Source organism: Eleutherodactylus coqui, chromosome 2 (genome assembly GCF_035609145.1).
Source record: "Eleutherodactylus coqui strain aEleCoq1 chromosome 2, aEleCoq1.hap1, whole genome shotgun sequence".
NCBI lineage: Eukaryota > Metazoa > Chordata > Amphibia > Anura > Eleutherodactylidae > Eleutherodactylus > Eleutherodactylus coqui.
The window spans coordinates 329,939,998-330,084,176 of NC_089838.1; the positions used below are offsets into that span (position 1 = coordinate 329,939,998).

Consider the following 144,179-nt stretch of genomic DNA (forward strand, 5'->3'; position numbering starts at 1 on the left):
CGTGCAGAATGCCGACTCCGTGTAGCTCCGCCCCGTCACGTGCCGATTCCAGCCAATCAGGAGGCTGGAATCGGCAATGGACCGCACAGAAGAGCTGCGGTCCACGGAGGGAGCAGACCCCGGCGGCCATCTTCAGCAGGTGAGTATGAAGACGCCGGACCGCCGGGATTCAGGTAAGCACTCTCCGGTTTGTTTTTTTAACCCCTGCATCGGGGTTGTCTCGCGCCGAACGGGGGTGGGGGGGGGTGGGGGGGGGGGGGTTAAAAAAAAAAAAAAAGTTTCTGCGCGGGACAACCCCTTTAACTACATCAGTGATTGACTTTCTTTGGGTTTTTGGAGTGAATTTTCTACATATATAACAAAAGTTGTCGGGATGGCTTACACAACAACATTTACCAGTTGCCGTAGTACTAAGGCCTCATGTCCACGGGCAAAAGAAGAATTAAAATCTGCAGCGGCAGGAGGGACCCGCTACGAATTCTCCATGAAGAATCCGTAGCGGGCCTGATTTTCCCCGTGGACTTGAGGCCTTACTGTAAGGCCTCCTTCCCACGAACGGATTTCCGCCGCGTAATTCGCGGCGAAAATCCGCTGCGTTGCCCGCAGCTATTAGGTTCTATTGAACCTAATAGCTCCATGCTCACGATGCGTAATTCCACCGCGGAATTACGCACCGCGATTTCTCCCGTCCTCACCCGCAGCATGCTCTATTTTCTGCGGGTGAGGACGGGCTGTACGCACTGACGGCTTCCATTGCAGTCAATGGAAGCCGTCCATTCACGCTATCTCCCGCTGTAACCAGCGGGAGATAGCGTGAAAAAACGCTTTCCCGCCCACCGCCGAGCGTCATATGACGCCAAATGACGCGGTCCGGCCGCGTCACGTGACACGGCTGGTGACGCGAGAGCGGTGGGCGGTGACGAGCGGTGACGAGCGGTGACGCGGCGGTGGTGGGCGGGGAAGCGATTTCACGCTATCTCCCGCAGGTAAGTATAGGGGCTCTGGGGGGCGCCGTGACGGGCTTCACAGCGGAATATTACGCTGCGGAGCCCGTCACGCTCGTGGGAAGGAGGCCTAAGGGCTCCTGCACACGCGTTTTTTTCACGCGATATCGCTGCTTTTTTTTCACGCGATTGTCAATGGGACATCCTAATGTTAAAAACACACCAACTTGCAAAGCGTTTTTAACATTAGAAAGTCCCATTGACAATGAAGTGAAAAAAAGGGGCGATATCGCGTGAAAAAAACGCAAGTGTGCAGGAGCCCTAACTCTGTTATGTCAGAATGTTTCACTAGCTTATACAGGAAATGCAAAAAAACACAGATAAATACAAACTGAGATAACAGAAACGCAAAAAATACCCATACGCTGAGGTAACAATGAAGAGAAGTGCCTAATGCAGGTTACAACATGTACTAAACAGCAGTACAGATAGGCTCATGTCGGTAACCTTCCTGCTCAACTACATTGTTCTGCCATCTAGTGACCAATTTAGGAACTTCATCCACTGTGTATTACATTCAAATAAAGAGTTTAGCTTAGTCACTGATTTAATTTCATATAAATAATCCACCAGAAAATGAGCACAAACACAAAAACCTTTTTTAAAAAATGAAAAAGAAATTTAAATTACATAAAAACCTTACGTGATACATCCTTTCAAAAGGTAAATTCGGATTCTACACCCAAAAATCCATAAGAAGTGATATATCGCACACCAGATGCAAAAATGCTGTTGAGCAGTGATTGGTTCCCCCAGTGAGTGGGCCCTTGTAGAGGCTCATTTTTAATTGACCCTGGTTACTGGCCCGGGGGGATACCATTTGTTTGTATGTCATGTCTATCTTTCATACGGCCCGTAGGTTTTAATTTTAATTTTTTTTAAATTAAGTTTCAAGGCTGCTTATCTGTGAAGGGCATAGATGATGAAACTGCTATTATAAAGGGTATCAACCCCCCCTAGAACCAATAGTGAAGCTAAAGTCTGATAAAGTGTAGTCTAGCTGCAGACCAGTCATAAATGCATCGCGAATGTTGGTAACGCTCACATCCACCTGAGTGCATCATTAGAGTCTCCACAACTGCTGCTAATATGTGTCATGAAGGCGAATACTACTACTATTAGTCTAATGCTACTGCTCCGCTCAATATATTTATTTCAGCAAAACCCCACAGAAGCGATACACCAACCCAGCCTAGTTGTCAATGACCTTACAGGCCTACCGGCGGCACAAAATAGAGATGACGCTATCAGTTCTGGTGGTGAACTGGCAGCAAGTCAGATCAGTTGTATATGGCTGCTGGAGGGGCGCCTTTTAAAGCCCCCAAATGATTCCACCTACCAAGAAGGCCAGGCCTGCTCGACCAATCCCGATGTACTAGGCCGTCTGTATCTGCCTACCATAGGCGCACGCGCCATCCAGGATTAGCCGCCCTAGAAAGCGAGCTGTGGAAAACCACTGCCCATTGGAAATGCCATGTGAAGCTAGGACCACGCATGCCTAGAAGGCCACCAGTAATCCCCAAGACTGGAGCCGAATACAGGAGGCCCTACGCATGCGCCAAACCACTACTGACAGACGAGTAATCACAGTCAGAATACCCAGATGCAGGCATCAGCATCGATAATAAGCATAACACAGGTAATCTCAGGGAAAGAGAATACAATACACATCCCCTCATCAAAAGGACACCTATTGATACATAGATAAATCACACATGGCTCAACAAGATGAAACTCCAAAGAGGAAGAAATACTTTTTTCCTTCCTCTCTTCTTCCCAAATAACCATATATAAGAAAACAACAATAAATAAAGTCAGTCCAAGTCCCTATGGGCGGTCCCAGAATAAAGAGCCCAAATGGGCTAGAACAGAGCCAAGCCAGAGCAAGGACATTTTAGAAGACTTTAGCATTAGCAAACCAATGGATTTACATGCCACATGGGATCGCAGAGAAGCTGCACAGAATAATGGAGTGCATTAAAATTACTGTAACGCACTAAAACAGTGCTCAATTTTTAGCACCGATATAGCGCTATAAGATACCTTGTGAGAGTGATACATAAGATGCCTTGTGAGAGTGATACATAAGATGCCTTGTGAGAGTGATACATAAGATGCCTTGTGAGAGTGATACATAAGATGCCTTGTGAGAGTGATACATAAGATGCCTTGTGATAGTGATACATAAGATGCCTTGTGAGAGTGATACATAAGATGCCTTGTGAGAGTGATACATAAGATGCCTTGTGAGAGTGATACATAAGATGCCTTGTGAGAGTGATACATAAGATGCCTTGTGAGAGTGATACATAAGATGCCTTGTGAGAGTGATACATAAGATGCCTTGTGAGAGTGATACATAAGATGCCTTGTGAGAGTGATACATAAGATGCCTTGTGAGAGTGATACATAGGATGCCTTGTGAGAGTGATACATAAGATGCCTTGTGAGAGTGATACATAAGATGCCTTGTGAGAGTGATACATAGGATGCCTTGTGGGAGTGGCCAAAATCCACATCGCCTCCTTCTATAGAAGGTTATTATCTAAGTAATGAATAATAATCTTTATTTATATAGCGCCAAACATATTCCGCAGCCCTTACAAAAATGGGGATACAGAAAGACAAAACTACAACCCCCCCCCCCAGGTACATAGTAATCAGTTGATGGAAGCAGTAGGGGTGCGGGGGAGAGATCTGCCTATCTATCACTCAGACGCATTTTTCAATGCCTAGAATAGTGAGCAGACTAGGAATGTTATGATGCCTCTTCATGTTTGGTGATGGGGTCGGCTCTTCTCTCATGATGTTCCCTATATCTGCCACAATGGGTCTTCTGAATTCCTGTGTGGTCTTCCCTACGTAGTTGAGAGGACAAGTGGCCATATACAATACTGCATGTTTTACAGTTAGTGAAGTCCCTAATATTGTACCGTTTGTTGATCACAGCGCTCACAAAAGAGGAACCTCTATTAATATACTGACAGGCTTTACATCTATGGCAAGGGAAAGTACCCTAGGGTTTTTTTTTGTTCAATAAATTTTTATGGAGTTTTAACAGTTATGCAAAGCAATTACAGTGAGGAAGTGTCCCTGTTGTCAAGGAAATAGACAAATATGACTCATTGTCTACATTAAGGCCTCACGTCCACGGGGAAAATCAGGCCCGCTACGGATTCTCCATGGAGAATCCGCAGCGGGTCCCTCCTGCCCCGCAGACATGAGGCATAAAAATAAGAATTAACTCACCTCTCGCACGCTCCGGATCTTCCCTTCGCCGCGGACGGATCTTCTTTCTTCGGTCTGGCGGATGCGCAGGGCACGTCGGTTGTGTGCCCCGCGCATGCGCCGGCCCGAAGAAAAAAGATCAGGCTGCGACGGAGAGAAGATGGCGCTGCGGCGAAGTGAAGAACCAGAGCGGGTGAGTAAAATCCGATTTTTGTCTCCCGCGGATCCGGACGGCTTCCATAGGCTTCAATAGAAGCCCGCGGGAGACCCGCACGAAAATGGAGCATGGTCCAGATTTTTTCATGCTCCATTTTTAAAAAAAATCACTTTTAATGACCATCCGCGGGTATTTATCTACCCGCGGGTGGTCAATGCATCTCTATGGGATGCGGATCCGTGGGCAGGAGAAGAGTTAAAATCCGCTGCGGATTTTAATTCTTCTTTTGCCCGTGGACATGAGGCCTAATAAACCTCTCTGATAGATAAAGAAATCTTGCTTGAGTTGTGCTTTGTTACATACACGAACATGGGGAGATGGGGTGGGGGGAGGGTACAGGGGGGAGGAAAGAACAGCGGGAGGAGGGGTGGGGGGGGGGTGGGTAGTCCAGGTGTTGGATTCAGTTTTGTTAACACTGACTAAAGTCTGTACGGCTTATACACATGAGCCGGTTTGCAGCCATCTGGAGAATAGGGGTGAGTTACGAATGTCTATCCACACTGCCCAGGTTCTATAGAAACTGTCATAGCCCTGTGGTTCGTCGGTTAGCCTCAGCCTCTCCATCCGAGCTATTTTGTCCATCGCCCCCACCTATGCGCATCTGGGTATCTCCTGGCCCTGTTTCCAGAACCTAGGAATCACCAGACGCGTTGCCATAATGAAGAATTTTAGGAGGCCTTTTTTGAGTGATGGGGTGTTGGGGGAGATGGACAGAAGTGCCAACTCAGGTGTTAAGGTCAGGGGTTCTCTGCATGTACTCTCATATAAGCACTTCATGTCTTGCCAAATGGACGCAACCATGGGACAATCCCACCAAATGTGGAGCATCAAGCCCACTCCCGCCTGGCAGCGCCAACAAATGTTAGGGGTTGAGGAAAAGAAGGTGTGTAGCCTCTCTGGGGTCATGTACCATCTTGATAAGATTTTGAAATTCAACTCCTGGAGTTTATTCACGATGGACATCTTGTGGGTGAGCTGGAATGCCCTGGTCCAGAGCTCATGGGGGACTGGCCGGCCCAGGGCCTCTTCCCATTCCCCCATCCACCTGGGGCGGTGGCTATCTAGTTGTTCTTCTAGTAATTGGTTGTAGAGCAACAAGACAGTGTGTCTGGGTATCTCCAATGCACAGCATAGCTTCTCGAAGGGGGTGAGGTTCATGTTCCAGCCCTGGGTGGGTTTTATCTTCCCCAGATAACTACGGACCTGGAGAAATTGCATCCATGAGCCCGGGGGTAGTTACCGTATCCCACGCATACCCACTATGTCCCGTAGACTCCCCGAGTCTAACACCTTCCCTACTCTAGCCTCCGTTCCGTGAGGCAAAAATCTCAGGCTGCTTGTGGACTGTATTGCTGGAAGCTGTGGATTTCCGGTAAGTGGGGTGAGAAATCCTGGGACCGACAACCTGCACCCCCCCTGCCAGGCCCTCAGGAGTGAGTTCATTAGGGTCGAGGCCTCTGTCCTCTCGCCTTTCGCCCATCCAGGGATCCACAACACCACCCGTGTCTCAAAGGTGTTGTTATAATTCTATATTTGTACCCATATTTTGTCTGTCCTATGGTGGAAAAGGTCTAGTATAAGAGACCCTATTGTCGCTTTATGGTAGAGGCGTAAGTCGGGGAGTCCCACTACCCCTCTTTCTTTTTGTTTAGTTAGGCTCTTATGGCTAAGTCTCCTGGAGCCTCCTTTCCATATAAATTGGAGAATTTGACTACGTAGTCTATTGAAGAAGGCTTTTGGAGGGCTACATGGTGCGGTCTGAAAAATATATAAGATCCTATGGAGGATGTCCATCTTATTCGCGCTCATCCTACCGAACCATGATAGTGGGATTGCTTCCCACTTCTCCAGATCTTTTTTAAGGGTTAGTAGGAGAGGTTTATAGTTTAGTTCGTATATCGTGGTCGGGTCTGTCGGGATCTGGATCCCTAGATATTTGATTGAATTATGTTTCCAAAGGAAGGGGAAGGCCGTGGTCAGGTCGTCAACAACCCGTTGAGGTATGGAAACATTAAGGATCACAGATTTTTGTGCGTTGACTTTGTAATTGTTGAGTTGTCCAAAAACAGCAAATTCTTGTATGATGTTGGGGAGACCTACTCGGGGATCGGTGACATATACTTAAAGGTCGTCCGCAAAGAGTGAAATTTTATGTTCATTCTTCCCGACCTGCATCCTTCTTATTGAGAGGGGTTGTTTCTGACGGTGTTGGCGAGGGTCTCAATCACTAATATGTACAGAATTGGAGATAGGGGACACCCCTGTCGCGTGCCATTTTTAATCTCAAAGGGAGCAGACAAATTACCGTTTACCCTGATCTGGGCCGAGGGGCTGTGGTATAGTGCCAGTATCCAAGATAGTGCTCTGGACCCCAGTCCGAACTTCCCGAGGGTCGCTTCCAGACATTTCCAGCTTATTATGTCGAACGCTTTTTCAGTGTCGACAGATAGCAGACACAGCGGGACTCCCCTTTTCCTTGTCCGGTCGATCAAGGACAGGGTTTTAGTTGAATTGTCTATTGCCTCCCTCCCTGGGACAAATCCCATTTGATCGCCGTGTATGAGACGGGGGATCGAGGGGTTCAGTCTGTTTGCTAGTATTTTTGAGAAGATTTTAAGGTCACAGTTAATCAGTGATATTGGGCGGTAACTGCCACACGCCAGAGGGTCCTTCCCTGGTTTAGGTATCAGGACGATATGTGCCTGGAGGGCCTGTAGAGGAAACGGGCACCCCCGGGAGATGGTGTTAAAGGTCCAGAGGAGTGGGTCCGAGACCATGTCCCCACACGTCTTATAGAATCTCCGGGAGTACCCCTCTGGGCCTGGGCTCTTCCCTGGTTTGATGTCTGCTAGAACCTGTGTAAGCTCCTCTGGTTTAAAGTCCCTGTCTAAGTCCCCGGCCTCTTCCAACGTAAGTCGTCTCAGGACGTGACGATCTAGGTAGTTCTCAAGTGGTGGGTGTCCGTGTTGTCTTGTGTTTGGGGATGTTATATAGTTTAGTGTAGAACCGACGGAATTCCTCAAGTATTCCTTTTAGGGCGTGAATTCGTCTTCCCTCTGAGGAGTTGATGGAGTGTATGTGCGGGTGGAACGTTTTGAGGTGTAAAGCTCTGGCTAACCATCTACCGCTTTTGTCTCTGTACTCATAATAACCCGCTTTGAGCTTGTCCTTTCTGCAGAGGGCTTTTTGGTCGAGGATATCTAAAATTTTATGTCGGGTATCAGAGATTTCCGTTTGGAGGGTAGTGGACGGTTGGGCCTTATTTGACGCTTCTTTTTGGCTGAGGTCTTTTATCAATTGGGTGATTCTAGCAGTTTGTTCTTTTTTGATCCTTGCACCATGCGAGATGAACACACCTCTCAGGACACATTTTAACGCTTCCCATTTTAACGGGGCGGGCGTGGGATCCGATTCTTGGTCTAGCTTTAAATTTTCTATCGTTCTTTTAACGTCATTCATACAGACGGCGTCTTTGAGTAGGTTGTCGTTGAGGCGCCATGTGGGCATCCTCGACTCTGGGTCCCCCGAGCCCAAGGATACAAGCACTGGGGAATGGTCGGACCATAGTAGTATATCTAAGGAGCATTGAGGAGCCCCGTCGAGTAAGCTATGCGAGATAAATACATGTACCCTAGGGTTTTTCATGCCCCAGCCAACTTCTTGATAACACATCAGTATTAGGATGACTATGTACTAATCTATGTCGAAGATTCCTCCCCCTCCTGTAATAGAGGGGCACTCAGGTAGAACCTCCACTAGGTCATTATCCTCTTGAAAAAGAATCCAGTGGTTTTCCAAGATTTTATAAACATCACTGGAGCGAGAATCATGAGTTACTATAACCCAAATGACCCCATTATCCAGGGGGCGGGCTCTAGAGACCAAGAGACACCCCCTCTTTTGATGTCATATAGATCTGTATGCTTTCTATAGGATTTTATCAGGATGCCCTCTTTGTTGGAAACGATCTTGAGGTCTTATGCTTTCATCTGAAAATCTTTCCTCTCCGTACAATTCCTTTTCAACCGCAGGAATTCTCCTTTTGGATGGAAACTCTTCTTGCTAAAAATTTTTTAGCAGCAGTTGGCTTCCTGTACACTGTAGTGATCCATCTGTAGTTACTACTTTTTGTGAATCAACAACAAGCAGTACTCTGTTCTGAATCTCTGCTATAAATCGTAGACCCAATGTGTAGAGATAGTCAATAAATCAAGAGAGTGATCCCTAGAGCACGTCCACAGAACAAGGACATCATCGATGTATCAAAGCCACAGTGACACATTATCAGTCCTCCAGCCCATGAAACGATTAGTATAGGTAAAGGCCCAGGTGCTCCTCATTGCCGTCCCACTGAGCTGCTGGTAGAACCTCCCATTGAACAGAAAATAATCATGCTCAAGAATAAACTGAACGAGCTTCATGACAAACAAATTATGATTAGAGATGAGCGAGCACCAAAATGCTCGGGTGCTCGTTACTCGGAACGAACTTTTCGCGATGCTCGAGGGTTCGTTTCGAATAACGAACCCCATTGAAGTCAATGGGCGACCCGAGCATTTTTGTATTTCGCCGATGCTCGCTAAGGTTTTCATGTGTGAAAATCTGGGCAATTCAAGAAAGTGATGGGAACGACACAGCAACGGATAGGGCAGGCGAGGGGCTACGTGTTGGGCTGCATCTCAAGTTCACAGGTCCCACTATTAAGCCACAATAGCAGCAAGAGTGGGCCCCCCCCTCCCAAAAACTTTTACTTCTGAAAAGCCCTCATTAGCATGGCATACCTTTGCTAAGCACCACACTACCTCCAACAAAGCACAATCACTGCCTGCATGACACTCCACTGCCACTTCTCCTGGGTTACATGCTGCCCAACCGCCCCCCCTCCCCCCCACAGCGCACACCAAAGTGTCCCTGCGCAGCCTTCAGCTGCCCTCAAGCCACACCACCCTCATGTCTATTTAGAAGTGCGTCTGCCATGACGAGGAACCGCAGGCACACACTGCAGAGGGTTGGCACGGCTAGGCAGCGACCCTCTTTAAAAGGGGCGGGGCGATAGCCCACAATGCTGTACAGAAGCAATGAGAAATAGAATCCTGTGCCACCGCCATCAGGAGCTGCACACGTGGGCATAGCAATGGGGAACCTATGTGCCACACACTATTCATTCTGTCAAGGTGTCTGCATGCCCCAGTCAGACCGGACTTTTTAATTCATAGACACAGGCAGGTGCAACTCCCTATTGTGAAGTCCCTGTCGACCGACAGCATGGGTGGCTCCCTGGAACCCACCGGCGATACACAAAAATATCCCATTGCATTGCCCAACACAGCTGAGGTAGTAATGTCGTGCTTAATGCAGGTGGGCTTCGGCCCACACTGCATGCCCCAGTCAGACTGGGGTTCTTTACAAGTGGAAACAGATGCATTTATAATTCCCTGTGGACCCACAGCATGGGTGGGTGCCAGGAAGCCACCGGCGGTACATAAATATATCCCATTGCATTGCCCATCACAGCTGAGATAATGTCATGTTTAATGCAAGTGGGCTTCGGCCCACACTGCATGCCCCAGTCAGACTGGGGCTCTTTAGAAGTGGACACATGTAGTTACAACTCCGTGTGGACCTACAGCATGGGTGGCTCCCTGGAACCCACCGGCGGTACATAAATATATCCCATTGCAGTGCCCAACACAGCTGATGTAACGTCAGCTGTAATGCAGGTGGGCAAAAAATTAATTGGATTAAACTGTAGGCGAGGGCCCACAAAAATTGGTGTACCAACAGTACTAATGTACCTCAGAAAAATTGCCCATGCCCAACCAAGATGGCAGGTGAAACCTATTAATCGCTTTGGTTAATGTGGCTTAAGTGGTAACTAGGCCTGGAGGCAGCCCAGTTTAACGAAAAATTGGTTCAAGTTAAACTTTCAACGCTTTTAAGAGCATTAAAACGTATAAAAATTGTTTAGAAAAATTATATGAGTGAGCCTTGTGGCCCTAAGAAAAATTGCCCGTTCGGCGTGATTACGTGAGGTTTCAGGAGGAGGAGCAGGAGGAGGAGGAGGAGGAATATTATACACAGATTGATGAAGCAGAAATGTCCCCGTTTTGGATGGTGAGAGAGAACGATGCTTCCATCCGCGGGTGCAGCCTACGTATTGCTTACGCATCGCTGCTGTCCGCTGGTGGAGAACAGAAGTCTGGGGAAATCCAGGCTTTGTTCATCTTTATGAGTGTAAGCCTGTCGGCACTGTTGGTTAACAGGCGGGTATGCTTATCTGTGATGATTCCCCCAGCCGCACTAAACACCCTCTCTGACAAGACGCTAGCCGCAGGACAAGCAAGCACCTCCAGGGCATACAGCGCGAGTTCAGGCCACGTGTCCAGCTTCAACACCCAGTAGTTGTAGGGGGCAGAGGCGTCACTGAGGACGGTCGTGCGATCGGCTACGTACTCCCTCACCATCCTTTTACAGTGCTCCCGCCAACTCAGCCTTGACTGGGGAGCGGTGACACAGTCTTGCTGGGGAGCCAGAAAGCTGTCAAAGGCCTTAGAGAGTGTTCCCTTGCCTGTGCTGTACATGCTGCCTGATCTCCGCGCCTCCCCTGCTACCTGGCCCTCGGAACTGCGCCTTCTGCCACTAGTGCTGTCGGATGGGAAGTTTACCATCAGTTTGTCCACCAGCGCCCTGTGGTATAGCATCATTCTGGAACCCCTTTCCTCTTCGGGAATGAGAGTGGAAAGGTTCTCCTTATACCGTGGGTCGAGCAGTGTGTACACCCAGTAATCCGTAGTGGCCAGAATGCGTGTAACGCGAGGGTCACGAAAATCGCATCCTAACATGAAGTCGGCCATGTGTGCCAGGGTACCTGTACGCAACACATGGCTGTCCTCACTAGGAAGATCACTTTCAGGATCCTCCTCCTCCTCCTACTACTCCTCCTCTGGCCATACACGCTGAAAGGATGACAGGCAAGCAGCATGTGTACCCTCAGCAGTGGGCCAAGCTGTCTCTTCCCCCTCCTCCTCATGCTCCTCCCTCTCCTCCTCCTCCTCAACGCGCTGAGATATAGACATGAGGGTGCTCTGACTATCCAGCGACATACTGTCTTCCCCCGCCTCCGTTTTCGAGTGCAAATCGTCTGCCTTTATGCTTTGCAGGGAACTTCTCAAGAGGCATAGCAGAGGAATGGTGACGCTAATGATTGCAGCATCCCCGCTCACCATCTGGGTAGACTCCTCAAAGTTTCCAAGGACCTGGCAGATGTCTGCCAACCAGGCCCACTCTTCTGTAAAGAATTGAGGAGGCTGACTCCCACTACGCCGCCCATGTTGGAGTTGGTATTCCACAATAGCTCTATGCTGCTCATAGAGCCTGGCCAACATGTGGAGCGTAGAGTTCCACCGTGTGGGCACGTCGCACGGTAATCGGTGCACTGGCAGATTAAACTGATGTTGCAGGGTCCGCAGGGTGGCAGCGTCCGTCTTGGAGTTGCGGAAATGTGCGCTGACCCGGCGCACCTTTCCGAGCAGGTATGACAAGTGTGGGTAGCTTTTCAGAAAGCGCTGAACCACCAAATTAAAGACATGGGCCAGGCATGGCACGTGCGTGAGGCTGCCGAGCTGCAGAGCCGCCACCAGATTACAGCCGTTGTCACACACGACCATGCCCGGTTGGAGGCTCAGCGGCGCAAGCCAGCGGTCGGTCTGCTCTGTCAGACCCTGCAGCAGTTCATGGGCCATGTGCCTCTTCTCTCCTTAGCTGAGTAGTTTCAGCACGGCCTGCTGACGCTTGCCCACCGCTGTGCTGCCGTGCCACGCGACACCGACTGCTGGCGACGTGCTGCTGCTGACACATCTTGATTGAGAGATAGAGGTTGCGTAGGAGGAGGAGGAGGGTGGTTTAGTGGAGGAAGCATACACCGCCGCAGATACCACCACCGAGGCGGTGAACGGCCTTCGTCCCACCTTGTGGGGTGCTAGGCCATCATATGCCTGCGCATGCTGGTGGTGGTGGCTCCCCAGCTGATCTTGGCGCGACAAAGGTTGCACACCACTGTTCGTCGGTCGTCAGGCGTCTCTGTGAAAAACTGCCACACCGTAGAGCACCTTGACCTCTGCAGGGTGGCATGGCACGAGGGGGCGCTTTGGGAAACAGTTGGTGGATTATTCGGTCTGGCCCTGCCTCTACCCCTGGCCACCGCACTGGCTCGGTCTGTGCCCACACCCTGACTTGGGCGTCCACGTCCTCTAGGCCTACCCCTCAGCATGGTGTATTACCAGTAGTGCAGAAACAGAACACTGTAATTAAATGTGCCGCTTATTGGCCTGTGGTTGGAGGCTGACTTCGCTTACGGAACGCCAGGAAATAATTTTGCGCAAGCCTGCTGTAACACTTAGCTGGCTGCGTATGAATTAGGAGGACAACTACACCCAGCACACACAGACCCAGAACACTGAGGACAGTCACAGGCAGCCCAAATAGATTGTTTTCCCCAAATGTTTTTGCAAAGGCCCACTGCCTATATTCAATCAATATGTCTTCTGTCCCTGTCTCACAATATATGTCTTCTGTCCCTGCCTCACCACCACTACTGGCCCTGCACTATGTATAATTACTGCAGGACGCAATGCTCTGCACGGCCGATATACAAAAAAAAAAAGTGCAACACTGCAAAAAGCAGCCTCCACACTACTGCATACAGTTAGATGTGGCCCTAAGAAGGACCGTTGGGGTTCTTGAAGCCAAAAATACTCCTAACGCTCTCCCTATAGCAGCAGCAGCACCAACAGCACTTTCCCTCCTCTATGTCAGAACAAATCTGTAGCGAGCCGCGGGAGGGGCCGATTTTTATACTCGGGTGACACCTGATCTCGCCAGCCACTCACAGCAGGGGGGTGGTATAGGGCTTGAACGTCGCAGGGGGAAGTTGTAATGCCTTCCCTGTCTTTCTATTGGCCAGAAAAGCGCGCTAACGTCTCAGAGATGAAAGTGAAAGTAACTCGAACATCGCGTGGTGCTCGTCACGAGTAACGAGCATCTCGAACACGCTAATACTCGAACGAGTATCAAGCTCGGACGAGTACGTTCGCTCATCTCTAATGTGTATGTATCGGTATATATTGTGTGTATATAGAGATATATGTATATGTATCTGTATATATTGTGTGTATATAGAGATATATGTATATGTATCTGTATATATTGTGTGTATGTAGAGATATATGTATATGTATCTGTATATATTGTGTGTATATAGAGATATATGTATATGTATATATTGTGTTTGTATAGAGATATATGTGTGTGTATCTGTATATATATTGTGTGTGTGTATATAGAGATATATGTATCTGTATATATTGTGTGTTTATATAGAGATATATGTGTGTGTATCTGTATATATATTGTGTGTGTGTATATAGAGATATATGTATCTGTATATATTGTGTGTGTATATAGAGATATATGTATATGTATCTGTATATATTGTGTGTGTATATAGAGATATATGTATATGTATCTGTATATATTGTGTGTGTATAGAGATCTATATATATAAAGCTGAAAGCCCTCACTGACTCACTGACTGACTGACTGACTGACTCACTCACTCACTCACTGACTCGCCAAAAGTTCTCCAACTTCCCGATGTCGTAGAAACATGAATTTTGGAAGAAGCATAGATTATCTCCAAAATAGGAAAAGTAGTTGGGTCCCAACTCGATTATTCAATTCTAGCGCAAAAGAATTGGCGTCGAAATTTTACGTACATAATCTAAATCTGTCACTTCCCAATGTCATAGAAACTTAAAATTTCGCACGGGCATTGAATATGTCAATAATAGGAAAAGTTAATGGGTGCCAACTCGATTATTTAATTCTAAGCACAAAAGAATTAGTGTCCAAATTTTACGTACGGAATGCATTTTTCTCACTTTACGGTGTCATAGAAACGTGAAATTTTGCAAGAGCATTGATTATGTCATAAATAGGAAAAGCTAATGGGTCCCACCTCGATTATTCAATTCTATGCGCAAAAGAATTAGCGTCCAAATTTTACGTGCGGAATCTAATTCTCTCACTTCTTGGTGTCATAGAAACATGAAATTTGGAACGAGCATTGATTATGTCATAAATAGGAAAAGTTAATGCGTCCCACCTTGATTGTTCAATTCTAAGCGCAAAAGAATTAGCGTCCACATTTTACGTACAAAATCTAATTCTCTCACTTCCCAATGTCATAGAAACTTGAAATTTAGCACGAGCATTGATTATGTCATAAATAGGAAAAGTTAATGGGTCCCACCTCGATTATTCAATTCTAAGCGCAAAAGAATTAGCGTCCATATTTTACATACGGAATGTAATTTACTCACTTTCCGTTGTCATAGAAATGTGAAATTTGGCATGGGCATTGATTATGTCATAAATAGGAAAAGCTAATGGGTCCCAACTCGATTATTCAATTCTAAGTGCAAAAGAATTAGCGTCCAAATTTTACGTATGAAATCTAATTCTCTCACTTCCTGATGTCATTTTATATGAAGGAAACGTCGCATGGTTGCCTCCCCGTGATGTTTCCTGGGTCACGCAGAGAACTATGCAAAATGGTGAACATATGTTTTTCCGGTGTCTCTAAAGTAACCACGGCTTCAGAAGATTTTCCGTGTGAACACCAGATAAACACCAGTACCAAATTAACTCGGGCGAAGCCGGGTATATCAGCTAGTATATGTATATGTATCTGTATATATGGTGTGTATATAGAGATATATGTGTATATATTTTGGATATAGTATAACAATCCTATTGCTGTACGCAGTATAGAGGTACCATCTATCTGCAGTTTAGCGATGCTATTTACGTGCATGATTTAGTGGTATTAATGTATGCAGTATAGAAGTGTTATTTGTGTGTGATGGAACAGTGTAATTATTGTGAACAGTAGGGCAGTACTACTTATTTATATAGTGTAGCAGTATTATTCACGTACAGCATACAGTATAATGGTCTTATTTATATGCTCAGTAGGCTGGACTATTTTCATCTGCACAATATAGCACCACTATTTATTCATTACTGTCAAACCAACCTGTAACCTCAGTCCTGTCACTGCACACGGGGACACTGTGAGGCTTTATTTTACTTGCTTTATTATATGATCAGCAGACATCAATAAGCATCGAAGAAAGAATTATCTGTAGAAGCTCCAAAAAATCACAGGTTTACAAATTAACAAAAAGACCATTGAGACCAACCATCATCCTGCTTCACCTTCCATCACTACCCACCACCAACCCACACAACCAACCATCATCCATCATCACCAACCAACCATCATCCTCCTTCACCTTCCATCACTACCCACCACCAACCCACACAACCAACTATCATCCACCATCACCAACCAACCATCATACTCCTTTACCTTCCATCACTACCCACCACCAACCCACGCAATCAGCCATCATCCACCATCACCAACCAACCATCATCCTCCTTCACCTTCCATCACTACCCACCACCAACCCACACAACCAACCATCATCCACATCACCAACCAACCATCCTCCTCCTTCACCTTCCATCACTACCCACCACCAACCCACACAATCATCCATCATCCACCACCACCCACCTTTACCAGCTACCACAACCCACCATCACTCAGCACCATTCACCACCACCATCCAGCTTGATCATTCCCAACAATAATCATGCCCCACAACCAGCCATCACTCCCCATCACCACCCTCTGCTACCTAGCATCACTTACATTACTCAACATCTCCTTTCCCAATATATTGATATGCTTAAAGATCTGATCCCCAAATACACACAGGTGATTATATGCTTGATTAATACATTTTTCAGTAATCATTACACACAAGTCTGACATCAGTGAGAGCGACGTCATCCTTCACAAATCCTTGTTTTTTCTGCACTCTGGTTTGGATGCCCCGTATTCCTATCTCACAGTTAGTGCTCCACGGCCCATAACTTCCCTGTGACCGACCATCTCCCTCCATGACAGAGCCGTCGGAGCACGTGAACTTGATGTTGTTGGCGGCTGTTTTATCAATTATGTTTGTAGACTCAACTCTCAGGCTGAAGTTCATAAGGAATGTTTTTGAATCGCACCAGTAAGTGTGTCCCCAGGAGCCAAATCTGTGGAGGAAAAAAGTGCAGGATGTAATTCCAGAATGTCTTGTTATACATAGTATGAATGAAGACAATGTCCATTTAGTTCAGCCTATTTCCACCTTATAGTTGATCCAGAGGAAGGGAAAAACCCCAAGAGGCAGAAGCCAGTTAGCCTATTTGGGGGAAAATTACTTCCTGACTCCACAATGGCAATCAGAATAATCCCTGGACCAACCTCTGATAGTTTCTACCTGACTGTAAGACCCGGAACTACAAACCCGCTGGTCACCTAATGTCTATATCCTGTAATATCCTTTCTCTCTAGAAAGACATCTAGTCCCCCTTAAAATCCTCCATGGATTTTGCAATCACCACGTCCTCAGGCAGAGAGTTCCACAGTCTAACTGCTCTTACAGTAAAGAACCCCCTCCTGTGTTGGTGATGAAATCTGCTTTCTTCTAGACGTAGCGAACATTCGACTTACGCCGCTTGTCGGAACTGTTAACACTTTAAATACCGCTCTGACAGCGGTATTTAAATTGTTAACAGTTCTGAGGGGCGGCGCGGCTCATCGGAGCTGCTGCCGCCGGGTGCCCGCTGTAAGAAACAGCCTGCACCCGACGTTCCAGGGGCCCGTACAGCGTCCCACAATGAGATCATGGGACACTGTGCGGTTGCTAGGCAGCCGGGGACCTCCTGAAAGGCCCCAGGGCTGCCTATGCAGAGTGCCCATCAAGCGCACAGCGTGATAAGCACTCTGCATAGACAGCCCTAGGGCCTTTTAGAAGGCCCCCGGCTGCCTAGCCACTCTTTACCAAAAAAGAACCCCCCCAGATATTTACATACGCTCAGCTGGAAAGCCGAGACCCTTATGCCATGCAGCGCAGTGCTTTATAATGTGTGCTTCCAATATACTCCAAGCTTTTGCTTATCTGCGGACTGTCTCTACCCAGCCGCTATTGCCTTCAATCACCCTAGAAACAGGAACAATTAGTGAGGATGCTAGGGACGCACCGGCGGCACAGTACAAGAGCTTACAATCTTACCAACATACCCCTATCCTCCCCAACCACCGAACCACCAAACAGATATCACAGTATATAGCTCACAAGCCTAGGGAATGTAAAGTTATATATCATGTGACTTTTAGACCTCTTTAGAAAGCTCTCTCTCTCTGAGAATTCCAGCTCCATAGACTTCTCTGTGTTTGATCAGTCACCAGTAGTGCGGCCTGTGACAGACAGTATGCCTAACTAAACTAAACTAAACTAACTAACTAACTAACTTACATGCCTTGTTATTAGCCTTGAACAGTTTGGCGCCAAACATATAAAGCGGTGCATGCACGGTTACACCAGAGTCCGTGGTTCTCTGGCTGACCCAGGGCTGTTGGGTACCTCTAGGCTCTGTCGGGAATGGTAGGAATAGGAGTTCATCTGAGAACCATGTGAACTCACTGACACTGCTTCTTCTGAGCCCGGTCCTTAATGGCAATCTTCTCCGTTAGGATAGAGGTCTGACAAACTCTGGATCAGTCTCTAATTCGGCTCCCCTTCACGGTGACTCCGGTTCCTTTTGGGGTCTTTTTCCATGTGGATCACATTGGCTCACTCTCTCTAGTCCTCCAAAAGCACACTGCCCTGAAGGCCAACCCACACCACCTCCTTCTCTTTTTTTGTCTATGCAGCGATGATGCACTTTCTCTTTCCCGTGACATTCCAGGCCACAGTGACCTCTTGTGGTCAAACGACAAAATGTCAGTTATAACAGCATACCCTTATTTACGGAAACAGGTACATTCACAACAGGAGGGCTGTTTCATCATCTTACATGACCACAGAACAGTTGTCCATTTGGCCCAGAGAAGATGCTGACGTTTCTGGGTTGTGTTGATAAATGGCTTCTGTGATATAGAGACTGGCAGGTCCTCAACCATTTTGCTGTGTGTATCAGGCCTTAGACCTATATTCAGCATCCAATTTTTTTATCCCCTGTATAATTCCATTTAGGCCTTAATTAGTTAGAATGCAGTTATGAATTTCTCAGCCACGCCCCCCCCCCCCCCCCATGTTCCTTTTGAATATTCACATTTAGAAAGGCAATTGTCTGATCTTTCTCTGGACAAGATTAAATAAGCCCCGTCCATTCTTCTTGGCCTCCTGTCTCCATGTGTTTGTTTAGTTTAGACTTAGCAAAAAGTGGGAGGCATAATATAGAGACTGGCAGGTTGTCAGTGTCCCTTCTACCACCCCCACCCGCCATAAAAATACCTGCGGCAGACCCAGGGGTCTTGAAACAGGGAGCCTCTTTCTTCCTGTCAGGGTAGGTGGTGCTGACATGGTCCACTTTGTTGCTCCTGTGGGTATCCATAGGAGCCGGGAGTGAGTAGAGGGAGCAGACCCCCTTGAGGATCAAGGGACAGGGGGGAGGGTCTGTCACAGTTACTGTTTGGCTTATCCCCTCTCCAGCTGGTTCTGGATTTCCACAGGTCTGTCCTCCAGTTTTTGACGTAGCTATATGTGAACCTGGTGGCTTAGTCCGTGTATTTGGGGTCACGGTCCAGGACAAACTGGCAGATGTTGGCCGTACAAGTCTCCAGGAATTGCTCCTTCTGCACCATTTCTTCCAGGTTGTCTAACTGCATGATGGATTGCCCCCTTGATCCACTGCCAGAGGGCAGTCCTCTGTTGACCCAGCAGGTGCATGTGGCCCACACTGCAGCTCCCGGAGCTTCTGGCAGTATACCTCCAGAGTGAGGTTGTATTGCCGGGTCAGGGCTGCTTTGATGACCTTGTAGTCACCATCCTGCTCTCAGGGAATTTCCGTAAACACCTCCGGGGCCTTGCCCTTGAGCTCTGGGGTCAAGTGCCTGGCCCATTGCTCAGGGGGCAGCTGGTACTGGTAGCAGACCTTTTCAAACCCCCTCAGAAAAATGTCCATGTCCCTGTCTTTCTCTAGGACAGGCAAGCGTTCTTTTCGGGGTCGCATGGTCCTCGTGTTCCTGGACTCACATGTCTGTGTTGTTGGATTCTGCGCCTGGAACTCAGCTACTCGCAGCTAGTGCTCATGCTCTGTGCGATGTTCTGCAGCAGCAGCCTCTCTCTGCTTTGCATTCTGCAGCTTCACATTCTCGTAACTGGAGAATGAGCTGCATGTACTGTTCAGGGTCTGTTGTGCTCAACTGTTGCAGGGCTTTCTGATTAAACAAGTCTAATTCCTGCTGAGAGCTGCTGTTAGTTGGGACTTCTGGGACTCGACCCACTGCTGGCTCTGCTGGGGAGACATCCATCTCTTGCATGTGACATTCTGCGAGTTACTGCTGGGTATCGTCCCTTATCAGCAGGGTTATCATCTGGCGTCTCATCAGCCCGGTTGCATCCAGATCTATCTCCACAGAGCACTTCCCTGGTCTTGTCCTAGTAGGCAGCTGCCATCTCCGCAGCTGCTTGCCAAGCAAAAGATAGAACAGAAAAACAAGAAGGAAGGGGACTGCCTAAGGGTACACACAGTATATCCCTACACCAAAGAAAAATGATACATTAGTCAAAACCTTGTGAACGTTTCGCAGCCATCTTCTCAAAGGGTCCGCTAATTTTCTTTGTGCAAAGATTAACTGCTTAATTCTGGCACAAACATTTTAAATATCCCACTGCTACCACCAATTTGTCATGGATGGGAGAGAGGGGAGATCGGGGGACACCAATCAATACTGCCTCTATCACCGATTTCTCACAGAACAACTAATTTGAGCTCTCTCACAGCTGGAACACTTGTCACGACAGAGCCTCGATCAAGTTCTGAGTCATTAGAATACAGGTGGATTTGTACCCAGCTTTCCCAGGCTTCTGCACACATGCACACATGTTCTTCTTGCCTTCAGAGCCTCCTCTAACTGGTAGGGTGAAATAATAATTCTGCAACTTGCAGTAAACTTGATAATTCACTCAGCCTGATCTGACAGGCACTCTCGTGGACTCGGACAATAGGAAAAAGAGATAACATCTATAATTGTTCCTTCTCAGGAAAAAAATATATTCATGTTATGTTAGTAAAAGAACTAAAATCAAAGCATCAAAAAATGATATGGTATAATCTAATGAAATGCTATACACAACAGAGCAGGAGAGAATCTTGGTGGTCCCTCTTCTCTCAGAGCCTGCTATTCTCTCAGATGGTGTAAATTAACTTGGCTCGTTAGCTTCAACCCAGCGTCTCAGAAGTCCCTGAAATAAACTTAAGAGGCTAGCTACCCTTAGGTCAACATGTAAAAACTACCCAGATGAGGGCATGAGTGTCTCCAGAGTCAAGTATCGCCGCCGTCAACCTCTTCTCTATTCTTCTTTTTCTTCCCACTTTGGAGATTTGGGGCAACCAGCTAGCTGCCTCCACTCTGGATTTCGCAGCCCTGTAAATCTTGGCAGCTCTGGAAGAGGCAACCAGTTCGGTATGCCGATTGGCTCCAGATCTAGCAGCCTCCAACAATCCTGAAGATCTTCGGGAGAGCGTAAATTTAATCTACGGCCCCCATGTGTAATACCCAGACCAAAGGGAAATAGCCAGGCATATTTAATGTGTTTCTCTCTCAAGGCCTCCAGTAATTGGGTGCACTAGGCAGCATTTGGCCAAGGTAGACAGCGCCAGGTCTTGGAAAATTTGTAATTGAGCATCTGCATATTTTAGCTCTCTGCGTTTTCTAGCAGCACGCAGTATGTCCACAGTGTCCAGAAAGGAGAGGAATTTGCATACAACATTCCTTGGTGGTTCAGAAGCAGATGGTTGGGGTCTTAAAGCCCTATGTATACGCTCTATGGAAACAAAAGTCACCCTGTCAGGGCCCAGTAATAGTGCAAAAACTTCTTTCACCACTTTTGGCAGGGAGTCTGCCACGTTTCTGGGAGACCTTTTATGTCTCCTGTTTCTGTTTTCCATGTCTTCCTGCATAACAAGAGCTCTACTAATATGGGAGTGCTGTTCTCTTAGGGCTTGTACTACTTCAAGTAAGTGTGAGATGTTAAGGAGACTGATGCAGCTTCCAGTTATTCCACCCTGCAACCTATTTGTTTCATTTCTTTAATTTTAGATAGTTCCGTAATCACTGGTCGCAAAGCTTCCGATATCAAGTCCCTCATAAACCCCCTGATGATCTGCTGACCATCTTCTCCGTCTGACAAGGCCTCTTCCTACTTCTCCTTACTGTGAGCTGCTTTCATCTCCTTACTGGGTGCCATCTTAGATACAATATGCGGTAAGCGGGCGCCCCATTCTTTGAAGTACTTCTGCATGTCCCCTTGCATATTTGAGTGTCCGCAGCTAGACTATACTTTATAAGTAGAGATGAGCGAGTACCAAAATGCTCAGGTGCTCGTTACTCAAGTCAAAGTTTTCGTAATGCTTGAGAGCTCGTTTCGAGTAATGAACCCCATTGAAGTCAACGGGGGACTTGAGCATTTTTCAAGCTGACCGATGCTCTGCATAGCGGAGGTTGTGTGAAAACATGAGAAAGTCATGTAACCCCGCAAAAAATGGATAGGGAACTGCAGGGGCAGCATGCATGGGTACATCTGAGGCTCCCAGGTCGCACTATTAAGCCAAACTGGGGGCAAGAGCCTGGCGGTCACCCCCCCTAACAATTTACTTTACCATCCCGCTGCTATGCCTGCTGAGAAGTTCGCTGCAAGGCATAAAGGCCGACGCTTTGCGGTTGGAACAGGAGACGGGGGATGACAGTATGTCGCTTGATAGCCAGACCACCCTCATGTCTATATCTCCGCAGGTTTTGGAGGAGGAGGAGGAGGGGGAGGAGCAGGAGGAGGAGGAGGGGGAAGAGACAGCTGGGCGCACTGCAGAGGGTTCCCATGCTGCTTGCCTCTCATCTGTTCAGCGTGTATGGCCTGTGGAGGAGGAGGAGGAGCCTGAAAGTCATCTTCCTAGTGAGGACAGCGATGTGTTGTGTACTGGCACCCTGGCACACATGGCTGACTTCATGTTAGGCTACTTTCTCGTGACCCTCGCGTTAGATGCATTCTGGACCACACGGATTACTGGGTGTACACCCTTCTCGACCCATGGTACAAGGAGAACCTTTCCACTCTCTTTCCCAAAGGGGAAAGGGGTACGAGAGTGATGCAATACCACAGGGCACTGGTGGACAAAGTGATGCTAAACTTCCCATCTGACAACGATAGTGGCAGAAGGCGCAGTTCCGAGGGCCAAGTAGCAGGGGAGGCGCGGAGATCAGGCAGCATGTTCAGCGCAGGCAGGGGAACACTCTCCAAGGCCTTGGCCAGCTTTATGACTCCCCAGCAAGACTGTGTCACCACTCCCCAGTCAAAGCTGAGTCGGAGGGAGCACTGTAAAAAGATGGTGAGGGAGTACGTAGCCGATTGTACCACCGTCCTCTGTGATCCCTCTGCTCCATACAACTATTGAGTGTCAAAGCTGGACACGTGGCACGAACTTGCGCTGTATGCCCTGGAGGTGCTGGCTTGCCCTGCCACTAGCGTCTTGCCAGAGAGGGTGTTTAGTGCAGCTGGGGGAATCATCACAGATAAGCGTACCTGCCTGTCAATTGCCAGTGCCGACATGCTTACACTCATAAAGATGAACAAAGCCTGGATTTCCCCAGACTTCTCTTCTCCACCGGCGGAGAGCAGCGGAACCTAAAGATTCTTTTCGCTGCAACCGCAGATAACAGCACTCTTCTCTATCACTGGGAAAACGGGGCATTTATCCTTGTCAATCTGTCTCTGGCATTAGTCCTCCTCCTGCTACTCCTCCTCTAGAAACAACATGTCATTGCGCTGAACGGCTAATTTTTCTGCGGCCCAAAAGGCTCATCTACCAATGTTTTTACAATTTTTCAATATTTCAAAAGTATTGATACTGTAACATGAACCAATTTTTTCAACAGGGCTGCCTTCAGGCTCTGTTACAAATTAAACAACAGTAAGCTGTATCTTTCAAAAATATTTATGGGTTTCACCTGCCCTCTCGGTTGATGAATTTTTCATGGGTATACTTGTACTCTTGTTACACTATACTGCTGCCACGCAAATTTTACAGGGCTCTGCTTATACTGCTGCCACAAGGATGTTACTGGGGTCTGTCTATACTGCTTCCACTTAAATGTTACATGGGTCTGCCTATACTGCTGCCACAAGGATGTTACTGAGGTCTGCCTATACTGCTGCCACTTAAATGTTACAGGGGTCTGCCTATACTTCTGCTACAGAAATGTTACTGGGATCTGTCTATACTGTTACTACAGAAATGTTACATGGGTCTGCCTGTACTGCTGCCACGTAAATGTTACTGGGGTCTGCCTATACTGCTGCCACAAGGATGTTACTGGGGTCTGCCTATACTGCTGCCACTTAAATGTTACAGGGGTCTGCCAATACTGCTGCCACAAGGATGTTACTGGGGTCTGCCTATACTGCTGCCACAAGGATGTTACTGGGGTCTGCCTATACTGCTGCCACTTAAATGTTACAGGGGTCTGCCTATACTGCTGCCACGTAAATTTTACAGGGGTCTGCCTATACTGCTGCCACAAGGATGTTACTGGGATCTGCCTATACTGCTGCCACAAGGATGTTACTGGGGTCTGCCTATACTTCTGCCACGTAAATGTTACAGGGGTCTGCCTATACTACTGCCACAAGGATGTTATTGGGGTATGCCTATACTTCTGGAACAGTAATGTTACTGGGATCTGTCTATACTGTTGCTACAGAAATGTTACAGGGGTCTGCCTTTACTTCTACAGAAATGGTACTGGGGTCTGCCGATACGGCTGCTACAAAAATGGTACTGGGGTCTGCCTATACTTCTGCTACATAAATATTACAGGGTCTGCCTATACTGCTGCTACACAAATTTTACTGGGGTCTGCCTATATTGCTGCTACAGAAATGTTACAGGGATCTGCCTATACTGCTGCTACAGAAATGTTACCAGGGTCTGCCTATACTGCTGCTACATAAATGTTACTGGGGTCTGTCTATATTTTTACTAAGAAATGTTACTCGGCTCTGTCTATACTGTTACTACAGAACTGTTACTGGGATCTGTCTATACTGTTACTACTGAAATGTTACTAATACTGGGCTCTGCCTATACTGCTGCTACTGAAATGTTACAGGAGTCTGCCTACACTCCTGCTACTGAAATGTTACAGGGGTCTGCCCATACTGCTGCAACACAAATGTTACAGGGGTCTGCCTATACTGTTACTACAGAAATGTTACTGGGGTCTGTCTATACTGCTACTACGGAAATGTTACTAATACTGGGCTTTGCCTATACTGTTGCTACAGAAATGTTACAGGGGTCTGCCTATACTGTTGCTACAGAAATGTTACAGGGGTCTGCCTCTACTGTTGCTACAGAAATGTTACAGGGGTCTTCCTATACTGTTGCTACATAAATGTTATAGGGGTCTGCCTATACTGCTGCTACACAAATGTTACTAGGGGGTCTGCGTATAGTTCTGCTAGTAAAATGTTACAGGGGTCTGCCTATACTTCTGCTAATGAAATGTTACTGGGGTCTGTCTATACTGTTACTACAGAAATGTTACTGGGGTCTCCCTAGACTTCTGCAACATAACTGTTACTGGGGTCAGCTTATACCTTTGCTACAGGAATATTACAGGGGTCTGTGTATACTATGGGTGTACTAAGTCTTCCCATCACGGTGTTCTACTTAGCTGGCCCCTCAAAAAACCCAGACTGACTAGGGCATGGAGCGTGGGCCGAAGCCAACATGTATTTTCTCTCATGTTACCACAGCTATCCGGGGCACTGCAATGGGATTTCGTTAAGTACTGTCTGTGGGTTCCTGGGACCCACCCATGCTGTGGATTCACACAGACTTCCCATAGCGGAGTTGTACCTGCCTGGCACTTTAAAAAAAAAAACAGACTGACTAGGGCATGGAGCGTGGGCCAAAGCCAACATGTATTTTCTCTCACGTTACCACAGCTATGGGATTTTTTTATGTACCGTCGACACCTAGACAGAATGAATACTGTTAAATAGCATAGTGATAAGAGCTAGCTGCTGCACCCTGTGGACATGCGGAACATGGACTCCATACCTTGTTTCATCTGGTTTTTGGTGCGTATCATCTTGTTTTTTAGTATGTTCTCTTTGGTTTTTATCTATGTAAATATTTTATGATATGTATGTACATTGAGATATTTGTTTAGTGTTTATACACTTTTGTTATTGTCTTATTGTCTTTATAGGCTTGAAAAAGACCTCTACAGGTCGAAACGTCGCCTAGTTTTTAAACTATGAAACAATAAAGCATGTTCCTTTAGACAAGGAGGTTTTTTTGTGCATCACTATATGCTGCCACCTTTTCTGCTATATGTGTTTCCCCAAGGGGCTTATGTCCATAGCCCTGTTGGTGGCTCTGCATCTATCTAATTAGATTTTTTCGCTACAGAGAACTAAGATTCTCCTCTACTTAAAAATACTATTTTTCTCTCATTTGCCTCCCCCCTAGTATTTCACTCTGGTGGGGTAGAGTGAGTGCCGTGGTTTTTTGCTTACTACTGTGGACTTTTGTACAAGTGTGGTTTTCATGCGGCTGCAGCAAGCCGTATATATAGTTAGGGAAGGAGTATGTATAGTAAGTGCTGGATAAGCAGGATTTTGGTTTATGCCTGAAGTTAAGGCTGTATTTAGTTTATTTTTTTATGCTTTCTAATAAACACGGGCCGAGCCTGTATGGACTTTATCTACTGTTGAGGTCTCTGACTGCCGCTCACACTGCAACTCCGTGCTCTACCTGAGCTGACTCTCCCACAGTATATACTGAGGAGAATCTACTTCACCTCTATGTGCATAGGCGTACATATAGAGGTTGCTGGGGTCGCGGTTGCGACCCGGCCCCTGAGCCCCCGGGGGCCCTCTTTCACATGGACTGACCGCAGTTACTTTCACTGAGGTCTCTGCGCCGGCCGGCAGCTTCTCCTGCACGCCGGCGCTTCCTCCCGTCCCTCCGCTCAGACTCCTCCCCTGCCGGCTTGCAGGAGAAGCTGCTGGCCGCGCGCATATGTTTCTTTTCAGCCCCACTTCTGTAGCCTTGAGTAGTTCCAGCAACCTCATTGGTTGTTGGGGACACACCTTCCTTTCAGATGTGCCCGAGGATACAGTTACACAGAGCTGTGCACGGAAGCAGGTGCTGACAGGAATACAGTTACACAGATCTACGGTGTATTCACTGTTTCTCGTGCTTCCACAACTCTGTGAATACACCGCAGATCTGTGTAACTGTATCCTCAGGCACATCTGAAAGGAAGGTGTGTCCCCAACAACCAATGAGGTTGCTGGAATTGCTCAAGGCTACTGAAGTGGGGCTGAAACTGCAGTCAGTGTGCGGGACCCTGGGTGATGGGGTGGGGGGTGGGGGAGAACGAGGGGGACCCTGTGTAATGGGGGTGGGGAGCACGAGGGGGACCCTGTGTGATGGGGAGTGAACGAAGGGGACCCTGTGTGATGGGGCGGGGAAGAACGAGGGGGACCCTGAGTGATTGAGGGGTGGGGGGGAGAGAACAAGGGGCACCCTGTGTGATGGGGGGGGGGGAGAATGAGGGGGATCCTGTGTAATGGGGGGAAAACGAGGGGGATACTGTGTGATGGGGGGAGAGAACGAGGGGGACCTTGTGTGATGGGGTGGGGGGTGGGGGAGAACGAGGGGGATCCTGTGTGATGGGGAGTGGGGGGTGGGTAACGAGAGGCATTCTGTGTGATGGGGAGTGTGTGTGGGGAAAACAAGGGGCGTTCCGTGTAACGGGGAGTGGGGGGTATAAGGGGCATTCCGTGTGATGAGGAGTGGGGGGGGGGCGACGACGACAAGGGGTGTTCCATGTGATGGGGAGTGTTTAGAGTGTCAATGCTTATGGAAACAATGTATTGCGTATGGGCGGTTATCACATGCAGCCCATACAAATGTACAGGGCTCACGTTGCATGGTACACAAAGAAAGAGAGCATGCTGGGATTTATTTCTCTTGCATATCTACACGCAGTTCATTGACTTTCATTGACTCAGTTCACTGTGTACCACGTGTGTGCGCAACGCACGCATAATAGGTGGTGAAAACCTGGCAGTGGACATGAGCCCTAACATGTTATATAGAGTTAGCTTATGTTGTCTCTATTGTATGTATTGTTATTATGCTGTCTCCAATGTATATGTGTGTACGTGTATATGTATGTATGTGTATATATATATATATATATATATATATATATATATATATATATATATATATTTATATATATTTATATATAAATTTTCTTTCCTGAGGAAGCAAAGCATGCCTTGAGGCTTGTGTTCTGGATGTTTTACAACTCTGCTAAAACCCCTGATTACTAACGATCTATTGATGGGTCATTTAAAAAAACAGTAATGTGGCTAAGAGTGATGTAGGAGTAGCCGTGAAAAGGAGTGGGGGTTGGAGGGGTCTGTAGGGGGGCCCCAAGTTAAACTTTTGCACCCCGGGCCCATGAGCCTCTAGCTACGCCCCTTTCTATGTGTATATACTGAGGAGAATCTACCTCCCCTCTATGTGTATATACTGAGGAGAACCTACCTCACCTCTATGCGTATATACTGAGGAGAACCTACCTCACCTCTGTGTGTGTATATACTAAGGAGAACCTACCTCACCTCTGTGTGTGTATATACTGAGAAGAACCTACCTCACCTCTATGTGTATATACTGAGGAGAACCTACCTCACCTCTATGTGTATATACTGAGGAGAACCTACCTCACCTCTGTGTGTGTATATACTGAGGAGAACCTACCTCCCCTCTGTGTGTATATACTGAGGAGAACCTACCTTACCTCTGTGTGCGTATATACTGAGGAGAACCTACCTCACCTCTGTGTGCGTATATACTGAGGAGAACCTTCCTCACCTCTGTGTGCGTATATACTGAGGAGAACCTACCTCACCTCTGTGTTCGTATATACTGAGGAGAACCTACCGCACCTCTGTGTGTGTGTGTATATACTGAGGAGAACCTACCTCACCTCTGTGTGTGTATATACTGAGGAGAACCTACCTTACCTCTGTGTGCGTATATACTGAGGAGAACCTACCTCACCTCTGTGTGCGTATATACTGAGGAGAACCTTCCTCACCTCTGTGTGCGTATATACTGAGGAGAACCTACCTCACCTCTGTGTTCGTATATACTGAGGAGAACCTACCGCACCTCTGTGTGTGTGTGTATATACTGAGGAGAACCTACCTCACCTCTGTGTGTGTATATACTGAGGAGAACCTACCTCACCTCTGTGTGTGTGTATACTGAGGAGAACCTACCTCACCTCTGCGTGTGTATATACTGAGGAGAACCTACCTCACCTCTGTGTATGTATATACTGAGGAGAACCTACCTCACCTCTGTGTGTGTGTATATACTGAGGAGAATCTACCTCACCTCTGTGTGTGTATATACTGAGGAGAACCTACCTCACCTCTGTTTGTGTATATACTGAGGAGAACCTACCTCCCCTCTGTGCGTATATACTGAGGAGAACCTACCTCACCTCTGTGTGCGTATATACTGAGGAGAACCTACCTCACCTCTGTGTGCGTATATACTGAGGAGAACCTACCTCACCTCTGTGTGCGTATATACTGAGGAGAACCTACCTCACCTCTGTGTGCGTATATACTGACGAGAGCCTACCTCACCTCTGTGTGCGTGTGTATACTGAGGAGAACCTACCTCACCTCTGTGTGCGTATATACTGAGGAGAACCTACCTCACCTCTGTGTGTGTGTATATACTGAGGAGAACCTACCTCACCTCTGTGTGTGTACATACTGAGGAGAACCTACCTCACCTCTGTGTGTGTATATACTGAGGAGAACCTACCTCACCTCTGTGTGTGTATATACTGAGGAGAACCTACCTCACCTCTGTGTGTATATACTGAGAAGAACCTAACTCACCTCGGTGTGTGTATATACTGAGGAGAACCTACCTCACCTCTGTGTGTGTATATACTGAGGAGAACCTACCTCACCTCTGTGTGTGTATATACTGAGAAGAACCTACCTCACCTCTGTGTGTGTACATACTGAGGAGAACCTACCTCACCTCTGTGTGCGTATATACTGAGGAGAGCCTACCTCACCTCTATGTGTGTATATACTGAGGAGAATCTACCTCACCTCTGTGTGTATATACTGAGGAGAATCTACCTCACCTCTGTGTGTATATACTGAGGAGAGCCTACCTCACCTCTGTGTGTGTATATACTGAGCAGAATCTACCTCCCCTCTGTGCGTATATACTGAGGAGAACCTACCTCACCTCTGTGTGCGTAAATACTGAGGAGAACCTACCTCACCTCTGTGTGCGTATATACTTAGGAGAACCTACCTCACCTCTGTGTGCGTATATACTGAGGAGAACCTACCTCACCTCTGTGTGTGTGTATATACTGAGGAGAACCTATCTCACCTCTGTGTGTATATACTGAGGAGAACCTACCTCACCTCTGTGTGTGTATACTCAGGAGAACCTACCTCACCTCTGTGTGTGTATACACTTAGGAGAACCTACCTCACCTCTGTGTGTGTATATACTGAGGAGAACCTACCTCTCCTCTGTGTGTGTGTATATACTGAGGAGAACCTACCTCACCTCTGTGTGTGTATATACTGAGGAGAACCTACCTCACCTCTGTGTGTGTATATACTGAGAAGAACCCACCTCATCTCTGTGTGTGTGTATATACTGAGGGGAACCTACCTCACCTCTGTGTGTGTATATACTGAGGGGAACCTACCTCACCTCTGTGTGTGTATATACTGAGGGGAACCTACCTCACCTCTGTGTGTATATACTGAGGAGAACCTACCTCACCTCTGTGTGTGTATACTCAGGAGAACCTACCTCACCTCTGTGTGTGTATATACTTAGGAGAACCTACCTCACCTCTGTGTGTGTATATACTGAGGAGAACCTACCTCACCTCTGTGTGTGTGTATATACTGAGGAGAACCTACCTCACCTCTGTGTGTGTATATACTGAGGAGAACCTACCTCACCTCTGTGTGTGTATATACTGAGAAGAACCCACCTCATCTCTCTGTGTGTGTATATACTGAGGGGAACCTACCTCACCTCTGTGTGTGTATATACTGAGGGGAACCTACCTCACCTCTGTGTGTGTATATACTGAGGGGAACCTACCTCACCTCTGTGTGTGTATATACTGAGGAGAACCTACCTCACCTCTGTGTGTGTATATACTGAGGAGAACCTACCTCACCTCTGTGTGTGTATATACTGAGGAGAACCTACCTCACCTCTGTGTGTGTATATACTGAGGAGAACCTACCTCACCTCTGTGTGTGTATATACTGAGGAGAACCTACCTCACCTCTGTTTGTGTATATACTGAGGAGAACCTAACTCACCTCTGTGTGTGTATATACTGAGGAGAACCTACCTCACCTCTGTGTGTGTATAAACTGAGGAGAACCTACTTCACCTCTGTGTGTGTATATACTGAGGAGAACCTACCTCACCTCTGTGTGTGTATATACTGAGGAGAATCTACCTCACCTCTGTGTGTGTATATACTGAGGAGAATCTACCTCACCTCTGTGTGTGTATATACTGAGGAGAATCTACCTCACCTCTGTGTGTGTGTATATACTGAGGAGAATCTACCTCACCTCTGTGTGTGTATATACTGAGGAGAATCTACCTCACCTCTGTGTGTGTATATACTGAGGAGAATCTACCTCCCCTCTATGTGTATATACTGAGGAGAATCTACCTCACTCCTGTTTGTGTATATACTGAGGAGAATCTACCTCACCTCTGTGTGTGTGTATATACTGAGGAGAACCTACCTCACCTCTGTGTGTGTACATACTGAGGAGAACCTACCTCACCTCTGTGTGTGTATATACTGAGGAGAACCTACCTCACCTCTGTGTGTATATACTGAGAAGAACCTACCTCACCTCTGTGTGTGTACATACTGAGGAGAACTTACCTCACCTCTGTGTGTGTATACACTGAGGAGAACCTACCTCACCTCTGTGTGTGTATATACTGAGAAGAACCTACCTCACCTCTGTGTGTGTATATACTGAGGAGAACCTACCTCACCTCTGTGTGTGTATATACTGAGGAGAACCTTCCTCACCTCTGTGTGTGTATATACTGGGGAGAACCTACCTCACCTCTGTGTGTGTATATACTGAGAAGAACCTACCTCACCTCTGTGTGTGTATATACTGAGGGGAACCTACCTCACCTCTGTGTGTGTATATACTGAGGAGAACCTACCTCACCTCTGTGTGTGTGTATATACTGAGGAGAACCTACCTCACCTCTGTGTGCGTATATACTGAGGAGAACCTACCTCACCTCTGTGTGCGTATATACTGAGGAGAACCTACCTCACCTCTGTGTGCGTATATACGGACGAGAGCCTACCTCACCTCTGTGTGCGTGTGTATACTGAGGAGAACCTACCTCACCTCTGTGTGCGTATATACTGAGGAGAACCTACCTCACCTCTGTGTGTGTGTATATACTGAGGAGAACCTACCTCACCTCTGTGTGTGTACATACTGAGGAGAACCTACCTCACCTCTGTGTGTGTATATACTGAGGAGAACCTACCTCACCTCTGTGTGTGTATATACTGAGGAGAACCTACCTCACCTCTGTGTGTATATACAGAGAAGAACCTAACTCACCTCGGTGTGTGTATATACTGAGGAGAACCTACCTCACCTCTGTTTGTGTATATACTGAGGAGAACCTACCTCACCTCTGTGTGTGTATATACTGAGAAGAACCTACCTCACCTCTGTGTGTGTACATACTGAGGAGAACCTACCTCACCTCTGTGTGCGTATATACTGAGGAGAGCCTACCTCACCTCTATGTGTGTATATACTGAGGAGAATCTACCTCACCTCTGTGTGTATATACTGAGGAGAATCTACCTCACCTCTGTGTGTATATACTGAGGAGAGCCTACCTCACCTCTGTGTGTGTATATACTGAGCAGAATCTACCTCCCCTCTGTGCGTATATACTGAGGAGAACCTACCTCACCTCTGTGTGTATATACTGAGGAGAACCTACCTCACCTCTGTGTGCGTAAATACTGAGGAGAACCTACCTCACCTCTGTGTGCGTATATACTTAGGAGAACCTACCTCACCTCTGTGTGCGTATATACTGAGGAGAACCTACCTCACCTCTGTGTGTGTGTATATACTGAGGAGAACCTATCTCACCTCTGTGTGTATATACTGAGGAGAACCTACCTCACCTCTGTGTGTGTATACTCAGGAGAACCTACCTCACCTCTGTGTGTGTATACACTTAGGAGAACCTACCTCACCTCTGTGTGTGTATATACTGAGGAGAACCTACCTCACCTCTGTGTGTGTGTATATACTGAGGAGAACCTACCTCACCTCTGTGTGTGTATATACTGAGGAGAACCTACCTCACCTCTGTGTGTGTATATACTGAGAAGAACCCACCTCATCTCTGTGTGTGTGTATATACTGAGGGGAACCTACCTCACCTCTGTGTGTGTATATACTGAGGGGAACCTACCTCACCTCTGTGTGTGTATATACTGAGGGGAACCTACCTCACCTCTGTGTGTATATACTGAGGAGAACCTACCTCACCTCTGTGTGTGTATACTCAGGAGAACCTACCTCACCTCTGTGTGTGTATATACTTAGGAGAACCTACCTCACCTCTGTGTGTGTATATACTGAGGAGAACCTACCTCACCTCTGTGTGTGTGTATATACTGAGGAGAACCTACCTCACCTCTGTGTGTGTATATACTGAGGAGAACCTACCTCACCTCTGTGTGTGTATATACTGAGAAGAACCCACCTCATCTCTCTGTGTGTGTATATACTGAGGGGAACCTACCTCACCTCTGTGTGTGTATATACTGAGGGGAACCTACCTCACCTCTGTGTGTGTATATACTGAGGGGAACCTACCTCACCTCTGTGTGTGTATATACTGAGGAGAACCTACCTCACCTCTGTGTGTGTATATACTGAGGAGAACCTACCTCACCTCTGTGTGTGTATATACTGAGGAGAACCTACCTCACCTCTGTGTGTGTATATACTGAGGAGAACCTACCTCACCTCTGTGTGTGTATATACTGAGGAGAACCTACCTCACCTCTGTTTGTGTATATACTGAGGAGAACCTAACTCACCTCTGTGTGTGTATATACTGAGGAGAACCTACCTCACCTCTGTGTGTGTATAAACTGAGGAGAACCTACTTCACCTCTGTGTGTGTATATACTGAGGAGAACCTACCTCACCTCTGTGTGTGTATATACTGAGGAGAATCTACCTCACCTCTGTGTGTGTATATACTGAGGAGAATCTACCTCACCTCTGTGTGTGTATATACTGAGGAGAATCTACCTCACCTCTGTGTGTGTGTATATACTGAGGAGAATCTACCTCACCTCTGTGTGTGTATATACTGAGGAGAATCTACCTCACCTCTGTGTGTGTATATACTGAGGAGAATCTACCTCCCCTCTATGTGTATATACTGAGGAGAATCTACCTCACTCCTGTTTGTGTATATACTGAGGAGAATCTACCTCACCTCTGTGTGTGTGTATATACTGAGGAGAACCTACCTCACCTCTGTGTGTGTACATACTGAGGAGAACCTACCTCACCTCTGTGTGTGTATATACTGAGGAGAACCTACCTCACCTCTGTGTGTATATACTGAGAAGAACCTACCTCACCTCTGTGTGTGTACATACTGAGGAGAACTTACCTCACCTCTGTGTGTGTATACACTGAGGAGAACCTACCTCACCTCTGTGTGTGTATATACTGAGAAGAACCTACCTCACCTCTGTGTGTGTATATACTGAGGAGAACCTACCTCACCTCTGTGTGTGTATATACTGAGGAGAACCTTCCTCACCTCTGTGTGTGTATATACTGAGGAGAACCTACCTCACCTCTGTGTGTGTATATACTGAGAAGAACCTACCTCACCTCTGTGTGTGTATATACTGAGGGGAACCTACCTCACCTCTGTGTGTGTATATACTGAGGAGAACCTACCTCACCTCTGTGTGTGTGTATATACTGAGGAGAACCTTCCTCACCTCTGTGTGTGTATATACTGAGGAGAACCTACCTCACCTCTGTGTGTGTATATACTGAGGAGAACCTACCTCACCTCTGTGTGTGTATATACTGAGGAGAACCTACCTCACCTCTGTGTGTGTATATACTGAGGAGAATCTACCTCATCTCTGTGTGTGTGTATATACTGAGGAGAATCTACCTCACCTCTGTGTGTGTATATACTGAGGAGAATCTACCTCACCCCTGTGTGTGTATATACTGAGGAGAATCTACCTCCCCTCTATGTGTATATACTGAGGAGAATCTACCTCACTCCTGTGTGTGTATATACTGAGGAGAATCTACCTCACCTCTGTGTGTGTGTATATACTGAGGAGAACCTACCTCACCTCTATGTGTGTACATACTGAGGAGAACCTACCTCACCTCTGTGTGTGTATATACTGAGGAGAACCTACCTCACCTCTGTGTGTGTATATACTGAGAAGAACCTACCTCACCTCTGTGTGTGTACATACTGAGGAGAACTTACCTCACCTCTGTGTGTGTATACACTGAGGAGAACCTACCTCACCTCTGTGTGTGTATATACTGAGAAGAACCTACCTCACCTCTGTGTGTGTATATGCTGAGGAGAACCTACCTCACCTCTGTGTGTGTATATACTGAGGAGAACCTTCCTCACCTCTGTGTGTGTATATACTGAGGAGAACCTACCTCACCTCTGTGTGTGTATATACTGAGAAGAACCTACCTCACCTCTATGTGTATATACTGAGGAGAACCTACCTCACCTCTGTGTGCGTATATACTTAGGAGAACCTACCTCACCTCTGTGTGTGTATATACTGAGGAGAACCTACCTCACTTTGTATGTGTATATACTGAGAAGAACCTACCTCACCTCTATGTGTATATACTGAGGAGAACCTTCCTCACCTCTTTGTGTATATATACTGAGTAGAACCTACCTCACCTCTGTGTGTGTATATATTCTGAGAAGAACCTACCTCACCTCTATGTGTATATACTGAGGAGAACCTACCTCACCTCTGTGTGTGTATATACTGAGGGGAACCTACCTCACCTCTGTGTGTGTATATACTGAGGGGAACCTACCTCACCTCTATGTGTATATACTGAGGAGAATCTACCTCACTCCTGTGTGTGTATATACTGAGGAGAATCTACCTCACCTCTGTGTGTGTGTGTATATACTGAGGAGAACCTACCTCACCTCTGTGTGTGTACATACTGAGGAGAACCTACCTCACCTCTGTGTGTGTATATACTGAGGAGAACCTACCTCACCTCTGTGTGTGTATATACTGAGAAGAACCTACCTCACCTCTGTGTGTGTACATACTGAGGAGAACTTACCTCACCTCTGTGTGTGTATACACTGAGGAGAACCTACCTCACCTCTGTGTGTATATACTGAGAAGAACCTACCTCACCTCTGTGTGTGTATATACTGAGGAGAACGTACCTCACCTCTGTGTGTGTATATACTGAGGAGAACCTTCCTCACCTCTGTGTGTGTATATACTGAGGAGAACCTACCTCACCTCTGTGTGTGTATATACTGAGAAGAACCTACCTCACCTCTGTGTGTGTATATACTGAGGAGAACCTACCTCACCTCTGTGTGTGTATATACTGAGGAGAACCTACCTCACCTCTGTGTGTGTATATACTGAGGAGAACCTTCCTCACCTCTGTGTGTGTATATACTGAGGAGAACCTACCTCACCTCTGTGTGTGTATATACTGAGGAGAACCTACCTCACCTCTGTGTGTGTATATACTGAGGAGAATCTACCTCACCTCTGTGTGTGTATATACTGAGGAGAATCTACCTCACCTCTGTGTGTGTGTATATACTGAGGAGAATCTACCTCACCTCTGTGTGTGTATATACTGAGGAGAATTTACCTCACCTCTGTGTGTGTATATACTGAGGAGAATCTACCTCCCCTCTATGTGTATATACTGAGGAGAATCTACCTCACTCCTGTGTGTGTATATACTGAGGAGAATCTACCTCACCTCTGTGTGTGTGTATATACTGAGGAGAACCTACCTCACCTCTGTGTGTGTACATACTGAGGAGAACCTACCTCACCTCTGTGTGTGTATATACTGAGGAAAACCTACCTCACCTCTGTGTGTGTATATACTGAGAAGAACCTACCTCACCTCTGTGTGTGTACATACTGAGGAGAACTTACCTCACCTCTGTGTGTGTATACACTGAGGAGAACTTACCTCACCTCTGTGTGTGTATACACTGAGGAGAACCTACCTCACCTCTGTGTGTGTATATACTGAGGAGAACCTACCTCACCTCTGTGTGTGTATATACTGAGGAGAACCTTCCTCACCTCTGTGTGTGTATATACTGAGGAGAACCTACCTCACCTCTGTGTGTGTATATACTGAGAAGAACCTACCTCACCTCTATGTGTATATACTGAGGAGAACCTACCTCATCTCTGTGTGCGTATGTACTGAGGAGAACCTACCTCACCTCTGTGTGTGTATATACTGAGGAGAACCTACCTCACTTTGTATGTGTATATACTGAGAAGAACCTACCTCACCTCTATGTGTATATACTGAGGAGAACCTTCCTCACCTCTGTGTGTGTATATACTGAGTAGAACCTACCTCACCTCTGTGTGTGTATATACTGAGAAGAACCTACCTCACCTCTATGTGTATATACTGAGGAGAACCTACCTCACCTCTGTGAGTGTATATACTGAGGGGAACCTACCTCACCTCTGTGTGTGTATATACTGAGGAGAACCTACCTCACCTCTGTGTGTGTATATACTGAGGAGAACCTACCTCACCTCTGTGTGTGTATATACTGAGGAGAACCTACCTCATATTGTATGTGTATATACTGAGGAGAATCTACCTCACCTCTGTGTGTGTATATACTGAGGAGAACCTACCTCACCTCTGTGTGTGTATATACTGAGGAGAACTTACCTCACCTCTGTGTGTGTATATACTGAGGAGAACCTACCTCACCTCTGTGTGTGTATATACTGAGGAGAATCTACCTCACCTCTCTGTGTGTATATACTGAGGAGAATCTACCTCACCTCTGTGTGTGTATATACTGAGGAGAATCTACCTCACCTCTGTGTGTATATACTGAGGAGAATCTACCTCACCTCTGTGTGTGTGTATATACTGAGGAGAACCTACCTCACCTCTGTGTGTGTACATACTGAGGAGAACCTACCTCACCTCTGTGTGTGTATATACTGAGGAGAACCTACCTCACCTCTGTGTGTGTATATACTGAGAAGAACCTACCTCACCTCTGTGTGTGTACATACTGAGGAGAACTTACCTCACCTCTGTGTGTGTATACACTGAGGAGAACCTACCTCACCTTTGTGTGTGTATATACTGAGAAGAACCTACCTCACCTCTGTGTGTGTATATACTGAGGAGAACCTACCTCACCTCTGTGTGTGTATATACTGAGGAGAACCTTCCTCACCTCTGTGTGTGTATATACTGAGGAGAACCTACCTCACCTCTGTGTGTGTATATACTGAGAAGAACCTACCTCACCTCTATGTGTATATACTGAGGAGAACCTACCTCACCTCTGTGTGCGTATATACTGAGGAGCGCCTTCCTCACCTCTGTGTGTGTATATATTGAGGAGAATCTACCTCACCTCTGTGTGTATATACTGAGGAGAATCTAACTCACCTTTGTGTGTATATACTGAGCAGAATCTACCTCCCCTCTGTGCGTATATACTGAGGAGAACCTACCTCACCTCTGTGTGCGTAAATACTGAGGAGAACCTACCTCACCTCTGTGTGTGTATATACTGAGGGGAACCTACCTCACCTCTGTGTGTGTATATACTGAGGGGAACCTACCTCACCTCTGTGTGTGTATATACTGAGGAGAACCTACCTCACCTCTGTGTGTGTATATACTGAGGAGAACTTACCTCACCTCTGTGTGTATATATACTGAGGAGAACCTACCTCACCTCTGTGTGTGTATATACTGAGGAGAATCTACCTCACCTCTGTGTGTGTATATACTGAGGAGAATCTACCTCACCTCTGTGTGTGTATATACTGAGGAGAATCTACCTCACCTCTGTGTGTATATACTGAGGAGAATCTACCTCACCTCAGTTTGTGTATATACTGAGGAGAATCTACCTCACCTCTGTGTGTGTATATACTGAGGAGAATCTACCTCACTCCTGTGTGTGTATATACTGAGGAGAATCTACCTCACCTCTGTGTGTGTGTATATACTGAGGAGAAACTAGCTCACCTCTGTGTGTGTACATACTGAGGAGAACCTACCTCACCTCTGTGTGTGTACATACTGAGGAGAACCTACCTCACCTCTGTGTGTGTATATACTGAGGAGAACCTACCTCACCTCTGTGTGTGTATATACTGAGAAGAACCTACCTCACCTCTGTGTGTGTATATACTGAGGAGAACCTACCTCACCTCTGTGTGTGTATATACTGAGGAGAACCTTCCTCACCTCTGTGTCTGTATATACTGAGGAGAACCTACCTCACCTCTGTGTGTGTATATACTGAGAAGAACCTACCTCTCCTCTATGTGTATATACTGAGGAGAACCTACCTCACCTCTGTGTGTGTATATACTGAGGAGAGCCTACCTCACCTCTGTGTGTGTATATATTGAGGAGAATCTACCTCACCTCTGTGTGTGTATATACTGAGGAGAATCTACCTCACCTCTGTGTGTGTATATACTGAGGAGAATCTACCTCACCTCTGTGTGTATATACTGAGGAGAATCTAACTCACCTTTGTGTGTATATACTGAGCAGAATCTACCTCCCCTCTGTGCGTATATACTGAGGAGAACCTACCTAACCTCTGTGTGCGTAAATACTGAGGAGAACCTACCTCACCTCTGTGTGCGTATATACTGAGGAGAACCTACCTCACCTCTGTGTGTGTGTGTATATACTTAGGAGAACCTATCTCACCTCTGTGTGCGTAAATACTGAGGAGAACCTACCTCACCTCTGTGTGCGTATATACTGAGAAGAACCTACCTCACCTCTGTGTGTGTATATACTGAGGAGAACCTACCTCACCTCTGTGTGTGTATATACTGTGGAGAACCTTCCTCACCTCTGTGTGTGTATATACTGAGGAGAACCTACCTCACCTCTGTGTGTGTATATACTGAGAAGAACCTTCCTCACCTCTGTGTGTGTATGTACTGAGGAGAACCTACCTCACCTCTGTGTGTGTATATACTGAGGAGAACCTACCTCACCTCTGTGTGTGTATATACTGAGGAGAACCTTCCTCACCTCTGTGTGTGTATATACTGAGGAGAACCTACCTCACCTCTGTGTGTGTATATACTGAGGAGAACCTACCTCACCTCTGTGTGTGTATATACTGAGGAGAACCTACCTCACCTCTGTGTGTGTATATACTGAGGAGAACCTACCTCACCTCTGTGTGTGTATATACTGAGGAGAATCTACCTCACCTCTGTGTGTGTGTATATACTGAGGAGAATCTACCTCACCTCTGTGTGTGTATATACTGAGGAGAATCTACCTCACCTCTGTGTGTGTATATACTGAGGAGAATCTACCTCCCCTCTATGTGTATATACTGAGGAGAATCTACCTCACTCCTGTGTGTGTATATACTGAGGAGAATCTACCTCACCTCTGTGTGTGTGTATATACTGAGGAGAACCTACCTCACCTCTGTGTGTGTACATACTGAGGAGAACCTACCTCACCTCTGTGTGTGTATATACTGAGGAGAACCTACCTCACCTCTGTGTGTGTATATACTGAGAAGAACCTACCTCACCTCTGTGTGTGTACATACTGAGGAGAACTTACCTCACCTCTGTGTGTGTATACACTGAGGAGAACCTATCTCACCTCTGTGTGTGTATATACTGAGGAGAACCTACCTCACCTCTGTGTGTGTATATACTGAGGAGAACCTACCTCACCTCTGTGTGTGTATATACTGAGGAGAACCTTCCTCACCTCTGTGTGTGTATATACTGAGGAGAACCTACCTCACCTCTGTGTGTGTATATACTGAGAAGAACCTACCTCACCTCTATGTGTATATACTGAGGAGAACCTACCTCACCTCTGTGTGCGTATATACTGAGGAGAACCTACCTCACCTCTGTGTGTGTATATACTGAGGAGAACCTACCTCACTTTGTATGTGTATATACTGAGAAGATCCTACCTCACCTCTATGTGTATACACTGAGGAGAACCTTCCTCACCTCTGTGTGTGTATATACTGAGTAGAACCTACCTCACCTCTGTGTGTGTATATACTGAGAAGAACCTACCTCACCTCTATGTGTATATACTGAGGAGAACCTACCTCACCTCTGTGTGTGTATATTTTGAGGGGAACCTACCTCACCTCTGTGTGTGTATATACTGAGGGGAACCTACCTCACCTCTGTGTGTGTATATACTGAGGAGAACCTACCTCACTTTGTATGTGTATATACTGAGGAGAATCTACCTCACCTCTGTGTGTGTATATACTGAGGAGTACCTACCTCACCTCTGTGTGTGTATATACTGAGGAGAACTTACCTCACCTCTGTGTGTGTATATACTGAGGAGAACCTACCTCACCTCTGTGTGTGTATATACTGAGTAGAATCTACCTCACCTCTGTGTGTGTATATACTGAGGAGAATCTACCTCACCTCTGTGTGTGTATATACTGAGGGGAATCTACTTCACCTCTGTGTGTATATACTGAGGAGAATCTACCTCACCTCTGTGTGTGTATATACTGAGAAGAACCTACCTCACCTCTGTGTGTGTATATACTGAGGAGAACCTACCTCACCTCTGTGTGTGTATATACTGAGGAGAACCTTCCTCACCTCTGTGTGTGTATATACTGAGGAGAACCTACCTCACCTCTGTGTGTGTATATACTGAGAAGAAGCTACCTCACCTCTATGTGTATATACTGAGGAGAACCTACCTCACCTCTGTGTGCGTATATACTGAGGAGAGCCTACCTCACCTCTGTGTGTGTATATACTGAGGAGAATCTACCTCACCTCTGTGTGTATATACTGAGGAGAATCTAACTCACCTTTGTGTGTATATACTGAGCAGAATCTACCTCCCCTCTGTGCGTATATACTGAGGAGAACCTACCTCACCTCTGTATGCGTAAATACTGAGGAGAACCTACCTCACCTCTGTGTGTGTATATACTGAGGGGAACCTACCTCACCTCTGTGTGTGTATATACTGAGGGGAACCTACCTCACCTCTGTGTGTGTATATACTGAGGAGAACCTACCTCACCTCTGTGTGTGTATATAGTGAGGAAAACTTACCTCCCCTCTGTGTGTGTGTATATACTGAGGAGAACCTACCTCACCTCTGTGTGTGTATATACTGAGGAGAATCTACCTCACCTCTGTGTGTGTATATACTGAGGAGAATCTACCTCACCTCTGTGTGTGTATATACTGAGGAGAACCTACCTCACCTCTGTGTGTGTATATATTGAGAAGAACCTACCTCACCTCTGTGTGTGTATATACTGAGGAGAACCTACCTCACCTCTGTGTGTGTATATACTGAGGAGAACCTTCCTCACCTCTGTGTGTGTATATACTGAGGAGAACCTACCTCACCTCTGTGTGTGTATATACTGAGAAGAACCTACCTCTCCTCTATGTGTATATACTGAGGAGAACCTACCTCACCTCTGTGTGCGTATATACTGAGGAAAGCCTACCTCACCTCTGTGTGTGTATATACTGAGGAGAATCTACCTCACCTCTGTGTGTGTGTATATACTGAGGAGAACCTACCTCACCTCTGTGTGTGTACATACTGAGGAGAACCTACCTCACCTCTGTGTGTGTATATACTGAGGAGAACCTACCTCACCTCTGTGTGTGTATATACTGAGAAGAACCTACCTCACCTCTGTGTGTGTACATACTGAGGAGAACTTACCTCACCTCTGTGTGTGTATACACTGAGGAGAACCTACCTCACCTTTGTGTGTGTATATACTGAGAAGAACCTACCTCACCTCTGTGTGTGTATATACTGAGGAGAACCTACCTCACCTCTGTGTGTGTATATACTGAGGAGAACCTTCCTCACCTCTGTGTGTGTATATACTGAGGAGAACCTACCTCACCTCTGTGTGTGTATATACTGAGAAGAACCTACCTCACCTCTATGTGTATATACTGAGGAGAACCTACCTCACCTCTGTGTGCGTATATACTGAGGAGAGCCAACCTCACCTCTGTGTGTGTATATACTGAGGAGAATCTACATCACCTCTGTGTGTATATACTGAGGAGAATCTAACTCACCTTTGTGTGTATATATTGAGCAGAATCTACCTCCCCTCTGTGCGTATATACTGAGGAGAACCTACCTCACCTCTGTGTGCGTAAATACTGAGGAGAACCTACCTCACCTCTGTGTGTGTATATACTGAGGGGAACCTACCTCACCTCTGTGTGTGTATATACTGAGGAGAACCTTCCTCACCTCTGTGTGTGTATATACTGAGGAGAACTTACCTCACCTCTGTGTGTGTATATACTGCGGAGAACCTACCTCACCTCTGTGTGTGTATATACTGAGGAGAATCTACCTCACCTCTGTGTGTGTATATACTAAGGAGAATCTACCTCACCTCTGTGTGTGTATATACTGAGGAGAATCTACCTCACCTCTGTGTGTATATACTGAGGAGAATCTACCTCACCTCAGTGTGTGTATATACTGAGGAGAATCTACCTCACCTCTGTGTGTGTATATACTGAGGAGAATCTACCTCACCTCTGTGTGTGTGTATATACTGAGGAGAATCTACCTCACTCCTGTGTGTGTATATACTGAGGAGAATCTACCTCACCTCTGTGTGTGTGTATCTACTGAGGAGAAACTAGCTCACCTCTGTGTGTGTACATACTGAGGAGAACCTACCTCACCTCTGTGTGTGTACATACTGAGGAGAACCTACCTCACCTCTGTGTGTGTATATACTGAGGAGAACCTACCTCACCTCTGTGTGTGTATATACTGAGAAGAACCTACCTCACCTCTGTGTGTGTATATACTGAGGAGAACCTACCTCACCTCTGTGTGTGTATATACTGAGGAGAACCTTCCTCACCTCTGTGTGTGTATATACTGAGGAGAACCTACCTCACCTCTGTGTGTGTATATACTGAGAAGAACCTACCTCTCCTCTATGTGTATATACTGAGGAGAACCTACCTCACCTCTGTGTGTGTATATACTGAGGAGAGCCTACCTCACCTCTGTGTGTGTATATATTGAGGAGAATCTACCTCACCTCTGTGTGTGTATATACTGAGGAGAATCTACCTCACCTCTGTGTGTGTATATACTGAGGAGAATCTACCTCACCTCTGTGTGTATATACTGAGGAGAATCTAACTCACCTTTTTGTGTATATACTGAGCAGAATCTACCTCCCCTCTGTGCGTATATACTGAGGAGAACCTACCTAACCTCTGTGTGCGTAAATACTGAGGAGAACCTACCTCACCTCTGTGTGCGTATATACTGAGGAGAACCTACCTCACCTCTGTGTGTGTGTGTGTATATACTTAGGAGAACCTATCTCACCTCTGTGTGCGTAAATACTGAGGAGAACCTACCTCACCTCTGTGTGCGTATATACTGAGAAGAACCTACCTCACCTCTGTGTGTGTATATACTGAGGAGAACCTACCTCACCTCTGTGTGTGTATATACTGAGGAGAACCTTCCTCACCTCTGTGTGTGTATATACTGAGGAGAACCTACCTCACCTCTGTGTGTGTATATACTGAGAAGAACCTACCTCACCTCTGTGTGTGTATATACTGAGGAGAACCTACCTCACCTCTGTGTGTGTATATACTGAGGAGAACCTACCTCACCTCTGTGTGTGTAAATACTGAGGAGAACCTTCCTCACCTCTGTGTGTGTATATACTGAGGAGAACCTACCTCACCTCTGTGTGTGTATATACTGAGGAGAACCTACCTCACCTCTGTGTGTGTATATACTGAGGAGAACCTACCTCACCTCTGTGTGTCTATATACTGAGGAGAACCTACCTCACCTCTGTGTGTGTATATACTGAGGAGAATCTACCTCACCTCTGTGTGTGTATATACTGAGGAGAATCTACCTCACCTCTGTGTGTGTATATACTGAGGAGAATCTACCTCACCTCTGTGTGTGTGTATATACTCAGGAGAATCTACCTCACCTCTGTGTGTGTATATACTGAGGAGAATCTACCTCACCTCTGTGTGTGTATATACTGAGGAGAATCTACCTCCCCTCTATGTGTATATACTGAGGAGAATCTACCTCACTCCTGTGTGTGTATATACTGAGGAGAATCTACCTCACCTCTGTGTGTGTGTATATACTGAGGAGAACCTACCTCACCTCTGTGTGTGTATATACTGAGGAGAACCTACCTCACCTCTGTGTGTGTATATACTGAGGAGAACCTACCTCACCTCTGTGTGTGTATATACTGAGAAGAACCTACCTCACCTCTGTGTGTGTACATACTGAGGAGAACTTACCTCACCTCTGTGTGTGTATACACTGAGGAGAACCTATCTCACCTCTGTGTGTGTATATACTGAGGAGAACCTACCTCACCTCTGTGTGTGTATATACTGCGGAGAACCTACCTCACCTCTGTGTGTGTATATACTGAGGAGAACCTTCCTCACCTCTGTGTGTGTATATACTGAGGAGAACCTACCTCACCTCTGTGTGTGTTTATACTGAGAAGAACCTACCTCACCTCTATGTGTATATACTGAGGAGAACCTACCTCACCTCTGTGTGCGTATATACTGAGGAGAACCTACCTCACCTCTGTGTGTGTATATACTGAGGAGAACCTACCTCACTTTGTTTTTGTATATACTGAGAAGAACCTACCTCACCTCTATGTGTATACACTGAGGAGAACCTTCCTCACCTCTGTGTGTGTATATACTGAGTAGAACCTACCTCACCTCTGTGTGTGTATATACTGAGAAGAACCTACCTCACCTCTATGTGTATATACTGAGGAGAACCTACCTCACCTCTGTGTGTGTATATACTGAGGGGAACCTACCTCACCTCTGTGTGTGTATATACTGAGGGGAACCTACCTCACCTCTGTGTGTGTATATACTGAGGAGAACCTACCTCAGTTTGTATGTGTATATACTGAGGAGAATCTACCTCACCTCTGTGTGTGTATATACTGAGGAGAACCTACCTCACCTGTGTGTGTGTATATACTGAGGAGAACTTACCTCACCTCTGTGTGTGTATATACTGAGGAGAACCTACCTCACCTCTGTGTGTGTATATACTGAGTAGAATCTACCTCACCTCTGTGTGTGTATATACTGAGGAGAATCTACCTCACCTCTGTGTGTGTATATACTGAGGAGAATCTACTTCACCTCTGTGTGTATATACTGAGGAGAATCTACCTCACCTCTGTGTGTGTGTATATACTGAGGAGAACCTACCTCACCTCTGTGTGTGTACATACTGAGGAGAACCTACCTCACCTCTGTGTGTGTATATACTGAGAAGAACCGACCTCACCTCTGTGTGTGTACATACTGAGGAGAACTTACCTCACCTCTGTGTGTGTATACACTGAGGAGAACCTACCTCACCTCTGTGTGTGTAAATACTGAGAAGAACCTACCTCACCTCTGTGTGTGTATATACTGAGGAGAACCTACCTCACCTCTGTGTGTGTATATACTGAGGAGAACCTTCCTCACCTCTGTGTGTGTATATACTGAGGAGAACCTACCTCACCTCTGTGTGTGTATATACTGAGAAGAACCTACCTCACCTCTATGTGTATATACTGAGGAGAACCTACCTCACCTCTGTGTGTGTATATACTGAGGAGAATCTACCTCACCTCTGTGTGTATATACTGAGGAGAATCTAACTCACCTTTGTGTGTATATACTGAGCAGAATCTACCTCCCCTCTGTGCGTATATACTGAGGAGAACCTACCTCACCTCTGTGTGCGTAAATACTGAGGAGAACCTACCTCACCTCTGTGTGTGTATATACTGAGGGGAACCTACCTCACCTCTGTGTGTGTATATACTGAGGGGAACCTACCTCACCTCTGTGTGTGTATATACTGAGGAGAACCTACCTCACCTCTGTGTGTGTATATACTGAGGAGAACTTACCTCCCCTCTGTGTGTGTGTATATACTGAGGAGAACCTACCTCACCTCTGTGTGTGTATAAACTGAGGAGAATCTACCTCACCTCTGTGTGTGTATATACTGAGGAGAACCTACCTCACCTCTGTGTGTGTATACACTGAGGAGAACCTACCTCCCCTCTGTGCGTATATACTGAGGAGAACCTACCTCACCTCTGTGTGTATATACTGAGGAGAATCTACCTCACCTCTGTGTGTGTATATACTGAGGAGAATCTACCTCACCTCTGTGTGTGTATATACTGAGGAGAATCTACCTCACCTCTGTGTGTGTATATACTGAGGAGAGTCTACCTCACCTCTGTGTGTATATACTGAGGAGAATCTACCTCACCTCAGTGTGTGTATATACTGAGGAGAATCTACCTCACCTCTGTGTGTGTATATACTGAGGAGAATCTACCTCACTCCTGTGTGTGTATATACTGAGGAGAATCTACCTCACCTCTGTGTGTGTGTATATACTGAGGAGAAACTAGCTCACCTCTGTGTGTGTACATACTGAGGAGAATCTACCTCACCTCTGTGTGTGTATATACTGAGGAGAACCTACCTCACCTCTGTGTGTGTACATACTGAGGAGAACCTACCTCATCTCTGTGTGTGTATATACTGAGGAGAACCTACCTCACCTCTGTGTGTGTATATACTGAGAAGAACCTACCTCACCTCTGTGTGTGTATATACTGAGGAGAACCTACCTCACCTCTGTGTGTGTATATACTGAGGAGAACCTTCCTCACCTCTGTGTGTGTATATACTGAGGAGAACCTACCTCACCTCTGTGTGTGTATATACTGAGAAGAACCTACCTCTCCTCTATGTGTATATACTGAGGAGAACCTACCTCACCTCTGTGTGTGTATATACTGAGAAGAACCTACCTCACCTCTATGTGTATATACTGAGGAGAACCTACCTCACCTCTGTGTGTGTATATACTGAGGAGAATCTACCTCACCTCTGTGTGTATATACTGAGGAGAATCTAACTCACCTTTGTGTGTATATACTGAGCAGAATCTACCTCCCCTCTGTGCGAATATACTGAGGAGAACCTACCTCACCTCTGTGTGCGTAAATACTGAGGAGAACCTACCTCACCTCTGTGTGTGTATATACTGAGGGGAACCTACCTCACCTCTGTGTGTGTATATACTGAGGGGAACCTACCTCACCTCTGTGTGTGTATATACTGAGGAGAACCTACCTCACCTCTGTGTGTGTATATACTGAGGAGAACTTACCTCCCCTCTGTGTGTGTGTGTATATACTGAGGAGAACCTACCTCACCTCTGTGTGTGTATAAACTGAGGAGAATCTACCTCACCTCTGTGTGTGTATATACTGAGGAGAACCTACCTCACCTCTGTGTGTGTATACACTGAGGAGAACCTACCTCCCCTCTGTGCGTATATACTGAGGAGAACCTACCTCACCTCTGTGTGTATATACTGAGGAGAATCTACCTCACCTCTGTGTGTGTATATACTGAGGAGAATCTACCTCACCTCTGTGTGTGTATATACTGAGGAGAATCTACCTCACCTCTGTGTGTGTATATACTGAGGAGAGTCTACCTCACCTCTGTGTGTATATACTGAGGAGAATCTACCTCACCTCAGTGTGTGTATATACTGAGGAGAATCTACCTCACCTCTGTGTGTGTATATACTGAGGAGAATCTACCTCACTCCTGTGTGTGTATATACTGAGGAGAATCTACCTCACCTCTGTGTGTGTGTATATACTGAGGAGAAACTAGCTCACCTCTGTGTGTGTACATACTGAGGAGAATCTACCTCACCTCTGTGTGTGTATATACTGAGGAGAACCTACCTCACCTCTGTGTGTGTACATACTGAGGAGAACCTACCTCACCTCTGTGTGTGTATATACTGAGGAGAACCTACCTCACCTCTGTGTGTGTATATACTGAGAAGAACCTACCTCACCTCTGTGTGTGTATATACTGAGGAGAACCTACCTCACCTCTGTGTGTGTATATACTGAGGAGAACCTTCCTCACCTCTGTGTGTGTATATACTGAGGAGAACCTACCTCACCTCTGTGTGTGTATATACTGAGAAGAACCTACCTCTCCTCTATGTGTATATACTGAGGAGAACCTACCTCACCTCTGTGTGCGTATATACTGAGGAAAGCCTACCTCACCTCTGTGTGTGTATATACTGAGGAGAATCTACCTCACCTCTGTGTGTATATACTGAGGAGAATCTAACTCACCTTTGTGTGTATATACTGAGCAGAATCTACCTCCCCTCTGTGTGCGTATATACTGAGGAGAACCTACCTAACCTCTGTGTGCGTATATACTGAGGAGAACCTACCTCACCTCTGTGTGCGTATATACTGAGGAGAACCTACCTCACCTCTGTGTGTGTGTGTATATACTTAGGAGAACCTATCTCACCTCTGTGTGCGTAAATACTGAGGAGAACCTACCTCACCTCTGTGTGCGTATATACTGAGGAGAACCTACCTCACCTCTGTGTTTGTATATACTGAGGGGAACCTACCTCACCTCTGTGTGTGTCTATACTGAGGGGAACCTACCTCACCTCTGTGTGTTTATTTACTGAGGAGAACCTACCTCACCTCTGTGTGTGTATATACTGAGGAGAACCTACCTCACCTCTGTGTGTGTATATACTGAGGAGAACCTACCTCACCTCTGTGTGTGTATATATTGAGGAGAACCTACCTCACCTCTGTGTGTGTATATACTGAGGAGAACCTACCTCACCTCTGTGTGTGTATATACTGAGGAGAACCTACCTCACCTCTGTGTGTGTATATACTGAGGAGAATCTACCTCACCTCTGTGTGTGTATATACTGAGGAGAATCTACCTCACCTCTGTGTGTGTGTATATACTGAGGAGAATCTACCTCACCTCTGTGTGTGTATATACTGAGGAAAATCTACCTCACCTCTGTGTGTATATACTGAGGAGAATCTACCTCACCTCTGTGTGTGTATATACGGAGGAGAATCTACCTCACCTCTGTGTGTGTATATGCTGAGGAGAATCTACCTCACTCCTGTGTGTGCATATACTGAGGAGAATCTACCTCACCTCTGTGTGTGTATATACTGAGGAGAATCTACCTCACCTCTGTGTGTATATACTGAGGAGAATCTACCTCACTACTGCGTGTGTATATACTGAGGAGAATCTACCTCACCTCTGTTTGTGTGTATATACTGAGGAGTATCTACCTCACCTCTGTGTGTATATACTGAGGAGAATCTACCTCACCTCAGTGTGTGTATATACTGAGGAGAATCTACCTCACCTCTGTGTGTGTATATACTGAGGAGAATCTACCTCACTCCTGTGTGTGTATATACTGAGGAGAATCTACCTCACCTCTGTGTGTGTGTATATACTGAGGAGAAACTAGCTCACCTCTGTGTGTGTACATACTGAGGAGAATCTACCTCACCTCTGTGTGTGTATATACTGAGGAGAACCTACCTCACCTCTGTGTGTGTACATACTGAGGAGAACCTACCTCACCTCTGTGTGTGTATATACTGAGGAGAACCTACCTCACCTCTGTGTGTGTATATACTGAGAAGAACCTACCTCACCTCTGTGTGTGTATATACTGAGGAGAACCTACCTCACCTCTGTGTGTGTATATACTGAGGAGAACCTACCTCACCTCTGTGTGTGTATATACTGAGAAGAACCTACCTCTCCTCTATGTGTATATACTGAGGAGAACCTACCTCACCTCTGTGTGCGTATATACTGAGGAAAGCCTACCTCACCTCTGTGTGTGTATATACTGAGGAGAATCTACCTCACCTCTGTGTGTATATACTGAGGAGAATCTAACTCACCTTTGTGTGTATATACTGAGCAGAATCTACCTCCCCTCTGTGCGTATATACTGAGGAGAACCTACCTAACCTCTGTGTGCGTAAATACTGAGGAGAACCTACCTCACCTCTGTGTGCGTATATACTGAGGAGAACCTACCTCACCTCTGTGTGCGTATATACTGAGGAGAACCTACCTCACCTCTGTGTGTGTCTGTATATACTTAGGAGAACCTATCTCACCTCTGTGTGCGTAAATACTGAGGAGAACCTACCTCACCTCTGTGTGCGTATATACTGAGGAGAACCTACCTCACCTCTGTGTTTGTATATACTGAGGGGAACCTACCTCACCTCTGTGTGTGTCTATACTGAGGGGAACCTACCTCACCTCTGTGTGTTTATTTACTGAGGAGAACCTACCTCACCTCTGTGTGTGTATATACTGAGGAGAACCTACCTCACCTCTGTGTGTGTATATACTGAGGAGAACCTACCTCACCTCTGTGTGTGTATATATTGAGGAGAAGCTACCTCACCTCTGTGTGTGTATATACTGAGGAGAACCTACCTCACCTCTGTGTGTGTATATACTGAGGAGAACCTACCTCACCTCTGTGTGTGTATATACTGAGGAGAATCTACCTCACCTCTGTGTGTGTATATACTGAGGAGAATCTACCTCACCCCTGTGTGTGTGTATATACTGAGGAGAATCTACCTCACCTCTGTGTGTGTATATACTGAGGAAAATCTACCTCACCTCTGTGTGTATATACTGAGGAGAATCTACCTCACCTCTGTGTGTGTATATACGGAGGAGAATCTACCTCACCTCTGTGTTTGTATATGCTGAGGAGAATCTAACTTCCATGTGTAGGTACTTAGGATAATCTACTTCACTTCCATGTGTATATACTGAGGAGAATATAACTGACCTCTGTGTGTGTATATACTAAAAGGCTGTAAAGTACATAAGAAAGCAGCCATGGACTGCAGGGTTGGAGCATCCCTTTAAGGCAAAGAAGAGGCTGCAACCTCCCGTCTGGGATTAAATTTGAATAAAAAAGGGGTATTACCTTTAAAGCTAAAAAGTGAGGAGAGTCGGAGGGGTGGCACATTCTGCAGAGGGACATCGGTATGTGCAGTCTGAGGATAATCTAACGTATCAAATGTGTATTTATCCTAGTCCCCCCCCCCCCCCCCTCACATGGCTGCTGGTTATTTTGCTGCCCATCACAAAATAGTCTTATAGGATAAAAGGTCAATTTTTTATTAGTACTTGATTAAAAACAGAAAAAGGGCTCACAAACAGACGTACAAAAACATATACAGTCTGAGATGACCCTATTTAGAATTAATAATATTCTAAGTAGCACAGTGGATATCCTACAGGATGGAAGGGAGAGGTCCACTAGGTGAATATATATAACGGGTACCTCCCAACTAAGAGGTTCAGAGGAGAATGAAGTACAACAAACATCTGTCCATGAATACAGTTGACAGCTAATGATGTTGTACTTTTAATGATTGAAAGCGCACATAGAATTCATATGCTGGAGTGAACTGGATATAATTCAGTGTATTTTGAGAACATTGCTATATGTCATAGAACGGCTTCCAAACCAATGTCAGCTAGGAATGGTATTCCTGTTCTGGTGTATAACTTGTTATACAAAAGATGTTTGTGTTAAATGTAGATATGTATCAGTATATACTATGTGTGTATATAACTTTCCGCGATGCTCGAGAGTTCGTTTCGACTAACGAACCGCATTGGAGTCAATTGGCGACTCGAGCATTTTTGTATATGACCGGTGCTCCGCTTAGCTTTTCATTTGTGAAAATCTGGAAAACCCAAGAAAGTGATGGAAACGACACAGAAACGGATAGGGCAGGCGAGGGGCAACATGCTGGACTGCATCTCAGGTTCCCAGGTCCCACTATTAAGCCACAATAGCGGCAAGAGTGCAAGATAATCGATGAGAAATTGATGTTCGATCTTCATTCCAATCCTGTGCCACCTCCGTCAGGAGCTGCAAACGTGGGCATGAGTTACATAGCTATTGGCAATCCATGTGCCCTCACAGTATGCATTCTGTCTAGGTGTCACATAGCTCAATCGACACTGCAAGGGGAAAGCCATCTGCACTCTGCCCCCTACCCAAGTCAGTCAGTGTCTTTGTGCCAGACAGGTCAAACATCGCGATGGGAGCTAAGTGTGCACCAACAGCATAGGTGGGTCCTAGGAAACCCAAGACATGAACGATAAATAAATCAGAGCGGCCAAACATGGCAGACTTGCACCGCGCCGAAGACAAAGGCCTCGGGCCACAGCTTCAGCAATCGTAGGCAGAAAGCGGACTTCGATGCAAGTTCATCTGCGACGGGCTCATTAAATCAGTTGCGTTTTCTTTCACTGCTCTAATGACTATTAGCAGGAAAAAGTTCCACAGGCCCAACCTGGCGCAGTTGCAGTTCCCCCGGGACATAGGCCTCAGCCCACACCCTCAGCAAACGCGGGCATGAAGCAGACTTCGATGCTTGTTTATCTGCGACGGGCTCAGTAAGTCAGTTCCGTTTTATTTGACCGCTCCAATGACTGGATTAGCCAGGAAAAAGTTGCACAATCCCACCCTGGCGCAGTTGCAGTTTCCCCGGGACATAGGCCTTGGCCAACAGCTTCAGCAATCATAGGCAGGAAGCGGACTTTCACTGCACCCAGGACATAGGACTCTGCACAAACCCTCAGCAATCACGGGCCTAGAGCGGACTCCAATGCTAGCGTAGCTGTGAACGTCTCATTAGCGCTGTATCGCTCCTCTTGTTTGTACCAATGCAATGCCCCGGATAGTAGAGCTAACGTCAGATGAAATACAGGTGGGCTTCGGCCCACACTGCATGCCCTAGTCAGGCAGTTTTTTTTTTCCTAGTGCCAGGCAGGTACAACTGCGCTATGGGAAGTCTGTGTGGACCCACAGCATGGGTGGGTCCCAGGAAGCCACCGACGGTACATTAATAAATCCCATTGCAGTGCCCCGGATAGCTGAGGTAACGTGAGATAAAATACAGGTTGGCTTCGGCCCACACTGCATGCCCTAGTCAGGCTGGTTTTCTTTATAGTCACAGGCAGGTACAACTCCGCTAAGGGAAGTCTGTGTGCACCCACAGCATGGGTGGCTCCCTGGAACCCACGACGGTACATAAATAAATCCCATTGCAGTGCCCCGGATAGCTGAGCAAACGTGAGATAAAGTACAGGTTGGCTTCGGCTCACACTGCATGCCCTAGTCAGGCTGTTTTTTTTTCATAGTGCCAGGCATGTACAACTGCGCTATGGGAAGTCTGTGTTGACCCACAGTATGGGTGGGTCCCAGGAAGCCACCTATGGTACATTAATAAATCCCATTGCAGTGCCCCGGATAGCTGAGGTAACGTGAGATAAAATGCAGGTTGGCTTCGGCCCACACTGCATGCCCTAGTCAGGCTGGGTTTTTTTTTTTTGGGCCAGATACGAAGAACACCGCGATGGTAAAACTTAGTGCACCCATACTATGCACAGACCCCTGTAATATTCCTGTAGCAAAGGTATAAGCTGACCCCACTAACAGTTATGTTGCAGAAGTCTAGGGAGACCTCAGTAATATTTCTGTAGTTACAGTATAGACAGACCCCAGTAACATTTCCGTAGCAGCAGTATAGGCAGAGCCCAGTAACATTTCAGTAGTAGCAGTATAGGTAGAGCCCAGTATTCGTAACATTTCAGTGGTAATAGTATAGACAGAGCCCAGTAACATTTCAGTTGTAACAGTATAGACAGACCCCAGTAACATTTCCGTAGCAGCAGTATAGGCAGAACCCAGTATTAGTAACATTTCAGTAGTAACAGTATAGACAGACCCCAGTAACATTTCAGTTGCAGCAGTATAGGCAGAGCCCTGTAACATTTCAGTAGCAGCAGTATAGGCAGAGCCTAGTATTAGTAACATTTCAGTAGTAACAGTATAGACAGATCACAGTAACATTTCAGGAGCAGAAGTATAGGCAGACCGAAGTAACATTTTTTTGTTGCAGAAGTATAGGCAGACCCCTGTAGCATTACTGTGGCAGAAGTATAGTCAGGCAGACCTAAGTTACATTTCTGTAGCAAAAGTGTAGGCCAACCCCTGACACATTGACACATTGGTGTACCATGAGTGTAGGCGAAGGCCAGAAAATATACTTGGATTACAGTGTAGGCGAGGGCCCAAAAAATTAGTGTACCAACAGTACTAATGTACCTCAGAAAAATTGCTCAACTGAGAGGGCAGGTGAAACCCATTAATATTTTAGCTTACTGTGGTTTAATTTGTAACAGAGCCTGGAAGCAGCTCTGTTAAAAAAAATTGGTTCATGTTGATTTTTCAATGCTTTAGTTAGAAACGTAGGAATATTGTTTGAAAAAAGTTATATGAGCCTTTTGGGCCGCAGAAAAATTGGCAGTTCAGCGTAATGACATGATGTTTCAGGAGGAGGAGCAGGAGAAGGAGGACTAATATCATACAAAGATTGCCAAAGGTAAATGTCCCTTTTTTTCAGTGACAGAGAACAATGCTTGCATGCGCGGTTGCAGCGTAAAGAATCTTTAGGTAACGCTGCTCTCTGCTGGTGGAGAAGAGAAGTCTGGGGAAATCCAGGCATTGTTCATCTTTATGAGTGTAAGCATGTCGGCACTGGCAGTTGACAGGCGGGTACGCTTATCCGTGATGATTCCCCCAGCTGCACTAAACACCCTCTCTGACCAGACGCTAGCGGCAGGGCAAGCAAGCACCTCCAGGGCATGCAGCGCGAGTTCGTGCCACGTGTCCAGCTTTGACACCCAGTAGTTGTACGGAGCAAAGGTGTCACGGAGGACGGTGGCACGATCGGCTACGTATTCCCTCACCATCTTTTTACAGTGCTCCCTCCGAGTCAGCCTTGACTGGGGAGCGGTGACACAGTCTTGCTGGGGAGCCATAAAGCTGGCAAAGGCCTTGGAGAGTGTTCCCCTGCCAGCGCTGAACATGCTGCCTGATCTCCGCGCCTCCCCTTCTACTTGGCCCTCGGAACTGCGCCTTCTGCCACCAGTGCTGTCAGATGGGAAGTTTACCATCAGTTTGTCCACCAGGGCCCTGTGGTATTGCATCACTCTTGAACCCCTTTCCTCTTCGGGAATGAGAGTGGAAAGGTTCTCCTTATACCGTGGGTCAAGCAGTGTGTACACCCAATAATCCGTAGTGGCCAGGATGCGTCTAACGCGAGGGTCGCAAGAAAGGCATCCTAACATGAAGTCAGCCATGTGTGCCAGTGTACCTGTACGCAACACATCGCTGTCCTCACTAGGAAGATCACTTTCAGGATCCTCCTCCTCCTCCACAGTCCATACACGCTGAACAGATGAGAAGTAAGCAGCATGGGTACCCTCTGCAGTGGGCCCAGCTGTCTCTTCCCCCTCCTCCTCCTCCTCCTCCTCCAAAACGCGTTGAGATATAGACATGAGGGTGCTCTGACTATCCAGCGACATACTGTCTTCCCCCTTCTCCTGTTCCGACCGCAAAGCGTCAACCTTTATGCTTTGCAGGGAACTTCTCAACAGGCATAGCAGAGGAGTGGTGACGCTAATGATTGCAGCATCGCTGCTCACCATCTGGGTAGATTCCTCAACGTTTCCAAGGTCCTGGCAGATATCTGCCATCCAGGCCCACTCCTCTGTAAAGAATTGAGGAGGCTGACTCCCACTACGCCGCCCATGTGGGAGTTGGTATTCCACTATAGCTGTACGCTGCTCATACAGCCTTGCCAACATGTGCAGCGTAGAGTTCAACCACGTGGGCACGTCACACAGCAGTCGGTGCTCTGGCAGATTAAACCGATGTTGCAGGGTCCGCAGGGTGGCAGTGGACTTGTGGAAATGTGCGCTGACCCGGCGAACCTTGCCGAGGAGGTCTGACAAGTGTGGGTAGTATTTCAGAAACCGCTGAACCACCAAATTAAAGATGTGGGCCAGGCATGGCACGTGCGTGAGGCTGCCGAGCTGCAAAGCCGCCACCAGGTTACGGCCGTTGCCACACATGACCATACCCGGTTGGAGGCTCAGCGGCGAAAGCCAGCGGTCGGTCTGCTCTGTCAGACCATGCAACAGTTCGTGGGCCGTGTGCCTCTTCTCTCCTAAGCTGATTCGTTTCAGCACGACCTGCTGACGCTTGCCCACCACTGTGCTGCCGCGCGACACCGACTGCTGGCGACGTGCTGCTGACACATCTTAATTGCGAGGTAGAGGTTGCGTAGGAGGAGGAGGGGGAAGGTTTAGTGGACGTAGCATACACCGCCGCAGATACCAGCACCGAGCTGGGGCCCGCTATTCTAGGGGTGGGTAGGACGTGAACAGTCCCAGGCTCTGACTCGGTCCCAGCCTACACTTAATTCACTCAATGTGCCGTCAGGGAGATATAGTGGCCCTGCCCGCCTGTGCTTGTCCAAGTGTCCATTGTTAAGTGGACCTTCCCAGTAACCGCGTTGGTGAGGGCGCGTACAATGTTGCGGGAGACGTGGTCGTGCAGGGCTGGGACGGCACATCGGGGAAAATAGTGGTGACTGGGGACCGAGTAGCGTGGGGCCGCTGCCATCATGATTTTGAAAGCCTCTGTTTCCACAAGCCTGTACGGCAGCATCTCTAGGCTGGTCAATTTGGCTATGTGCACGTTTAAAGCTTGAGCGTGTGGGTGCGTGGTGGCGTATTTGCACTTTCGCTCCAACGCTTGTGCTAGCGACAGCTGGACACTGTGCTGAGAGACATTGCTGGATGGGGGTGAGGACAGCGGAGGTGAGGGTGTGTGTGCAGGCTGGGAGATGCTCGTGTCTGTGTCCTGAGAGGGGGTTTGAATCTCAGTGGCAGGTTGGGGCACAGGGGGGGAGGCAGTGGTGCAAGCCCGAGGCGGTGAACGGCCTTCGTCCCACCTTGTAGAGTGCTTGGCCATCATATGCCTGCGCATGCTGGTAGTGGTGGCTCCCCGGCTGATCTTGGCGCGACAAAGGTTGCACACCACTGTTCGTCGGTCGTCTGCGCTCTCAGTGAAAAACTGCCATACCTTTGAGCACCTTGGCCTCTACACGGTGGCTTGGCGCGAGGGGGTGCTTTGGGAAACAGTTGGGGGATTATTCGCTCTGGCCCTGCCTCTACCCCTGGCCACTCCACTGCCTCTTCCAACCTGTCTTTCGGCTGCACTTGCCTCCCCCTCTGAAGACCTGTCACCTCATCATCCAGCGGCTCTTCCTCCGAATCCTCTGTGCGCTCCTCCCTCGGACTTACTGCCCTTACTACTGCCTTACTGATAGACAACTGTGTCTCATCATCATCGTCCTCCTCAGCCACTGAAAGCTCTAGAGACAGTTGCCGGAAGTCCTCAGCCTCATCACCCGGACCCCGGGAACTTTCCAAAGGTTGGGCATCGGTCACGACAAACTCCTCAGGTGGGAGAGAAACCATTTTTTCCCAATCAGGGCAGGGGCTCGAGAACAGTTCCTGGGAATCTGTCTGCTCATCAGAATGTGTCATTTTCATGGATTGAGGAGGCTGGGAGGAAAGAGGAGCAGCGAGAGGATTCAGAGTTGCAGCAGTGGACGGCGTAGAAGACAGGTTGCTGGAGACATTGCTGGAAGCACTTTCTGCCATCCACGACAGGACCTGCTCACACTGTTCATTTTGTAATAAAGGTCTACGACGTGGACCCAAAAATTGTTATATTGTTATATTCCTCTATCCTAATCCCACAGCAGCCGGCTGCGATTCACCTGGACCAGGAACTCGGCCTATGCCAACACCCTCACTTGGAACTCCGCGTCCTCGCCCGCGTCCCCGTCCTCTAGCCCTACCCCTACCCCTCAGCATGGTGGATTACGAATAGAGCAGACACTGAGCGGTGTAAAGAAGTTTGTAAATTACCAGCGTGCAGTTGGTGGCTGACAACGGTTATGTAACGCAAACTGCAGCCAGAAATAAATTATACAGAAGCCTGCAAGCAGGCCTAGCTGTGCAATATGCAATAGTGATGCACCTGAACTCCCAGCAGCCATGCAGTGAAATGCACACGGTCACAGGTAGCCGTAAGAAGGATTTAAAAAAATATATTTTTTGGAAATGCAATGCAGGCTATATAGCATGTATCTGACTTTCCCTCTACCAGGGGCTGTTGCCGTAAGCTGTGCATGCAGTTGACGGCAGACACAGAGCGGTGTAAACATTTTTTGAATTATTGGCGTGCAGTTGGAGGCAAACAGCGCTTATGTTACGCAAACTGCTGCCAATAATAAATTATACGGAAGGTTGCAAGCAGGCCTAGCTGTGCAATATGCAATAGTGATGCACTTCAACTCCCAGCAGCCACGCAGTGAAATGCACACGGTCACAGGTAGCCGTATGTTATGCAAACTGCAGCCAGAAAAAAAATTATACAGAAGCCTGCAAGAAGGACTAGCTGTGCAATAGTGAGGTACTAGAACTCCCAGCAGCCACGGAGTTAAATGCACACGGTCACAGGTAGCCCGAAGAAGGACCGTTGGGATTCTTGTAGACAGCATTCCACACTAGCACTGTCCCTGCCTCACCACCACTCTCCCTACACTATGTAGTACAGACTGCAGCCTGAGAACGCTATAGCCTGCACGTCCGATATAACAACAAAAAAAGGCAAAACTGCTACTAGCAGCCACAACAGTAATGCACTAGGTCAGATGTGGCCCTAAGAAGAACACTATCCCTGAATGAGCAACAGCATGTTCCCTAATCTCTGCCAGCGTGTGTCTGAGGCGAGCCGCGGGCGGGCCCATTTTATATACTCGGCGGTCACTTGATCTCACCAGCCACTCACTGCAGGGGTGTTGGATGGGCTGGCACGTCACAGGAGGAAGTTGTAATGCCTTCCCTGCATGTCTATTGGCCAGAAAATGGCGCAAAACTTTCAGGGAAGGCAAAGAAATGGACCCGAGTACCTTAATACTTGAACGAGCATCAAGCTCGGGCGAGTTCGTTCGCTCATCTCTATTAAATATTTTTGAATCTAGTATAACAATCCTATTGCCATGCTTAGTATAGCGGTACCATTTATCTGCACGGTTTAGCGATGCTATTTATCTACATGATTTAGTGGTATTAATGTATGCAGTATAGAAGTGTTATTTGTGTGTGATGGAACGGTGTAATTATTGTGAACAGTCGGGCAGTACTACTTATTTATTAGAGATGAGCGAACGTACTCGTCCGAGCTTGATGCTCGGGCGAATATTAGGGTGTTCGTGATGCTCGTTACTCTTAACGAGTACCACGCGATGTTCGGGTTACTTTCACTTTCATCTCTGAGACGTTAGCGCGCTTTTCTGGCCAATTGAAAGACAGGGAAGGCATTACAACTTCCTCCTGTGTTGTTCCAGCCCTATACCACCCCCCTGCTGTGAGTGGCTGGCGAGATCAGGTGTCACCCGAGTATAAAAATCGGCCCCTCCCGCGGCTCGCCACACATGAGGTCTGACATAGCTGAGGGAAAGTGCTGTCTTAGTGGAGCTGCTATAGGGAGAGTGTTAGGAGTCAGTGTAGGCTTCAAGAACCCCAACGGTCCTTCTTAGGGCCACATCTAACCGTGTGCAGTTCTGTGGAGGCTGCTTTTTTGCAGTGTTGCACCTGTTTTTTTTTTTTTTGGTATCTCGGCCGTGCAGAGCATTGCGCCCTGCAGTAATATTACAGGGACAGAAGTGGTGGTTAGGCAGGAAGAGTGTTAGGAGTGATTGTAGGCTTCAAGAACCCCCACGGTGTTTCTTAGGGCCACATCTAACCGTGTGCAGTACTGCGGAGGCTGCTTTTTGCAGTGTTGCACTTTTTTTTTTTTCCAAATTGGCCGTGCAGAGCATTGCGCCCTGCAGTAATACTCCAGGGACAGAATTGTGTACGCAGGGCCAGAAGACATATATTATTGATTGAATATAGGCAGTGGGCCTTTCCTTCAAAAAAAATAAAGGGCAAAAATTCTATTTGGCCTGCCTCTCACAGTGCTTAGCGTTCTGGGTACGTGTGTGCTGGGTGTACAACGCAAAAAAAATCTTATTTCTTACAGCGTTCTGTTTCTGAATTACTGGTAATACAGCATGCTGAGGGGTAGGGGTAGGCCTAGAGGACGTGGACGCGGCCGAGGACGCGGAGGCCCAAGTCAGGGTGCGGGCACAGGCCGAACTCCTGATCCAGGTGTATCGCAGCCGACTGCTGCGGGATTAGGAGAGAGGCACGTTTCTGGCGTCCCCACATTCATCACACAATTAATGGATCCACGCGGGAGACCTTTATTAGAAAATGAGCAGTGTGAGCAGGTCCTGTCGTGGATGGCAGAAAGTGCTTCCAGCAAGCTATCGTCCACCCACAGTTCTGCGCCGTCCAGTGCTGCAAATCCGAATCCTCTGTCTGCTGCTCCTCCTTCCTCCCAGCCTCCTCACTCCACTACAATGACACATTCTCAGGATCGGGCAGACTCCCAGGAACTGTTCTCGGGCCCCTGCTCAGATTGGGCAGCAGTGGTTCCTCTCCCACCACAGGAGTTTATCGTGGCTGATGCCCAACCATTGGAAAGTTCCCGGGGTCCGGGGGATGAGGCTGGGGACTTCCGGCAACTGTCTCAAGACATTTCAGTGGGTGAGGAGGACGATGACGATGAGACACAGTTGTCTTGCAGTCAGGTAGTAGTGAGGGCAGTAAGTCCGAGGGAGGAGCGCACAGAGGATTCGGAGGAAAAGCAGCAGGACGATGAGGTGACTGACCCCACCTGGTTTGCAACGCCTACTCAGGACAGGTCTTCAGAGGGGGAGGCAAGGCCAGCAGCAGGGCAGGTTGCAAGAGGCAGTGCGGTGTCCAGGGGTAGAGGCAGGGCCAGACCGAATAATCCACCAACTTTTTCCCAAAGCGCACCCTCGCGCCATGCCACCCTGCAGAGGCCGAGGTGCTCTAAGGTCTGGCAGTTTTTCACTGAGAGTGCAGACGACCGACGAACAGTGGTGTGCAACCTTTGTCGCGCCAAGATCAGCCGGGGAGCCACCACCAACAGCCTCACCACCATCAGCATGCGCAGACATGTGATGGCCAAGCACCCCACAAGGTGGTACGAAGGCCGTTCACCGCCTCCGGTTTGCACCGCTGCCTCTCCCCCTGTGCCCCAACCTGCCACTGAGATCCAACCCCCCTCTCAGGACACAGGCACTACCGTCTCCTGGCCTGCACCCACACCCTCACCTCCGCAGTCCGCGGCCCCATCCACCAATGTCTGTCAGCGCACCGTCCAGCCGTCGATAGCGCAAGTGTTTGAGCGCAAGCGCAAGTACGCCGCCACTCACCCACACGCTCAAGCGTTAACCGTGAACATAGCAAAATTTATCAGCCTGGAGATGCTGTCGTATAGGGTTGTGGAAACGGAGTCCTTCAAAAGTATGATGGCGGCGGCGGCACCGCGCTACTCAGTTCCCAGTCACCACTACTTTTCCCGATGTGCTGTCCCAGCCCTGCATGACCACGTCTCCCGTAACATTGTACGCGCCCTCACCAACGTACCCTGGCACACATGGCTGACTTCATGTTAGGATGCCTTTCTCGTGACCCTCGCGTTGCACGCATTCTGGCCACTACGGATTACTGTGTGTACACACTGCTCGACCCACGGTATAAGGAGAACCTTTCCACTCTCATTCCCGAAGAGGAAAGGGGTTCGAGAGTGTTGCTATACCACAGGACCCTGGCGGACAAGCTGATGGTAAAATTCCCATCCGACAGCGCTAGTGGCAGAAGGCGCAGTTCCGAGGGCCAGGTAGCAGGGGAGGCGCGCAGATCAAGCAGCATGCACAGCACAGGCAGTGCAACACTGTTTAAGGCCCTGGACAGCTTTATGGCTCCCCAGCAAGACAGTGTCACCGCTCCCCAGTCAAGGCTGAGTCGGCGGGAGCACTGTAAAAGGATGGTGAGGGAGTACGTAGCCAATCGCACCACCGTCCTCCGTGACGCCTCTGCCACCTACAACTACTGGGTGTCGAAGCTGGACACATGGCCTGAACTCGCGCTGTATGCCCTGGAGGTGCTTGCTTGTCCTGCGGCTAGCGTCTTGTCAGAGAGAGTGTTTAGTGTGGCTGGGGGAATCATCACGGATAAGCGTACCCGCCTGTCAACTGCCAGTGCCCACAGGCTTACACTCATCAAGATGAACAAAGCCTGGATTTCCCCAGACTTCTCTTCTCCACCAGCGGACAGCAGCGATACCTAAGAAATACGTAGGCTGCACCCGCGGATGGAAGCATCATTCTCTATCACCATCAAGAACGGGGACATTTTTGCTTCATCAATCTGTGTATAATATTCCTCCTCCTCCTCCTGCTCCTCCTCCTGAAACCTCACGTAATCACGCCGAACGGGCAATTTTTCTTAGGGCCACAAGGCTCAGTCATATAATTTTTCGAAACAATTTTTATACGTTTCAATGCTCTTTAAAGCTTTGAAACTTTCACCTGAACCAATTTTTATTTAAACTGGGCTGCCTCCAGGCCTAGTTACCACTTAAGCCACATTAACCAAAGCGATTTATGGGTTTCACCTGCCATCTTGGTTGGGCATGGCCAATTTTTCTCAGGTACATTAGTACTGTTGGTACACCAATTTTTTGGGGCCCTCACCTACAGTGTAATCCTAGTAATTTGTATGTTCTTCGCCTGCACTCATGGTACAGCAAGGTGTGTGGGGTTGGCCTACACTTTTGCTACATAAATGTAACTGGGGCCTTGTCTATACTGCAGCTACTGAAATGTGAAAGAGACTGTTATCTCCCTAAACTGCTGCAATGGGAATGTTACTGTGGCCTGCCTTGACTGCTACTACTAATGAAATGGAACTAAGACTGCGCTCCCACTATACTGCTGCTTCGGAATTGTTACTGGGGCCTGTCTAGGCTGCTACTATTACTGAAATGGAACTAAGACTGCGCTCCCACTATACTGCTGCTTCGGAATTGTTACTGGTGCCTGTCTTGAGTGCTACTATTACTGAAATGGAACTAAGACTGCTCTCCCACTATACTGCTGCTTCGGAATTGTTACTGGTGCCTGTCTTGAGTGCTTCTATTACTGAAATGGAACTAAGACTGCGCTCCCACTATACTGCTGCTTCGGAATTGTTACTGGTGCCTGTCTTGAGTGCTACTATTACTGAAATGGAACTAAGACTGCTCTCCCACTATACTGCTGCTTCGGAATTGTTACTGGTGCCTGTCTTGAGTGCTACTATTACTGAAATGGAACTAAGACTGCGCTCCCACTATACTGCTGCTTTGGAATTGTTACTGGGGCCTGTCTTGAGTGCTACTATTACTGAAATGGAACTAAGACTGCGCTCCCCCTATAATGCTGCTTCGGAATTGTTACTGGGGCCTGTCTGGACTGCTACTACTACTGAAATGGAACTAATACTGTGCTCCCCCTATAATGCTGCTAGTGATATGTTAGTGGGGCCTGTCCCTAATGCTAACGCTGAAATGTTACTAATTCTGGGCTCTGCCTATACCGCTGCTAATGGTATGTCTCTGGGGTGTGGAAACAGAGGCTTCCCAAAGACATGATGGCGGCGAGGCCATTTCCCACCAACGCTGTTACTGTTAAGGTGCATATAACCACGGACACGTGGAGAGGACACGTATTGCCTCAAAAACATCCCCCTCCTCCTCCAACAATGAAAACATTCTTGGCAAATACCTTTGCATTGGTCCGTCTGGTGGCAGTTCAAGAATTTCACCTTTACCGACACAACAAGAGAGCCCCCCCCATCCCCCCGCCACGGCCCACTTAATCATGGCCACATTCCGAAAACCAACTAAATAAAACCGCGCTACTAGGTCCGCAATCACCACCACATTCCCACCAATTTGTACCTGCCAGTGTCTACGTATTAAAAACTCCGGTCTGACTGGGGCATGCAGTGTGGGCCGAAGCCCACCTGCATTAAGCACGACATTACCTCAGCTGTGATGGGCAATGCAATGGGATATATTTATGTACCGCCGGTGACTTCCTGGCACCCACCCATGCTGTGGGTCCACACGCAGTAGAACCTACATGTGTCCACTTGTAAAGAACCCCAGTCTGACTGGGGCATGCAGTGTGGGCCGAAGCCCACCTGCATTAAACATCACATTACCTCAGCTGTGATGGGCAATGCAATGGGATTTATTTATGTACCGCCGGTGGGTTCCAGGGAGCCACCCATGCTGTGGGTCCACACGCAGTAGAACCTACATGTGTCCACTTGTAAAGAACCCCAATCAGATTGGGGCATGCAGTGTGGGCCGAAGCCCACCTGCATTAAACATCACATTACCTCAGCTGTGATGGGCAATGCAATGGGATTTATTTATGTACCGCCGGTGGGTTCCAGGGAGCCACCCATGCTGTGGGTCCACACGCAGTAGAACCTACATGTGTCCACTTGTAAAGAACCCCAGTCAGACTGGGGCATGCAGTGTGGGCCGAAGCCCACCTGCATTAAACGTCACATTACCTCAGCTGTGATGGGCAATGCAATGGGATTTATTTATGTAACGCCGGTTGGTTCCAGGGAGCCACCCATGCTGTGGGTCCACACGCAGTAGAACCTACATGTGTCCACTTGTAAAGAACCACAGTCAGACTGGGGCATGCAGTGTGGGCCGAAGCCCACCTGCATTAAACGTCACATTACCTCAGCTGTGATGGGCAATGCAATGGGATTTATTCATGTAACGCCGGTGGGTTCCTGGCACCCACCCATGCTGTGGGTCCACACGCAGTAGAACCTACATGTGTCCACTTGTAAAGAACCCCAGTCTGACTGGGGCATGCAGTGTGGGCCGAAGCCCACCTGCATTAAGCACGACATTACCTCAGCTGTGATGGGCAATGCAATGGGATTTCTTTATGTACCGCCGGTGGGTTCCAGGGAGCCACCCATGCTGTGGGTGCACACGGAGTTGAACCTACATGTGTCCACTTGTAAAGAACCCCAGTCTGACTGGGGCATGCAGTGTGGGCCGAAGCCCACCTGCATTAAGCACGACATTACCTCAGCTGTGATGGGCAATGCAATGGGATATATTTATGTAACGCTGGTGGCTTCCTGGCACCCACCCATGCTGTAGGTGCACACGGAGTAGAACCTACATGTGTCCACTTGTAAAGAACCCCAGTCTGACTGGGGCATGCAGTGTGGGCCGAAGCCCACCTGTATTAAGCACGACATTACCTCAGCTGTGATGGGCAATGCAATGGGATATTTTTATGTACCGCCGGTGGGTTCCAGGGAGCCACCCATGCTGTGGGTCCACACGCAGTAGAACCTACATGTGTCCACTTGTAAAGAACCCCAGTCTGACTGGGGCATGCAGTCTGGGCCGAAGCCCACCTGTATTAAGCACGACATTACCTCAGCTGTGATGGGCAATGCAATGGGATATTTTTATGTACCGCCGGTGGGTTCCAGGGAGCCACCCATGCTGTGGGTCCACACGCAGTAGAACCTACATGTGTCCACTTGTAAAGAACCCCAGTCTGACTGGGGCATGCAGTGTGGGCCGAAGCCCACCTGCATTAAGCACGACATTACCTCTGCTGTGATGGGCAATGCAATGGGATTTATTTATGTACCGCCGGTGGGTTCCAGGGAGCCACCCATGCTGTGGGTCCACACGCAGTAGAACCTACAGTACATGTGTCCACTTGTAAAGAACCCCAGTCTGACTGGGGCATGCAGTGTGGGCCGAAGCCCACCTGCATTTAATCTGACGTTAGCTCTGCTGTCAAGGGCACTGCAATGGGATACATTTATGTACAGCCGGTGGGTTCCAGGAAGCCACCCATGCTGTGGGTGCACACAGAATTCCCATTGCGGAGTTGTACCGGGCTGTAACTATTTAAAAAAACTCGCGGTCTGACTGGGGCATGCAGACACCTTGACAGAATGAATAGTGTGTGGCACATAGGTTCCCCATTGCTATGCCCACGTGTGCAGCTCCAGATGGAGGTGGCACAGTATTGGATTCCTCATTGCTTCTGTACAGCATTGTGGACTATCGCCCCGCCCCTTTTAAAGAAGGTTGCTGCCTAGCCGTGCCAACCCTCTGCAGTGTGTGCCTGCTTTTCCTGTGGCAGACGCACTTATAAATAGACATGAGGGTGGCGTGGCATGAGGGCAGCTGAAGGCTGCGCAGGGACACTTTGGTGTGCGCTGTGGACACTGGGTCGTGCGGGGGGGGGGGGGTTGGGCAGCATGTAACCCAGGAGAAGTGGCAGCGGAGTGTCATGCAGGCAGTGATTGTGCTTTGTTGGAGGTAGTGTGGTGCTTAGCTAAGGTATGCATTGCTAATGAGGGCTTTTCAGAAGTAAAAGTTGTTGGGAGGGGGGGGCCCACTCTTGCCGCTATTGTAGCTTAATAGTGGGACCTGGGAACTTGAGATGCAGCCCAACCTGTAGCCCCTCGCCTGCCCTATCCGTTGCTGTGTCGTTCCCATCACTTTCTTGAATTGCCCAGATTTTCACACATGAAAACCTTAGCGAGCATCGGCGATATACAAAAATGCTCGGGTCGCCCATTGACTTCAATGGGGTTCGTTACTCGAAACGAACCCTCGAGCATCGCAATAATTTCGTCCCGAGTAACGAGCACCCGAGCATTTTGGTGTTCGTTCATCTCTATTATTTATATAGTGTAGCAGTCGTATTCATGTACGGCATACTGTATAATGGTATTATTTATATGCTCAGTAGGCTGGACTATTTTCATCTGCACAATATAGCACCGCTATTTATTCATTACTGTTAAACCAACCTGTAACCTCAGTCCTGTCACTGCACACGGGGATACACTGTGAGGCTTTATTTTATTTGCTTTATTATATGATCGGCAGACATCAATAAGCATCGAAGAAAGAATTATCTGTAGAAGCTTCAAAAAAAATCAGAGGTTTACAAATTAACAAAAAGACTATTGAAACCCACCATCATCCTCCTTCACCTTCCATCACTACCCACCACCAACCCACACAATCAACCATCATCCACCACCAGCTACTACAACCCACCATCATCCTCCTTCACCTTCCATCACTACCCACCACCAACCCACACAACCAACCATCATCCACCACCGCCCACCTTCACCAGCTACTACAACCCACCATCACTCAACACCATTCACCACCACCATTCACCACCACCATCCAGCTTGATGAATCCCAACAATAATCAAGCCCCACAACCAGCCATCACTCCCCATCACCACCCTCGAACAAACACCATCACCACCCTCTGCTACCTAGCATCACTTACATTACTCAACATTACCTCTCCCAATATATTGATATGCATAAAGATATGATCCCCAAATACAATGAGTTCATTTCATAGGTGATTATATGCTTGATTAATACATTTTTCAGTAATCATTACACACAAATTTGGCATCAGTGAGAGCGATGTCATCCAGAAAAAATAATTGTTTTTTCTGCACTCTGGTTTGGATGCCCCGTATTCCCATCTCACAGTTAGTGCTCCACGACCCATAAGTTCCCTGTGACCGACCATCTCCCTCGATAACAGAGCTGTCGGAGCACGTGAACTTGATGTTGTTGGCGGCTGTCTGATCAAGAATTTTTGTAGACTCAACTCTCAGGCTGAAGTTTATAAGGAATCTTTTTGAATTGCACCAGTAAACGGGTCCCCAGGAGCCAAATCTATGGAGGAAAAAAGTGCAGGATGTAATTCCAGAACGTCTTGTTATACCTGGTTACCGCACACAGGGTCAGCTGACTATCGGGGAAAAAATTAAGTTTCACTCTTGAATTTCTCCCCTGGACAACCCTTTGTATCTACTCTCTTGGCAGGGATGTAGATATAAGAGGTGCACAAGTAGAAGTCACATAAGAAAGGTGGATCTCTGTAAATCATAGATGCCGGAGGGCCTCCAGAGCCGTATCTGCTCCTTTCAAAAAATTTCTGCTTCAGCTAATAGAGGGGGCAATAGTGGATGCCCCACTTTGATTACCTCCATATACCCTAACAGGTCATATGGAAACAGATCTCCTAAGTGGAAGGCGGAATGTAGCTTTCCACATGGATGCACACCAACCTGTTTCCATAGATCCTATTCATTGATCTTGGCCAAGAAGCAGACTTCCAGTTTTTGGATTAACTGGGATTCACTAGGGTAATGGTTTGAAGTTGTATTAGGAAATTCTTAACCCTTTAGTGACCCGCCTATAGTGTTTTTACTTCCTGCCCAAGCTTTATTCCCTGAGGACATAAAAACATGTGTCCTGCAGGGATTAAAGCCATGTGGGCTCTGGACGTGACAGCTCCAAGCTGTCGGTGCCCGCAGGTAGCTGACAGCATGGAGCTGTCATCCTGGGCTGCGGGCAGTCCCCCCCCCCCCCCGGCAATGCGATGCCGATCGCATTAAAGTGCAAAAAAGTTTTTAAAAAGTTAAAGATTCAGCTGCCCTCATGGATCGGACCCATGGGGGCAGCTGAAATTACTCACCCATGTCCTCCGTGTTGTCAACCGCTGATCTGGTCCTCCCGGACCCGCCACCACTCTTCTGAGCATGCGCGCCAGACGGATGACGTCACGAGCATGCGCAGAATCCAGGGAGCCCTGGGAAATTTAAAATCTCCTGGCTCCCGGCTCCTGAAGGTAGCGGGGAACCACGAGATGTCTACGGTAGATGTCCAATGGATAGTGGCGATCACAAAAAAGTGAAGAAAAGTGCAAGTTTCACCTCCCCTCATGGATCGGATCCATGAGGGGAGGGGAAATACTCACCTCGGGTCCTCCGCGATGTCCCGGTATTTCTGGACCTGAAGTCCTCTTCTGCACATGAGCGCCCAACGTCAATCATCGGGCACGTGCACAGAGGGGCTCTGGCCCCGGGAAATTCAAAATCCCTCTTCGCCTGGCTACCAGGCGCAGAGGGATGTCACCCAGGATGTGATCACTGTTATCTAATGGATAACAGTGATCATTTAAAGTAAAAAAAGAGTGTAAAAAAGTAAAAAAAAAAAAAGTTTAAAAAGTTAAAAAGAAGTTAAAAAAGCTCTACCCAAGCTTCTGTACACTCGCCCGTTGCCAAAATGGCAGACGCATGCACAAAAGCTGTGGATTGCCAGGATAATTTAAATTATCCCTGCTCCTGGCTACAAAACTTAGCCAAGAGCCTGGAGATTTCACGGGGGGCCGCGGTGAGCGGTTCCTGGTCACATGTTCGCCGTTATCCAATGGATAATGGCGATCACGTAAAAGTAAAAAAAATTGAAGTTTCATCTCCCCTCACTGATGCGATCGCTGAGAGAAGATGAAACTTTTTACTGGAGCCCCCCGTATTTGAACCCTGACGCGATCCTCCTCCATGAGCCTTCCCGGATTCTGCACATGTGACCGCCGGCAAAATGCCGGACACATGCGCAGGATTCGGGGAGCCCAGGAAATTTAAAATCTTCTTGCTCCCAGCGACCAACGGTCGCCGAGAGCCTGGAGCAGTGACGGGTGGCCTTGTTGAGTGGTCCCCGGTCACGTGATAAAAAGGTAGCGATCTACGTTAGGTCGGTCTCACATGACCGGATAGGAATTAGATTCCGCATGCGTCTGATCCGCGGTATTACACAATTCAGCTCACATTAGCAGGTCTGAATTGCGTACTCTACTCGCAGAAAAGAGAACGTAGCAGGTTCTATTTTACTGCGGATATCTACAGCATACAGCCCATTGTGCTCCATGGTCACAGATATACCCGCAGCCCATACACATTGTGTACGGGCTGCGGATATCTGCGTTATCGCTAAGCGACGGTGCGGGAAATACAAACAAAAAAAAAGATGTACTGCGCATGACCGCCTGTGTGAGTAAGGCAGTTATGCGCAGTACATTATGCGGCCGTACGCAGAGTCACAGCCAGGCTCACAGCTGGGATCCGCTGCAGGTCTCTACAAGTGGATTCCACATCCGGCCGTGTGATCCGGCGTTATTCAGACCGCTACCTGTGATACGTAATTTACAAGAAGCCCCGGGATCGCTCACCTTTCTGCAGTTCCAGGAGCAGCTTGTTGAGCACCTTCTGTGTTAGACCGCCGCACCTCATCAAGCTTACGGAGACTCACAGAGCGCCACTTTTTACACCCCATACCAGCCGCTGGGGTCAAGAAATGACTCCCAAGAAGCATGAGAGGAGGGGGGATACCCAGTATTATTGTCCCATGTGCCCATCCCAGCCAGGCCCCCATAATTACCCCTGTCTTCGGAAATACCACACAGTTCACATTATTACTTTTATGTAAGATTTGGAGAACGCCAAAAAGGGCGCGGAGGGGGGGGGGGGTGTTATCTTTAGGGAGTCAATTTTTATTCCGCGCAAGTAACCAATGGGTCCTGGAATTTATTCAGTTGTACCCAGAAATCCAACGGGTGTTCCCTCCATTATAGGACTTGCCATGGGCCCTGTAAGTAGGGCCACAATGGGTATGTTTCTGAACACAGGACAAACGAGGGGATCCATTTTGGGGTGAACGTCTTCATTCCTATGTACTCTGTACAAAAAAAACTGTTTTTAAATTGACAAAATTGCCAAAAAAAATTAAAATCGTAATTTTTTTCCTCCTGCTTTGCTTAGATTCATTCAAATACTGTTGGGTCAAAATACACAGTACACCCCTAGATGAATTCATTAAGGGGTCTAGTTTTCAAAATGGGGTCATTATTGTTTTGGCCGCTCAATGGCTCTACAGGTGGGCAATGGGGCCAGGAATTTATTCAGTTGTACCCTGAAATCCAAGGGGTGTTCCTACCATTATAGGCCGAGCCATGTGTCCTGTAAGTAGATTGGGGCCACAAGGGGTATGTTTCTGAACACGGGACAAACGGGGGTATCCATTTTGGGGTGCAAGTCTTCATTCACATGTGTGCTGTACAAAAAAAGCTGTTTTTAAAATGACAGAATTGCCAAAAAAAAAAATCGAAAATCACAATTGTTTTCCTTTTGCTTTACTTGAATTCATTCAAAAATATGCAGTACACCCCTAGATAAATTCGTTAAGTGGTCTAGTTTTCAAAGTCGGGTAATTTGTGGGGGTTCTCTATGGGGCCTAAAACTCCTTAAGCAAAATTTCTGCTCAGAAAGCCCCCGACTGCTCCTTTCATTTTGGGCCCCGTTGTGCTTCCAGATATAAGATTAGGGGCACAACGGGTATGTCTCTGAACACGGGACAAACAGGGGGATCCATTTTGGGGTGTAAATCCTCATTTTTTTGTGCACTATAGAAAAAAAAATATGTCTTTAAGGGTGGACACTCACTGGCGATATTTTCTTTCTTGCGCTACGAGAGCATGACAAAACTCTCGCCTCGCAGCGCAAGAAAGACTCCGGAATAGAACCGGCATATCGCTAGTGCTTTCAATGCGGCCAGCAGCAGCAGCGCTAGCCCTATTGAACACATAGGGAGAATGCCGCGGACTTCTGCCACAGCTGTGACAGCTGTGAAAGGAGTTTCTTTCATCCTTGCGGGGATGAAGGAATCCTCTGCCACAGCTGTGACAGCTGTGGCAGAAGTCCGCGGTGTTCTATCACATTGCTTTCAATATATTAGCTATTGGCTGAGCCCTCAGCCAATCAGCACAGCCCTTTCAGGAGGCAGGGATTTCTAAATCCCCACCTGCTGAAAGAGCTTAACAGCAGTGCAGAGCGCTGTAGAGATGAGTAATTTTTTACCACTTATTGATGATTATCGGAGAAGGGCTTCTATTTCAAGCCCTTCCCCCGATAATCATACTGCGGGGCTTGGAAGAAAGCAGTGCTTTCAATGGGATCGGGAGCAGTGCCGATCCCATTGAAAGCAATGGGATAGAATGCCGCGGACTTCTGCCACAGCTGTCACAGCTGTGGCAGAGGATTCCTTCATCCCTGCGGTCCCCACAGGAACGAAGGAAACTCCTGTTACAGCTGTGGCAGAAGTCCGCAGCATTCTCCATCTCTTTTCAATGGGGCTAGCGCTGCTGCCGCTGGCTCCATTGAAAAGACTGGCGAAATCCCGGCGTGATGCCAGTTTTTTTTATTGCACTGCGCTGCAAGACTTTACCTTTACTCTCGCAACGTAGTGGAGAAAAAAAACGTCAGTGGGTGTTCACCCTTAAATTACATATTTGCAAAAATATGACATTTTACTTTTTCTCCTCTTAATTGAATTCATTCCTGAAATAAATCTGTGGGGTCAAAATCCTCCTGACCCCCTCAGTGAATATATTAAGGGGTGTAGTTTTTAGAATAGGGTCATTTGTAGGGGTATTTATATATCTATATATCGGACTATTTTCACCACCTAAGTGAAGTACAACATGTGGCTAAAAACAATGTCAGAATCACTTGGATATACAAAACCTTTACGGAGTTATTCTATGTTAAAGTAACGCATGTCAGATTTCCAAAATTTGGCCTGGTCATTAAGGTGCAAACAGGCTTGGTCACTAATGGGTTAAAGGGGTTGTCTAGGGCTAGAAAAATATAGCGGCTTTCTTCCAAACACAGCACCACCCTTGTCTGTAGGTTGTGTCTGGTATTGCAGCCCAACTGCCATTCACTTCAAGGGTGACGTTGGGTTTGGAAGAAAGCAGCCGTGTTCATGGCTGAATGCTAAATGTCTTGGTACTTACTCTCCAACACTGGACGTAATGGTCTTCACTGCCTCCTGAGATGAATTTTTTGCGCAAAAAAGGGCAATTGCATTCAGAGCCGTGTCATCGATGAAGGGTCCTTTCCAATGCTGCACCTAAGATTAAGACCATCATATCTTGTATAATATGAATATAACACACATGATTTATTAACTCCACCCAGCATTAATAACTGCATTATTACATTTGTCCATGCCTCTCTATACATCTGCTCTAGTCCGTTTATATATCTGTCCTTGTCCCTAAATACTGTATATATCTCTACTAGTCCCAGCCTTCGCCTTGATGTACAGCAGTGGGGGCCACATAAAATCAGGTGGTGTGCCGGATTTGGCTCATGGGCCTTGTGTTTGACATGTGTGCACTAGGCTAAATTCCCATGGACAAGCGTGATATCAGGTCGAGAAACTTAACCCAATAATGCACTTTCGAACTTGCGTTTTTCCCACCGGTGCAAGACGTTTTTATTCAAAACGCTTCACATCACTTCTGTGAATTAGCGATCCTCATGCACATTGTACAGTATGCAAATGCCATGCAATCGAAAACAATGGGCGAGACGTTCTGCAGGAACGTCCAATGAAGGAACATGCTGCGATCACCCATGTGAATAAGCCCATAGAGGAAGAATTAAGGAAAACTAGAATTAGGATCAGTTTATGTCAAATTGTTATCGGTTCTCTATCACCATCTGTTCCGTTATCTGACTCCCATCATCCTCATCTGTCTGCTATATTATCTGACTCCCATCGCCCTCATCTGTCTGCTCCGTTATCTGACTCCCATCGCCCTCATCTGTCTGCTCCGTTATCTGACTCCCATCGCCCTCATCTGTCTGCTCCGTTATCTGACTCCCATCGCCCTCATCTGTCTGCTCCATTATCTGACTCCCATCACCCTCATCTGTCTGCTCCGTTATCTGACTCCCATCGCCCTCATCTGTCTGCTCCGTTATCTGACTCCCATCGCCCTCATCTGTCTGCTCCGTTATCTGACTCCCATCGCCCTCATCTGTCTGCTCTGTTATCTGACTCCCATCGCCCTCATCTGTCTGCTCCTTTATCTGACTCCCATCACCCTCATCTGTCTGCTCCGTTATCTGACTCCCATCGCCCTCATCTGTCTGCTCCATTATCTGACTCCCATCACCCTCATCTGTCTGCTCCATTATCTGACTCCCATCGCCCTCATCTGTCTGCTCCGTTATCTGACTCCCATCGCCCTCATCTGTCTGCTCCGTTATCTGACTTCCATCGCCCTCATCTGTCTGCTCCGTTATCTGACTCCCATCGCCCTCATCTGTCTGCTCCATTATCTGACTCCCATCACCCTCATCTGTCTGCTCCATTATCTGACTCCCATCGCCCTCATCTGTCTGCTCCATTATCTGACTCCCATCGCCCTCATCTGTCTGCTCCATTATCTGACTCCCATCGCCCTCATCTGTCTGTTCCATTATCTGACTCCCATCACCCTCATCTGTCTGCTCCGTTATCTGACTCCCATCACCCTCATCTGTCTGCTCCGTTATCTGACTCCCATCGCCCTCGTCTGTCTGCTCCGTTATCTTATAACCATCATCCATTTTCCCATCTTCTGATTTCTATCACTATCCTCTTCCTGTCATCGTTCGCTGATTTCCTCTGCTTGTATATTTGTTACCTTCTAGCCTAGATACAAGCTCAGATTATGGCTCATTTGACTGTCCGTCCGTTACATAATTTGGCCCTACTGTCAGTCGTGAATCTGAGTACCGGTGAGGTATCTGCTATAGGTGAAGCCCAGTTCTGCCATCTTCTGTCCTGGCGCTATTTCAGTGCCTATATATCTGCCCTCATCTTTTTCTATACTTTCGTCCTTGTCCCAGTCTGTACATCAGTCCTAATTCCTATCTATAGTCCTTCTCTCTGTCTATACATCTATTCTTGCTCTGTATATACATTTTTATCCTAGTTCCTATCTACTCATCTGAATGAGTGTAAATCAATCTTCCATATATTACTCACTTTAAGACGGAAGCCTCGCGCCACTGTTCCTTCATCACAAACCTCCATGGGGCCCCAGGTACCCCGTCTATCTCCATTCGGAACTGATATGGTACTTGGAGAGCTCCTTTGAGCCACCAAGTTCTGCAGAGTCACCAAGATGAGAAGGACGGCCAACATCTTGTCTTGTGTATGAAGGTCTCACCACGTAGGGATGGAAGCTGCAAGTAGATTGTGGATGGGGCTTACCGAAGCCTTTATATATAATAGGAACTTGGCCGATCACCAAGATATCAATCTGACTTCCTTGTTCCAACAATCAGGCATGAATTATTATTCATGAGATGTCTTGTACTTTTCTTGTACTTTCCTTCTCCTTTTATCACTCTGTGATCATTGTTTTTATGAAACTTTTTAGTCAAAATCAGTTTGTAGATGACCAGACATACGATCACTCATACATGTAAAATATTAATAAATGGAAAGAAAAAAAGAATGACATGATTTGGAAACCTCATTTAACCAGATTTTACACCTAGGAAGTAAGTAAACCAATTTCTGGAGTTTTGTGAGCGGAATGTTGTCCCATTCTTGTCTGATGGAGGATTCTAGCTGCTCCGCGGTCCTCTGTCGTCTTTGCTGGATTTTTTGTTTCATAATGCGCCAAATGCTTTCTATTGGTGAAAGGTCTGGCCTGCAGGTGGCCGGTTCAGGTCTCAGACTCTTCTCCTGTGAAGCCATGTTGTTGTGATGGATGCAGTATGAGGTCTACCATTGTCTTACTGAAATATACTATATACAATTGCTGAAATATACAAATATACTCTTGCTGAAAGAGACGTTGTCTGGATGGAGAATGTGTTGTTTTGCAACCTCCATATACTGCTCAATATTGTTAATGTCTCTCAAGATGTGTGCGCTGCCCATGGCATAGGCACTAATGCAACCCTCATACCAGCAGAGAGGCAGGCTTAGGAACTGTGTGCTGATAACAAGTTGGATGGTGCCTCTTCTCTTGAGTCCGCAGGACACGACATCCATGGTTTCCAAAAAGAATTTCAAATTTTGATTAATCTGACCACAGAACAGTTGTCCATTTTAAATGAGTTTGGCCCAGAGAAGATGCTGACGTTTCTGGGTTGTGTTGATACATGGCTTCTGTGATATAGAGACTGGCAGGTCCTCAACCATTTTGCTGTGTGTATCAGGCCTTAGACCTATATTCAGCATCCAATTTTTTTAACCACTGTATAATTCCATTTAGGCCTTAATTAGTTAGAATGCAGTTATAATTTTTTTAGTTCCCCCATACCTTTTGAATATTCGCATATAGAAAGGCAATTGTCTGACCTTTCTCTGGACAAGAGTGAATAAGCCCCGTCCATTCTTCTTGGCCTCCTGTCTCCATGTGTCTGTTTAGTTTAGCCTATTTCTCCCTGTCAGGGTAGGTGGTGCTGACATGACCGACTTTGTTGCAGGAAAAGCATCTGAGGGTATCCATAGGAGTCTGTGAAGGGGGTTAGGGAGCAGACCTCGTTGAGGATCTAGGAACAGGGGGGAGGGTCTGTCAGTTACTATTCTGTTTACCCCCTCTCCAGCTGGCTCTGGATTTCCACAGGTCTGGCCTCCGGTTTGTGATTTAGCTGTACGCAAGCCGGGCGGCTTCCTCCGTGTATTTGGGGTCACGGTTCAGGACAAACTGGCAGATATTGGCTGTACAAGTCTTCAAGAACTTCTCCTTCAGCACCACATCTTCCAGGTTGTCAAACTGAGTGATGGATTGCCCCTTGATCCACTGCCAGCGGGCAGTCCTCTGTTGACCCAGCAGGTGCACGTGGTCCACACTGCAGCTCCCATAATGGTTTCAGAAGGATGGAAACATCTTTTTTAACTCAGCAGATTCTACCTCACTCCTGAACTGTGAGGTGAGGAGTTATCGTATGTGTGTCAAAGAAGTAGTTTAGTATCGTGATCAAGTGAGCCTGACGTTTTTTCATGGAAGGGGTAAACAGCATTTAGCCCTAATCAATTGAGTCAGACATTTACTGCCTGAGGATTTGGGAGGTGTCAGCTCAATAGAAGTGCTGTAAATACCCTCCAGAGGTAACTGAAGAGGTAAATAGCAACGTTAAGCCCAATGTGTTTCGCTCGAGGTGAGCTCCTCGGGGGCTAGAATAACCTCAGGTATATTAATGCACAAAAGTGTAATTTTCTGACACCAAACACTATCATACAGATCAGGGGAGAGAAGTGTAATCTCCTAGTTTCTCTAATAGCCGTTTAAAGAGGGGTAGTTGGAGGGTAGGAGGTAGCAAAAGGGTGAGGTTGTCCTATACCAGATATTATCTCCCGGATTTGTGTTTCCACCAGGTAATCTCTTCCACCTTGATTAGTATCCAGAGAGTTAAACCCACTTTTTCTCCCCAGAAATCTTTTCTGAATATTTGCCCAGCAGCTATGTGACTACCGCACTAATATAACACTGAGAATAAGTATATCTGTCTTGTTCCTTTCCGTATCTTAGTCCTTTTCTTTCCTTTTTTTCCCTTGTTCCCTTTCATTGAATTCTTCCTTTCCTTTTTCTAAATAGAAATTGCTCACTGATTCCCCTTGCTAATTATAACAAGGATAGGAGTAACATAATAGCACAGAAGATCGGGGGTTAAAGAAACAACAAGAAAAAGATAAATATGTAAAGCCAACAGCCCAGATGGTAGGCATATTTCCAGTTATGATGTCATCAGGGATACCAATCGTGAAGCGAAAATTATAACAACGAGTGTTTAGATGTGTTTTATTCAGCTGTCCCGTCTGATTTTGAAAGTCTAATTCATATCAGGTAGGACCTTCACACAACCAATAATCCCTCTTCTTTATATGATACTATAACTTATATTCATGGATTGTACGGTGAACTGTGTTCACAGACAATGGTTTCTGGCAGTATTCCTGAGTCCATGCAGTGATTCGCATTACACAATCATGCCTGTCTTTAATGCAGTAACGCCTCATGGTCCATAGATCTCAAGTATCCAATATTGACCATCAGCTTTGTAACTTGTATATATGAATTTCTCCAGATTCTCTGAATCTTTTGATGATATTATTTACTGTGAATGGTGGATAATCAAAGTCTTCACAATTTCACATTGAACATTTTTCTGACATTATTACACAACTTTTAGGTGCAGTTGTTCACAGATTGGTGAACCTTTGACCACCTCTGCTTCTGAAAGACTCTGCCTCTCTAACATGCTCTTGTTATACACAGTCATGTGATGTAGATAACTCAGTACCACTTCCTTTTCCATCCTCTAGTTACTCCTGTTCCAGCTTTTATGAGATGTGTTGCTGCCATCCATTACTAAATGAGTTAATTTTTTAAAATACAATGTAAACATTTCTCCCTCACCTTCTGATATGTGTTCTACTGGTATACAGCAATGCAATATCTATACTGCAGTGCATTATCACTAATCTTTGAACCCTCTACATGCTGAGATCGACATTGATCATGATGTGTAAAGGGTTAACAGTGGGGATCACTGATCCTCATTGTTGGAGTGGGAGGCTGGCTGTCAGTCACAGCCAGCTACTGCTGCAGATAGTGCGGGTTTAGCTTCCAAGCCAGGACGTAAACTTACATGGGGTTAAGGGGATCCAGTCCCTGAAAACTTTTCAACAAGATGTAAAATGTTGTTAAACTAGGGAATTTAGGGAACAAAAAATGTAACTAATTAACATCTGTTTTTCCCTCAAGACCCTCACAAGAATTCTCTCGAGTTCAGCTAGAAATAGCAGTCAGATTTTCTCCCACTTTTTGATAGCTGATGGCAAACTGATGATGTAGTTCCTATGGATCCGTTACAATGTTGCTTCCTCGGGTCTTGCTTTTCAGGCGGTATGAGTTGGGGGTCAGTGGATTGGATAAAACAGTTTGATAATTTTCTCTAGTTCTTTGATGTTACCTATCTGTACCACCGCTGGACCTGAACCTTTCCAGTCTCTGGGTCCGAGGCCTTAACTTCAAGCTATCAGTTTCTACCTCTTTCCAAAAAACTCAAGGATACTACAGGGGTTTGTTGATATAATGGAAATGCCTACAATTGATAATAAACATCTAGATGCTTCCATTATTTTGATAGACACCTGTATATACATGATTTTCCTTGAATTCTTGAAAGTCCCTGAAAAACTGTTTCCTCTTACGGATTGAATGGCAAAGCCTCTGAATAAACCCCTTGCAATAGAGTTTCCTTATTCTTAAACACAGAGTCATTCTTCAGTTTAAAAGAAGAGAAAGGTGCAGCGACTACTCTAAAGGATGTAATCCGAACAGTAAAGTAGTTCTTGTAAAAACGATGGCTGTTGATGGGCTGAGCAGTGGTCGAAGAACCAAACAGATGCTGAGTAGTGGTCGAAGTGGATCAGCAGTCATTCTGGAAGTGGATCATTGGTCGAAGTGGAACAGCAATTGTTGTGTAGGAGGATTTATGAATTAGTTGAACCAGGCTCAGCTAATTCGTAAATCCCACCTCCCCAACACGATCGCTGTTAGTTGGCTCTTCGACCGCTGTGCAGCGCAGGATGAACCAATGCGAGGCTGTGATTGGTTCATTGAGCGCTACATTGATTGGCTGAGCAGAGGTGAAAGAACTAATCACAGCTAACACTTGCTGGAGGCAGGATTTAGGAGTCCAGTAACTAGGAAGTGATGTTGTACAAGCTCAGAGAACTGCGAGAACCATGCGGACATCTGGAGAGCAGCAGGTGGGACCTGGACTGAGTCTGCTAGGTAATGTATTACTTTTTCATGTAGTGTAACTAGGGCTTATTTTTGGGATTGGCTTATGTTTCAATCTTCCCTGAACCCCCCCCCCCAAAAGCAGGATAGGGCTTATTTTTGGGATAGCTCTTACTTTCAGGGAAACACTTTGTGACACGTTTCAGAGAAAGACCGAGGAAACAACAAATTAGGAGAGTTAAGAACAAAAAACTATTTTCAAGAAAAATTAAGAACAAGGGTAAGCAATAGAGATGAGCGAGCACCAAAATGCTCGGGTGCTCGTTACTCGAGACGAACTTTTTGCGATGCTCGAGGGTTCGTTTCGAGTAACGAACCCCATTGAAGTCAATGGGCGACCCGAGCATTTTTGTATATCGCCGATGCTCGCTAAGGTTTTCATTTGTGAAAATCTGCAAAACCCAAGAAAGTGATGGAAACGACACAGCAACGGATAGGACAGGCGAGGGGCAACATGCTGGGCTGCATCTCAAGTTCACAGGTCCCACTATTAAGCCACAATAGCGGCAAGAGTGAGACCCCCCCCCCCCTCCCAACAACTTTTACTTCTGAAAAGCCATCATTAGCATGGCATAGCTTAGCTAAGCACCACACTACCTCCAACAAAGCACAATCACTGCCTGCATGACACTCCGCTGCCACTTCTCCTGGGTTACATGCTGACCAACCGCCCCCCCCCTCCCCCCCACAGCGCACACCAAAGTGTCCCTGCGCAGCCTTCAGCTGCCCTCATGCCACACCACCCTTATGTCTATTTAGAAGTGCGTCTGCCATGACGAGGGACCGCAGGCACACACTGCACAGGGTTGGCACGGCTAGGCAGCGACCCTCTTTAAAAGGGGCGGGGCGATAGCCCACAATGCTGTACAGAAGCAATGAGAAATAGAATCCTGTGCCACCACCATCAGGAGCTGCACACGTGGGCATAGCAATGGGGAACCTATGTGCCACACAGTATTCATTCTGTCAAGGTGTCTGCATGCCCCAGTTAGACCGGGCTTTTTAATTCATAGACACAGGCAGGTACAACTCCCTATTGTGAAGTCCCTGTCGACCGACAGCATGGGTGGCTCCCTGGAACCCACCGGCGGTACACAGAAATATCCCATTGCATTGCCCAACACAGCTGAGGTAGTAATGTCGTGCTTAATGCAGGTGGGCTTCGGCCCACACTGCATGCCCCAGTCTGACTGGGGTTCTTTAGAAGTGGACACATGTAGGTTAAACTCCCTGTGGACCCACTGCCTGGGTGGGTGCCAGGAAGCCACCGGCGCTACATAGAAATATCCCATTGCAGTGCCCAACACAGCTGAGGTAACGTCAGCTGGAATGCAGGTGGGCTAAAAATTAATTTGATTACACTGTAGGCGAGGGCCCACAAAAATTGCTGTCTCAACAGTACTAATGTACATCCCAAAAATTGGCCATGGCCAGCCAAGAGGGCAGGTGAAACCCATTAATCGCTTTGGTTAATGTGGCTTAAGTGGTAACTAGGCCTGGAGGCAGCCCAGTGTAACGAAAAATTGGTTCAAGTTAAAGTTCCAACGCTTTTAAGCGCATTGAAACTTATAAAAATTGTTCTGAAAAATTATTTGAGTGAGCCTTGTGGCCCTAAGAAAAATTGCCCGTTCAGCGTGATTACGTGAGGTTTCAGGAGGAGGAGCAGGAGGAGGAGGAGGAGGAATATTAGACACAGATTGATGAAGCAGAAATGTCCCCGTTTTGGATGGTGAGAGAGAACGTAGCTTCCATCCGCGGGTGCAGCCTACGTATTGCTTACGTATCGCTGCTGTCCGCTGGTGGAGAACAGAAGTCTGGGGAAATCCAGCCTTTGTTCATCTTGATGAGTGTTAGCCTGTCGGCACTGTCGGTTGACAAACGGCTACGCTTATCTGTGATGATTCCCCCAGCCGCACTAAACACCCTCTCCGACAAGACGCTAGCCGCAGGACAAGCAAGCACCTCCAGGGCATACAGCGCGAGTTCAGGCCATGTGTCCAGCTTCGACACCCAGTAGTTGTAGGGGGCAGAGGCGTCACCGAGGATGGTCGTGCGATCGGCTACGTACTCCCTCACCATCCTTTTACAGTGCTCCCGCCGACTCAGCCTTGACTGGGGACCGGTGACACAGTCTTGGTGGGGAGCCATAAAGCTGGCCAGGCCCTTAAAGACTGTTGCACTGCCTGGGATGTACATGCTGCTCGATCTCCGCACCTCCCCTGCTACCTTGCCCTCGGTACTGCGCCTTCTGCCACTAGCGCTGTCGGCTGGGAATTTTACCATCAGCTTGTCCGCAAGGGTCCTGTGGTATAGCAACACTCTCGAACCCCTTTCCTCTTCGGGAATGAGAGTGGGCAGGTTCTCCTTATAGCGTGGGTCGAGCAGTGTGTACACCCAGTAATCCGTTGTGGCCAGAATGCGTGCAACGCGAGGGTCACGAGAAAGGCATCCTAACATGAAGTCAGCCATGTGTGCCAGGGTACCAGTACGCAACACATGGCTGTCTTCACTAGGAAGATCACTTTCAGGATCCTCCTCCTCCTCCTCCTCAGGCCATACACGCTGAAAGGATGACAGGCAATCAGCCGGTGTACCGTCAGCAGCGGGCCAAGCTGTCTCTTCCCCCTCCTCCTCATCCTCCTCATGCTCCTCCTCCTCCTCCTGTACGCGCTGAGAAATAGACAGGAGGGTGCCCTGACTATCCAGCGGCATACTGTCTTCCCCCGCCCCCGTTTCCGAGCGCAAAGCAGCTGCCTTTATGGTTTGCAGGGAATTTCTCAAGATGCATAGCAGAGGAATGGTGATGCTAATGATTGTAGCATCACTGCTCACCACCTGGGTAGACTCCTCAAAATTACCAAGGACATAGCAGATGTCTGCCAACCAGGCCCACTCTTCTGAAAGGAATTGAGGAGGCTGACTCCCACTGCGCCGCCCATGTTGGAGTTGGTATTCGACTATAGCTCTACGTTGTTCATAGAGCCTGGCCAACATGTGGAGCGTAGAGTTCCACCGTGTGGGCACGTCGCACAGCAGTCGGTGCACTGGCAGCTTAAAGTGATGTTGCAGGGTGCGCAGGGTGGCAGCGTCCGTGTGGGACTTGCAGAAATGTGCGCAGAGCCGGCGCGCCTTTACGAGCAGGTCTGACAAGCGTGGGTAGCTTTTCAGAAAGCGCTGAACCACCAAATTAAAGACGTGGGCCAGGCATGGCACGTGCGTGAGGCTGCCGAGCTGCAGAGCCGCCACCAGGTTACGGCCGTTGTCACACACGACCATGCCCGGTTGGAGGCTCAGCGGCGCAAGCCAGCGGTCGGTCTGCTGTGTCAGACCCTGCAGCAGTTCGTGGGCCGTGTGCCTCTTATCGCCTAAGCTGAGTAGTTTCAGCACGGCCTGCTGACGCTTGCCCACCGCTGTGCTGCCACACCGCGCGACACCGACTGCTGGCGACATGCTGCTGCTAACACATCTTGATTGCGAGACAGAGGAGGAGGAGGAGGAGGAGGAGGAGGGTGCTTTAGTGGAGGAAGCATACACCTCCGCAGATACCACCACCGAGCTGGGGCCCGCAATTCTGGGGGTGGGTAGGACGTGAGCGGTCCCAGGCTCTGACTCTGTCCCAGCCTCCACTAAATTCACCCAATGTGCCGTCAGGGAGATGTAGTGGCCCTGCCCGCCTGTGCTTGTCCACGTGTCCATTGTTAAGTGGACCGTGGCAGTAACCGCGTTGGTGAGGGCGCGTACAATGTTGCGGGAGACGTGGTCGTGCAGGGCTGGGACGGCACATCGGGAAAAGTAGTGGCGACTGGGAACTGAGTAGCGCGGGGCCGCCGCCTCCATGATACTTTTGAAGGACTCCGTTTCCACAACCCTATACGGCAGCATCTCAAGGCTGATGAATTTTGCTATGTGGACGGTTAACGTTTGAGCGTGCGGGTGCGTGGCGGCGTACTTGCGCTTGCGCTCCAACAGTTGCGCAAGCGACGGCTGGACGGTGCGCTGAACTACACTGCTGGATGGGGCCGAGGACAGCGGAGATGAGGGTGTGGGTGCAGGCCATGAGGCGGTAGTGCCTGTGTCCTGAGAGGGGGGTTGCATCTCAGTGGCAGGTTGGGGCACAGGGGGAGAGGCAGGGGTGCAAACCGGAGGCGCTGAACGGCCTTCGTCCCACCTTGTGGGGTGCTTGACCATCACATGTCTGCGCATGGTGGTGGTGGTGAGGCTGTTGGTGTTGGCTCCCCGGCTGAGCTTTGCGCGACAAAGGTTGCACACCACTGTTCGTCGGTCGTCAGGCGTCTCTGTGAAAAACTGCCAGACCTTAGAGCACCTCGGCCTCTGCAGGGTGGCATGGCGCGAGGGGGCGCTTTGGGAAACAGTTGGTGGATTATTCGGTCTGGCCCTGCCTCTACCCCTGGCCACCGCACTGCCTCTTGCAACCTGCCCTGCTGATGCCCTTGACTCCCCCTCTGAAGACCTGTCCTCCTGAGTAAGTGTTGCACACCAGGTGGGGTCAGTCACCTCACCGTCCTGCTGCTCTTCCTCCGAATCCTCTGTGCGCTGCTCCCTCGGACTTACTGCCCTTACTACTACCACACTGCAAGACAACTGTGTCTGATCGTCATCGTCCTCCTCACCCACAGAAAGTTGTTGAGACAGTTGGCGGAAGTCCCCAGCCTCTTCCCCCGGACCCCGGGAACTTTCGAATGGTTGGGCATCAGTGACGATAAACTCCTCTGGTGGGAGAGGAACCGCTGCTGCCCAATCTAAGCAGGGGCCCGAGAACAGTTCCTGGCAGTGTTCCCGCTCCTGAGCAGGTGTCATTGTAGTGGAGTGAGGAGGCTGGGAGGAAGGAGGAGCAGCAGACAGAGGATTCGGATTTGCAGCAGTGGACGGCGCAGAACTGCGTTTGGACGATAGGTTGCTCGAAGCACTTTCTGCCATCCAGGACAGGACCTGCTCACACTGCTCATTTTCTAATAACCGTCTCCCGCGTGGACCCATTAATTGGGCGATGAATGTGGGGACGCCAGAAACGTGCCTCTCTCCTAATCGCGCAGCAGTCGGCTGCGACACACCTGGATCAGGAGCTCGGCCTGTGCCCACACCCTGACTTGGCCCTCCGCGTCCTCGGCCGCGTCCACGTCCTCTAGGCCTACCCCTACCCTTCAGCATGCTGTATTACCAGTGATTTGATTTCACAGGCAGGAAATAAATTGGCGCAAGACTGCAGCCAAATATAATTTTTTCCGTTTTTTGAAAACGAAAGGCCCCACTGCCTCTAGTGAATGAATAATCAAAGTTTAATAACTGTGCTGTGTCCCTGCTAATGTGTCACAGAACGTGAGGGTAGCAGAGTTATTAACTCTGGCAGAGCAGGTATTTTTTTTCCCAATTAAGGAAAGCAAATGGCGAAGCCAGGAGTAAAACGTAGCTGGGTGCGTCTGATTTTTAAACGTTGCACACGCAGCCGACACGTGTCCACCGCCCTTAGGACGGACAGAGGCAGGACAAATAGAATTATTTTCAGTTTTTTTCCACCAAAAGGCAGCACTGCGTATATTCAATGAACATGAGAAGTTTAATAACTGTGCTGTGTCCCTGCTAATGTGTCACAGAACGTGAGGGTAGCAGAGTTATTAACTCTGGCAGAGCGGGTATTTTTTTTCCCAATTAAGGAAAGCAAATGGCGAAGCCAGGAGTAAAACGTAGCTGGGTGCGTCTGATTTTTAAACGTTGCACACGCAGCCGACACGTGTCCACCGGCGTTAGGACGGACAGAGGCAGGACAAATAGAATTATTTTCAGTTTTTTTCCACCAAAAGGCAGCACTGCGTATATTCAATGAACATGAGAAGTGTAATAACTGTGCTGTGTCCCTGCTAATGTGTCACAGAACGTGAGGGTAGCAGAGTTATTAACTCTGGCAGAGCAGGTATTTTTTTTCCCAATTAAGGAAAGCAAATGGCGAAGCCAGGAGTAAAACGTAGCTGGGTGCGTCTGATTTTTAAACGTTGCACACGCAGCCGACACGTGTCCACTGCCCTTAGGACGGACAGAGGCAGGACAAATACAATTATTTTCAGTTTTTTTTCCACCAAAAGGCCGCACTGCGTATATTCAATGAATAATAACTGTGTTGTGGCCCTGCCTACACAATTCTTTCCCTGCAGTATCAATGGAGGGTGCAATGCTCTGCAGAGGCGATTTTGAGAAGAAAAAAAAATGCAGCACAGCTAACAGCAGCCAGCACAGTACTGCACACGGTTAAATATGGCCCTAGAAAGGACCGTTGAGGTTCTTGAAGGCTACAATGACTCCTAACACTCTCCCTGCCTATGCAGCACTTCTGTCCCTAATGCCGGGTGCAACGCTCTGCAGAGGCGATTTTGAGAAAAAAAATAATTGCCACTGCTAACAGCAGCCAACACACAGCTATCAGTGGCCCTAATAAGGACCTTTGGGGGGTCTTGAAGCCTACACTAACTACCAATTCTTTCCCTACAGCAGCTCCGGTACAAACAGCACTGTCCCTCATCTAACTCACACGGCATCTGAGGCGAGCCGCGGGAGGGGCCGACTTTTATATTAGGCGGACACCTGATCACCCCAGCCACTCACAGCAGGGGGGTGGTATAGGGCTGGAACAACACAGGGGGAAGTTGTAATGCCTTCCCTGTCTTTCAATTGGCCAGAAAAGCGCGCTAACGTCTCAGGGAAGGAAGTGAAAGTAACCAGAACACCGCATGGTGTTCGTTACGAATAACGAACATCCCGAACACCCTAATATTCGCACGAATATCAAGCTCGGACGAACACGTTCGCTCATCTCTAATAATAACTACATATTGTGAAAGATCACTCGTTATGGAATTAATGCCGAGATTATAGGACTAACAAGTGGATTGAGTTGGTCTTTGTGAACTTTGGGGAAGTGATAGAAGATTGAAAAAAAGGGGATTTTTTTAAATTACAAATTCTCTTTATTTATCTGTGATGCTCTTATGGTGGTGAGTAGAGATGAGTGAGCACGCTCATTCCAGTATTAGGCTACTCGAGTCGAGCACCGCAGGGTGCTCGAGTAAATTTCATTTCCCCATCCCGCATGTTTAGTGCCATTTTTTTAGCCACTAAACATGCAGGGAAGGCATTACCACTCCGTGCTGTGATGTGCCAGCCCTCTGCACGTCTACAGCAGTGAGTGGCTAGCGGGATAAGGTGACCGCCGAGTACTTAAAGTGGTGCCGCCCGTGGCTCGCCCCAGACGCATGCTGGCAGAGGTTAGGGAAAGAGCTGCTGACGCTGAGATAGGGAAAGTGTTAGTGTAGGGTGCGGTTAGGCAGGGATCCTGACTTCAAGAACACTACAGTCCTTCTTAGGGCTACTCCTCTTGTGCATTAGCATTTTGGCTGTCCGGGACCAGAAGTGCACCATTTTTTTATATCTACCAGTCTCTGTGTCCGGTGAATTAGCCCCAGATCTCATCGCTATGAAGTGGGTTAAATGTTTATGGCCCTGTGCAGAGCATCTCACATCTACCATTCTCAATGCGGTGAATTAGCCGTAGTTCTCATCACTATAGAGTGGGTTAATTTTTTCTGGAACTGCATATAGCCTCTCGTATCTACAAGTCTCTGTGGGCGGTGAATTAACCCCAGTTCTCAGCACTATAGAGTGGGTTAATTTTTTCTGGCACTCCATACAGACTCTCTTATCTACATGTTTCTGTGAGCGGTAAATTACTCAGAGGTATCAGCACAATACACAATATCGGCGCCCGAGTGAGGGTGTGGGCAGAGGCCGAGGTCCTGAGCGGGGTGAATCAGAGTGTGCTGCTGAGGGATTAGTAAATCGCCACGTATCTCTGCTCCCTAGCTTCATCTCACATTTTGCAGGTCCGCGTGGTAGACCTTTATTACAAGCACAACAGTGCGATCAGGTGCTGATGTGGATCGCGGATAATGCGTCCAGCAATTTATCCAACATCCAGTCATCCACGCAGTCCACTCATGCAGGCCAAGGGACTGCTCCTCTGAATCCTCAGGCTGGCTCCTTCTTCCTCCCAGTCTGGTCATTCCATGAAAGGAGTTTCTGAACAGGCATACTTCCAGGAACTGTTCTCGGGTCCCTGCCCTGAGTTGGAAAAAAATGTTCATCAGCCACCTGAGAAGCTTGTCGTGACCGATGCCCAACATTTGGAACTTTCCCAGAGTCAGGGTGATGAGGTTGGGGACTTCCGGAAACTGTCTCATCTCCCTGATGGCATATTGGGTGAACTTGGTGGAGGCTGGGACCGAGTCAGAGCCTGGGACGCTTATGTGCTACCCACACCGAGGATAGCGGGTCCTACCTCGGTCATGGTTCCTCCGGCATATTATGCCACTTCCTCCAAACACCTCCTCCTCCTCCTCTGCCACCTCCACCTCTCAATTAAGAAGTGTAAGCACGTCTCCAGCAGTCGGTAGCACGAGGCGCGGCGGCACAGCGGTGGGGAAGCATCAGCAAGCCGTGCTGAAAATAATCAGCTCAGGTGACAAGAGGCACACCACCCAAGAGCTGTTACAGGGTTTGATGGAGCAGACCGATTTCTGGCTTTCACCAGTGAGCCTCCAACCAGGCATGGTCATGTGTGACAATGGCTGTAACCTGGTGGCGGCTCTGCAGCTTCGCAGCCCCACACACGTGCCATGCCTGGCCCACGTGCTCAATCTGGTGGTTCAGCGGTTTCTGAAAAACTACCCCCACTTGTCTGACCTGCTTGGAGAGGTGTGCCGCATGTGTGCACATTTCCGCAAGTCTACCATGGATGCTGCCACCCTGAGGACACTGCAACATTGGTTCCAGCTGCCAGAGCACCGACTGCTGTGCAACGTGCTCCCACGCTGGAATTCTACACTGCACATGTTGGCCAGGCTTTACAAGCAGCATAGGTCAATTGTAGAATACCAGCTGCAACATGGCCGGCGAAGTGATAGTCAGCCTCCGCAGTTCTTCATAGAGGAGTGGACATGAATGACAGACATCTGACAGGCCCTTAGAAACTTTGAGGAGTCTACACGAATGGTGAGCGGCAATGGGGCCATTATCAGCATTACTATCCCACTGCTTTGCCTGCTGAAAAGTTCGCTGCAAAGCATAAAGGCAGACTCTTTGAAGTTAGAATAGGAGATGGGGGATGACAGTATGTCGTTTGATAGTCTAAACCAGCCCTCACGTCTGTATCTCAAGGCGTTTTGGAAAAGGAGGGGAAAGAGACTGCTGCCCACACTGCAGAGGGTACCCTTGCTGCTTCCCTCTCATCTGTTCAGCGTGAATGGGCTGAAGAGGAGGAGGAGGAGGATCAAGAAAGTCATCCTCCTAGTGAGAACAGCGATGTGTTGCGTACTGGGACTCTGGCACACATGGCTGACTTCATGTTAGGCTGCCTTTTACTGACCCTTATGTTAAACGCATTCTGACGAACACAGATTACTGGGTGTACACCCTTCTCGACTCACGGCATAAGGAGAATCTTTCCACTCTCATTCCCAAAGAGGAAAGGAGTATGAGAGTGATGCAATACCACAGGGCCCTGGTGGAAAAACTGATGCTAAAGTTCCCACCTGACAGCGGTAGAAGACGTAGTTCCGAGGGCCAAGTAGCAGGGGAGGTGTGGAGATCAGGCAGCATGTCCAGCGCAGGCAGAGGAACACTCTCCAAGGCCTTTACCAGTTTTATGGCTCCCCAGCCAGACTGTGTCATCACTCCCCAGTCAAGGCTGAGTCTGAGGGAGCACTGTAAAAGCATGGTGAGGGAGTACATAGCCGATTGCATCACCATTAGAGATGAGCGAACGTGTTCGTCCGAACTTGATATCCGTGCGGATATTAGGGTGTTCGGGATGTTCGTTATTCGTAACGAACACCATGCGGTGTTCGGGTTACTTTCACTTCCTTCCCTGAGACTTTAGCGCGCTTTTCTGGCCAATTGAAAGACAGGGAAGGCATTACAACTTCCTCCTGTGTTGTTCCAGCCCTATACCACCCCCCTGCTGTGAGTGGCTGGGGAGATCAGGTGTCCGCCGAATATAAAAGTCGGGCCCTCCCGCGGCTCGCCTCAGATGCCTTGTGAGTTAGATGAGGGACAGTGCTGTTTGTACCGGAGCTGCTGTAGGGAAAGAATTTGTAGTTAGTGTAGGCTTCAAGACCCCCAAAGGTCCTTATTAGGGCCACTGATAGCTGTGTGTTGGCTGCTGTTAGCAGTGGCAATTTTTTTTTCTTCTCAAAATCGGCTCTGCAGAGCGTTGCACCCGGCATTAGGGACAGAAGTGTTGCATAGGCAGGGAGAGTGTTAGGAGTGAGTGTAGGCTTCAAGAACCTCAACGGTCCTTTCTAGGGCCATATTTAACCGTGTGCTGTACTGTGCTGGCTGCTGTTAGCTGTGCTGCATTTTTTTTCTTTCTCAAAATCGCCTCTGCAGAGCATTGCACCCTCCATTGATACTGCAGGGAAAGAATTGTGTAGGCAGGGCCACAAAACAGTTATTATTCAGTGAATATACGCAGTGCGGCCTTTTGCTTGTAAAACAAGTGAAAAAAATTCTATTTGTCCTGCCTCTGTCCGTCCTAAGGGCTGTGGACACGTGTGAGCTGCGTGTACAACGTTAAAAAATCAGACGCACCCAGCTACGGTTTACTGCTGGCTTCGCCATTTGCTTTCCTTAATTGGGAAAAAAATACCTGCTCTGCCAGAGTTATAATAACTCTGCTACCCTCACGTTCTGTGACACATTAGCAGGGCCACAGCACAGTTATTAAACTTCTCATGTTCATTGAATATACGCAGTGCTGCCTTTTGGTGGAAAAAAAATCTATTTGTCCTACCTCTGTCCGTCCTAAGGGCGGTGTGTACGTGTCGGCTGCGTGTGCAACGTTTAAAAATCAGACGCACCCAGCTACGTTTTACTGCTGGCTTCGCCATTTGCTTTCCTTAATTGGGAAAAAAATACCTGCTCTGCCAGAGTTATAATAACTCTGCTACCCTCACGTTCTGTGACACATTAGCAGGGCCACAGCACAGTTATTAAACTTAGATTATTCATTCAATAGAGGCAGTGGGGCCTTTCGTTTTCAAAAAAGGGAAAAAATTATATTTGGCCTGCAGTCTTGCGCCAATTTATTTCCTGCCTGTGAAATCAAATCACTGGTAATACAGCATGCTGAGGGGTAGGGGTAGGCCTAGAGGACGTGGACGCGGAGGGCCAAGTCAGGGTGTGGGCACAGGCCGAGCTCCTGATCCAGGTGTGTCGCAGCCGACTGCTGCACGATTAGGAGAGAGGCACGTTTCTGGCGTCCCCACATTCATCGCCCAATTAATGGGTCCACGCGGGAGACGGTTATTAGAAAATGAGCAGTGTGAGCAGGTCCTGTCCTGGATGGCAGAAAGAGCTTCGAGCAACCTATCGTCAACACGCAGTTCTGCGCCGTCCACTGCTGCAAATCCGAATCCTCTGTCTGCTGCTCCTCCTTCCTCCCAGCCTCCTCACTCCACTACAATGACACCTGCTCAGGAGCGGGAACACTCCCAGGAACTGTTCTCGGGCCCATGCTTAGATTGGGCAGCAGTGGTTCCTCTCCCACCAGAGGAGTTTATCGTCACTGATGCCCAACCATTCGAAAGTTCCCGGGGTCCGGGGGATGAGGCTGGGGACTTCCGCCAACTGTCTCAACAACTTTCTGTGGGTGAGGAGGACGATGACGATCAGACACAGTTGTCTTGCAGTGAGGTAGTAGTAAGGGCAGTAAGTCTAAGGGAGCAGCGCACAGAGGATTCGGAGGAAGAGCAGCAGGACGATGAGGTGACTGACCCCACCTGGTGTGCAACGCTTACTCAGGAGGACAGGTCTTCAGAGGGGGAGTCAAGGGCATCAGCAGGGCAGGTTGCAAGAGGCAGTGCGGAGGCCAGGGGTAGAGGCAGGGCCAGACCGAATAATCCACCAACTGTTTCCCAAAGCGCCCCCTCGCGCCATGCCACCCTGCAGAGGCCGAGGTGCTCTAAGGTCTGGCAGTTTTTCACAGAGACGCCTGACGACCGACGAACAGTGGTGTGCAACCTTTGTCGCGCAAAGCTCAGCCGGGGAGCCAACACCAACAGCCTCACCACCACCACCATGCGCAGACATATGATGGCCAAGCACCCCACAAGGTGGGACGAAGGCCGTTCAGCGCCTCCGGTTTGCACCCCTGCCTCTCCCCCTGTGCCCCAACCTGCCACTGAGATGCAACCCCCCTCTCAGGACACAGGCACTACCGCCTCATGGCCTGCAACCACACCCTCATCTCCGCTGTCCTCGGCCCCATCCAGCAGTGTAGTTCAGCGCACCGTCCAGCCGTCGCTTGCGCAACTGTTGGAGCGCAAGCGCAAGTACGCCGCCACGCACCCGCACGCTCAAACGTTAACCGTCCGCATAGCAAAATTCATCAGCCTTGAGATGCTGCCGTATAGGGTTGTGGAAACTGAGTCCTTCAAAAGTATCATGGAGGCGGCGGCCCCGCGCTACTCAGTTCCCTGTCGCCACTACTTTTCCCGGTGTGCCGTCCCAGCCCTGCACGACCACGTCTCCCGCAACATTGTACGCGCCCTCACCAACGCGGTTACTGCCACGGTCCACTTAACAACGGACACGTGGACAAGCACAGGCGGGCAGGGCCACTACATCTCCCTGACGGCACATTGGGTGAATTTAGTGGAGGCTGGGACAGAGTCAGAGCCTGGGACCGCTCACGTCCTACCCACCCCCAGAATTGCGGGCCCCAGCTCGGTGGTGGTATCTGCGGAGGTGTATGCTTCCTCCACTAAAGCACCCTCCTCCTCCTCCTCCTCCTCTGTCTCGCAATCAAGATGTGTTAGCAGCAGCATGTCACCAGCAGTCGGTGTCGCGCGGTGAGGCAGCACAGCGGTGGGCAAGCGTCAGCAGGCCGTGCTGAAACTACTCAGCTTAGGCGATAAGAGGCACACGGCCCACGAACTGCTGCAGGGTCTGACACAGCAGACCGACCGCTGGTTTGCGCCGCTGAGCCTCTAACTGGGCATGGTCGTGTGTGACAACGGCCGTAACCTGGTGGCGGCTCTGCAGCTCGGCAGCCTCACGCACGTGCCATGCCTGGCCCACGTCTTTAATTTGGTGGTTCAGCGCTTGCTGAAAAGCTACCCACGCTTGTCAGACCTGCTCGTAAAGGCGCGCCGGCTCTGCGCACATTTACGCAAGTCCCACACGGACGCTGCCACCCTGCGCACCCTGCAACATCACTTTAAGCTGCCAGTGCACCGACTGCTGTGCGACGTGCCCACACGGTGGAACTCTACGCTCCACATGTTGGCCAGGCTCTATGAACAGCGTAGAGCTATAGTCGAATACCAACTCCAACATGGGCGGCGCAGTGGGAGTCAGCCTCCTCAATTCCTTTCAGAAGAGTGGGCCTGGTTGGCAGACATCTGCCATGTCCTTGGTAATTTTGAGGAGTCTACCCAGGTAGTGAGCGGCGATGCTGCAATCATTAGCGTCACCATTCCTCTGCTATGCATCTTGAGAAATTCCCTGCAAACCATAAAGGCAGCTGCTTTGCGCTCGGAAACGGGGGCGGTGGAAGACAGTATGCAGCTGGATAGTCAGGGCACCCTCCTGTCTATTTCTCAGCGCGTAGAGGAGGAGGAGGAGGAGCATGAGGAGGATGAGGAGGAGGGAGAAGAGACAGCTTGGCCCGCTGCTGACGGTACACCGGCTGATTGCCTGTCATCCATTCAGCGTGTATGGCCTGAGGAGGAGGAGGAGGATCCTGGCAGTGATCTTCCTAGTGAAGACAGCCATGTGTTGCGTACAGGTACCCTGGCACACATGGCTGACTTCATGTTAGGATGCCTTTCTCGTGACCCTCGCGTTGCATGCATTCTGGCCACAACGGATTACTGGGTGTACACACTGCTCGACCCACGCTATAAGGAGAACCTGCCCACTCTCATTCCCGAAGAGGAAAGGGGTTCGAGAGTGTTGCTATACCACAGGACCCTTGCGGACAAGCTGATGGTAAAATTCCCAGCCGACAGCGCTAGTGGCAGAAGGCGCAGTACCGAGGGCAAGGTAGCAGGGGAGGTGCGGAGATCGAGCAGCATGTACATCCCAGGCAGTGCAACAGTCTTTAAGGGCCTGGCCAGCTTTATGGCTCCCCACCAAGACAGTGTCATCGCTCCCCAGTCACGGCTGAGTCGGCGGGAGCACTGTGAAAGGATGGTGAGGGAGTACGTAGCGGATCGCACGACCATCCTTGGTGACGCCTCTGCCCCCTACAACTACTGGGTGTCGAAGCTGGACACGTGGCCTGAACTAGCGCTGTATGCCCTGGAGGTGCTTGCTTGTCCTGCGGCTAGCGTCTTGTCGGAGAGGGTGTTTAGTGCGGCTGGGGGAATCATCACAGATAAGCGTACCCGCCTGTCAACCGACAGTGCCGACAGGCTAACACTCATCAAGATGAACAAAGCCTGGATTTCGCCAGACTTCTCTTCTCCACCAGCGGACAGCAGCGATACGTAAGCAATACGTAGGCTGCACCCGCGGATGGAAGCTACGTTCTCTCTCACCATCCAAAACGGGGACATTTCTGCTTCATCAATCTGTGTCTAATATTCCTCCTCCTCCTCCTCCTCCTGCTACTCCTCCTGAAACCTCACGTAATCACGCTGAACGGGCAATTTTTCTTAGGGCCACAAGGCTCACTCAAATAATTTTTCTAAACAATTTTTAAAAGTTTCAATGCGCTTAAAAGCGTTGAAACTTTAACTTGAACCAATTTTTCGTTACACTGGGCTGCCTCCAGGCCTAGTTACCACTTAAGCCACATTAACCAAAGCGATTAATGGGTTTCACCTGCCCTCTTGGCTGGCCATGGCCAATTTTTTGGATGTACATTAGTACTGTTGATACAGCAATTTTTGTGGGCCCTCGCCTACAGTGTAATCAAATTAATTTTTAGCCCACCTGCATTAAAGCTGACGTTACCTCAGCTGTGTTGGGCAATGCAATGGGATATATTTATGTACCGCCGGTGGCTTCCTGGCACCCACCCAGGCAGTGGGTCCACAGGGAATTATAAATGCATCTGTTTCCACTTGTAAAGAACCCCAGTCTGACTGGGGCATGCAGTGTGGGCCGAAGCCCACCTGTATTACGCACGACATTACTACCTCAGCTGTGTTGGGCAATGCAATGGGATATTTTTGTGTACCGCCGGTGGGTTCCAGGGAGCCACCCATGCTGTAGGTGCACACGGAGTGTAACCTACATGTGTCCACTTGTAAAGAACCCCAGTCTGACTGGGGCATGCAGTGTGGGCCGAAGCCCACCTGTATTACGCACGACATTACTACCTCAGCTGTGTTGGGCAATGCAATGGGATTTATTGATGTACCGCCGGTGGCTTCCTGGCACCCACCCATGCTGTGGGTCCACACGGAGTTGTAACTACATGTGTCCACTTCTAAAGAACCCCAGTCAGACTGGGGCATGCAGTGTGGGCCGAAGCCCACCTGTATTACGCACGACATTACTACCTCAGCTGTGTTGGGCAATGCAATGGGATATTTTTGTGTCCCGCCGGTGGGTTCCAGGGAGCCACCCATGCTGTCGGTCGACAGGGACTTCACAATAGGGAGTTGTACCTGCCTGTGTCTATGAATTAAAAAGCCCAGTCTGACTGGGGCATGCAGACACCTGAACAGAATGAATAGTGTGTGGCACATAGGTTCCCCATTGCTATGCCCACGTGTGCAGCTCCTGATGGCGGTGGCACAGGATTCTATTTCTCATTGCTTCTGTACAGCATTGTGGGCTATCGCCCCGCCACTTTTAAAGAGGGTCGCTGCCTAGCCGTGCCAACCCTGTGCAGTGTGTGCCTGCGGTCCCTCGTCATGGTGCAGACGCACTTCTAAATAGACATGAGGGTGGTGTGGCATGAGGGCAGCTGAAGGCTGCGCAGGGACAGTTTGGTGTGCGCTGTGGGGGGGAGGGGGTGCGGTTGGGCAGCATGTAACCCAGGAGAAGTGGCAGTGGAGTGTCATGCAGGCAGTGATTATGCTTTGTTGGAGGTAGTGTGGTGCTTAGCAAAGGTATGCCATGCTAATGAGGGCTTTTCAGAAGTAAAAGTTGTTGGGAGGGGGGGGCACTCTTGCCGCTATTGTGGCTTAATAGTGGGACCTGTGAACTTGAGATGCAGCCCAACATGTAGCCCCTCGCCTGCCCTATCCGTTGCTGTGTCGTTCCCATCACTTTCTTGAATTGCCCAGATTTTCACACATGAAAACCTTAGCGAGCATCGGCGAAATACAAAAATGCTCTGGTCGCCCATTGACTTCAATGGGGTTCGTTATTCGAAACGAACCCTCGAACATCGCGGGAAGTTCGTTTCGAATAACGAACACCCGAACATTTTGGTGTTCGCTCATCTCTAATCACCATCCTCCGTGATGCCGGTGCTCCATACAACTATTGGGTGTCAAAGCTGGACATGTGGCATAAATTTGCGCTGTACGCCCTGGAGGTGCTGGCTTGCCCTGCCGCTAGCGTGTTATCAGAGATGGTTGTTTAGTGCTGCTGGGGGGATCATCACGGATAAGCGTACCTGCCTGTCATCTGACAGCGCCGACATGCTTACACTCATTAAGATGAACAAATGCTGGATTTCTCCAGACTTCTCTTCTCCACCAGTGGAAAGCAGTGGAACATAAAGATTATTTTAGCTGCAACAGGAGAACCATGCATCCTCTATCACCCAAAAAAAGGGGAAAAGTAGCTTGGTCTATCCCTCTCGGATCTTCCTCCTCCTAAACCAGTATGTCATCACTCTGAACTGCCAATTTTTCTGCGGAATAAAAGGTTCTGTTAAAACTAATTTTTTCGGAGGGCTGCCTCCAAGTTTTGTTACAATATAAGCAACAATGAGCTTTATCTTTAAAAAAGGTTTCTGGGTTTCACCTGCCCTTGGGGTAAACCAATTTTTCAGGGGTGCACTTGTAGTCTTGGTACACCAATTTTTCAGGCCTTCGCCTACACTCTTAGCAAACTAATTTTTCTGGGCTTCGCCTATACTCTTGGTAAATAAATGTTTTCAGGTGTTCGTCTATACTCTTGGTACATCAATTTTTGCGGGGTTCATGTATACTCTTGGTACACCAATGTTTCAGGGGTTCGCCTATACTCTTGGTACACAAATGTTTCAGGGGTTCGCCTATACTCTTGGTACAGCAGTTTTTCAGGGGTTCGCCTATACTCTTGGTAAAACCAATGTTTATGGGGTTCAACTATACTTTTGGTACACAAATGTTTCACTGGTTCGCCTATACTATTGCTGCAGAAAGGTTTGAGGGGTTTGACTATACTTTTGCTACAGAATTGTTTCAGGGGTTCGCCTATGCACTTGCTACAGAAAGGTTTGATGGGGTCGCCTATACTCTTGGTACAGAAATATTTCAGTAGTTCGCCTATACGCTTGCTACATAAGGGTTTTAGGGGTTTGTCTATATGTTTGCCACAGAAAGGTTTGAGGGGTTCGCCTATACTCTTGCTACAGAAATGTTTCACGGGTTTGCCTATACTATTGCTACAGAAAAGTTGAGGGGTTCACCTATACTCTTGCTACAGGAATGTTTCAGGGGTTCACCTATACTCTTGCTACAGAAAGGTTTCAGGGGTTTGCCAATACTCTTGCTACAGAAAAGTTTGAGTGGTTCGCCTATACTCTTGCTACAGAAAGCTTTGAGGGGTTCACCTATACACTTGCTACAGAATGGTTTCAGGGTTTCACCTATATTCTTGCTACAGCAATGTTTGAGGGGTTTTCAAGAATCTTCACGCTTCAATTTCTTCATGCTTCATGCATTCTTTGGAGCGATCAAAGGAACTGTAACCGATTTAATGAGACTTTCACTGTATTGCTGTGGTGACAACACCAAAATGCTCGGTTGCTCGTTACTCGAGTCGAACTTTTTGTAATGCTTGAGAGCTCGTTTCGATTTACGAACCCCATTGAAGTCAATGGGAAACTCGAGCATTTTTCAGGGTGACCGATGCTCCACATAGGGGAAGTTGTGTGAATCACCTGAAAACATCAGAAAGTGATGGGAAAACCACAGAAACGGATACTGAATGGCAGGGGCAGCATGCAATGCTGCATCTGAGGCTCTCAGGTGCCACTATGAAGCCAAAATGGGGACAAGAGCCTGGTGGTCACCCCTCTAACAATTTGCTTGGGACAAATCCCTCATTAGCAAGGCACACATGCTGGCACATCTTAGCTAAGCACCACACTACCTGCAACAAAGGACAATCAATGCCTGCGGGTGACACCACTGCCTCTTCTCCTGGGTTACATGCTGGCATTGGTGTCCAACCCCTCCCCGCATGACGCTGTGTCCACAGCGCACCCAAAATTTTCCCTTCGCAGCGTTCAGCTGTCCTCATGCCACACGCTCGCTTCATAGCCACACCACCCTCATGTCTATTTATAAGTGCGTACTGGATGAGGAGGAACCGGAGGCACACACTGCAGAGGGTTGGCAGGGCTAGGCAGCGATGTTCTTTGAAAATGTGGGCGATAGCCCACAATGCTGTTGAGAATTGCTGATAAATTGACGTACGATCATCATTACAATCCCGTGCCACCTCCGTCACAAAATTGTCAGGAGCCGCATACGTTGGCATAAAGGGGACTCAGGTGCCAGCACTTCCACACATCTCCACGATGCAGTAATACTCTGTATGGGAAGCACACGAGCGGACCCAGGGTCAGGCTCAGTCCCAGCCTCCACCTTGTGTGACCCAACGTGCCGCGAGTTACATAGCAATGGGAAATCCATGTATCCCCACTAGAGATGAGCAAACACCAAAATGTTCGGGTGTTCGTTATTCGAAACGAACTTCCCGCGATGTTCGAGGGTTCGTTTCGAATAACGAACCCCATTGAAGTCAATGGGCGACCAGAGCATTTTTGTATTTCGCCGATGCTCGCTAAGGTTTTCATGTGTGAAAATCTGGGCAATTCAAGAAAGTGATGGGAATGACACAGAAACGGATAGGGCAGGCGAGGGGCTACATGTTGGGCTGCATCTCAAGTTCACAGGTCCCACTATTAAGCCACAATACCGGCAAGAGTGCCCCCCCCCCCCCCCTCCCAACAACTTTTACTTCTGAAAAGCCCTCATTAGCATGGCATACCTTTGCTAAGCACCACACTAGCTACAACAAAGCACAATCACTGCCTGGATGACACTCCGCTGCCACTTCTCCTGGGTTACATGCTGACCAACCGCCCCCCCTCCCGACCACAGCGCACACCAAAGTGTCCCTGCGCAGCCTTCAGCTGCCCTCATGCCACACCACCCTCATGTCTATTTAGAAGTGCGTCTGCCATGAGGAGGAACCGCAGGCACACACTGCAGAGGGTTGGCACGGCTAGGCAGCGACCCTCTTTAAAAGGGGCGGGGCGATAGCCCACAATGCTGTACAGAAGCAATGAAAAATATAATCCTGTGCCACCGCCATCTGGAGCTGCACACGTGGGCATAGCAATGGGGAACATATGTGCCACACACTATTCATTCTGTCAAGGTGTCTGCATGCCCCAGTCAGACTGGTAATATGTACCTTAACAGTAACCGCGTTGGTGGTAATGTGGTGGTGACTGCGGACCTAGTAGCGCGGTTTTATTTTGTTGGTTTTCGGAATGTGGCCAGGATTCAGTGGGCCGTGGCGGGGGGATGGTGGGGGGGCTCTCTTGTAGTGTCGGTAAAGGTGAAATTTTTGGACTGCCACCAGATGAACCAATGCAAAGGCATTTGCCAAGAATTTTTTCCCTGTTGGAGGAGGAGGGGGATGTTTTTGAGGCACTACGTGTCCTCTCCACGTGTCCGCGTTGGTGGGAAATGGCCTCGCCGCCATCATGTCTTTGGGAAGCCTCTGTTTCCAAACCCCAGAGACATACTATTAGCAGCGGTATAGGCAGAGCCCATAATTCGTAACATTTAAGCCGTAGCATTAGGACAGGCCCCACTAACATATCACTAGCAGCATTATAGTAGGAGGAGCGCAGTCTTCGTTCCATGTCAGCAATAGTAGCACTCAAGACAGGCCCCAGTAACAATTCCGAAGCAGCAGTAGAGCGGGAGTGCAGTCTTCGTTCCATGTCAGCAATAGTAGCACTCAAGACAGGCCCCAGTAACAATTCTGAAGCAGCAGTATAGTGGGAGCGCAGTCTTAGTTCCATTTCAGTAGCCTTAGTATAGCCAAGGCCCAAGTTACATTTATGTAGCTAAAGTGTAGGCCAACCCCACACACACTTCTGTACCATGAGTGCAGGCGAAGAACATACAAATTGCTATGATTACACTGTAGGTGAGGGCCCCAAAAAATTGGTGTACCAACAGTACTAATGTACCTCAGTAAACATTGGCCATGCCCAACCAAGATGGCAGGTGAAACCCATTAATCGCTTTGGTTAATGTGGCTTAAGTGGTAACTAGGCCTGGAGGCAGCCAGTTTAACGAAAAATTGGTTCAAGTTAAAGTTTCAACGCTTTTAAGAGCATTGAAACATATAAAAATTGTTCAGAAAAATTAGATGAGTGAGCCTTGTGGCCCTAAGAAAAATTGCCCGTTCAGCGTGATTATGTGAGGTTTCAGGAGGAGGAGCAGGAGGAGGAGGAGGAATATTATACACAGATTGATGCAGCAGAAATGTCCCCGTTTTGGATGGTGAGAGAGAACGTAGCTTCCATCCGCGGGTGCAGCCTACGTATTGCTTACGTATCGCTGCTGTCCGCTGGTGAAGAACAGAAGTCTGGGGAAATCCAGGCTTTGTTCATCTTGATGAGTGTTAGCCTGTCGGCACTGTCGGTTGACAAGCGGCTACGCTTATCTGTGATGATTGCCCCAGCCGCACTAAACATCCTCTCCGACAAGACGCTAGCCGCAGGACAAGCAAGCACCTCCAGGGCATACAGCGCTAGTTCAGGCCACGTGTCCAGCTTCGACACCCAGTAGTTGTAGGTGGCAGAGGCGTCACGGAGGACGGTCGTGCGATCGGCTACGTACTCCCTCACCATCCTTTTACAGTGCTCCCGCCGACTCAGCCTTGACTGGGGAGCGGTGACACAGTCTTGGTGGGGAGCCATAAAGCTGTCCAGGCCCTTAAAGACTGTTGCACTGCCTGGGATGTACATGTTGCTCGATCTCCGCACCTCCCCTGCTACCTTGCCCTCGGTACTGCGCCTTCTGCCACTAGCGCTGTCGGCTGGGAATTTTACCATCAGCTTGTCCGCAAGGGTCCTGTGGTATAGCAACACTCTCGAAACCCCTTTCCTCTTCGGGAATGAGAGTGGGCAGGTTCTCCTTATAGCGTGGGTCGAGCAGTGTGTACACCCAGTAATCCGTCGTGGCCAGAATGCGTGCAACGCGAGGGTCACGAGAAAGGCATCCTAACATGAAGTCAGCCATGTGTGCCAGGGTACCTGTACGCAACACATGGCTGTCTTCACTAGGAAGATCACTTTCAGGATCCTCCTCCTCCTCCTCCTCCTCAGGCCATACACGCTGAAAGGATGACAGGCAATCAGCTGGTGTACCGTCAGCAGCGGGCCAAGCTGTCTCTTCCCCATCCTCCTCATCCTCCTCATGCTCCTCCTCCTCTACGCGCTGAGAAATAGACAGGAGGGTGCTCTGACTATCCAGCGACATACTGTCTTCCACCGCCCACGTTTCCGAGCGCAAAGCAGCTGCCTTTATGCTTTGCAGGGAATTTCTCAAGATGCATAGCAGAGGAATGGTGACGCTAATGATTGCAGCATCGCCGCTCACCACCTGGGTAGACTCCTCAAAATTACCAAGGACATGGCAGATGTCTGCCAACCAGGCCCACTCTTCTGAAAGGAATTGAGGAGGCTGACTCCCACTGCGCCGCCCATGTTGGAGTTGGTATTCGACTATAGCTCTACACTGTTCATAGAGCCTGGCCAACATGTGGAGCGTAGAGTTCCACCGTGTGGGCACGTCGCACAGCAGTCGGTGCACTGGCAGCTTAAAGTGATGTTGCAGGGTGCGCAGGGTGGCAGCGTCCGTGTGGGACTTGCGGAAATGTGCGCAGAGCCGGCGCACCTTTACGAGCAGGTCTGACAAGCGTGGGTAGCTTTTCAGAAAGCGCTGAACCACCAAATTAAAGACGTGGGCCAGGCATGGCACGTGCGTGAGACTGCCGAGCTGCAGAGCCGCCACCAGGTTACGGCCGTTGTCACACAAGACCATGCCCGGTTGGAGGCTCAGCGGCGCAAGCCAGCGGTCGGTCTGCTGTGTCAGACCCTGCAGCAGTTCGTGGGCCGTGTGCCTCTTATCGCCTAAGCTGAGTAGTTTCAGCACGGCCTGCTGACGCTTGCCCACCGCTGTGCTGCCACACCGCGCGACACCGACTGCTGGCGACATGCTGCTGCTAACACATCTTGATTGCGAGACAGAGGAGGAGGAGGGCGCTTTAGTGGAGGAAGCATACACCTCCGCAGATACCACCACCGAGCTGGGGCCCGCAATTCTGGGGGTGGGTAGGACGTGAGCGGTCCCAGGCTCTGACTCTGTCCCAGCCTCCACTAAATTCACCCAATGTGCCGTCAGGGAGATGCAGTGGCCCTGCCCGCCTGTGCTTGTCCACGTGTCCGTTGTTAAGTGGACCGTGGCAGTAACCGCGTTGGTGAGGGCGCGTACAATGTTGCGGGAGACGTGGTCGTGCAGGGCTGGGACGGCACATCGGGAAAAGTAGTGGCGACTGGGAACCGAGTAGCGCGGGGCCGCCGCCTCCATGATACTTTTGAAGGACTCCGTTTCCACAACCCTATACGGCAGCATCTCAAGGCTGATGAATTTTGCTATGCGGACGGTTTGAGCATGCGGGTGCGTGGCGGCGTACTTGCGCTTGCACCCCAACAGTTGCGCAAGCGACGGCTGGACGGTGCGCTGAACTACACTGCTGGATGGGGCCGAGGACAGCGGAGATGAGGGTGTGGGTTTAGGCCATGAGGCGGTAGTGCCTGTGTCCTGAGAGGGGGGTTGCATCTCAGTGGCAGGTTGGGGCACAGGGGGAGAGGCAGGGGTGCAAACCGGAGGCGCTGAACGGCCTTCGTCCCACCTCGTGGGGTGCTTGGCCATCATATGTCTGCGCATGGTGGTGGTGGTGAGGCTGTTGGTGTTGGCTCCCCGGCTGAGCTTTGCGCGACAAAGGTTGCACACCACTGTTCGTCGGTTGTCTGCACTCTCAGTGAAAAACTGCCAGACCTTAGAGCACCTCGGCCTCTGCAGGGTGGCATGGCGCGAGGGTGCGCTTTGGGAAACAGTTGGTGGATTATTCGGTCTGGCCCTGCCTCTACCCCTGGCCACCGCACTGCCTCTTGCAACCTGCCCTGCTGCTGCCCGTGCCTCCCCCTCTGAAGACCTGTCCTGTGTAGGCGTTGCACACCAGGTGGGGTCAGTCACCTCATCGTCCTGCTGCTCTTCCTCCGAATCCTCTGTGCGCTGCTCCCTCGGACTTACTGCCCTTACTACCACCTCACTGCAAGACAACTGTGTCTCATCGTCATCGTCCTCCTCACCCACAGAAAGTTGTTGAGACAGTTGGCGGTAGTCCACAGCCTCTTCCCCCGGACCCCGGGAACTTTCCAATGGTTGGGCATCAGTGACGATAAACTCCTCTGATGGGAGAGGAACCGCTGCTGCCCAATCTGAGCAGGGGCCCGAGAACAGTTCCTGGGAGTGTTCCCGCTCCTGAGCATGTGTCATTGTAGTGGAGTGAGGAGGCTGGGAGGAAGGAGGAGCAGCAGACAGAGGATTCGGATTTGCAGCAGTGGACGGCGCAGAACTGCGGGTTGATGATAGGTTGCTCGAAGCACTTTCTGCCATCCAGGACAGGACCTGCTCACACTGCTCATTTTCTAATAACCGTCTTCCACGTGGACCCATTAATTGGACGATGAATGTGGGGACGCCAGAAACGTGCCTCTCTCCTAATCGCGCAGCAGTCGGCTGCAACACACCTGGATCAGGAGCTCGGCCTGTGCCCACACCCTGACTTGGCCCTCCGCGTCCTCGGCCGCGTCCACGTCCTCTAGGCCTACCCCTACCCCTCAGCATGCTGTATTACCAGTGATTTGATTTCACAGGCAGGAAATAAATTGGCGCAAGACTGCAGGCCAAATATAATTTTTTCCCTTTTTTGAAAACGAAACGCCCCACTGCCTCTAGTGAATGAATAATCTAAGTTTAATAACTGTGCTGTGGCCCTGCTAATGTGTCACAGAAAGTGAGGGTAGCAGAGTTATTATAACTCTGGCAGAGCAGGTATTTTTTTCCCAATTAAGGAAAGCAAATGGCGAAGCCAGGAGTAAAACGTAGCTGGGTGCGTCTGATTTTTAAACGTTGCACACGCAGCCGACACGTACACACAGCCCTTAGGACGGACAGAGGCAGGACAAATAGAATTTTTTTCACTTGTTTTACAAGCAAAAGGCCGCACTGCGTATATTCAATGAATAATAACTGTGTTGTGGCCCTGCCTACACAATTCTTTCCCTGCAGTATCAATGGAGGGTGCAATGCTCTGCAGATGCGATTTTGAGAAGAAAAAAAATATGCAGCACAGCTAACAGCAGCCAGCACAGTACTGCACACGGGTAAATATGGCCCTAGAAAGGACCGTTGAGGTTCTTGAAGGCTACACTCACTCCTAACACTCTCCCTGCCTATGCAACACTTCTGTCCCTAATGCCGGGTGCAACGCTCTGCAGAGCCGATTTTGAGAAGAAAAAAAATTGCCACTGCTAACAGCAGCCAGCACACAGCTATCAGTGGCCCTAATAAGGACCTTTGGGGGTCTTGAAGCCTACACTAACTACAAATTCTTTCCCTACAGCAGCTCCGGTACAAACAGCACTGTCCCTCATCTAACTCACAAGGCATCTGAGGCGAGCCGCGGGAGGGGCCGACTTTTATATTCGGCGGACACCTGATCTCGCCAGCCACTCACAGCAGGGGGGTGGTATAGGGCTGGAACAACACAGGAGGAAGTTGTAATGCCTTCCCTGTCTTTCAATTGGCCAGAAAAGCACGCTAACGTCTCAGGGAAGGAAGTGAAAGTAACCCGAACACCGCATGGTGTTCTTTACGAATAACGAACATCTCGAACACCCTAATATCCGCACGGATATCAAGTTCGGACGAACACGTTCGCTCATCTCTAATCCCCACACAATTCATTCTGTGTAGGTGTCAGATAGCTCAACACTGCAAGGGGAAGTCCTTTTAGTTCCTTGGGCTCTCTTATGCTGTGGGTGCACAGAGATGATATTACACAGGAAGAAATCAGAGTGCCCAAACATGGCAGAGTTTTACCCGCCCAGGTCCTTGGCCTTGGCCCACATTTCTGCCCAATTCATTCTTTGTATGTGTCAGATAGCTGAACAATGCAATGGGAAAGCCTTTGTGCACCCACAGCATAGGCGAGCCCATGAAACCTAAAGACAGTATTAAACATGAAGAAAAGAGAGTGCCCAAACATGGCAGAGTTTCACCCCGCTCAGGACCTCGGCCCACACTTCTGCTCTAGTCATTCAGTGTATTTGTGCCAGATAGGTAAAACATCGCAATGGGAAAGCCGTCTGTACCCTAGCCGAGTCAGTCAGTGTATTTCTGCCAGACAGGTAAAACAACACAATGGGAAGTCTTTGTGCACCCACAGTATAGGCGAGCCCCTGGAAACCAAGGAAAGTATTACACATAAAGAAATCAGAGCACCCAAACATGGCAGTTTCACCCCGCCAAGTACCTTGGCCTTGGCTCACACCCTCAGTAATCGTGGGCATAAAGCGGACTCGGATGCTAGTACAGCTGTGAATGTCTCTTTAAATCAGTTACGGTTACTTTCATTGCTCCAAAGACTGGATGAACCACAAAGAAGTTCCACAGGCCAAACCTGGTGCAGTTAATTCTTTCCCCCCAGGACCTTGGCCTTTGCCCACACACTCAGTAATTGTAGGCCTCAAGCGGACTCGGATGCTAGTGCAGCTGTGAACATCTCATTAATGCAGGAACGCTCCTTTTGTTTGGCCCAAACCACTGTCTCAGATAACTGTGGTAACACAAGAGAAAATACATGTTGCCCAGCGCTAAGCCCCAGACCCCAAGCAGGAGGAGGAGGTGGCATAATAAGGCAGAGAAACCATGACCAAGGTAACACCCGCAATACTTTGTGTGGGAAGTATGTGAGCGGGCCCTGGGTCAGGCTCGGTCCCAGCCTCCACCTCATGTGACCCAAGGTACCATGAGTTGAATGGCTATGGGAAATCCATGTGTCTCCACACACTACATTCTGTCTATGTGTCAGGCAGCTGAACACTGCAATGGGAAACCTTTGTGCACCCACAGTACAGGCGGACCCTAGTAACATTTCTGTAGCAAGAATATAGGTGGACCCCAGTAACATTTCTGTAGCAAGAGTATAGGTGGACCCCAGTAACATTTATGTAGCAAGAGTATAGGTAGACCTCTGTAAAATATCTGCAGCAAGAGTATAGGCGGACCCCAGTAACATTTCCATAGCAAGAGTATAGGCGGACCACAGTAACATTTCCATCGCAGGAGTATAGGCGGACCCCTGTAACATTTCTGTAGCAAGAGTATAAATGTTGATGAATACTTGACAAAGACTCTTGTAGTCGAAATGTCGTGTTTTTCTGTCTGGGAGGAAAGAAATAAAGAAACTTCATTGCTTTGCACCTTGATCTGCTGTTTCCACTACTTCATCAACATTTGTACTAAAGAGCGGCTTGGCTTGGATCCCAAACCCAGTGGGCGTGCAGGATACCTGTTCAAACCATATGGTACTCATATTGTGCTGCTGACAACTTTTTTGCCTGTAGCAAGAGTATAGGCGGACTCCAGTAACATTTCCATAGCAAGAGTATAGCCGGACCCCAGTGACATTTCTCTAGCAAAGAGTATAGGCGAACCCCTCAAACCTTTCAGTAGCAAGTGTATAGGCTGACCCCAGTAACATTTCTGTAGCAAGAGTATAGGTGAACCCCTTGTAACATTTCTGTAGCAAGAGTGTAGGCGGACCCTAGTAAAATTTCTGTAGCAAGAGTGTAGATGAACCCGTCAAACCTTTCAGTACCAAGTGTATATGCAGACCCCTGTAACATTTCAGTAGCAAGAGTGTATGCGACCCCCTGAAACATTGGTGTACCAAGAGTATAGGCGAACTTCTGAAAAAATTTGGTCACCAAGAATGTAGGCGAAGGCCTTAAAAATTAGTTAGATAGGCAAGGGCCTGAAAAATTGGTGTACCAAGAGTACAAGTGTACCCCTGAAAAATTGCTCAACTGCGAGGCAGGTGAAACCCATAAACATTTTTTTAAAGATACAGCTCGCTGTTGCTTAATTTACAACAGAGCCTGGAGGCTGCCCTGCGAAAAATATTTTTGAAACTTTGAAAAATTTAAAAACTTTTAAACTGTTTTAGGAGGAGGAGGAGGAATAATAATATCTGAGAGTGATTGACAAAGCTAATTCCCCCTTTTTTGTGGTGATAGAGGATGCATTTTTCTCCTGTTGCAGCTAAAAGAATCATTAGGTTCTGCTGCTTTCCGCCAGCGGAGAAGAGAAGTCTAGGGAAATCCAGGCTTTGTTCATCTTTATGAGTGTAAGCATGTCGGCACTGGCAGTTGACAGGCGGGTACGCTTATCCGTGATGATTCCTCCAGCTTCACTAAACACCCTCTCTGAGAAGAGGCTAGCGGTAGTGCAGGCCAGCACCTCCAGGGCGTACAGCGCAAGTTCGTGCCACATGTCCAGCTTTGACACCCAATAGTTGTATGAAGCAGCGGCTTCACGGAGGATGGTGGTACGATCGGCTACGTACTCCCTCACCATCTTTTTACAGTACTCCCACCGACTCAGCCTTGACTGGGGAGTGGTGACACAGTCTTGCTGGGGAGCCATAAAGCTGGCAAAGGCCTTGGAGAGTGTTCCCCTGCTACGCTGTACATGCTGCCTGATCTGCGCACCTCCCATGCTACTTGGCCCTCGGAACTGCGTCTTCTGCCACTAGCGCTATCAGATGGGAACTTTAGCATCACTTTTTCAACCAGGGGCCTGTGGTATTGCATCAATCTCGTACCCCTTCCCTCTTCAGGAATGAGAGTGGAAAGGTTCTCCTTATACCATAGGTCTAGAAGGGTGTACACCCAGTAATCTGTGTTGGCCAGAATGCGTCTAATGCAAGAGTCACGGGAAATGCAGCCTAACATGAAGTCAGCCATGTGTGCGAGAGTCCCTGTACGCAACACATCGCTGTCCTCACTATGAGGATGATTTTCAGGATCTTCTTCCTCCTACTCTTCAGCCCACACACTCTGAACAAATGAGAGGCAAGCAGCATGAGTACCCTCTGCAGTGTGGCCAGCTGTCTCTTCCCCCTCCTCCTTCCCCCTCTCCCTCCTCCTCCTCCAAAACGCGCTGAGATATAGACATGACGGTGGTCTGGCTATCAAGTGACATACTGTCATCCCCCATCTCCTGTTCCAACCGCAAAGTGTCGGCCTTTATGCTTAGCAGCGAACGTCTCAGCAGGAAAAGCAGCGGGATGGTAACGCTGCTCACCATCTGGGTAGACTCCTCAGTGACATTCATGCCCACTCAGTAAAGAATTGTGGAGGCTGATTACCACTCCGCCGCCCATGTTGCAGCTGGTATTCCACTTTTGCTCTATGCTGCTCGTACAGCTTGGCCAATATGTGCAATGTAGAATTCCAGCGTGTGGGCATGTCACACAGCTGTCGGTGCTCTGGCAGCTGAAACCGATGTTGCAGTGTCCTCAGGATGGCAACGTCCGTGGTGGACTTGCAGAAATGTGCGCACATGCGGCGCACATTGCCGAGCAGGTCAGACAAGTGGGGGGAGTTTTTCAGAAACCACCAGATTGGAGACGTGGGCCAAGCATGGCACGTAGGTGAAGCTGCCAAGCTGCAGAGCCGCCACCAAGTTACGGTTGTTGTCACACACGACCATGCCCGGTTGGAGGCTCAGCGGCGAAAGCCAGAGGTCGGTCTGCTCTGTCAGACCCTGCAACAGCTCGGGGGCCGTGTGCCTCTTGTCACCTGAGCTGATTAGTTTCAGCACAGCTTGCTGACATTTGCCCACCGGTGTGCTGCCGCGCCGCACGCTACCGACTGCTGATGACGTGCTCACACTTCTTAATTGAGAGGTAGAGGTGGCGGAGGAGAAGGAGGGGGAGGGTTTGGAGTAGGTGGCATAAAACACCGCAGATACCAGCACCGAGGTAGCACCCGCTATTCTGGGTGTGGGTAGGACGTGAGCCGTCCCAGGCTCTGACTCGGTCCCAGCCTCCACCAAGTTCACCCAATGTCCCGTCAGGAAGATATAGTGGCCCTGCCTGCTAGTACTCGTCCACGTGTCCGTGGTTAAGTGGACCTTCCCTGTAACCGCATTGGTAAGGGCACAATTTATGTTGTGAATGACGCGCTGGTGTAGGGCAGGGAAGGCACACCTGGAAAAATAGTGGTGACTGGGGACCGAGTAGCGTGGGACCGCCATCGCCATCATGTTTTTGAAAGCCTCCGTTTCCACAAGCCTGTAAGGCAGCATCTCCAGGCTGATTAATTTGGCAATGTGCACGTTTAAAGCTGTGCATGCGGGTGGGTAGCGACATATTTCCGCTTTCGCTCCAACGCTTGTGTTAGCGAGAGCTGAACACTACACTGAGACACATTGCTGGATGTAGTGGAGGACCGTGGAGGTGAGGGTGTGGGTGCAGGCTGGGAGGCGCTCGTGCTTGTCTCCTGGGAGAGGTATTGGATCTGTGTGGCAAGTTGTGGCACAGGGGAAGAGGGAGTAATGTGACCCGGTGGTGGTGAATGGCCTTTGTCCCACCTTGTGGGGTGCTTGGACATCATATGCCTGCGCATGCTGGTGGTGATCAGGCTGGTACTGGTGGCTCCCCAGTTGATCTTGGTGCGACATAGGTTGCACATCATCGTTCGTCGGTCGGCCGCGCTCTCACTAAAAATCATCCACACCTTTGAACACCTAAGCCTCTGCACGATGGCTTGCCGCGAGGGGGTGCTTTAGGAAACAGTTGGGAGATTCTTCGCTCTGGCCCTGCCTCTACCCCTGGCCACTCCACTGCCTCTTCCAACCTATCCTGCTGCTGCACTTGCCTCCCACTCTGAAGTCCTGTCCTCAGTAGGCTTAGCAAACCAGGTGGGGTCAGTCACCTCATCATCCTGCAGCTCTTCCTCCGAATCCTCTGTGCACTCCTCCCGCGGTCTTACTACTACCACCTCACTGATAGACAACTGTGCCTCATCATCCTCATCCACAAAAAGCTCTTGAAACAGTTGACAGAAGTCCCCAGCCTCATCACCCGGACTTCGGGAACTTTGCAAAGGTTGGGCATCGGTCACGACAAACTCTTCAGGTGAGAGAGGAACTGTTCTTTCCCACTCAGGGCAGGGACCAGAGAACAGTTCCTGGGAGTCTGCCTGCTCAGAATATGTCATTTTCATGGAGTGAGGAGGCTGGGAGGAAGGAGGAGCAGCAGCCAGAGGATTCAGAGTTGCAGTCCCAAGGCCGGGACTAGTGGACTGTGTAGAAGACTGGGTGGTCGATACATTGCTGGGTGCGTTTTCTGCCATCCACAACAGGACCTGCTCACACTGCATTGTTTGTAATAAAGGTCTACCACACGGACCCGTAAAATTGTGATATGAAGCTGGGGAGCCCAGAAACTTGCCTCTCTCCTAATCCCTCAGCAGCCGGCTGTGATTCACCATGCCCAGGAACTCTGCCTGTGCCCACACCCTCACTTGGACGCCCGCATCCTTGTCCTCGACCCTTACTCCTACTCTTCATCATGGCGGATTAAGAATAGAGAAGGGCCCAAATAAATTACCGCACTGTACAACGCTGACAGCTGTGGCTAATTCACCGCACACAGAGACTTATAGATAGCGGAGGCTCAATGCTGTGAATTGAAAAAAGTAACCCGCTTTCTTGCGCTGATACCTAGGGGTAATTTACTGCTCACAGAGACTTGTAGATAAGAGAGGCTGTTGGAGTGGGAGAAGACTCTAAAGCCCCCCCCCCCCCCCCAGAGAAAGGGTATTGTGAGACGCTCTGCACAGTGGCAGAACTTAAATAGTTTGGTGTTAAATTACCTCGGTGTAATGCACAGCAGGCTGAGAACGCTATTACTGAAAGGCTGGTAACAGGCCTAGATGCCTAATACAAAAGTTGGTTTACTACTGCTCCCAGCCAGCAACAACTGTAAAGCACACGGTGAGATGTAGCCCTAAGAAGGACCGTTGGGGTTCTTGTACAGAGGATCAGGAGGACTGTAAAACTTTCCCTATATAAGTAGCTGCGTCCCTACACTCTGTGTTATTGTTACGGCACTCTGCCCCCCGAGCGCCAAGTGGGATGCCCTGACCTTCCCGCACCCCACTGTCCCTGCCTACTTGCCTCGGCCCTGGCTAACCCCAGGCGGACAACTGGACGGCGGTCCCTGCACTGGCTAGGGACCTGGCGGCTGACAAGCAGGAAACTACCTAATGGGGGGAACAGAGTGCCGACAGAGGAGGCAGGTGTAACAGACCAAACAAACTGACAAGGCTGGAGATGGAGCTCACAGGCAAACTGGCAGAGTGCTGGATAGCAACTAGTGCTGACTGGGCCAGACTAGATTAGAGGCAAACAGAACCAACAAAAACAGACTGAGTAATAGGGGACCAGAGGGAGCTGACCGAACACTAGGGACTGACTGAGGAGAACCGCAGACAGACTGGCTAGGTGCATGCAGAACCAATAACTGGCAATGAGCTCAGTTCACTGCCAGTCTTTTAACCACAAGGTTCCGCCCAGGGGCGGAGAGTGGGAGGAGGCAACTCCACCCACTGCTGTATAAGAAGCACAGAGGAGTGCGGGAGGCACCCTACGGGCGGGCACGCCCACGCCGCCGCCCACTGGCCAACCCAAGCTGCTGGGATGACCTCGACACAGGGCTCCAGGCTGCTGGAGCCGACGCCGGAGCGACGCGCGCCGACCGAGGGACCCCATGCCGCACTGTATGGTAACATTACCTCCCCTCTGACGGGGGACCTCCGGGCCCCCGGAAACTCGACCAGGCTTATCCAGGCAAAGGCTGTGAAAACGCTGTACCAACCCGAGAATGTGACCCTCCTGAGCGGACACCATGGACTGATCCTCAGGTCCATGACTTCGGTAGTCTGTGGCTGCCCCATTTCCTTCAGGGCCAACCGTTGACATATCGTCATGTTTCAGGTCGTCTTCCGAGTCAATGTCCAACCATTCGCCACTGTCATCTGAGCTATCATACTCCAAAAAACTCTTCCGGGCCCCCAAATATTGTACGGTTCCTGGACCCCGGCAAGAATCCAGGACCTCCTGGGCCTTGTGTTCAACTTCATCACAGACCAGGGTGGGCGGCGGGGGACCGGAGGTGGGCATCACCGAAGAGACAACAGGTTTCGACAAAGACTTATGGCACCCCGTGCGACCCCTCCTTTTGCGATTTCCAGAGGACCGGTACCCCTTCTGTTCGACTGAGCAGGGGGGAGGGGGAGCACGATGGCTATGGCAGGACGGCCCCCACTGGGTTAGCTCCCCAGTGGCCCAATCGAATTAGGGGTTGTGCAACGCCAGCCACGGCATCCCTAGTACCATGTCTACCGACATTTTCTCCATCACCAGGAATGATAGACCTTCCGAATGGCAACCCCCCACCATGAGTTGTAACACTGGGGTCCTCCATCGTACCAAGCCCGAAGCAAGAGGAGTAGCATCAATGCTAGCAAAACGAATTGGCGTCTTCAGCGCCACAAATTCAGCCCTCAGGGGCTCAACGAGACGCATGCTTATAAGGTTAGCAGCTGCTCCGGAATCAATAAACGCCTGCCCTAGGCGGGAGAAGTTCCGGAATCTAACCTGGCATGGTATCAGAAGTCTAGGACGTACCTGAGGTCCTAGGTGACTCTCCCTGCAGTCGCCTAGGACTGGAAGTCTTTCTGCCGATTCAGACTGTGGGCGCTGAGGCCTCCAGGGGCAAGTTATCACCCGATGTCCAGCTTTCCCGCAGTAGAGACAGAGATTATGTAATAACCGAATCCGGCGTCGCTCCTTGGGGTCCAGCGGGTCCAGTTCCATAGGTTCGGGAACAGAAACTGGTACGGACGGGGAGGGAACAGGACAAATGACCTCCCTGACTCTATGGGTCGGTCTATCTTGCTTCCCAGCCCTGAGCCTCCTATCTGCCTTCACTGCTAACTCCATAGCCTCCTTTAAGGACCCGGGAACGGGATGGGAGATCAACAGTTCTTTAACCGCGTCTGAGAGGCCTTGCATAAAAACGTCTTTCAGGGCACTATCGTTCCATGCAGTATCACCCGCATAGCGTCTGAAATTGGAGCAATAATCCTCCACACAAAGCGACCCCTGATGCAGCGCCAGCAACCGCGCAACCGCCAACCCCACTCGGTCCGGTTCATCGAAGATACCCCCGAGTTCCTGAAAAAAGGAGTCCACCGACTGCAGAGAGGGGGAACCCTCGGGAATGGAAAAGGCCCAAGTCTGGGCAGAGCCCCGCAGCAGGGACATTATAAGCCCGACCCTCTGGACCTCCGAGCCGGTAGAACGGGGACGCATCCGAAAAAACAGGCGACACGCCTGTTGGAAAACGAAAAACTTGTTCCTCTCCCCAGAGAACACCTCGGGAAGAGGGCACTTGGGTTCGGGACAGGTAGAGGCATTCTGCTCCTGCGACAACGCCCACTGCTCCTGGGCCACCATGCGAGCTGACAAATCTTGGATCACCGGCACCAGGTCTTGCAGCTGGTTTGCAAGGGCGCTGATCGCCGCCATGAAAAGAAAAACAATATTTTAAGGGCCAGTTATTATGTTACGGCACTCTGCCCCCCGAGCGCCAAGTGGGATGCCCTGACCTTCCCGCACCCCACTGTCCCTGCCTACTTGCCTCGGCCCTGGCTAACCCCAGGCGGACAACTGGACGGCGGTCCCTGCACTGGCTAGGGACCTGGCGGCTGACAAGCAGGAAACTACCTAATGGGGGGAACAGAGTGCCGACAGAGGAGGCAGGTGTAACAGACCAAACAAACTGACAAGGCTGGAGATGGAGCTCACAGGCAAACTGGCAGAGTGCTGGATAGCAACTAGTGCTGACTGGGCCAGACTAGATTAGAGGCAAACAGAACCAACAAAAACAGACTGAGTAATAGGGGACCAGAGGGAGCTGACCGAACACTAGGGACTGACTGAGGAGAACCGCAGACAGACTGGCTAGGTGCATGCAGAACCAATAACTGGCAATGAGCTCAGTTCACTGCCAGTCCTTTAACCACAAGGTTCCGCCCAGGGGCGGAGAGTGGGAGGAGGCAACTCCACCCACTGCTGTATAAGAAGCACAGAGGAGTGCGGGCGGCACCCTACGGGCGGGCACGCCCACGCCGCCGCCCACTGGCCAACCCAAGCTGCTGGGATGACCTCGACACAGGGCTCCAGGCTGCTGGAGCCGACGCCGGAGCGACGCGCGCCGACCGAGGGACCCCATGCCGCACTGTATGGTAACAGTTATGCACTGCACACACAGAACAGTATAGCTGAAATCGCCTGCACAGCCCGAGATGCTTAAAAAAAAAAATGGTGCACTATTGCTCCCAGCCAGCCACAACAGTAATGCACACTATGAGGAGTAGCCCTAAGAAGGCCGTTGGGGTTCTTGAAGACTGGATCCTACTCTAACACTATCCCTGTATAAGCAGCAGCACTTTCCCTAACCACTGCCAGCGTGTGTCTGTGGTGAGCCGCGGGCGGGACCAGTTTAAGTACTCAGCGGTCACCTGATCCCGCCAGCCACTCACTACTGTCGGGGGAAGAGGGCTGGCACGTCACATCGGGTAGTATTAATGCCTTCCCTGCATGTCTATTGGCTAGAAAATGGTGCTAAACATGTGGGGAAGGGAAATGCAATTGACTTGAGTACCGCGTGGTGTTCGTCTCAAGTAACGAGGATCTCAAGTGCCCTAATACTCGAACGAGCATCAAGCTCGGACGAGTGTGCTCGCTCATCTCTACTTTGTATATTTTATTGACATTACAAAATTTGGAGGAGACTGGGGCTAAAAAGGTTTCTATGTGGTTTTCTTGGGGTGTATGGTGTACAACACTGATTTGGGTTTTAGGATGGTTTGAAGCAGTGGGGTGGATAATGGAGGGTCATCTTCAGATGCTTTCTGGATGTTTCCTTTATTTTGATAGACACCTGTATATACATGATTTTCCTTGAATTCTTGAAAGTACCTGAAAAACTGCAGATGTTTCCTCTTACTGATGATATAATGAAACCTCTTAATAACTCCTTGCAATAGAGTTTCCTTTTTCTTAAACACAGAGTCATTCTTCAGTTTAAGTGGTTCCTAAAAGTCATTGAGGTTATGAAATGATAACACAGATATGCAAGATTTTGTTGTTTTGATATGAAGCGATGTATCAGAATGGATTTTTTTCTGCAGATTCCAAAAATAACCTTTAAAATTCTGTATCACGTCAGGTTTTTTCACAAATCACGAAAATATGAAAATTACAAAAATTTAGATTTTTCAATGCCATTCATATATGACAACATTTGTAACAAATGAGAATGCAAACATACCCAACATTTACCACTTGGCTCCCCTTGTAATGTCCTCTTTTTGGATCTTCTTCTGTGTTCGTCCATACAGTCACTTTTCACCATCCAACAATAGTCGGCCATCATATGGTCCACTTTCTCTGATATCTGTTTTCCATCACTTTAATATCCTGATGAACGCGCTTGCCATGTTCGTCTGTAACATCACCAAGATTGCCAGGAAAGTCATTTAGATGAGCATGAAAAAGGTGAACTTTGGCGCTCATTTTGCAACTAAGCAGTTTAAAGGATCCCAACATCTCGTCGGCTATGGGTGCTTTCAGACAAGCATGTGGGTGTGCATACATAGGTTTGCACAACACCACGCATCAATTAAAACCATTGGTTCCCTATGGTGTGTTCACATGTTCTTGTTTTACAGGAGTGCAAATGCACCTACCTCCAGAACATAGGACATGTGTGCACCATAGGTCCGTGGTGTGCGTTAATATTCCCCAGCAGGAAGTCCCCTTGTTACTGAACACTGTGACAGCGCTGTCACAGTGTTCAGTGGCAAGGGGACTCCCCACGGGGAGTAAAGAATCCCCTGACACAGCTGTGACAGCAGCGGCAAAGGATCGCAATTCCAGCAGCACTGCAGTAATTTTCAGGGAAGGGCTTTAAATATAAGCCCTTCCCTGAAAATCATTCCTATCTGATGTAAAAAATAAATACTCACCTTTCCGTCGCTGTCGGCGTTCAGGCAAGTCTAGCAGCTTGGGTCCCAATACTGCTCTGAATCTCTTTCAGCAGGTGGGGATTTAAAATCCCCGTCTGCTGAAAGGAATTTATCTGATTGGCTAAGCGCTCAGCCAATCACAGGCAGCACTCAGCCATTCATTAAATGACAGCTGTGTGCTACCTGTGATTGATCACAACACTCAACCAATCACAAGCAGTGCTTGGCCATTCATTGAATTCAGAGCTCAGTGACAAGGGGACTTCCCATGGGGAATATTTACACAGAAGCGAGGGAGAGGTGAGTATATATATATAATTTTTTTTTTTTTTTTTTTAACCAAACCAAGGCTGATTTAAGGGAAAGGGCTAATATTTCAAGCCCTTCCCTGAAAATCACTGCAGGGGTTGCCGGCATCCTATTGCTTTCAATGCGGCCGCCAGCAGCGGCCACGGCCCCGTTGGAAGCTATGCTGCATGGACCTGCATTCACGCGCATTTGTGCACGCTCGTGGGTGCGCGGTTTTGTGTGCACACGCTTGTGTGAATGCACCCTAAAATGGTGTAATTTGCAGCCTTCGTATTCCCCAAAATGTTTTTACCACCTTTCTGAGTGCAGTCCGTGCTCGCAATTCACACTCACTTATGGTTTTCTCGAATATGTTGTCCGCCATTAATTTTCATATTGATGGACCTATAAAAATGCCAGCTTTGATTTTTTCAGAAGTGATTGATGAAAAGCATTTACTGTCCCTTACACCTGTGAGCTTTGCTTTCATGTGATCGCATGTGAATACATTTGCTTGTGTTATATGCTGCACAAATACGCTTGTGTCAACGAGCCCCGACACAGCTGAGCGCATTTTATATTTTTGACATGAAGCATTTCTAGGGATGGAAAAGAGTGTTACTCATCTTGCTTTTTACTTTTATACATTTTATTTTCCCTCTCTGAGTAGTTTCACACGGGGGGCGATCGTGATATTGATGCAGGAAAATCGCAGTAAAACTGTGCCTTTTTTCACGGAATTTTGGAGCATCAGCGCTGCTTTTTCTCGCAAAACCATCGCTGCTGCCTGTAATTTTCTCCCACAATTTCGGCATGATATTTTTAGCATAAAGTCAATCGGGATTTCGAATGTTAAAAACGCATTGCTTGAAATCCCAAGTTTGTGCTTTGCGATGCGATAAAAAGAAAGTTCCATAGGAAAACATGTGAGATTAAAAAAAAAAAGAAGAAATCGCACCTCTCTAATAGAGAGGGCATCTCGCAAGATTTTTCTTGCAACATCGTATGAGCAAAAACATTGCAAACATGAAGGAAACCATTGAAAATGATTGGTTTTGTAATTCTTTGTTCTTACTCACGCATCATGTGAATATTGCGCACTTTTATCCCCCGTGTGAAACTGGCCTAAGGCCGCTTTCACATGGCCAAATATTTTCAGTGTTTAGGGGGTGCATATCAACCTCCCCTCTTGAGTTTTGTTGGGTCTGTCGCCTCTTGGCTCTGACAGGGGGCGTCCTTGCAGAGATGGTGGCGTGTCGAGCCTTGTAAAGGCTAGTGGGTCTCCAAGTTTGTTGGAGTACGGCTGGGGGCAATTGGGGTATTTCCCTTTAAATGGTGCGGTGACAGATTTTGGGTCTCCAAGAACCTCCCCTCTTTTGGTGGATGGTGAATGTTAATTAATGTGTGGTTAACAAGGGTTAAATTGGGTTAATTTATGTAATTTTGTTTGGATCATGTGGCCATAGCTGACATTTTATTACAAAGTAATAAGTGTGGTTATTCAGGAGTGTTGGATGTGGGTTGTTAATGGGGGGGAAAGTTTGCATGTTTTGAAGCCCAGATCCTGGATCTAAATGTGCAGCTTGCAACACGGATCCATTAGCACTGAGCACTCAGTGGGGTAGATGTGGGGGTGGATGATAATAAGGATAAAGCAGAATGAGCAGGAAGATAACTGGATAATAGTTATACAATCGTATCCAAAAGAGAATTCCGCAGCACACCAAGTGATACGCTAACAGCGCAGAGGTATACAGCAATGTATGCCAAGCCACTGAAGGGACTATGGACCTCCAGTCCCCAAGTCAGACAACAGCAAAGAGGAAGTGGCAGCATCCGTTGAGGGTTTTTAAGTTAAAATCAGCAACTTTATTACTCTATATTCAAAGCAGTACAGGCAACGTTTCGACTACAATTAGTCTTTGTCAAGCCGGCTAGTAAGCCCACCACCCAGATCTTAAATAGTAATGGCAGAAAAAAATAGGTGGAGCAAATACCACCAGCCTCCAATCAACTACAAGAGCATGATTAAAAGCAGATTAACATATAATTAAAAGCAGAGGGCACTCACCTGATGCCGCATCCATCCCACATGTGTCCAGTCTAAAGAGGTGCTCGTTACTCGAGACGAGTACCACGCGGTGTTCGAGTCACTTTCATTTTCTTCCCTGAGAAATTTGCGTGCTTTTCTGGCCAATAGAAAGACAGGGAAGGCATTACAACTTCCTCCTGTGATGTTCCAGCCCTATACCACCCCCCTGCAGTGAGTGGCTGGCGAGATCAGGTGTCACCCGAGTATTAAAAACTGCCCACCCGCGGCTCGCCACAGATGCATTCTGACAGAGATCAGGGACAGTGCTGCTGATGCCGGAGCTGCTATAGGGAGAGCGTTAGGAGTTATTTTAGGCTTCAAGAACCCCAACGGTCCTTCTTAGGCAATAGTCAGAAATCGCAGATCGCACCTATCTGCGATCTGCGATTCCTGTTCTCTTCTCTATATGCGCTCAATGGGGCCGGCGGCAGCAGCGCCGACCCCATTGAGAACATATAGAAGACAAATCATTCTTCTCTGCCACAGCTGTAACAGCTGTGGCAGAGAAGAACGATGTTTGCCCATTGAATTCAATGGAGCCGGCAATACAGCAGGTTCCACTGAAAGCAATGGGCTGAGCCAATCAGGGAGCAGGTCTGACTCACACCCCCTTCACACCCACTGCCGGCCGCGCTGAACTCCGTCTGCCGGGACAAGGTAAGTATATATATTTTTTTTTATTTGTACACATTTCTGGATGAATTGCAGGGAAGGGCTTCTATATTTAAGCCCTTCCCGACAATTCATCCCGCGCACACCGGCAGCCCATTGCTTTCAGTGGAACCGGCTATAAGCATGTAACCCAGGAGAAGTGGCAGCGGAGTGTCATGCAGGCAGTGATTGTGCTTTGTTGGAGGTAGTGTGGTGCTTAGCTAAGGTATGCATTGCTAATGAGGGTTTTTCAGAAGTAAAAGTTGTTGGGAGGGAGGGGCACTCTTGCCGCTATTGTAGCTTAATAGTGGGACCTGGGAACTTGAGATGCAACCCAACATGTAGCCCCTCGCCTGCCCTATCCGTTGCTGTGTCGTTCCCATCACTTTCTTGAATTGCCCAGATTTTCACAAATGAAAACCTTAGCGAGCATCGGCGATATACAAAAATGCTCGGGTCGCCCATTGACTTCAATGGGGTTCGTTACTCGAAACGAACCCTCGAGCATCGCGATAATTTCGTCCCGAGTAACGAGCACCCGAGCATTTTGGTGCTCGCTCATCTCTAGTAATCACCATTGGGAAAATATTAAAGTCACATGCGCATGTGTAAAACAGCAAAGTACGCTAAAAACACCTAATAGGGAATGGGGAGTGACCCCTAGAGGACATCATAGCATCACAGCACGATGACGCGATACGCATATGCTTGACAAAGACTAATTGTAGTCGAAACGTTGCCTGTACTGCTTTGAATATGGAGTAATAAAGTTGCTGATTTTAACTTAAAAACCCTCAACGGATGCTGCCACTTCCTCTTTGCTGTTGGATAATAGTTATAAAGAGGGGTAGAGGGAAGATCCAAGGAGACTAGTCCTGAACTGGTAAACCCCAATAAGTTTGCAAAGTTGGCAGGGGGATGCTAACTTTGGCAGGGGTTTGCAAAAATGGCAAAGGGGATGCCATTACAGGATTAGCACTGATGCAGCACAACATGGCCTCTGAACACCAGGAGGATGCCTGCTCCAATAAGAAGGGGAATAGTAGTGCAGGGCAGGCTAGAGTAGTCCTGGTTGTGGGAAAATCAACTATTAGGGAAATAGACAATGCAATCTCCCACAAAGACCGGGATCATCGAACAGTGTGATGTCTCTCAGGCGCTCAAGTTCGACACACCGTGGATCGGGTTCATAGATTACTGGGATGGACTGGTGAGGACCAAGAAATCATGGTACACATTGGCACTAATGACAAAGTTAGAGGTAAGTGGAAGGTCCTTAAAATTATTTCGGGGAACCAGGATGAAAGCTTAGGGCAAGGACCTCCAGAGTATTCTTTTCAGAAATATTACTTGTACAATGTGCCACACCAGAAAGCAGCTGAACATTAGGGAAATAAACAAGTAGCACAAAAGTTAGTGTAGAATCATAGAATTGTAGAGTTGAAAGTGACCTCCAAGGTCATCTGGTCCAACCCCCTTCTCAATGCAGGAATCACTAAATCATGCTAGGCAAGGAGGAGGAATTTTGGGTTTCTGGAGAACTGGAATTCATTTTGCTGCTGGTTACAGGTTCTACCGTAGGGATGGGCTAGGGACCTGGGGTGGGGTGGGGGGGACTAGAGAAATGGAGGTTTTGATAGTGTTTGATAGCAATCTGGAACTAAGTGGGTGAAGTGATAGGAGGGGTTAGTACAGTTAGAACTGGCAGAATAGTTAATAGGGATTCACTTAATATAAAAAATAACCGAAAGCATCTAAACTGTATGGTGACTAATGCTAGATGTCTGACCAATAAGGTTGTAAACTTGGAAACTGAAATCTGTAGATCTCATAAAGGTAAGATGTTTCTGTCAATTACTAAAGGTAACAATTCAGGTGACAATTTCCCTGAATAGGACACATGGGAGGACGTTGAGATTCCGGACTTTACCCTACAACAAACCCACCAGAATTGCCAAATCAGTTCTCCTAATTGCCCATCAGAAACATAGACACGTTAAAGAAATGGTACTTGCTTCAACAGGACAGTCAGACCTTTGGAGACTTACAGGAACATCACTCACAGGAGCAATCCCAAAAAGTATATTATGCAAATCCATTGACCCTGAGTTACAGTGATTATGAAGACTGAGGAAGAGACTGTTCCTCAAGAAGAACATCATTTACAGAAGTTCCATTGACCCTGTGTCTTGGACACCGCCTACACCAAATAGCAGAAAACCAAAAGGATCCGGCAGCATTCAGAGGTAGTTTTAAATAAAAGTCCAACCTTTAGTGTTCCATATTTAAGAAGATCTGGCAACATTTCAACCTAAAAAAGTCTTTGTCAGGCTACTCGTCAGGAAACAGTTCATCCTCAGCTATAGATGCCCTGACCAAATCCTTTATGGCCGAGGAACAACTTTCGGGTCACAACTGTACCAGGGGTTTTGTGAGACCTATGACTGTAGGAAACTAGGTACCACCGCTTATCACCCTCAAGGCAATGGACTCTGTGAAAAGGCAAATCAGACCATACTGGAGTTGTTCAGAACCATTCTGTCTAAACAGAGAGAATACTGGCCCACATTGCTACCCAAATTAATATACACTTACAATACCCCTCATTGCTCTACCGGATACCCCCCCCCCCATATTATTTGATGTTTGGTGGCCAGGAAAGATTGCCCTCTGACTTAAAACTGTGAATACAAGTAATTGACGATCATAACCCAATGCCCAAATCTGACTGGATGCAAGATCACCAAAGAAGACTCAAAGGAGCACAAACACCCACTTGGAATAGAAAAAGGAAAAGCAAGCTTGTGATTTCGACAAACATGCCCATGCACCAGACCTACAAATTGGAGACCGAGTCTGGTTGAAGAAAGAACACCATACCGGAAAATTAGACACCAGATGGGAACTCACCCCCTATACAATAATCACAGCCATAGCCCCAGAAAAAGGACTCTACTGTATAGCCTATCCAGAGGGAAAGATCCAAGTTGTCCATCGTAGCCCCCTAAAGATTTGCCGTGCCCAACCTGATCCACCAACAGATTCCGAAGAAGAAGAAGCCACCAAGTCTACTCCCAAATTAGCCACCAAATGTCTATCTCCATTTGTTCTAGAAAAACAATTGCTCTGGTATTTGGATCCATTCTCATATCTAGTATACAAAGCATCACCACCCAATTCCACAGGAACCTCACCAAGTCCTTCAGCATCAAGGTCTTCATCCTCAAGTTCTCCAATACTATCACCAACTCCCAGAAGAAGAAGATTGCCAGCGTTACTCACAGAGCTAAGACTATCCACTAGGTCCACATGCGGCATACCGCCACCAAGATTTTTGGAATAAATTTATTCTACAAGTTTCAGTTAATCAATCCTATGGATTGAGAAACACCTGTATATATTTATTGCTACATTTGCTGCAATTAAAGGGGTTGTCTCGCGAAAGCAAGTGGGGTTAAGTACTTCTGTATGGCCATATTAATGCACTTTGTAATATACATCGTGCATTAAATATGAGCCATACAGAAGTTATTCACTTACCTTCCCTGCGCTGGCGTCCCCGTCTCCATGGCTCCGTCTAATTTCAGCGTCTAATCTCCTGATTAGACGCGCTTGCGCAGAAGGGTCTTCTCCCATCTCTTCGGACCGACACGAGCGGCATTCTGGCTCCGCCCACTTGTACGCATCATCGCGTAGCTCCGCCCCATCACATGTGCCGATTCCAGCCAATCAGGAGTTACCGAAATGCAATTACGCCCGTGTGAACGAGCCCTAATAGTGACCCCGATAGTGGTCGCAGTAGTAATAGTGACCCCTATAGTGGTCGCAGTAGTAATAGTGACGTCTATAGTGGTCGCAGTAGTAATAGTGACCCCTATAGTGGCCGCAGTAGTAATAGTGACCCCTATAGTGGCGCAGTAGTAATAGTGACCCCTATAGTGGTCGCAGTAGTAATAGTGACCCCTATAGTGGTCACAGTAGTAATAGTGACCCCTATAGTGGTCGCAGTAGTAATAGTGACCCCTATAGTGGTCGCAGTAGTAATAGTGACCCCTATAGTGGTCGCAGTAGTAATAGTGACCCCTATAGTGCTCGCAGTAGTAATAGTGACCCCTATAGTGGTTGCAGTAGTAATAGTGACCCCTATAGTGGTCGCAGTAGTAATAGTAACCCCTATAGTAGTTGCAGTAGTAATAGTGACCCCTATAGTGGTTGCAGTAGTAATAGTGACCCCTATAGTGGTCGCAGTAGTAATAGTGACCCCTATAGTGGTCGCAGTAGTAATAGTGACCCCTATAGTGGTCGCAGTAGTAATAGTGACCCCTATAGTGGTTGCAGTAGTAATAGTGACGTCTATAGTGGTCGCAGTAGTAATAGTGACCCCTATAGTGGTCGCAGTACTAATAGTAACCCCTATAGTGGTCGCAGTAGTAATAGTGACCCCTATAGTGGTCGCAGTAGTAATAGTAACCCCTATAGTGGTCGCAGTAGTATTAGTGACTCTGATAGTGGCCCCAGTAGTAATAGCGACACTCACAGTAATATTAACTTCCTCCCAGCAGCAATATAACCCCTTCCCAGCAACAATATTAACCCCCCCCCCCCCACCCCACAGCAATATTAACCCCCTCCCAGCAGCAATATTACCCCCCCCCCACCCAGCAACAATATTAACCCCCTCCCAGCAGCAAATATTAACCCCTCCCCCCGCAGCAATATTAACCCCCACCCACTCAGCAGCAATATTAACCCCACCCCACCAGCAATATTACCACCCCACCTGACCCCCGCAGCAATATTAACCCCCTGCCAGCAGCAATATTAACCCCTGCCAGCAACAATATTAACTCCCCACCCTCCAGCAGCAATATTAACTTCCCCCTTCCCCAGCCATATGCTTACCTCCTCCTTGCTGTCAGCGCCGCTCCTCCTCATATCGTGCTGAGTCCGGGTGGCATATTAACTTTTTCCACAAGACTTCTGCACTATTGAGCAATTCCAGCAACCTGATTGGTTGTTTGGTGAATCAGCGAACCCAAACAACCAATCACTGTGAATCAGCCAACCCAGACAACCAATCAGGTTGCTGGAATTGCTGAATAGTGCAGATGTCCCTGAGTCCTCTCCTGCGGAACTGAAGAGCAGGGGACTCTCAGGGGAAGAAGATCCCGGCTGCACATTGACATCAGAGTGTGCGCCGGGATCAGCGCTGTCAGTGTGATTACCAGTGGGGAGCTGCGGCACCCCAGCTGGTAATCACTACAGTGGTGAACGGCCGTTGGCACGCCGCGGGCCATATAACATGAGGCAGCGGGCCGGATTCGGCCAGCGAGCCTTGTGTTTGACACGTGCGCGAAGAGGTCTAGTTTCCAAAATAAGGTCATTTGTGGGGGTCCTCCACATTTTGGCCGCTCAAGGGGTCTACAAGTGAGCAATGGGGCCTAAAACGCCTTCAAGCAAGATGTCTGATGTGAAAGCCACTGTCTGCTCCTTTCGGTTTTGGCCCTTTGTACATACGGACAGAGGATTAGGGCCACAATGGGTATGTTTCTGAACACGGGACAAATGGGGGTATGCATTTTGAGGTGTAAATCCTCATTTTCATGTGCACTATAGAAGAAAATGCTGTGTTTACAATTATGTATTTGTAAAAATATGAAATTTTATTTTTTCTCCTCTAAATTGCATTAATTCCTGAAAAGAAACTGTGGGGTCAAAATACTCCTGACACCCCTCAGTGGATTCACTAAGGGGTGTAGTTTTTAAAATGGGGTCATTTGGGGGGTATCTATTATTCTGTCACCTATGAGCCTTTGCAATCTTGGCTTGGTGCCAGAAAGTAAAGTGTTCGTCAAAATGTTGATAATTAATGTTAAATTTGTACGTCTCCTAAAAAAAGATGAAAGTTTTTCAAACGTGCGTCCAGAATAAAGTGAACAGATGGAAATATATATCTTAGCAAAACTTTGTACAGTATGTTTGCGCATATTTGAGATATTACAGTTGAAAATGTGAAAAAAATGACAATTTTCCCAAAATGTTCCTAATATTGGTGCTTTTAATAAATATACACAAATTCTATGGGTCTATTTTTACCACCTAAATGAATAACAACATGTGGCGAAAAAACAATATCAGAATCACCGGGATATGCAAAACCTTTACGGAGTTATGATATGTTAACCCCTTAGTGACCAAGCCTGTTTGCGCCTTAATGACCGGGCCAAATTTTGCAAATCTGACATGTCACTTTAACATGGAAAAACACCAGAAAGGTTTTGCATATCCAAGCGATTCTGACATTGTTTTTTCGCCCCATGTTGTACTTCATTTAGGCGGAAAAAATAGACCGATAGAATTTGTGTTTATTTATTAAAAGCGCCAAAATTGGGAAAATTTTGAAAAAATCGTCATTTTTTCACATTTCCAACTGCAATATCTTAAATATGTGCAAACATAATATAGAAAATTTTGCTAAGATTTATATTTCCACCCGTTTACTTTATTTTGGGCGAACATTGGAAAAACTGTCGGTTTTTTTAACCATTTAGGAGATGTACAAATTTAACATTACTTTTTTAGCATTTTGAGGAACACTTTGTTTTCCTATACCAAGCCAAGATTGGAAAGGCTCATGAGTGTCAGAATAATAGATACCCCCCCCCCCCCCCCAAATGACCCCATTTTAAAAACTACACCCCTTAGTGTATTCACTGAGGGGTGTCATGAGTATTTTGACCCCACAGTTTTTTTTTCAGGAATTAAAGGGGTTGTCCCGCGAAAGCAAGTGGGGGTAAGCACATCTGTATGGCCATATTAATGCACTTTGTAATATACATTGTGCATTAAATATGAGCCATACAGAAGTTATTCACTTACTTGTCTCCGTCCTCGCGCTGTCTCTGTGTCCCCGTCGCCATGGTGCCGTCTAATTTCTTCCTCACCAGTCCGTTTTAGACGCGCTTGCGCAGTCTCTTCTCTTCCCTCTGTGAACGAGCCTCTCCAGCGTGCCCGCGCGATACAGCTAGTCTGCGCATGCGCAGACGAGCTATCACTGCACGGGAGCGCGCAGGGACGGCTATTCAGCTCCCGGCGTCCCTTTAAACACGGGTGAAGGAGCAGTCTAGCCTTTCACCCCGAATCAGCAGCAGCCAGACGGGACCATCCAGGAGCAGCCAGCCGGGACCATCTAGGAGCATCCAGCCGGGACCATCCAGGAGCAGCCAGCCGGGACAACCGACCAGCAGCCAGCCGGGACGATCGATCAGCAGCCGGGAGCCACACGGGACCAGCAGCCGGGAGCCATACGGGACCAGTAGCCGCCAGCCGGGACGAACACAATCCAAGCCGTGCAGCCGCCTGGGTAAGTGAGGTGTCTGTGGTGCTGTGGGCGCTGGGGGGGGGGGGGGGGGTGAGGTGTCTGGGGTGCAGTGGGCGCTGGGGGGGTGAGGTGTCTGGGGTGCTGTGGGTGCTGGGGGGGGGGGGGGGGTGAGGTGTCTGGGGTGCATGAATGAATGCATGGCTGGATATGTGTGCATACGTGCGTGCGGATGCATAGATGGATGAGGCTGAATGAATGAATGCATGCATGGATGTGTGCAGGCCGCATGGGCGGATGTGTGTAGGCCGCATGGGCGGATGTGTTTGTACGTGATGATGCGTGCATAAGTCTGTGTGGATGCATGGATGGGGCCGCATGGGCGGATGTGTGTAGGCCGCATGGGCGGGTGTGTTTGTACGTGATGATGCGTGCATAAGTCTGTGTGGATGCATGGATGGGGCCGCATGGGCGTTGGGATGAGGCCGCAAGGGCGGATGTGTTTGTACGTGATGATGCGTGCATAAGTCTGTGTGGATGCATGGATGGGGCCACATGGGCGGATGTGTGTAGGCCGCATGGGCGGATGTGTTTGTACGTGATGATCCGTGCATAAGTCTGTGTGGATGCATGGATGGGGCCGCATGGGCGGATGTGTGTAGGCCGCATGGGCGGATGTGTTTGTACGTGATGATGCGTGCATAAGTCTGTGTGGATGCATGGATGGGGCCGCAAGGGCGGATGTGTGTAGGCCGCAAGGGCGGATGTGTTTGTACGTGATGATGTGTGCATAAGTCTGTGTGGATGCATGGATGGGGCCGCATGGGCGGATGTGTGTAGGCCGCATGGGCGGATGTGTTTGTACGTGATGATGCGTGCATAAGTCTGTGTGGATGCATGGATGGGGCCGCATGGGCGTTGGGATGAGGCCGCATGGGCGGATGTGTTTGTATGTGATGATGCGTGCATAAATCTGTGTGGATGCATGGATGGGGCCGCAAGGGCGGATGTGTGTAGGCCGCATGGGCGGATGTGTTTGTATGTGATGATGCATGCATAAGTCTGTGTAGGCCGCATGGATGGGGACGCATGGGCGGATGTGTGTAGGCCACATGGGCAGATGTGTTTGTACGTGATGATGCGTGCATATGTCTGTGTGGATGCATGGATGGGGCCGCATGGGCGTTGGGATGAGGCCGCAAGGGCGGTTGTGTTTGTACGTGATGATGCGTGCATATGTCTGTGTGGATGCATGGATGGGGCCGCATGGGCGGATGTGTGTAGGCCGCATGGGCGGATGTGTTTGTACGTGATGATGCGTGCATAAGTCTGTGTGGATGCATGGATGGGGCCGCATGGGCGTTGGGATGAGGCCGCAAGGGCGGTTGTGTTTGTACGTGATGATGTGTGCATAAGTCTGTGTGAATGCATGGATGGGGCCGCAAGGGCGGATGTGTGTAGGCCGCATGGGCGGATGTGTTTGTACATGATGATGCGTGCATAAGTCTGTGTAGGCCGCATGGATGGGGCCGCATGGGCGGATGTGTGTAGGCCGCATGGGCGGATGTGTTTGTACGTGATGATGCGTGCATAAGTCTGTGTGGATGCATGGATGGGGCCGCATGGGTGTTGGAATGAGGCCGCAAGGGCGGATGTGTTTGTACGTGATGATGCGTGCATAAGTCTGTGTGGATGCATGGATGGGGCCGCAAGGGCGGATGTGTGTAGGCCGCATGGGCGGATGTGTTTGTACGTGATGATGCATGCATAAGTCTGTCTAGGCTGCATGGATGAGGCCGCATGGGCGGATGTGTGTAGGCCGCATGGGCGAATGTGTTTGTACGTGATGATGCGTGCATAAGTCTGTGTGGATGCATGTATGGGGCCGCATGGGCGGATGTGTGTGTGGTTGTGTGTGTGTGTGTATAGGGATGGATGCATGCATGTATGTGTATGTGCAGATGCATGGATGTGTCTGTTGGTCTGTATCTGTGGGTGGGTGGGTTGGTTGTTGTAGCTTAGCATCTCTGCTGATCTATGCCTTCTTGTCTTTAAAATGCAGATCGCATACGTTGGAGCGCATCGGTGGCCATTGGAGATTCCAGGGTTTGGACTCGTGATATTCTTCCGAAGTCACTGCAGGAGGGTGAGTATTTGCACCACATTTTCTTTCCCAAACACAGCAGATCAGTCACTTTAAAACACAAAATCACAATCCCTAGATGCGTGGTTCCCACTTGCACCACATACTGGAAGAAGGGAGGTGAAAGTGCTTGTCTTCATGTCTTTCCAACGAATATCGAAAAAACAAGACTTTGGCTACAGCAGGCTCCTCACATCTTTGTTGACGTTGAAGAGTGGCTTACTAAGATTTCCCAAAAAAAAGATTCTTACAGTTATCGTTTGTGCAGCAAACACTTCTTGGAGGATTGCTACATAACAGTCGGCGATCGTAAAAAATTGAAGCCCAATGCTGTGCCAAGTATATTCCCAACAGCGTTGGAAATTGAGACACGGTTAGCGAAGAAAGGTGAACCTTCAAGAAAACGCAGAAGAATTGGGGAGACGCAGCAGCCAGAAAGTTCAGCCACAGAAACTTCGAGGGAAGAAACTTCGAGGGAAGAAACTTCGAGGGAAGAAACTTCGAGGGAAGAAAGTTCACGCGAAGAATCTACCCTGGTTGCACCTAGCGCGGTTCAAGAAATGACAGTCGACGTGTATCTACAAGGTGATGAAACACAGCTAGAAATTCCTATGACAGTAATCAGTGAAGGTTGTACAGTAGATGCAAAGGTAATCGTCAATTTCAAAAGACAGTTTGAGCAAAGAGAAACCGACAACGAAGCAAGCAATGCAGGGAGGGGTAAATGCAAGGCCTGTCAAGCAGCGGCAAATAAATCGCAACACAGGACACAACTCCAGTCAAGAAGCATTGGCATCCAATGCAATGAAGTAGAAGCCAGTCCACACCAGAATCCAATTTCATTTAAAATCCCACAGGGCACTCCGTGCTCTTCTACACCATTAAAAACCAATATGGGTAATACTGCCTTCCAAGAGATACCAGAAGAGAGCCCAATATCCAAAAGAGCCAATGAGGCTGATACAATCAATATGCAACCCTCAAGTTGCAATATTGCTTCTACTTTTGAGGAAAGCCTTTCAAGTGTTTTTTCTGATGATCAAAACGACTCGACATTCAGAGCATCGCAAGCATCAGAGAGTTCCGGTAGTGAGGCTTTTGCCATTCCTTCTGATTCCGATAACCCCTTGAGCTACCCCTTACCAGAATTTGTAACCTTAGCTCCAACAGAGATGGACCCATCCGCTGAAGAAAAGTACATAGTTTTCAAAAGCTCCTTGATGGGTTTATTTTCAATGATCCCTTGCCCTTACCGAAATCAATGCTTTCTTAAACTAACTCACGTCAAGATTTTCCCAAAGGGATCAATGGTAATTGTGAAATCTTTCTGTGAAAGAGGCCACACCTGCAACTTGTGGCGAAGCCAACCACTCATCCACAATTGCCCGGCGGGGAACATTTTAATTGCTTCCAGTGTCCTTCTCAGCGGATCTAATTTTGCAAAAGTTAGTAATATGCTACATATTCTGAAACTTCAAGGAATCTCAAAAACCACTTTCTACTGCCACCAACATCACTTATTATTCCCAGTGATAGATAATCATTGGATGCAGCAGAGGGCAAATCTAATAGCAGAAATGAAATCAACACCCTTGTATTTAGCTGGCGATGGGCAATCCGATAGCCCGGGTTTTTCTGCAAAGTACACCGTTTATACTTTTTTGGAGTTGAATAGCAAAAAAATTGTGGACTTCACGGTGGAACAACTTGTTCCACCTGCTTCATCAGTTTCGCTCGAAACCACTGCATTCTGGAAAACACTACTTGAATTGATCTCCGATGGATTAAACGTTCAAATAGTCGCAACTGATCGGCATGTCTCCATACGTAAGGTAATGCGCCAGGAATTCCCAGAAATTATGCACGAATTTGATGTCTGGCATGTGGCCAAAGCTGTCGGCAAGCAGTTGCTTGTGGCTTCCAAAAGCACACACTGCGCAACCATTTCCCCGTGGATATCGAGCCTCAAAAATCATCTGTGGTGATGTTCGCATACCAGTCAAAAAAATCCCGAATTACTGGTAGAAAAATGGAAATCGGCAACAAATCACATTATCAACGCTCACGAGTGGGAGAACAATGCCCAATATCACCGCTGCAGTCATGCCCTTCTTGAACCAACCACCGCTTGGTTAGCCCCTGACAATACAGCACATACCAAATTCAAAACCGTGGTTCTGAAAACAAGTTTACTGAAAGACATCCGCCATCTTTCCAATTTTTGTCACACTGGCGATTTGGAGATTTTTCACGCCAGTGTATTGAAATACAGGCCCAAACGAATTCATTTTTTTTATGACGGAATGGTGGCTAGAACGCAACTTGCTGTTCTAGACCACAATTACAACGTAGGTAGGATTCAAAAGCTCAGAAGAACGCAATCAGAAGACGGGATAGAGGACCGGAAGTGTTACCGAGTGGAGTACTCGAAAGCACGGAAGCAGTGGATTTTGAAAGCTCTTTATGAGCCTAAGTCCATTGCATTTGTATTTGACATAATTCGTGAGATTGTGATGTTCGCCAAAGGTGAGATGTCCATCTCCTGGCATTCAAAATCCACAGAATTCCCTCATAATATTGCACCTGTTGTGAAACCCAGTGAAGAGGAATTGGTTCACAAATTTCAAAGTCGATTTCCAAGGTAATCAAGAAAAAATTTGAGTGGGTATAAAAAAAAAAAAAAAAAAACATTTTAACAAAAAATTTAGTAATATTTTTGTATCATGTGCAACTATTGTTTCATGTCTGTCTATTGTAAATAAGTGAACTACAATTTTCAACGGTTTGTCTGTCTCTTTTATCTGTGTCTCTTTATTACTTACTTTGTCTTTTGTATAGTTTACATGTGCGTTGCAATCTTATTTCCATGTGTGTATAGGGATATTTATTTAACATTTTGGTCACTTATCCTTATTTATTTCCTATGCCCTCTAGTCCCTTTTGTTAATCGCATTAACATCCCTTTTTACTCTTTGCAATCATCTGCATAAAATGCCTTTTTTGTATAGAATGTATAACTGGTACAATGTGAAATGTTGCCGGTCTTATCCCATAAATCCTATGCATTTTTCCACGGGTGTTTCTAACTAATTTTAATTTTTTTATTAATTTTTTTTAATTTTGTACAAAATTCGGTCCTTTACGGTAGAATTTTTAGTTAGGGAATTTTTAATTTTTTTAGATAGGTCTCGCAAGAGAATGAGGATCCTTGTCGTGGATTGCGGGCTTAAGGTAAAATGACCAAATTAATGACACTTGTATTTAAAAGTATAGCAATAATATTTATAAAATGTTTTTGCACAAAAATTCTTAATTTGGTCATTTTATTAACCAATACCTCATTGCAAATTTTTTTTTAATGTAAGTTATTGTACTAACATGACTTACAAAGTAGGTGCATGTGTTTGCGAATACATACGCACGCGCACCTTGTCCAAGTGTCCACGTGTCCATTTGTCCAAGCGTACACGTGTACATGCATACGTCTGTCTGGGAGATATATATATATATTTAGATATAATCTCTCTCATACACACCCACACAGACGTATGCATATATGTATGTATTACACACACACACACACACACACACACCAGTGGGTATGTTACATACATGCATACATAGACATACACGCGTATACGATATATATGTGTGTACACGCATATATACCCACACATATATTTTGGTGAATAAAACTATTTGTTCCATCACACCATCGATGTTGGGAGTGCATTGCAGCTATTACAGTTCTTTCTGCTGAGACTTCAGCACTGGACAGCTCCCTGCTATAACGAAGCCTTGCCTCGCTGTGCAGGGGAAAGGTTCAGCACTGGACAGCTCCCTCCTCCCTTATAGAGACCTGCAAAGGAATACACAGGCAGGCAGGCAGAAAACCAGATATAGGCAGGCAGGCAGGCAGGCAGATAGATAGATAGATAGATAGATAGATAGATAGATAGATAGATAGATAGATAGATAGATAGATAGATAGATAGATAGATAGATAGATAGATAGATAGATAGATAGATAGATAGATAGATAGATAGATAGAGGCAGACAGATAGAGAGAGAGAGAGGCAGACAGATAGAGAGAGAGAGAGGCAGACAGATAGAGAGAGAGAGAGGCAGACAGATAGAGAGAGAGGCGCAGACAGATAGAGAGAGGCAGATAGATAGAGAGAGGCAGACAGATACACAGGCATACAGATATATATGTGTGTCAAAATACATACACACACAACCCACAGTTTGTGTGTGTATATATTATACACTAACATACGCATATGTAGTCATGTATATACATAATGATAGAATGATTAGTGATTATAGTCGAGACGTTCCAAATACAAAAACAACACACTATATTTCACAAAAAAATAATTTATTAACATTTTAAAATCTGTAAAGCCTGAAAACAAAATTGCACAAATTAAAACATCCTACAAGTTCAACTGGAAATCCAAATTGCTTTCAGTCAGGTCCATGTAGAACTGGAAACCAGTGTAATTTCCTTGCGGATCAGGGTAAGCTGTCCGTATTGATTTAATTGCACACGCTGGTATGGGGATTCTATTGTGTTTCCCCAAGAATCCATGTATCCACGCTGTATAAGAGCGATATGCGCCCACACGCATAACCCTAAGAAAAAACGAAAAGGAAATATATTTATATTTCTAAACTTATTAAAAAATTTTTAATAGTCTACATGAAAACAAAAAAAAAAGACGCATTGATATCTTATGTTTTTCCATGTTGCCTTTTTCACTAACCTTTTTTCCTTTTCAAATAAACTCCTTTGTTAAAAATGATACTTGCATTGTCTTGTGTGTTGTACAATAAAATTGTAATAAATACCTATTGTTTGTGGTGTCGTACTGTCTCCGGGTGACCAGTGCAGATAGTCTTATCGCGTCTTCTATGTTTTCGCGCACAAGCGCATACTGAGCAAGTAACGGATGTTGTGTAACACATACGCAAGCTTCTGGTAACATCTGTAGGACTACTTCGTGTTCTCGACAACAGACACACTCCGCCACTGTGGGCATGCAAATGCACTGCCCTCAGTGACACCACTCTTTGTTGGCAAGCCTGCCATGGGGATCTTCAGTGGATCCTGAAGCACCCGCTTCTGGTGCACCCTGCGGATCGTTTTGAAAACACTGGAGACTGCTTATGTCCGCCTGAGCATGCGCCATCACAGACCTACCATCAAGGCCAGAGGCGCTGCTCTACTCATTATATACTCTATATCATTATACCTCGGATAGAGGCTTATTTAGGGAAATGGAGACTCTGTCATAGTGACCCCATCGTGCAGATCTAGTCACCTGATCAGACTCAGGTGTTGCTTATACCGCTTTTACTGGCAAACCTGGGCTTTGCACTATTTGATAGGGGTCACTTTTACTCATTTGTTGGCACAAAGGGCTTATTCTCAATTTTTAAAAAATTTCTCAGAGAGGTATCCTCTAGTAAAACTGCCGTTATAGGCAGTGTATGTCCTATATTGCCCGATCTCAAGCATAGTGAAGGAATCGTTACTGTGCACATTGAGATACTGAATCAGACCTGGCTGTTACATATATTATCTTGGACAATAGTCCCGGTCTGACCAGGGGGCATTTTCTGAAGAAGGGTCCTTCAAGACCCATTAATAGCCCACACATGAGACTTAATGCTACTTTCGCATCAATGTCTTAAAGTGTCTTCCTCTATTTGAATATGGGACACCACCGTTATATGGCAGTGTATGCCCGATACTGATGTCAACTATGTTCTAGTTGACATCAAATAGGATACCGCCTACACTTGGCTGGCTCCTTTTTTTATTTTACGTATATTAATATATCATTGTGAATGAGTAGATACAGCACAAATATTTGGAATGATTGGTCTATCATTGTATCCTACTGGTTCTGAGTGAACTCGGAAATAGACTATGAACAAGCACTAATGTTTCGTGCTTTTTGTACTAATAAACATACAAAGCTGATCCTTTAGTACTAAACTCAATGATCTCCTGATGACCCGCCATTATTAGCGGAGAAACGCGTTGAGAATAAATTACAAGAGATTATACAGTACTGAGAGAGTAACCACAAGTGCATCAATGCCTATATCAGAAATCTGAATGAATTAAATAATAAAGGACTGTTGTACAGGTCCTAGAAGGAGAAGAAGTGTGTCCACTGACATTTACACTGGGCCCACAACTTTCCCTTCTTTCCTTTTCTTTTTCTTTTTGCTAGCATGATTCTAAGCATAAGAGGGACTCTAGAGAGACATATAGGTCTATGGACAATAGTGTGAAGACCTGTATCATTGCAGGATACACATTATTTACCTTTCCTCACAATATAACCCTCTAGAAATTTATCTTCCCTCTGTTCAAGACTGTATTATGCTCGTCACTCATTCCAGCTTTACTGCTAGGATTACTCAGTGACGGTAGCTGAGGTGTTCACCACTCTGATAGTGAACTTCTTTCCTGTAACTAAGAGCACAAGAAAGGGACATCAGTAAAGATGAGCGAACACCAAAATGTTCGGGTTCGCGTTATTCGAAACGAACTTCCCGCGATGTTCGGGTGTTCGTTTCGAATAACGAACCCCATTGAAGTCAACGGGCGACCGGAACATTTTTGTATTTCGCCGATGCTCGCTAAGGTTTTTATGTGTGAAAATCTTGGCAATTCAAGAAAATGATGGGAACAACACAGCAACGGATAGGGCAGGCGAGGGGCTACATGTTGGGCTGCATCTCAAGTTCACAGGTCCCACTATTAAGCCACAATAGCGGCAAGAGTGAGACCCCCCCCCGCACTGTCAGCATAACGATCGTTCTCCTCTGCCACAGCTGTAACAGCTGTAGCAGAGAAGAACTATGTTAGCCCATTGAATTCAATGGAGCCGTCAATACAGCCGACTCCACTGAATGCAATGGGCTGCCGGCGATCGCGGGATGAATTGTCGGAAAGGGGTTAAATATATAAGCCCTTCCCTGCAATTCATCCAGAAATGTGTAAAAATAAAAAATATATATATACTCACCTGGTGCCGGCAGACGGAGTTCAGCGCGGCAGGCTGCAGTTCTCCTGAACTGCTCTGAACAGCTGTGAGTAGTATTCAGCAGCCGGGGATTTAAAATCCCCGCCTGCTGAATAAAATGCCTCTGATTGGTCACAGCCTGACCAATCAGAGGCCAGCCCTCACTCACACCCATTCATCAATTCATGAATGGGTGTGAGTGAGGGCTGGCCTCTGATTGGTCAGGCTGTGACCATTCAGAGGCATCTTATTCAGCAGGCGGGGATTTTAAATCCCCGGCTGCTGAATACTACTCACAGCTGTTCAGAGCAGTTCAGGAGAACTGCAGCCTGCCGCGCTGAACTCCGTCTGCCGGCACCAGGTGAGTATATATATATTTTTTATTTTTACACATTTCTGGATGAATTGCAGGGAAGGGCTTATATATTTAACCCCTTTCCGACAATTCATCCCGCGATCGCCGGCAGCCCATTGCATTCAGTGGAGTCGGCTGTATTGCCGGTTCCATTGAATTCAATGGGCAAACATCGTTCTTCTCTGTCACAGCTGTTACAGCTGTGGCAGAGAAGAAGTATTTGTCTTCTATATGTTCTCAATGGGGTTGGCGCTGCTGCCGCCGGCCCCATTGAGCGCATATAGAAAAGATTTCTCAGGGAAGAAAGTTAAAGTAACCCGAACATCCGAACATCGTGTGGTGTTCGTTACGAATAACGAACATCCCGAACACCCTAATATTCGCCCGAGCATCAAGCTCGGACGAGTACGTTCACTCATCTCTAGACATCAGTATAAAATCTGGTCCGAGTTCGTTTTAATTGTTCGTCAATTAAAGCCACTGTATTTCGCCAACTTCCTACAATACGCTGTTCCCCTCCGTTATAATCGTCATCTAGAGGGAAGCAGCATTGGATGTGGCGCCTATGTCTCTGAAGAGACTTCTATACTTCTACCAACCCAGTGGCTTCCGTGTTGTGCCCTGTGTTCGTCCAAATAGGTTTTAAATACAACCAATAAAAGTTATTATTTTTAGATTTGTCTAAACTGTGAAAGGGTGTCCGCCTGAGCATATAGCGAGTCTGCCAGTTGTTGTTGAACCTAAGAAGGGATTAATATGAAGAATACTGTATTTAATGTTTTAGGAAAAAAGGAAGGGGTACATATTTAATTGTATGGTGTTGCTGAAAGCGGCATGATCATCCTTATTAGGCAGGGCACAGATTCCTGTATGTATATGTGCATACATACACAGACGTACTTACGAGTTTGTATGTATATATACAGATGTACGTACGTGTTTGTATGTATATACTGACGTACGGGTGTGTATGCATTAACAAGTACACGCGTGCGTACCAGTGTATGCCTAAACACCTACACGCGTGTGTCTGTGTGTATATATATATATATTAAATATAATGTGTGTGTACACACGTAAGTAAGTGTGACTGTATATACACATACACTCGTTCCTACATGTGTATGTATATACAGATACACACGTACGCCCGTGTGTATATACACACACACGCGCATGTGTGTATGTATATATACACACACACACACACGTGTGTGTATGTGTATATACACACACACGTGTGTATGCATATACACACACGTGTGTGTATGTATATACACACACACGTGTGTGTATGTATATACACACACACGTGTGTGTATGTATATACACACACACGTGTGTGTATGTATATACACACGAAATAATGTATTGAAATAATAAATTGTACAGGACTGATGCATAGTTGCGGTTTCAAACAATAAACAAAACAATTGTTATACATATTTCAACACAAACCGCCGAATAATGCCGAGTTTCGGGGAAATCCTCATCATTTTCCTCGCTATCAGATTGGAAGTCCTGTTAAAAAAAAATAAAAAATTATTATGTTTATTGCCATTGGTTTGCTGCAACCTTTCCATTTTCAGCAAAAACTTACCTCTCCAAAAGAATCGGATGAATAATCAAGCTCGTCAAAGTCAAGATCTTCCTGGTACATGTTTGTGCTTGAATTGGACTACAAAAAAACTAAAAAAAAAAAAAAAAAACACCAAGTTAGTGGCACTTCCATAACAGTTATGGAAGCAGCAGCATTTTCTAATAACAATCTTTTAAAGGTCCATGGCAGGCATAATTTAGGTGAATTTTAGATTGATTACTGGGCGATTGTGGACAGATTGTTGATAGCTAGCATTATCCGCAGTCTGTAGGCAGATAGCATGCATATTGTATGTAGAATGCAGGTAAATAGTGTCGATTGAAGGCAGTGTTTGTGTGTAGATTGCATGCAGATGCTAGGTCTATTCCATGCAAATTTTCCGAAGATTGCATGATGATTGTATGAATGAATTGTGCGGAATGTATGCTGATTCAAAGCAGTTTGCAGTCACATGCACATTGCAGCACATGGCAGGCACATGGAAGCACATGGCAGGCACAAAAAAAAAATGCAGGCACATGGAAGCATACGGCAGGCACAAAAAAAAGCAGCAAATGGAAGCACACGGCAGGCACATGGAAGCACACGGCAGGCACATGGAAGCACACGGCAGGCACCAAAAAAAAAAAATACCCCTGGCAGGCACATGAAAGCACACGGCAGGCACAAAAAAAAAATACACTGCAGGCACATGAAAGCACACGGCAGGCACAAAAATAAAGAAAAAAAAAAAAAAGGCACAAAAAAAAGGAAAAAAAAAATACACGGCAGGCACATGAAAGCACACGGTAGGCACAAAAAAAAAAAAAAGCACATGGCAGGCGAATGGAAGCAGGCGGCATGCACAATAAACACTGCAGTCGCGATAGCAGCACACAGCAGGAAAAAAAACCGCAGCACATGGCAGGCACTATAAAAATGTCAGACACATTACTATACAGGGCATGCACAATACGTTTTTCATGCACAGACTCACTGCATAAGGCAATGATCCTGTGCTAATAAAAGAGTACCGCGGAAAGGTGCACTTACCTGCGCTTCTGTGTGGTCAAGAGATGGGAGAAACAGCTGTTTGCTGTTTTCTCCAGTAGACTCCACCTCCCGCTGTGACGCTTTCTGCCGACCAGCCAATGTGGCGGCTGGATCGGTGTTTCATTCATTTGCAAGTGCACGCCTCCACCGATGACGTCAGTCACCTGCTCACGTGACCGGCGTCTCGGGAGCGCGCATGAAGGCCTCCAGGAAGAGCGAGCGGTGCACCGTGGAACGCACCCAGGGACAACGCAGGCGCCATCTTAGATGGAGAAGTTTTAAAAGTTATTATTTCTGCGAAACTGTAAGTAGGATGCGGTTTATAACCGCTCAAAAGGGCTGCTTTATGACGGGGGGTGACAGGGGGAATGGGCTAATATAAAATTTTGAGGTTTTGCCTCGGGACAACCCCTTTAATTCAATTTAGAGGAGAAAAAGTAAAATTTCATATTTTTGCAAATCTGTCATTTTAAAGACATATTTTTTTCCTATAGTTTACATGAAATCAGGATTTACACCCCAAAATGGATACCCCTATTTCTCCCGTGTTCAGAAATATACCCATTGTGGCCTTATTGTTATATCTGAGTCCACAACGGGGCCCAAAATGAAAGGAGTAGTCAGTGTCTTTCAAAACAGAAATGTTGTCCTTTTAGGCCCCATAGCACACATGTAGAGTTCTTGAGCGCCCAAAACCATAGAAAACCCCCACAAATGACCCCATTTGGAAAACTAGACCTCTTAAGGAATTTATCTAGGGGTGCACTGCATATTTTGACCCCACAGTTTTTGAATGAATTCAAACCAAGCAAAAGGAAAACATTGTGATTTTCGTTTTTTCAGCAATTCTGTCATTTTAAAAACAGCTTTTTTTGTACAGCCCACATATGAATGAAGACTTGCACCCAAAAATGGATACCCCTGTTTGTCCCATGTTCAGAGACATACCCATTGTGGCCCTAATCTTATGTCTGGATACACAACGGAGCCCAAAATGAAAGGAGCGACCGGTGGCTTTCGGAACACAAATTTTGCTTGAAGTCCTTTTAGGCCCCATTTCCCACTTGTAGAGTTCTTGAGCGCCCAAAACCATAGAGAACCCCCACAAATGACCCCATTTTGAAAACTATATTGCTTAAAGAATTTATCTAGGGGTCTACTGTGTATTTTGACCCCACAGTTTTTGAATAAATTCAAGCAAAGCAAAAGGAAAAAATTTGGATTTTTGTTTTTTTGGCAATTCTGTCATTTTAAAACAGCTTTTTTTTGTACAGCAAACATATGAAGGAACACTTGCACCCCAAAATGGATACCCCTGTTTGTGCTGTTTTCAGAAATATACCCATTGTGGCCCTAATCTTATGTCCGCATGCACAAAAGGCCCAAAATGAAAGGAGTAGTCGGTGGCTTTCAGAATACAGATTTTGCTTGAAGTCCTTTTAGGCCCCATTGCCCACTTGTAGAGTTTTTGAGCGGCCAAAACCATAGAGAACCCCCACAAATGACCTCATTTTGAAAACTAGACCCCTTATCGATTTTATTTAGGGGTGTACTGTGTATTTTAACCCTACAATTTTTGAATAGATCTAAGCAAAGCAGTAGGAAAAAATTACGATTTTCATTTTTTGGGCTATTGTGTCAATTTAAAAACAGGTTTTTTTGTACAGCACACAAATAAATGAAGACTTTCACCCCAAAATGGATACCCCTGTTTGTCCCTTGTTCAGAAACATACCCATTGTGGCCCTAATAGACTTACAGGACCCATGGCTAGGCCTACAATGAAAGGAATACCCATTGGATTTCAGGGTACCACTGAATAAATTTCAGGCCCCATTGCCCACTTATAGAGCCATTGAGCGGCCAAAACTATAAAGAACCCCCTCAAATGACCCCATTTTGAAAAGTAGACCCCTTAGTGAATTTATCTAGGGGTGTACTGCGTATTTTGACCCCACAGTATTTGAATGAATCTAAGCAAAGCAGAAGGAAAAAGTTACCTTTTTCAATTTTTTGGGCAATTATTTCAATTTAAAAACAGTTTTTTTGTACAGGGTACATAGGAATGAAGACATTCACCCCCAAATGGATACCCCCATTTGTCCCGAGTTCAGAAACATACCCATTGTGGCCCTAATCTACTTACAGGATGCATGGCAAGGCCTATAATGGACGGAACACCCGTTGGATTTTAGGGCACAACTGAATAAATTCCAGGCCCCATTGCTTATTTGTACGCTCCCCCCCCCCCCCCACACACACACACATACACACACACACACACACACTCACTCACTCACTCACGGCCCTTTTTGGTGTTCGCAAATCTTAGATAAAAGTAATAATGTGAACTGTGTAGTATTTCCGAAGACAGGGGTAATTACAGAGGCTAGTTGGAATGGGCCCATGGGGCAATAAAACCGGTATCCCCCCTCCTCTCATGTATTTTGAGGGGCTTTTCTTGACCTCAGTGGCGGGTATGGGGTGTAAAAAGTGGCGTTCGTGAGTCTTCGTAAGCTTGATGAGGTGCGGCGGTCTCACACAGAAGGTGCTCAACAAGGTGCTCCTGCAACTGCAGGAAGGCGAGTGTTCCCGGGGTTTCTTGTAAATCACGTATTACAGGTAGCGGTCTGAATAATGGAGGCCCGCAGTGGATCCCAGCTGTGAGCCGGCTGTGACCCTGCATACGGCTGCGTAATGTACTGCGCATAACTGCCTACTCACACAGGCGGTCATGCGCAGTACACCTTTTTTGTTGTTTGCATTTTCCGCACCGTCGCTTAGCGATGACGCGGGTACTCGCAGCCCGTACACAACGTAGTTGCGTATGGGCTGCGGGTATATCCGCGACCATGGAGCACAATAGGCTCAATGTTGCGGATATCCGCGGTAAAATAGAACCTGCTGCATTCTCTTTTCTGCGAGTGGATTACACAATTCCAACCCGCTAATGTGAGCGGAATTGTGTAATCCAATGCGATTGATCTGTGTAATATCGCGGATCAGATGCATTCGGAATCCGTAATTCCCAGACGGTCATGTGAGACCGGCCTAAGGTAGATCGCTAGCTTTTTATCACGTGACTGGGGAACGCTCAACGAGGCCCCTACCCATCACTGCTCCAGACTCTCGGCGACTGTTGGTCGCTGGGAGCAAGGAGATTTTAAGTTTCCTGGGCTCCCCGACTCCTGCGCATGTGTCCGGCTTTTTGCCGGCAATCGCATGTGCAGAATTCTGGAAGGTCCACGGAGCAGGATTGCGTCGGGGTTCAAATACGGAGGCCTCCGGTAAAAAGTTTCATCTCCTCTCACCGATCGCATCAGTGAGGGGAGATGAAACTTCAAATTTTTTTTTTTACTTTTACGTGATCGCCATTATTGGATAATGGCGAACACGTGACCAGGAACCGCTCACCGCGGACCCCCATTAAATCTCCATGCTCTTGGCTATGTTTTGTAGCCAGGAGCAGGGAGAATTTAAATTATCTTGGCAATCCACAGCTTTTGCGCATGCGTCCGCCATTGTGGCGACGGGCGCGTACGCAGAAGCTGTGGTAAGGTCCGCGGATAAATCCGGGGGCCTTAGGTACGTACTTTTATCCCCCCTTACGGATATGATCCATGAGGGGAGATGAAACGTACGCTTTTTAAACGTTTTTTTAACTTTTTAAAACTTTTTTTTACTTTTTCCATTGGATGACAGTGATCATGTCCCCGGTATAATCTCTCTGCTCCTGGCTACACATGGCAGCCAGGAGCAGAAGGATTTTAAATTTCCCGGGGCTCAAGCCACTCTGTGCACGCGCCCGATGTCAATCATCGGGCGCGCATGCGCAGACGGGGATTCGGGACACCGCTGAGGACTGGGGGTGAGTATTTTCACCTCCCCTCATGGATCGGATCCATGAGGGGAGGTGAAACTGACTTTTTAAAAACTTTTTTTTAACTTTTTCGCGATCGCCGCTGACATCTCCTGCCTCCCGGCTACCTACAGGAGCCGGGAGCCAGGAGATTTTAACCCCCCCACCGCCGGGCCTTCTGCGCATGCGGCTGACGTAATGCCGCCTGGCGCGCATGAGCAGAAAACCGGCTTCGGGGCCCGAAGCAGCAGGAGAGCGAGGAGCAGCGTTCCGGACCCAGGTGAGTAATTTCAGCTGCTCCGATGATTCCGAACCATCAGGGCAGCTGAATCTTTAACTTTTTTTGTACTTTTGTTTCTTTTTTTGCGATCGGCGCTATCCAATGGATAGCGCCGATCGCAATGCCGGGGGGGGGTCCCCGCAGCCCGGGATGACAGTTCCTTGCTGTCGGCTACCTGAGGACACCGACAGCATGGAGCTGTCACGTTCACAGCCCTGGGGGCTTTATTCTCTGCAGGATACGTGTTTTTACGTCCTCAGAGAATAAAGCCCACTTCAGGAGGACGTAAAAAGGCTATGGCCCGGTCGTTAACGGGTTAAGTGACACATGCCAGATTTCCAAAATTTGGCTCCCGCACTAAGGCCCAAACAGGCTTCGTCACTAAGGGGTTAAACATACAGCCTGTCTAATAAAATAACATTGTTTACATTACAATAGACTGAGATTGACCACTGGTAAAAAGAAGGAGATGAAAAA

The 144,179-nt window shown here is 47.9% G+C and overlaps 1 protein-coding gene and 1 long non-coding RNA gene across 3 annotated transcripts; both read right to left on the reverse strand.

Annotated features, from left to right (window-relative positions):
• Positions 1-15,588: 15,588 nt before the first annotated feature.
• LOC136610901 (vitelline membrane outer layer protein 1 homolog) lies at positions 15,589-76,093 on the reverse strand. 2 transcript variants are annotated; one of them, XR_010790192.1, is made up of 4 exons: positions 75,750-76,093; positions 73,723-73,838; positions 68,045-68,762; positions 15,589-15,957 (listed from the first exon to the last, which is right to left on the reverse strand). XR_010790192.1 is itself a non-coding variant. In XM_066590099.1 (3 exons), the coding sequence occupies exons 1-3, from the start codon at positions 75,906-75,908 to the stop codon at positions 68,465-68,467; spliced, it is 573 nt and encodes a 190-aa protein (XP_066446196.1). In that variant the 5' UTR covers positions 75,909-76,093; the 3' UTR covers positions 67,936-68,464. The 2 variants fall into 2 exon arrangements, 1 of the variants encoding a protein (XP_066446196.1); XM_066590099.1 differs by lacking the exon at positions 15,589-15,957 and having other exon boundaries at positions 67,936-68,762.
• Positions 76,094-134,488: 58,395 nt separating this feature from the next.
• LOC136610902 (uncharacterized) lies at positions 134,489-138,563 on the reverse strand. The gene is made up of 4 exons (XR_010790194.1): positions 138,532-138,563; positions 138,390-138,452; positions 137,636-137,671; positions 134,489-134,710 (listed from the first exon to the last, which is right to left on the reverse strand). It is a non-coding gene; the product is annotated as an uncharacterized lncRNA (long non-coding RNA).
• Positions 138,564-144,179: the final 5,616 nt, after the last annotated feature.

What these genes read in the sequence shown, in the direction of transcription:
- LOC136610901 (XM_066590099.1), bottom strand. Translation starts at nt 75,908, where the DNA reads ATGTTGGCCGTCCTTCTCATCTTGGTGACTCTGCAGAACTTGGTGGCT. An exon ending in CGCGAGGCTTCCGTCTTAAA is followed by an intron (nt 73,839 to 75,749) that starts GTGAGTAATATA and finishes TCTTAATCTTAG; the next exon opens with GTGCAGCATTGGAAAGGACC. An exon ending in ATTACGTCCAGTGTTGGAGA is followed by an intron (nt 68,763 to 73,722) that starts GTAAGTACCAAG and finishes TTTCCTCCATAG; the next exon opens with ATTTGGCTCCTGGGGACCCG.